The sequence below is a fragment of the Coregonus lavaretus genome (genome assembly GCF_964263955.1).
Source record: "Coregonus lavaretus genome assembly, chromosome: 3".
NCBI lineage: Eukaryota > Metazoa > Chordata > Actinopteri > Salmoniformes > Salmonidae > Coregonus > Coregonus lavaretus.
In genome coordinates, this window is record NC_139990.1 from 75507333 (window position 1) to 75651511 (window position 144179).

The 144179-nt window shown below is 42.7% G+C and overlaps 5 protein-coding genes across 9 annotated transcripts; 2 read left to right on the forward strand and 3 right to left on the reverse strand.

Moving 5' to 3' along the window:
* Positions 1–40019: 40019 nt before the first annotated feature.
* On the reverse strand, positions 40020–59466 carry LOC311110263 (glucocorticoid modulatory element-binding protein 1-like). The gene is made up of 10 exons (XM_084152991.1): positions 59394–59466; positions 45935–46079; positions 45494–45552; positions 45132–45253; positions 44746–44849; positions 43981–44129; positions 43352–43495; positions 42787–42924; positions 42175–42297; positions 40020–41674 (listed from the first exon to the last, which is right to left on the reverse strand). Exons 2-10 carry the CDS (start codon positions 46060–46062, stop codon positions 41181–41183), a joined length of 1461 nt encoding a protein of 486 aa, XP_084009117.1. The 5' UTR covers positions 46063–46079; positions 59394–59466; the 3' UTR covers positions 40020–41180.
* Positions 59467–60252: 786 nt separating this feature from the next.
* LOC311120974 (discoidin, CUB and LCCL domain-containing protein 1) lies at positions 60253–92593 on the forward strand. Of its 3 annotated transcripts, none has more exons than XM_084157912.1 (15): positions 60253–60421; positions 64149–64370; positions 65174–65311; positions 73867–73918; positions 74704–74776; positions 75071–75204; positions 75444–75481; positions 75993–76187; positions 76501–76613; positions 76785–76959; positions 77152–77244; positions 80520–80613; positions 81062–81102; positions 81189–81299; positions 91329–92593. In XM_084157912.1, exons 1-15 carry the CDS (start codon positions 60322–60324, stop codon positions 91766–91768), a joined length of 2019 nt encoding a protein of 672 aa, XP_084014038.1. In that variant the 5' UTR covers positions 60253–60321; the 3' UTR covers positions 91769–92593. The 3 variants fall into 3 exon arrangements, with proteins under 3 accessions (XP_084014038.1, XP_084014039.1, XP_084014040.1); XM_084157913.1 differs by having other exon boundaries at positions 81192–81299; XM_084157914.1 differs by lacking the exon at positions 77152–77244.
* A 327-nt stretch (positions 92594–92920) lies between these two features.
* Positions 92921–98645, forward strand: LOC311123613 (transcription initiation factor TFIID subunit 12-like). 2 transcript variants are annotated; one of them, XM_084158199.1, is made up of 6 exons: positions 92921–93055; positions 94671–94921; positions 95361–95438; positions 95568–95682; positions 96155–96243; positions 97799–98645. In XM_084158199.1, the coding sequence occupies exons 2-6, from the start codon at positions 94751–94753 to the stop codon at positions 97832–97834; spliced, it is 489 nt and encodes a 162-aa protein (XP_084014325.1). In that variant the 5' UTR covers positions 92921–93055; positions 94671–94750; the 3' UTR covers positions 97835–98645. The 2 variants fall into 2 exon arrangements, with proteins under 2 accessions (XP_084014325.1, XP_084014326.1); XM_084158200.1 differs by lacking the exon at positions 92921–93055 and adding an exon at positions 93289–93411.
* Positions 98267–108685, reverse strand: LOC311123601 (ras-related protein Rab-39B-like). Its single transcript, XM_084158198.1, has 2 exons — positions 108079–108685; positions 98267–99516 (listed from the first exon to the last, which is right to left on the reverse strand). The coding sequence occupies exons 1-2, from the start codon at positions 108294–108296 to the stop codon at positions 99072–99074; spliced, it is 663 nt and encodes a 220-aa protein (XP_084014324.1). The 5' UTR covers positions 108297–108685; the 3' UTR covers positions 98267–99071.
* Positions 108686–109559: 874 nt separating this feature from the next.
* On the reverse strand, positions 109560–120927 carry LOC311127075 (CTP synthase 1-like). Of its 2 annotated transcripts, none has more exons than XM_084158837.1 (18): positions 120615–120927; positions 116592–116772; positions 116315–116485; positions 116022–116122; positions 115424–115540; positions 115046–115129; positions 114858–114938; positions 114512–114663; positions 113570–113702; positions 113121–113209; positions 112711–112805; positions 112447–112509; positions 112302–112345; positions 112111–112207; positions 111970–112025; positions 111682–111778; positions 111304–111448; positions 109560–109925 (listed from the first exon to the last, which is right to left on the reverse strand). In XM_084158837.1, exons 2-18 carry the CDS (start codon positions 116755–116757, stop codon positions 109847–109849), a joined length of 1770 nt encoding a protein of 589 aa, XP_084014963.1. In that variant the 5' UTR covers positions 116758–116772; positions 120615–120927; the 3' UTR covers positions 109560–109846. The 2 variants fall into 2 exon arrangements, with proteins under 2 accessions (XP_084014963.1, XP_084014964.1); XM_084158838.1 differs by having other exon boundaries at positions 120733–120897.
* Between the last annotated feature and the right edge of the window lie 23252 nt (positions 120928–144179).

Here is a 144179-nt window from a genome sequence, read left to right on the forward strand (position 1 = left end):
GGGCCAGTATGAAAAAATATTGTAAAAAATTATAATGTATGCACTCACTACCTGTAAGTCGCTCTGGATAAGAGCGTCTGCTAAATGACTTAAATGTAAATGTAAATGAACACAAGTAGTGATGAAGTCATCTCTCCTCCACTTTGAACCAGGAAAGATCGACATGCATATTATTCATATTAGCTCTCTGTGTACATCCAAGGGCCAGCCGTTCTGCCCTGTTCTGAGCCAATTGCAATTTTGTGGCACCTAACCACACGACTGAACAGTAGTCCAGGTGTGACAAAACTAGGGCCTGTAGAACCTGCCTTGTTGATAGTGCTGTTAAGAAGGTAGAGCAGTGCTTTATTATGGACATACTTCTCCCCACCTTAGCTACTGTTGTATCAATATGTTTTGACCATGACAGTTTACAATCTAGGGTTACTCCAAGCAGTTTAGTCACCTCAACTTGCTCAATTTCCACATTATTTATTACAAGATTTAGTTAAGGTTTAGGGTTTAGTGAATGATGTCCCAAATACAATGCTTTTAGTTTTAGAAATATTTAGGACTAACTTATTCCTTGCCACGCACTCTGAAACTAACTGCAACTCTTTGTTAAGTGTTCCAGTCATTTCAGTCGCTGTAGTAGCTGACATGTATAGTGTTGAGTCATCCGCATACATAGACTCTCTGGCTTTACTCAAAGCCAGTGACATGTCATTATTATTATTATTATAAAGATTGAAAAAAGTAATGGGCCAAGACAGCTGCCCTGGGGAATTCCTGATTCTACCTGGATTATGTTGGAGAGGCTTCCATTAAAGAACACCCTCTGTGTTCTGTTAGACAGGTAACTCTGTATCCACAATATAGTAGGGGTGTAAAGCCATAACACATACGTTTTTCCAGCAGCAGACTATGATTGATAATGTCAAAAGCCACACTGAAGTCTAACAAAACAGCCCCCACAATCTTTTTATTATCAATTTCTCTCAGCCAATCATCAGTCATTTGTGTAAGTGCTGTGCTTGTTGAATGTCCTTCTCTATAAGCATGCTGAATGTTTGTTGTCAATTTGTTTACTGTAAAATAGCATTGTATCTGGTCAAACACCATTTTTTCCAATAATTTACTAATGGTTGGTAACAGGCTAATTGGTCGGCTATTTGAGCCAGTAAAGGGGGCTTAACTACACTGCTCAAAAAAATAAAAGGGAACACTTAAACAACACAATGTAACTCCAAGTCAATCACACTTCTGTGAAATCAAACTGTCCACTTAGGAAGCAACACTGACTGACAATACATTTCACATGCTGTTGTGCAAATGGAATAGACAACAGGTGGAAATTATAGGCAATTAGCAAGACACCCCCAATAAAGAAGTGGTTCTGCAGGTGGTGACCACAGACCACTTCTCAGTTCCTATGCTTCCTGGCTGATGTGTTGGTCACTTTTGAATGCTGGGGGTGCTTTCACTCTAGTGGTAGCATGAGACGGAGTCTACAACCCACACAAGTGGCTCAGGTAGTGCAGCTCATCCAGGATGGCACATCAATGCGAGCTGTGGCAAGAAGGTTTGCTGTGTCTGTCAGCGTAGTGTCCAGAGTATGGAGGCGCTACCAGGAGACAGGCCAGTACATCAGGAGACGTGGAGGAGGCCGTAGGAGGGCAACAACCCAGCAGCAGGACCGCTACCTCCACCTTTGTGCAAGGAGGAGCAGGAGGAGCACTGCCAGAGCCCTGCAAAATGACCTCCAGCAGGCCACAAATGTGCATGTGTCTGCTCAAACGGTCAGAAACAGACTCCATGAGGGTGGTATGAGGGCCCGACGTCCACAGTTGGGGGTTGTGCTTACAGCCCAACACTGTGCAGGACGTTTGGCATTTGCCAGAGAACACCAAGATTGGCAAATTCGCCACTGGCGCCCTGTGCTCTTCACAGATGAAAGCAGGTTCACACTGAGCACATGTGACAGACGTGACAGAGTCTGGAGACGCCGTGGAGAACGTTCTGCTGCCTGCAACATCCTCCAGCATGAACGGTTTGGCGGTGGGTCAGTCATGGTGTGGGGTGGCATTTCTTTGGGGGGCCGCACAGCCCTCCATGTGCTCGCCAGAGGTAGCCTGACTGCCATTAGGTACCGAGATGAGATCCTCAGACCCCTTGTGAGACCATATGCTGGTGCGGTTGGCCCTGCGTTCCTCCTAATGCAAGACAATGCTGGACCTCATGTGGCTGGAGTGTGTCAGCAGTTCCTGCAAGAGGAAGGCATTGATGCTATGGACTGGCCCGCCCGTTCCCCAGACCTGAATCCAACTGAGTACATCTGGGACATCATGTCTCGCTCCATCCACCAACGCCACGTTGCACCACAGACTGTCCAGGAGTTGGCGGATGCTTTAGTCCAGGTCTGGGAGGAGATCCCTCAGGAGACCATCCGCCACCTCATCAGGAGCATGCCCAGGCGTTGTAGGGAGGTCATACAGGCACGTGGAGGCCACACACACATTCTAGTAGGCTTAAATTGAAAATATGGCAAATAGGAGTGGCAATATCGTCTGCTATTATCCACAGTAATTTTCCATCCAAGTTGTCAGACCCCAGTGGCTTGTCATTGTTGATAGACAACAATAATTATTTTCTCACCTCTTCCACACTCACGTTACGGAATTAGCACTTTTCGGATCAACGTCCTACAGTACATTGTCTTGGCAGATTAAGTTGGGAATAGGTGTGAAAATAAACTGGTAAAAAGGCTCTATATACTTTTTCTGTTTGTGATTTCAAAATTCTGACAAATTAGCAGTGTAAAATACAAACATATAGGAAAAGGGCATAGCTTTTTTTTTGGGGGGGGGGCTGATTTTTTTAATTTACAAAATCAAATGTCAGTGGCCATTAGCCTATGGCAGTTCTAGTGTTAAGGATACTATAGTTATCACATTTCACATTGGATTTATTAACTATAAAAAGGTAAGACGTGTTTTTAATTCTAGTGCTGCTCTGCACACACAAGCTTATTAGCTAGCTAGCTAACATTTGCTCTGGTCCAATGTTAAACCAAATCGGAAGTCCAAAGACATTCAAGCTTCCTCCATCCTTACCCACAAAATGTCAGTTGCATCTCACGCCCTACACTGTGACTGGCAAGCACAGTGTGTGTGTTTGTCTTTCATTATGATTAAACCATGGCTGTTATGGCAAAATACAATTTGCTCTTAACGACTTTCCTATTCAGATTAAATCACTTACCCACTTCATAGCACTGATTGGTGAAGTAATTTAATGTCGAGCTAAATGTAAAAAAAAAAAAATCTGATGATTTAAAAGGAACGATATAAACCAGTACTCTTCTAGAACTTTATTTTGCTGTTCAGAACAGTGGAACGGAACAAAAAGAATAATGGTTCTGTTCAGAATGAAGCGATTGGAAAATAATTTGGGTTCCAAACCCTGCTTTAAAGCAAGGGGACGCCTTTCACTGTTCTGATTACACTCCGGTCTCTGTTCAGTGGATTATTTGTCCTTAGCCTTACTGGTAAGGGCACCTTACCTCTCTCTCTTGAATATGGCATGTTCTGCCTCTAATCCCTGTGATCAAATCCAGATTTTCAAAATCCAGTCCTTCAGCTGCAGTCCTTTCTCCCTGCCTACCGACCAGCCATCAGGCTCAGCGGACATTAATTGGAGGGGAGGAAATGAAATATATGGCCTGCCACAGACAGACCCCAGAGTGTGGTTGATCTGTGGTCAAATAAAATGCCATTGGAGCTAGCTGCAGAGACGAGGTCAAGGAAGTGAAAAATCACTGTTTTCAGGATGTATTTATTTGGTTTTAAAGGGGGACTGAACACATTGATTCTGCATGTGTTTTTCTGGTGCTCATTACGAAAAACGAGATTTGGGTCTTGGGGTTCTGGTTCAATGTGGGTGTTAGTTCGCATATAGTACCCTGGCAGTTACTGTCGTTTTGTCCCTCATGAGTCACCGTAGCAACAACATAGCCACTAATAAATCAAGAAATGTAGACGTTTTTGCTAAGGAAGTCTTAGTCGCACAACTACAAAACGACAAAAACATTAATCTTTATGAATTATTTTAAGAATCATTTATTTCCAAAACATTATATCAACACTTTTTTTCAGATTTTGTGTTTTTTCACCAGAAATGTTTTCTTATGCGTGTGAATGTCACGTCTACTCCCCCTCCCCTGCTCCGCCGCTTGACGTCACCGGTTTACTAACCACCGGTCCGGTCCTGGCAACCCATCATTACGCACACCTGTGCCCCATCATCAGTCACACCTGGACTTCATCACTACCTTGACTTTTAGCACTCTGCCATTTATCTAGCACTCTGTTCTGTCAGTCATCAGGTAGTATTGTTTATGTTTCCTTGTTAGACGCTTCTCTTGTTTTGTATTTGTTCCATGTTCGCCATCATTAAACTCACACTGCACTTGTTTCCTGACTCCCTGCGTCTGTGTTACAGTGAAAAATAAGTTGACTGTGCCTTTAAACAGCTTGGAAAATTCCAGAAAATGAAGTGATGGCTTTAGAAGCTTCTGATAGGCTAATTGACATAATTTTTGTCAATTGGAGGTGTACCTGTGGATGTATTTCAAAGCCTACCTTCAAACTCAGTGCCTCTTTGCTTGACATCATAGCAAAATCAAAAGAAATCAGCCAAGACTTCCGAAAAAAATTGTAGACCTCCACAAGTCTGGTTCATCCTTGGGAGCAATTTCCAAATGCCTAAAGGTACCACGTTCATCTGTACAAAAAATAGTACGGAAGTATAAACACCATGGGACCACGCAGCCATCATACCGCTCAGGAAGGAGACGTGTTCTGTCTCCTAGAGATGAACGTACTTTGGTGCGGAAAGTGCAAATCAATCCCAGAACAACAGCAAAGGACCTTGTGAAGATGCTGGAGGAAACAGGTACAAAAGTATTTATATCCACAGTAAAACGAGTCCTATATTGACAAAACCTGAAAGGCCGCTCAGCAAGGAAGAAGCCACTGCTCCAAAACCACCATAAAAAAGCCAGACTACGGTTTGCAACTGCACATGAGGACAAAGATCGTACTTTTTGGAGAAATGTCCTCTGGTCTGATGAAACAAAAATAGAACTGTTTGGCCATAATGACCATCGTTATGTTTGGAGGAAAAAGGGGAAGGCTTGCAAGCCAAAGAACACCATCCCAACCGTGAAGCACGGGGGTGGCAGCATCATGCTGTGGGGGTGCTTTTCTGCAGGAGGGACTGGTGCACTTCACAAAATAGATGGCAATATGAGGAAGGAAAATGATGTGGATATATTGAAGCAACATGTCAAGACATCGGTCAGGAAGTTAAAGCTTGGTCGCAAATGGGTCTTCCAAATGGACAATGACCCCAAGCATACTTCCAAAGTTGTGGCAAAATGGCTTAAGGACAACAAAGTCAAGGTATTGGCGTGGCCATCACAAAGCCCTGACCTCAATCCTATAGAAAATGTGTGGGCAGAACTGAAAAAGCGTGTGCGAGCAAGGAGGCCTACAAACCTGACTCAGTTACACCAGCTCTGTCAGGAGGAATGGGCCAAAATTCACCCAACTTATTGTGGGAAGCTTGTGGAAGGCTACCCAAAATGTTTGACCCAAGTTAAACAATTTGAAGGCAATGCTACCAAATACTAATTGACTGGGAATGTGATGAAATAAATAAAAGCTGAAATAAATCACTCTCTACTATTATTCTGACATTTCACATTCTTAAAATAAAGTGGTGATCCTAACTGACCTAAAACAGGGGATTTTTACTAGGATTAAATGTCTGGAATTGTGAAAAACTGAGTTTAAATGTATTTGGCTAAGGTGAATGTAATCTTCCAACTTCAACTGTATATCCATTGTTTAGATGGAATGCAATGTTCGTATATTGTATATTCGACTGTGATATGTGGTTGTCTCACCTAGCTAACTAAGTTGCTCTGGATAAGAGCGTCTGCTAAATGACTAAAATCTCAAATGTAAATGTTTTACATACAGATCTCATATTACTGTATTGATAAAACATTTTAAACTTTTAAGCTTTTGCAAAAAAAAAAAACATTGTCTCTCTGAAATGAAACCATCAAGTGATAGATTTCAAACAAATACATGTCTGTCATTGAACAACCCCATGCCATGATTAGATGGTGAGAAGAATGCACCAATCTCTTTCCTAAGTTCTTTAAACAATAAAAGCTAATTTACCAACATTTCTGAAAATTGATATATAGTGTTTTGGAAAGAAACTCTTCATATTATCATAGACATATGTCATGATTTTGCAAGAAATATACATATTTTTACGTAAGTAACCAATATTTATTTTATTTTAACACCCGTTTGTGCATGGCCATTTGGTTTCTTTCAAAACATCTTGAATAGTGTTACGGTGCCCAGATTATATATTTTTACAACTTTTATGGCACTATACACAGGACCTCAAGGCTATTTAAAGTTAGTATTTGTATAATTAGTAAAATGTGTATATTCATTTAAGTTAAAATCACTTGTTTTAATCATTTGGCTGCTTGGCTCATGGTCATTTTAATATTACATTACAATTGCCCCCAACACTAGCAGCCATGACAAAACCTCATGTGCCTAGCAAAACATGTCAATGTTTAACCAACATATAGTAAATCAGAATTATGCTAGTTTGAATTATAGACATTAATGCTCAGGACAGTATAAGAAAAATACAGCTGGTGGAAAAAAATACTTGCACCCCTAAAAAACAGTTCTGAAACTTTTCAAGCAGGGAGAGAACATAAAGTGGGCATGTACTGTAAAAACTATTGTAAATAACGCACAAGCTACACACTGTTTATCAGTGCACAAAATCACTTGCTAGCTAGCTAAATTCCATCTCTGTGTTTGTCAATTAAGCTAGCTAGTAGTAGCTAGCAGGCACATTGAGCAGCCAGGCAACATTAGCTAAATCAGCTTATCAATGACCATGAGCCAAGCAGCCAAATGATGAAAACAAGTGATTTTAACTTAAATGATTGATACACATTTTACAAATTATACAAATACTAACTTTAAATAGCCTTGGGGTCCTGTGTATAGTGCCATAGAAGTTGTAAAAATATATAATCTGGGCACCGTAACACTATTCAAGATGTTTTGAAAGGAACCAAATGGCCATGCACAAACGGGTGTTAAAGTAAATGTTGGTTACTTACATAGAAAGATGTATATTTCTTGCAAAATCATGACATATGTCTCAGAAAAAGACAACAACCTTCCTACTAGCCATGATTGGCTGAGATAATGAGTGGACTGGACATGCCGAGAGAGGAGTTCAGATTGGTCTGCCATATAGCATGCTTCTGTCTATTTGAGCTGGTCAGTATGTGTAGGTAATCCTGTCTAACGCGGCTTTTTTAAAAATGTATCGTGTAGTGGAGCTGCCTAAGTGTTGCTCTCCACTTTCTGGAGGATCGAGGTTTGAAATCAGTGGAATTAGAGTATGATAGCTAAAGGGCAACCATGGCATCCGTGACAGGGAGACGCGTCCATCATGCATGATGTATACGGGTAAGATAGTCTAGCTAGCTACATTTTTAGATATTACACATTTCTAATTTTGACAGAAAGTGGTTTCATTTCAAGTTAAAGTGTACTGTTAGCTAGTTAGCTAACGTTAGCTGGCTGGCTCGCTAGCTAACGTTACGTGTATGTTCTTTTTATTCGTATCTCAGAGCCATTTGCTTGCTAACATTGAACCTGGTTGGTTAGCTACCTTCAGATTCATGCAGGGTAGTAATGTCATGAGTTGGGATTATGGTTCATTGTTTAGCTTGGCTTTGCTTGGCTAGTTAGAGCCTAATGTTAGCTAAGACTCCACTATGCAAGTAACCATTTCGGGTGTGTTCGTAAATTCAGTCTGAGGATGCCAGAGCGCAGAATAACTGATTAATTTACGAACGCACAACACCCGTTGAATATGGCCGGTGTCAGTACACGTCGGCAAAAAAAGCGTAATTCAATTGTTGCCAGCAGCACAGTTAAAGTCACCAACGCTCTGGATAACATGAAAACAGCTTAACCAGCTCTGCTGACCATTTTACTCACCCTAGCAAAGCTGGTTATACTGTTTTCATGTTATCTCAAGGGTTAATGACTGTGCTACTGGCAACAATTTAATTACACTTTTTAGCCAATGTTTACTGACATCTGTCAAAACAACCTGGTGCTAGGTTCTGCGCTCTGACACTCAAACCAGAGTGCGCTGAACTGTATGGTGAATAGATTGCCAGAGTGAATTTATGAACGCACCCCAAGTCACTGGCGAGTGGTGAAGTGTGTGCTTCGGTGCCATTATTATTATTATTTTTATAACTTTCTCACCATTACCAGAGTGTGTATCTGCCTGGCAGTGTTTCATAGAAAATCATGTTACAAAACATGTCGCAGCAGGACACAAGATGCTCGCAAATGGGTTTAGAATTTTGGAATATTGAGTGGCAGTTGGGATAAAGTGCGTATTGTCTCAATTCTAATTTTGACTAAAAGAGTAGCAGACTCGAGTGATCACTATCGAACACATCAGCAAGTGGCCACTCCATAAAGGGATTAGGGGCCAATTGTTCTTTCAACAACATAACATTGGCGACGTGTTGTCTTATGTAAACAAATATGAGACGCTGCGTAATGGGCAGGTTGTCTCAATGTCTGTAGGTTCTGGCTGCCTTGATTGTTTCGAGCGCAATCAGCGCAGCTGTTTCTCCGTGCATGACAATTCTACCATCTCGTGTTAGTGGGCAAGATTGTAATCCAAACCCAACCCTCTAGTAAATCGGTGATGGAAAAACTACCCAATTGTCATACTTGAGTAAAATTAAAGATACCTTAAAAGAAAATGACAAATCAGTAAAATACTACTTGAGTAAAAGTAAAAACTCCATTTGGTAAAAATTATCCTACTTAGGGCTGTGACGGTTATGGAATTTTGGGTAACGATTAATTGTCATGGCAACGGTGATTGTCATAATTGTTATTGTTGTAAAAAAAAGAAAATGTGTTATAAGCTCATCTCAGCAAAATAGCTACGACAAACCTAATGAATACAACTCAGCTTTGGTGACACCCGTCTCAAAAACAAATGGTTACGCTTGGATTTTTTTAAATGAAGCTTCTCCTCCCAATGGTGCCGTTCTGCTCATAAAATTACTACCAACTTTACCCACTTCATGTAAAAATGAAAAACTGCTATTGGGTCAACTATATCTACTTGAAGTTGAAACCCCCTTCTCCTAAAATGAATGTGTATTAAGACGATTATAAAAAAATTAAAAAATCAGTTCACGGTTATTGTCCATATTTGTTTGCTAGTCCTAATCCTACTTACACTTTTTAGTCCATTTTGGCACTGTAATAAATGTTTCTGACTAATATCAATGCCACGTTGGCCGTTTTCAACCAGATAAGTTAATTATTACGTCCAGTTGCTCTTTAATGATATGTGATCCCTATCCAACACTTTCACCCCTCACCTCCTCTGCTCTGTCCAATGGGAATAGAATGGAAATCTGCTCGCCATCTGTCCCCCATCATACCTCTGTACACTGTTGGCTAAGTGGCATAATCTGTGCCAATTGTCCTGTGTCACATCTCTCATTTTCCGATTTCATCTTGTCTTAATGCTGAAGATTCTCACCTATTTCAATGCTGTGAGACCTTAAGCCAGCTTCGAGATGAGAAGGGATATGAAGCGGCACAGTTTGTCTAAATGACTGCCTAGTGAGAATCTGTTCTTATTATTAGAGCAGAGCCACGGTCTTCAATACCGGCAGCAACATCAGTTAGTGCTGGCAGGACATGCTGGAACATCCACACAGACAAACAGAAACAGCTTCATTATTCTTAAGCAGTTTGCTTTTGGTATTTGATATTTTGTATTTTATTAGGATCCCCATTAGCTGTTGCAAAAGCAGCAGCTACTCTTCCTGGGGTCCACACAAAACATGACATAATACAGAACATTAATAGACAAGAACAGCTCAAGGACAGAACTACATCAATTAAAAAGATAATTGTAATAAAGGCACACGTAGCCTACATACCAGTACCAATACATACACACAAACTATCTAGGTCAAATAGGGGAGAGGTGTTGTGCCGTGAGGTGTTGATTTATCTGTTTTTTTAAACCAAGTTTGCTGTTCATTTGAGCAATATGAGATGGAACGGAGTTCCATGCAATAATGGCTCTATATAAAACTGTACGCTTTCTTGAATTTGTTCTGAATTTGGGGACTGTGAAAAGACCCCTGGTGGCATGTCTGGTGGGGCAAGTGTGTGTGTGTCAGAGCTGTGTGTAAGTTGACTATGCAAACAATTTGGGATTTTCAACACATTCATGTTTCTTATAAAAAGAAGAAGTGATGCAGTCAGTCTCTCCTCAACTCTTAGCCAAGAGAGACTGGCATGCATAGTATTTATATCAGCCCTCTGATTACAATGAAGAGCAAGACGTGCCGCTCTGTTCTGGGCCAGCTGCAGCTTAACTAGGTCTTTCCTTGCAGCACTTGACCACACGACTGGACAATAATCAAGATAAGACAAAACTAGAGCCTGCAGGACTTTTGGAATGTGGTGTCAAAAAAGCAGAGCATCTCTTTATTACGGGCAGACCCCTCCCCATCTTTACAACTATTGAATCTATATGTTTAGACCATGACAGTTTACAATCTAAAGATGAGAGGAACCCCTTAACGCCAGTTAAATGTATGCTGTGTATCCACTCTCATGTTTCTCTTGGGAGGAGCTTGATTGTGTGGATTATGAAATATGCACTGAATATCGTACTCTACATGTTTAGCTTATATATTGGCCTCTGAGAGTCCGCTGGGTCTGTAGGCCTATTGGGTACATTTTTTTCGAGACTGTAATAGTCTTGAACCAAATTAACAAGAGGCCAGTGAGTGTGAATTACCAATAGAGGGAAAAGTCCAAGAGAGGCGGTTGCAAATCATTACTGAAGAAAAAGCTATCATGTTAGAAATGTTGTTTTTGGAGCCACAGATGGGAAACATTTCCACCACGAGCCAGACCAACCAACATCTGTAGGGAGAGAGAAAAGCGAGAGAGCGAGAAGAGAGAGGATAGAGAGAAATCAATTTGTCCTGGACAGATCAGATAATTCCCCCCTTAATCTAAGCAGCACTATTTGTGTGGTCCTGGGCGGAATTGTGGATAGCCAATGAAAAGACAGAGAGGGAGTGATTGTCATATAGAGTGACAGGCGGTTTTGTCTCAGAGTGGGCTGTGCTCTGCACTCCTGTCTCTGCTCCCCTTCCCACTCTGATATATGTTAATGTGGCAGGGCTACGTGGATGGCTGCCAGACCCCGACTGGGTTACTCGTCTTACAGGCAGCAGAAAATCAGACTTATCCATGTGTGTGTTTTATTAATTTCAGCTTGACACCAAGTGCCGTGATTTGTATTCCCCGTCAAGGCAGGCACGCTCTTCGCCAGGGGCCCCATGCATCTTCCTCGGTCTCTCTGTCTCTTTGACACTCTGCTTATGTTTAACCTCTGCTTATTCTATATAGCCTGAGTAGCCAGGCTACCCAGATAATGCAAAGGGTTTTCCAATTGTTTCGTTTTGAACAGAACCATTATTTGTTTTGTTTTGTTCCACTGTTCCGACCAGCAAAATAAAGTTCTGAACCGGTTCGAACCCAAAAAAAGTACTGGTTTACATCATTCCTTTCTGTTTATTTTAAACCTCTGAAATCGACATTTAGCTCAACATTAAATGACTTCACCAATCAGTGCGGCTAGAACAGCTTGCTATGAAGTGGGTAAGCGATTTAATCTGTATAGGAAAGTTGTTAAGAGCAAATTGTCATTTGCCGTAACAGCATGGTTTAATCATAATGAAAGACCAACACACACTGTGCTGCCAGTCATGGTGTAGGTTGTGAGATGAAACTGAAATTTTGCGGGTGAGGAGAGAGCGAGAGAGGATGGAGGAAGTTTGCCTTGACGTGCTGGGCATTTTTTTATGACATGCATTATCCGAATTAGGCCCACAGAATTATACCTATGGAGGAGCGGCTTCCATGGAGGAACTTTGAATGGCTTGGTTTAACTTGGGCTCCCGAGTGGTGCAGCGGTCTAAGGCACTGCATCTCAGTGCTTGAGGCGTCACTACAGACCCCCTGGTTCGTTTCCAGGCTGTATCACAACCGGCCGTGATTGGGAGTCCCATAGGGCGGCGCACAGTTGGCCCGGGTTTGGCCGGTGTAGGCTGTCATTGTAAATAAGAATTTGTTCTTAACTGACTTGCCTAGTTAAATAAAGGTTAAATAAAAATTAATTAATGTTGGACCATAGCAAAAATTAGCTAGATAGCTAACAAGCTTGTGTGTGCAGAGCAACACTAGAATTAAAAACATGTCTTACCTTTTTGTAGTTAATAAATCCAATGTGAAACGTGATAACTATAGTATCCTTAACTAGCATTGAAAAAGTTAATCCATTCTTTTAATAAACATCTCTCCCTAATTTCTGACTCATGCTTGTAACATCGTCAGTAGGCTACAGTAACCTATGCTTCAGAGGGGAGGGGCAGGAAGCCCACACACACACACACAGGCAAAGATTTCCAGCTGGCTGGCAGACGCTGGAATACGTTTCTGAGTGACAGAGTGAAGGCTTTGCATAGGCGCTTTGTTGCGATTTTTGTGGGACTGAAAAAAAATGCCCGGAATGTAAAATAACGTTACTAACCGGTTCCCATGCTTTTAAAATAACTGTTCTGTTCCGGAACTGTATAGATCACTTTCGTTTCGTTCTGTTCCTCAAATAATTTCATTATTTTCCGGTTCCAACCCTTGCTTTAAAGTCAAGGCTGACTCAACATAACATCGCCTTGTCTGTGCATTAGGCCAACCAGCAGACACAGATGGAGAAGCTTGGAGGGAGTTCAATCACCTGTAAACGCACCACCGTAATTGGCTAATAGGAAGAAAATCATGCGGATGTTGGGCGCTGCAACACCCCAGTTCACCAACTAAATAATAAATAGCATGTAAATCTCTGTTGACACAATCAGATGTTCCTAGTGAAGTGTCACAGTTCCGTTTGTGCTCTTTTAATTATCTGTATGTGATTTAATCATTTTCTAATTTCAAGCCATTCCTGTTATTGATTTGCCTCATTTGTAAACATGGTTTTGTTGCATTTGTGCGTTGTGTATGACACACTATTGTCTTGTATCCATCTTAATAGCATTGAAAAGTCATTAAAAGTGCTTGAATTTCAAAGAGCAACACATCTAGTAAACGTTAACAGCCTGTCATTTTAAGAAAAACAAGGAAGACAGAGCAAGCGCTTCAATATTTGGCTATGACTCACTTTTTGGCAAAGGTATACCAGAGGAAGGGTTTTTTAAAACCATGTGAAGAGGTACCAGTGAGGCACCATTTGAGATATGATTCAAACTAAATTGTGCACAGCAAACTCAAAGGCAACAGGAAATACATTACATTCTACAACAATTTCTACACACATTTAAAAATAAGGGTATCTTATCATGTACTAACCGGTGCTCCCGCACATTGACTCTGTACCGGTACCCCTAGTATATAGCCTCCCTACTGTTATTTTATTTTACTGCTGCTCTTTAATTATTTGCAATTTTTTACTGGATGGCAGGGAGCTCGGACTCAGTGTTGTACTGGGCCATACACCTTGCGGTCGGATGCCAAGCGGTTGCCATATCAAGCGGTGATGCAGCCAGTCAAGATGCTCTCAATGGTGCAGCTGTATAACTTTTTGAGGATCTGAGGGCCCATGTCAAATCTTTTCAGCCTCCTGAGGGGGACTTTGTTGGTTTGTGTGGACTAGGGCTGTTGCGGTGACCATATTACCGCCACACCGGCGGTCGAGTCATGAAGGCAGTCAAATTCCACATGACCATTTAGTCACGGTAATTAGGCTTCTCCAAACTCTGATGCCGCTGATGGTCATTAGTAGCCTACCAAACTTGCTAACTGCCTGGTGCTCAGCACTCTATTGTCCCTCTAATCACTCTAACATCAATGCAAATGTAATCGAAAATCGAATCAAACACTTCATGAGAGCCCATGAGCTCATGTTGCGCAACAGAGTGATGGCCTCCCGAGTGGCACAGCGGTCTAAGGCACTGCATCGCATTACTAGAGGCGTCACTACAGACCCGGGTTAGATCCCAGGCTGTGTCGCAGCCGGCCGCGACCGGGAGACCCAAGAGGCGGTGCACAATTGGCCCAGCATCGTCCGTGTAAGGGGAGGGTTTGGTTGGCTGGGATGTCCTTGTCCTATCGCGCTCTAGCGACTCCATGTGGCCGACACATTGGTGCGGCCGGGTTAAGCGAGCTGTGTGTCAAGAAGCAGTGCGGCTTGGCGGGGTCGTGTTTCGGAGGACGCATGGCTCTCGACCTTCGCCTATCCTGAGTCCGTACGGGAGTTGCAGCGATGGGACAAGACTGTAACTACCAATTGGGGAGAAAAAGGGGTAAAAAGTACAAACAAAAAACTAATAAATATATTTGGAGGATCCCATCATATTTCGAGACAGGTGCATGATAATGGTCCATTCTAAATCAAAACGAATTTCACACATATATTATTTAGTATAAGTATAGACAAGATTAAATCAAAAATAGTCTGATGGATGACAATATTAGCTTATCACTTGCGAATGATACCCAGCGTAAGGCAAGAAACAATGCCTTTTTTTGCTACTTTTTCTAAATCATAGTCGCACACCTCATGTAGCCTAGCCCATAGGCCTAGCTAATTTTCCCCCAACATCGGACACCCCCTAACTTCGGACACTCTCTAGCGGTTGGAGGATGAAAATTCTCTGGTGCAGTAAGGGAAGGGGTTATACTTCTTTGTCTTCCACCACACTGCACCCGTGTCCTGCAGCCGCTGGACGTGGCATACTTTGGCCCTTTAAAGGCTGAGTTCTCCAAGGTAGCTGGAGACCTTAGCCATTTTGACCACTCCTACATGGTAAACAAATCAGAATTTTCCAGAGTATTCCGCTACCCGTACCAGCGATGCAAGGACATGCGCTATGTGATGGAAGGGTTTAAGAAGTGTGGCCTCTTCCCTTTTGACCCTTCAGCCATTGAAGGGTCCCGTTTAATGGCGTCTTGGTCCCTACCGGGTCCCACCACCGCCTCTCCTGGAACCAGCAGCACTGTGCCGTCCATCAGCACCTCCTCCCCAGTGACCACCGGAGGACCCTCAGCCCCTGCTCCAGTCCCAGCCCTAGCTCTAGAAGAGCACCCCCTAATAGAGGGGGGGCTGATAGCGAAGGACCTGGGGCACATCCTTACTGTCCTGAAGTATCGGCTGGACCGATACAGAAGACTCCCTGTGGTCGCCACATGCCTCACTGGGGAGGAATACACACGCCAGTGGCAGGAGAGGGGTGAGAAGGAGAGAGCCGAGGCAGAGGAGAAAGAGCGTCGGGCAGCCCTCAGAACACAGAGGGCACAGGAGAGGGCTGCCATGGAGACCATTGACGCCATCGCCTCTGCTGGACCACCTGCTGGAACCACTCCTGACAGCTGCATCACCAATACCAGTGCCTCCCAGTGTGCAACACCTGTAGGAGCCGCCGGAGTCCCCAGCTGCAGAAGAAGGCCACACCATCGTCGGCCCATCAACCCCACCATTACAAACACCAGCTCCTCCAAGCCATCGTCAGGGGGTTTGTCCACCACCACCACGATGCACACCACCCCCCATGTCTGTCAACACCAACAAGGTTCCACGCTATATGTTTTCATAAGGTTTGCTTATTGTGCTGACATTGCTTCCAGAGGCATTTTGGAACTCGGTAGTGAGTGTTGCAAACGAGGATAGGCAAGCGGTCCCGTTCTGTGAGCTTGTGTGGCCTACCGCTTTGCGGCTAAGCTGTTGTTGCTTCTACACGTTTCCACTTCACAATAACAGCACTTACAGTTGACCGGGGCAGCTCTAGTAGAGCAAAAATGTGACGAACTGACTTGTTGAAAGGTGGCATCCTATGACGGTGCCACATTGAAAGTCACTGAGCTCGTCAGTAAGGACATCTACTGCCAATGTTTGTCTATGGAGATTGCATGGCGGTGTGCTCGATTTTATACACCTGTCAGCAACGGTCGTGGCTGAAATAGCCAAATCCACTAATTTGAAGGGGTGTCCACATACATTTGTATATATAGTGTAGGTGTTCCTCCAGGTTGGAGAGGGCAGTGTGGAGTGCAGTAGATTGCGTCATCTGTGGATCTGTTGGGGCAGTATGCGAATTGGAATGGGTCCAGGGTGTCTGGGATGATGGTGTTGATGTGAGCCATAACCAGCCTTTCAAAGCATTTCATTGCTACAGATGTGAGTGCTATGGGGCGATAGTCATTTAGACAGTTACCTTGGCGTTCTTGGGCACAGGGACTATGGTGGTCTGATTGAAACATGTAGGTATTACAGACTGGGTCAGGGAGAGGTTGAACATTTCAGTGAAGACACTTGCCAGCTGGTCAGCACAAGTTCTCAATCAAAGCATGATTTTCCCTCAGTCTGCATATTTCCATCAGATAAGAGGCTTTAAAACGGAACTCAACACAAAGCATCGGTAAAGCTGTATCCACATTTACACGTTGCAATGCAATTTCGGGAATTTAAGGCCCAGAAATGTTTTAATCTAGAATTAAAGTAGCAACAAAGGCAACAAATACTAATGGGTTATCATGACAGGGTAGCCGACGTACTGTTTGAATAGCTTACTTTCAATTGGCTATAAACTATATTCGATTAGGCTAATATACGAATAACATAATATAATAATAATAATATGCCATTTAGCAGACGCTTTCATCCAAAGCGACTTACAGTCATGCGTGCATACATTTTTTGTGTATGGGTGGTCCCGGGGATCGAACCCACTACCTTGGCGTTACAAGCGCCGTGCTCTACCAGCTGAGCTACAGAGGACCATATAACATATCCTAAACTATCCTAAACTACCCTGTCATGGTAAACATGGTAAAGCAATAACAAAAAGCGGGAATGTAAGGTGGATTCTGATCTGGAAAGCAGAGGGGCACGACTTTCTCACAAAAGAGTGCTTGTTTTGTGGCTCAATCTAATAAAACACATTTTCATAACACAAAGTTGTATATTCTTATTAACAGCCCCTTCTCTCGCCTCTTGACAATTATCTCAATAAGCCCTCTTCATTATCCAAGAAATAGAGCTTTCCATTGAATAGCCTTCAGTTGCCAATTAATAAAGTTAACTGCGGAAAACATATTGCGACACCATTCACACCCCTTTTCAGGCTCCATTTAGAGCTCTCCAAGCTGGATGCATCGCTTCCCAAGTGCGTAGTGACTTGGAAACAGGAAGAAAGGGCTCTTTACCTGTTGGTCCCTCTATGCCGTCGGCGTAGATTTGAACGGCCAGGATCAGCAGAAAAGCGCAGGTGTTCATTGTGCTGTTTTAGTCCATTTTGGAATAGCTGCAGAAATCATTTCAGTGACTCCGCGAGGACCGATGTGCAAGTTGTGGACTCCAGCCCGTCGATTCCCGAATTCTTGTTGAAACGTAGTTGAGAGACTGAGCGAGACTGCAGCAGCAGTGCAAGCCGTGCTAACTGACGTCGGGATAAACAGTACAGAAAGGTTTCTCTCTTCCCCACCAAGCACACTTTCCGTCTCGATATGTGTGTGCTTAAAAATATGTGACGGACGCCTCCAAGTGGCACCTTTTTGCAACTATTCTGGCGCCTATAGGTTTTTCTGAGATTAGATTGAACTCGCTGCATGTCTCTCTCTCTCTCTCTCTCTCTCTCTCTCTCTCTCTCTCTCTCTCTCTCTCTCTCTCTCTCTCTCTGTGTGTGTGTATCTGTCTGTCTCGCCAAGCATTCACATACAGCCACCTAGTCTCTTGCAACAGCCTAGTCTCCCTCAAAATGGAGTAGCTTATTGGTTCTGGGTGCTGAGGTTATCCACCTGATGATTTCCCAAAATATGTCACACCAGATCCACTCTGACCAGTGGCTCAAAGTAGCCTCAACAATGGATTCACTGGTGGCTTTATGATCCCATGTGAGATGACCAGATCTGCAACAATGGACACAGTCCATCTGCAGAATGGGAAACAGATTAATTATCCTAACAGCTTCACAGGTTGTGTAGATAAGGCAAATCTTTTTAGCACACAACAAAAGACCAGGCACCTTTTGAGCCACGAATAGCAGTAGCTTGTGCGGAGCCAACCACTGTGGCTGGCTGCCATGTCATAACTGGGGGAGGGGAAGGGGCATAGATATCCAAATGATAACATACATACACACACGTACACATGGATTTTGTTTGTAGATATGTGGTAGTAGAGGGCACACAATATGTTGTGAAATCTGTTGTGAAATGTAATCTAATGTTTTTAATTGTATATAACTACATTCATTTTGCTGGACCCCAGGAAGAGTAGCTGCTGCCTTGGTAGCAGCTAATGTGGATCCATAATAAATACAAATTCAAAAATGCAAATACATTACTTGACTTTACCAATTGCGAGTTCACAGACAGGGCTCGGGCAGCCGAGAGAAAATGGAGGATAACTAGACCTGTCATCTTTTCACTCCCTCCTCTCTACATTCTCTTCCTCTGTTTCTGCTGCTAAAGCCACTTTCTACCACTCTAAATTTCAAGCCTCTGCCTCTAACCCTAGGAAGCTCTTTGCCACCTTCTCTTCCCTGCTGAATTCCCCTCCCTCATCCCTCTCTGTGGACGACTTCGTCAACCATTTTGAAAAGAAGGTTGATGACATCCGATTCTCATTTATTAAGTCAAATGACACCGCTGGTCTTGCTCACACTGCCCTACCCTATGCTTTGACTTCTTTCTCCCCTCTCTCTGCAGATGAAATCTTGCGACTTGTGACGGCAGGCCGCCCAACAACCTGCCCGCTTCACCCTATCCCCTCCTCTCTTCTCCAGACCATTTCCGGAGACCTTCTCCCTTACCTCACCTCGCTCATCAACCCTTCCTTGACCGCTGGCCATGTCCCTTCTGTCTTCAAGAAAGCGAGAGTTGCACCCCTCCTCAAAAAACCTACACTCGATCCCTCCGATGTCAACAACTACAGACCAGTATCCCTTCTTTCTTTTCTCTCCAAAACTCTTGAGCGTGCCGTCTCTAGCCAACTCTCCTGCTATCTCTCTCAGAACGACCTTCTTGATCCAAACCAGTCAGGTTTCAAGACTGGTCATTCAATTGAGCCTGCTCTTCTCTGTGTCACGGAGGCTCTCCGCACTGCTAAAGCTAACTCTCTCTCCTCTGCTCTTATCCTTCTAGACCTATCCGCTGCCTTTGATACTGTGAACCATCAGATCCTCCTCTCCACCCTCTCCGAGTTGGGCATCTCCGGCGTTGCTCACTCTTGGATTGCGTCCTACCTGACAGGTCGCTCCTACCAGGTGGCGTGGCGAGAATCTGTCTCCGCAACACGTGCTCTCACCACTGGTGTCCCCCAGGGCTCAGTTCTAGGCCCTCTCCTATTCTCTCTATACACCAAGTCACTTGGCTCTGTCATATCCTCACATGGTCTCTCCTATCATTGCTACGCAGACAACACACAATTAATTTTCTCCTTTCCCCCTTCTGATAACCAGGTGGCGAATCGCATCTCTGCATGTCTGGCAGACATATCAGTGTGGATGTCGGATCACCACCTCAAGCTGAACCTCGGCAAGACGGAGCTGCTCTTCCTCCCGGGGAAGGACTGCCCGCTCCATGATCTCACCATCACGGTTGACAACTCCGTTGTGTCCTCCTCCCAGAGTGCAAAGAACCTTGGCGTGACCCTGGACAATACCCTGTCATTCTCCGCTAACATCAAAGCGGTGACCCGATCCTGCAGGTTCATGGTTCAACCTTCCCATGTTCTCTCATGTCACCCCGCTCCTCCGCACACTCCACTGGCTTCCAGTTGAGGCTTGCATCTACTACAAGACCATGGTGCTTGCCTACGGAGCTGTGAGGGGAACGGCACCTCCTTACCTTCAGGCTCTGATCAGACCATACACCCAAACGAGGGCACTACGTTCATCCACCTCTGGCCTGCTAGCTCCCCTACCTCTATGGAAGCGCAGTTCCCGCTCAGCCCAGTCAAATCTATTCGCTGCTCTGGCACCCCAATGGTAGAACAAGCTCCCCCACGACGCCAGGACAGCGGAGTCACTGACCACCTTCCGGAGACACTTTAAACCCTACCTCTTTAAGTAATACCTGGAATAGTATAAAAGTAATCCTTCTTCCCCCACCACCCATTACATTTTTTTTTTTTTAAGTGGTTGTCCCACTTGCTATCATAAGTTGAATGCACCAATTTGTAAGTCGCTCTGGATAAGAGCGTCTGCTAAATGATGTAAATGTAAATGTAATGGGAGAATCTCAATTGCATACTCCTCGCGTCCTCTCTCCTCGCCTCCTTCTCAAAACCCATTGGAGGAGAAGGTCAGAGGGGAGGGGCTTTCTCTTCCAATAGGTTTTGCGAAGGAGGCAAGGAGAGAGGACGCGAGGAGTATGCCATTGAGATTCTCCCAATGTGTTGTTCTGAAAAAGAAGAAAAAGATTCCTGCATGTTACTAATCTGTTAAAGTCTCTAATTGAAGTATTTTCTTGTCTGGTCTGTTTACTGATTGAAAATCATTGTTACATGTTCCATCAGACACTTTAGCCCGTAGCTAGTCCTTCAATACAGGTTAAGGACACTTAAATGAGGACGCTTGGTCTGTCACTCTTACTGGTCATTCTCCTGCCATCCATTTTCAAACATGTCATTGATTCAACACAAAGCCATGGACACTGATCATCTTGTGGAGTTTAATGTACCATTAAGTCAGGCATGATGGCACGTATAGATTAGTTCATTTGTCAGACGACCTGTTTGCTGCCATGCCACAGCAACATGCATTAAAACATTGCAAGTTGATTTATTCTATCATGAATTGCCAGATACTGTCAAATATAAAAGTTGTCCTCACATATTTATGGTGGAATTACATGGGCCTAATGACTCATAATTCAAGTTAAGTATTTTAAGAAGCCACAAAATGCTGACAAGGCATCAGCATCCCACTGGGCACACCATGTCATTTCAACGTGGTAATATTTGGTAGAGACGTTGAGATTTCAACCTTTATTCACCACTCAAAAAGACAGTAAACAGTTATTTAATTTCAGCACTATCGAATTTGAAAACGATACTCGACTTAATCAACTACATTTAATATTGGAGTGAGGTTGAGAACACATTGTTATCTGATTTGACCAAAACACATCATGAATTCAACAGGGATTATCGCCAATGAAGTGTGTTGATTATATGTTTAGAAGTAGTTGCCATTTTGTGATGTAGGTTTCTTTACATTAAATAAGGATGAGAACCTGAGCTAAGAATAGGAAAACAAACTGCATCAACCAGGACCTTTCTGATGTTGCACTCTCTTGTAAAGCACCCTGATGCAGTATGTAGACTGAACAAAACTATAAACGCAACATGCAACAATTTCAAAGATTTTACTGAGTTACAGTTCATATAAGGGAATCAGTCAATTGAAATAAATTCATTAGGCTCTAATCTATGGATTTCACATGACTGGGAATACAGATATGCAACTGTTGGTCAAAGATACCTTAAAAAATAAGTTGGGGACGTGGATCAGAAAACCAGTCAGTATCTGGTGTGACCACCATTTCCCTCATGCAGCGCGACAGATCTCCTTCGCATAGAGTTGATCAGGCTGTTGATTGTGGCCTGTGGAATGTTGTCCCACTCCTCTTTAATGGCTGTGCGACGTAGCTGGATATTGGCAGGAATTTGAACTCGCTGACGTACACGTCGATCCAGAGCATCCCAAATATGCTAATACTAAGGAAGTCTCAAGGTTTTGCTCGGCTGAGGTAGAGTATCTCATGATAAGCTGTAGACCACACTATTTACCAAGATACTTTTCATCTATATTTTTCGTAGCTGTCTATCTACCGCCACAAACCAATTCTGGCATTAAGATTGCACTCAATGAGCTGTATAAGGCCACAAGTAAACAGGCAGCGCTCCTAGTGGCCAGGGACTTTAATGCAGGGAAACTTAAATCCGTTCTACCTCATTTCTACCAGCATGTTAAATGTGCAACCAGAGGAAAAAAAACTCTAGACCACCTTTACTCCACACACAGAGATGCATACAAAGCTCTCCCTCGCCCTCCATTTGGCAAATCTGACCATAATTATATCCTCCTGATTCCTGCTTATAAGCAAAAACTAAACCAGGAAGCACCAGTGACTCGGTTAATAAAAAAGTGGTCAGATGATGCAGATGCTAAGCTACAGGACTGTTTTGCTAGCACAGACTGGAATATGTTCCGGGATTCTTCAGATAGCATTGAGGAGTACACCACATCAGTCACTGGCTTCATCAATAAGTGCATCGATGACGTTGTCCCCACAGTGACCATACGTACATACCCCAACCAGAAGGAATAGATTACAGGCAACATCCGCACTGAGCTAAAGGGTAGAGCTGCCGCTTTCAAGGAGCAGGACTCTAACCCGGACGATTATAAGAAATCCCACTATGCCCTCCGACGAACCATCAAACAGGCAAAGAGTCAATACCTGACTAAGATTTAATCGTACTACACCGGCTCTGACACTCGTCAGATGTGGCAGGGCTTGAAAACTATTACAGACTACACAAGAAAGCACAGCCGCGAGCTGCCCAGTGACACAAGCCTACCAGACGAGCTAAATCACTTCTATGCTTGCTTCGAGGCAAGCAACACTGAAGCATGCATGAGAGACTATGTGATCACGCTCTCTGTAGCCGATGTGAGTAAGACTTTTAAGCAGGTCAACATTCACAAGGCCGCAGGGCCAGACCGCCCCAACAGATCCACAGATGATGCAATCTCTATTGCACTCCACACTGCCCTTTCCCACCTGGACAAGAGGAACACTTACGTGAGAATGCTGTTCATTGACTACAGCTCAGCGTTAAACACCATAGTGCCCTCAAAGCTCATCACTAAGCTAAGGATCCTGGGACTAAACACCTCCCTCTGCAACTGGATCCTGGACTTCCTGACGGGCCACCCCCAGGTGGTAAGGGTAGGTAACAACACATCTGCCACGCTGATCCTCAACATGCGGGCCCCTCAGGGGTGCGTACTCAGTCCCCTCCTGTACTCCCTGTTCACCCATGACTGCATGGCCAGGCACGACTCCAACACCATCATTAAGTTTGCTGACGACACAACAGTGGTAGGCCTGATCACCGACAACGATGAGACAGCCTATAGGGAGGAGGTCCGAGACCTGGCTGTGTGGTGCCAGGATAACAACCGCTCCCTCAACGTGATCAAGACAGAGGAGATGATTGTGGACTACAGGAAAAAAAAGAGGACTGAGCAAGCCCCCATTCTCATCGACGGGACTGTAGTGGAACAGGTTGAGAGCTTCAAGTTCCTTGGTGTGCACATCACCAACAAACTATCATGGTCCAAACACACCAAGACAGAAAGTACCCTGTGTGGTCTCTGTGGGCCACCATGCTGTAGTGGTGTCAGCAAAGTCACAAATCCGGCGAGACAAAGGACCATGAAAGAGCGCGACCCACCTCTATGTATTTTACCGGTTTGTGACTCACTGACACCGCCCCCGGTTAGAGGGGATTAACGTAGCCCAAGACTTAACACACAGGAACTTTATTTAAACACACTGGGGAAGATGAACATGGGATGTACATGGGGATTAAAAGTGGGAAAAGGTAGTGGTTCTGTAGAAGGAAATTAAAGGCAATGAATATACTGTACATACGATATCACAAGAGCAGTAATAAAGGACTGTATAAATTACATATAATCCCTGAACATGTTCACAGGTTACAAGATATACAGAGGCACCTACATAATGCAACAACAACAACTAACTATCGCAGCCTATGCTACCCTCCAGTCCCTCTACAACATTCGCAGAGTACGACCCTACCTTACACAGGAAGCGGCACAGGTCCTAATCCAGGCACTTGTCATCTCCCGTCTGGATTACTGCAACTCGCTGTTGGCTGGGCTCCCTGCCTGTGCCATTAAACCCCTACAACTCATCCAGAACGCTGCAGCCCGTCTGGTGTTCAACCTTCCCAAGTTCTCTCACATCACCCCGCTCCTCCGCACACTCCACTGGCTTCCAGTTGAAGCCTGCATCTGCTACAAGACCATGGTGCTTGCCTACGGAGCTGTGAGGGGAACAGCATCTCCGTACCTTCAGGTTCTGATCAGTCCCTACACCCAAACGAGGGCATTGCGTTCATCCACCTCTGGCCTGCTGGCCCCCCTACCTCTGCGGAAGCACAGTTCCCGCTCAGCCCAGTCAAAACTGTTCGCTGCTCTGGCACCCCAATGGTGGAACAAGCTCCCTCACGACGCCAGGACAGCGGAGTCACTCACCACCTTCTGGAGACACTTGAAACCCCACCTCTTTAAGGAATACCTGGGATAGGATAAAAGTAATCCTTCTACCCTCCCCCCACCCCACCCAAAAAAATTATTTAAAAAAGGATATATTGTAAAGTTGTTGTCCCACTAGCTATCATAAGGTGAATGCACCAATTTGTAAGTCGCTCTGGATAAGAGCGTCTGCTAAATGATGTAAATGTAAGAGCAATATATACTGTACATATCACACGACTCGCTTTGGGCATGCACACCAGAGATATGAGTGAGTCCAGTTGTTCTCTGCAGTAAAATACAGAACAACATCATGGCAATTCTTGGTACAATGTTACAGGAAAAGTGGCTGATCCTTTGCAGTGATTTGGGGGATACAATAAAATGGTATTTGTAGACAACAGGTGTAGACTAACACTGAAATGCTTCCTTACGGGTCCTTTTCCAACAATGCAGAGTTAAAGATACAATTATTTTTTTTAAGATACAAAAAAATAGAAATAGTGACAGTGATTAACGAATAAAAATAACAAGTAAAAATAACATGGCTATACATAAGGAGTAACCCTTTGGAACACATTCAACACCTTGTGGGGGGGGGGTTGTACAACTCAATATTAGGAAGGTCTGTTCTGTGTGTGTGTGTGTGTGTGTGTGTGTGTCGAGAGTCAGCGTGGCGGAAGTGTTTTTGCCTACCCTCACCACCTGGGGGTGGCCCGTCAGGAAGTCCAGGATCCATTTGCAGAGGGAGGTGTTCAGTCCCAGGGACCTTAGCATATTTGTATTTATTAGGGATCCCCATTAGCTGCTGCCAAGACAGCAGCTACTCTTCCTGGGGTCCAAACACATTAAGGCACTTACATTACACATAAAACAAAAGATAAACAGTACTTCATATAACATTATTACACCACTACATACAGTGTATCTACAATTCAAAATATATAATACCACCATACAACAATATTACAATGTATGTGTTTGTAGCATGTGTGTGCTAGCGTTTGTGTGCGTATGCGTGTGTCTGTACCTGTGTGTGTGTCTCTTCACAGTCCCCGCTGTTCCATAAGGTGTATTTTGATCTGTTTTTAAATCTGATTATACTGCTTGCATCAGTTAACCGATGTGGAATAGAGTTCCATATAGTCATGGCTCTATGTAGTACTGTGCGCCTCCCATAGTCTGTTCTGGACTTGGGGATTGTGAAGAGACCTCTGGTGGCATGTCTTGTGGGGTATGCATGGGTGTTCAAGCTGTGTGCTAGTAGTTTAAACAGACAGCTCGGTGCATTCAGTGTGTCAATACTTATAGTAGTAGTGATGAAGTCATTCTCTCCTACACTTTGAGCCATGAGAGATTGACATGCATATCATTAATGTTAGCGCTCCGTGTACATTTAAGGGCCAGCTGTGCTGCACTGTGCTGCCCTGTTCTGAGCCAATTGTAATTGTCCTGTCCCTCTTTGTGGCACCTGACCACACGACTGAACAGTAGTATAGGTGTGACAAAACTAGGGCCTGTAGTTGCCTTGTTGATAGTGTTGTTAAGGCAGAGCAGTGCTTAATTATGGACAGACTTCTCCCCATCTTAGCTACTGTTGTATCAATATGTTTTGACCATGACAGTTTACAATCCAGGGTTACTCCAAGCAGTTTAGTCACCTCAACTTGCTCAATTTCCACATTATTTAGTTGAAGTTTAGGGTTTAGTGAATGATTTGTCCCAAATACAATGCTTTTAGTTTTAAAAATATTTAGGACTAACTTATTCCTTACCACACATTCTGAAACAAACTGCAGCTCCTTGTTAAGTGTTGCAGTCATTTCAGTCGCTGTAGTAGCTGACGTGTATAGTATTGAGTCGTCTGCACACTGGCTTTACTCAAAGCCAGTGGCATGTCGTTAGTAAAGATTGAAAAAAGTAAGCTGCCCTGGGGAATTCCTGATTCTACCTGGATTATGTTGGAGAGGCTTCCATTAAAGAACACCCTCTGTGTTCTGTTAGACAAGTAACTCTTTATCCACAATATAGCAGAGGGTGTAAAGCCATAACACATACGTTTTTCCAGCAGCAGACTATTATCGATAATGTCAAAAGCCTCACTGAAGTCTGACAAAACAGCCACCACAATCTTTTTATCATTAATTTCTCAGCCAATCATCAGTCATTTGTGTAAGTGTTGTGCTTGTTGAATGTCCTTCCCTATAAGAGTGCTGAAAGTCTGTTGTCAATTTGTTTACTGTAAAATAGCATTGTATCTGATCAAACACCATTTTCCCCCAAAAGTTTACTAAGGGTTGGTAACAGGCTGATTGGTCGGCTATTTGAGCCAGTAAAGGCCCCTTACTATTCTTAGGTAGCGGAATGACTTTAGCTTCCCTCCAGGCCTGAGGGCACACACTTTTTAGTAAGCTTACATTGAAGATATGGCAAATAGAAGTTGCAACATCGTCTGCTATTATCCTCAGTAATTTTCCATCTATGTTGTCAGACCCCGGTGGCTTGTCACTCTTGACGACAACAATTATTGTTTTACATCTTCCACACTAACTTTACGGAATTCAAAATGACAGTGCTTGTCTTTCATAATTTGGTCAAATATACTTGGATGTGTAGTTTCAGCATTTGTTGATGGCATGTCATGCCTAAGTTGGCAAAAAAAAAACATTATTTAACTAGGCAAGTCAGTTAAGAACAAATTCTTATTTACAATGACGGCCTACACCAGCCAAACCCGGACAACGCTGGGCCAATTGTGCGCCGCCCTATGGGACTCCCAATCATGTCTGGTTGTGATACAGCCTGGAATCGAACCAGGGGGTCTGTAGTGACGCCTCAAGCACTGAGATGCAGTGCCTTAGACCGCTGCACCACTCGGGAGCCTACACCAATGAAAAACTCCTTTAAATATTTGGCAATATCCGTGGGTTTGGTGATGAATGAGCCATCTGATTCAATGAATGATGGATCTGAGTTTGCCTTTTTGCCCAAAATTTCATTTAAGGTGTTCCAAAGCTTTTTACTATCATTCTTTACATCATTTATCTTTGTTTCATAGTATAGTTTGTTCTTCTTTTTATTCAGTTTAGTCACATGATTTCTCAATTTGCAGTATGTTTGCCAATCGGTTGTGCTGCCAGACTTATTTGCCATACCTTTTGCCTCATCCCTCTCAACCTTGTCAATTATCAATTCCTCATCAATCCACAGGGATTTAACAGTTTTTACTGTCATTTTCTTAATGGGTGCATGCTTATTATTAACTGGAATAAGCAATTTCATAAATGTGTCAAGTACAGCGTCTGATTGCTCCTCATTACACACCACAGACCAGCAAATATTATTTATATCATCAACAACCATAGGAATCACTACAAAACGTATTGTATGACCTTTTATACACTATATTAGGCCCAGCCTTTGGAACCTTGGTTTTCCTAGATATGGCTACTGTATTGTGATCACTACATCTGATGGATTTTGATACTGCTTTAAAGCAAATTTCTGCAGCATTAATAAAGATGTGATCAATACATGTTGATGATTTAATTCCTGTGCTGTTTGTAACTACCTTGGTAGGTTGACTGATAACCTGAACCAGTGTGCAGCCACTGCATACAGTTTGAAGCTTTTTCTTGAGTGGGCAGCTTGATGAAAGCCAGTCAATATTGAAAACACTATACATTATTAAGCATTTCACGCATATTATCCAGATACTGACTGTTAGCACTTGGTGGTCTATAGCAGCTTCCCACAATATTTGGCTTTAGGTGAGGCAAGTTAACCTGTAGCCATATGTGACCGACCGGCTCGATTCAGTGTTATGTAGCAACATTTGAAACAGTGTTTTTTACATTGGATAAAAGTAAAGACTCAGAGCTAAAAAATGATATATCATACACTACAGTTGAGGAACAATGGGAAAGTAATTCTGCTTTGAAAGTTGATAAACTTGTAACCTACATTTTGATGAAATGGCCCTTGAATGTTTTGGTGCCTACTGGAGAGCTCTTCTTTGTCTACACCCATTCAGCATCGTTCACACCCTCTTAAAAGCTTTAGCCCCACCCATCACTTTAAGGATTCACATGTGAGGCTATGTACTAAACAACCAAAGATTTCAAGTCTGAAAGCTGGATATACTACTGGTGTGTTCATGAATTTAATCTGGAGTGCCAAAGTGTGCTCTGGGCGTTCGTCATCTCAGAGCGTTTCGCTCTCGGGGGTTTCAGAGAGCACACTGGGTTGATCCGAGCGCTCTGACCTAACAGCAGTCAAGCACCCAAGCTAACAGGCTTTGACTAGCTTGCTAGATACTTCCAGACACAAATGAGAGAACAGCTCACTCTGACCATTTTACTCGCCCTAGCAGAGCTGGTTAGGCTGTTTTTATGTTGGCTAGCTTGCTAGATACTTCCAGACACAAATGAGAGAACAGCTCACTCTGACCATTTTACTCGCCCTAGCAAAGCTGGTTAGGCTGTTTTTATGTTATCCAGAGTGTTGGTGACTGCAACTGTGCTGCTGGCAACAATTTCATTACACTTTTTGCCAACGTTTATTGACACCAGCCATATTCAACGGGTGTTGAGCGTTTGTAAATTAATAAATTATTCTGCGCTCTGGCACACTCAGACGAGAGTGCTCTGAAATCGAGGTAGATAGCCAGAGCAAATTTACCAGCTACGTCTATCGACAGTTGTCGCAGTGACATCATAAACATTCTATTAAAATAGTTACTTGCATAATGAAGTCTTTTGTTTAGACATGTAGCTAGCTAGTTAAACAATTAACCATAATCCCAACTCATAACGTTACTACCCTGCATGAATCTGCAGGTAGCTAACCAACCAGGTTCAATGTTAGCTCGCTAACGTTAGGCTATAACTAGCAATGCAAATGGCCCTGAGATACGAATAATATTACTACACAGATCATACACGTAACGTTAGCAAGCTAGCTAACAGTACAATTTAACTTGAAAAGAAAACAACTTTCTGACAAAATTAGAAACGTGTAATATCTGAAAATGTAGCTAGCTAGACTATCTTACCCGTATACATGGATGGACGCTTCTCCCTCTCTGTCACGGATGCCATGGTTGCCCTTAGTTTGAAGATGTCATCCAGAGACAGGTGTTTTATACAACAGCCTTCTGTGTGTTCTCTTTTCGACTCCGTCTGCATATTTGCAATCAAACGTCAGAATATTTCTCCATCTCCTTAGCTATCATACTCTAATTCCATTGATTTCAAAACTCAGTCCTCCAGAAAGTGGAGAGCAACACTTTTGCAGTTCTACTATGTGATATCTTCCAAAAAAGCTGTGTTAGAAAGGATTACCTACATATACTGACCAGCTCATATTATAGACAGAAGCGCGCTACATGGGAGACCAATCCGAACTCATCTCTCGGCATGTCCAGCCCACTCATTATCTCAGCCAATCATGGCTAGCAGGAAGGTTGCTGTCTTTTTCCATGGCTAAACCAACTAGGCGTAATTGTATTTACAGATGGCATACAAGTTTGTTATTAAGGCACATGAATGTTCACATGTTCCAGAAGGCATTTCTGCCAAAAAACGCATTTAGATTTTTAAAAAATAGTTTATGTTCAAATGGCGCTCCTGTGAAGTAGTGACACGCGACATACGCCTAGTTTCCTGAAACGAGTCACATATTACTTCAACAGTATTTAACATGAGTTCCTCTCTAAGCTTTACAGGAATGTAGTTCTGAATATAGACCGCAACACCGCCCCCATTGGCATTTCTGTATTTTCTTTGAGGGCACTATGGTGTTGAATGTTGAGCTGTAGTCAATGAACAGCATTCTCACGAAGGTGTTCCTTTTGTCCAAGTGGGAAAGGGTAGTGTCGAGTGCAATTGAGATTGCGTCATTTCTGTGGATCTGTTGGGGCGGTATGCGAATTGGAGTGGGTCCAAGGTGTCTAGGATGATGTTGTTGATGTGAGCCATGACCAGCCTTTCAAAGCATTTCATGGCTACAGATGTGAGAGCTACTGGGCGATAGTCATTTAGACAGGTTACCTTGGCGTTCTCGGGCACAGGGACTATGGTGGTCTGCTTGAAACATATAGGTATTACAGACTGAGTCAGGGAGAGGTTGAAAATGTCAGTGAAGACACTTGCCAGCTGGTCAGCTCATGCTGTGAGTATGTGTCCTGGTAATCCATCTGGCCCTGCAGCCTTGTGAATGTTAACATGTTTAAAGGTCTTACTCACATCGGCTACGGAGAGCATGATCACACAGTCGTCTGGAACAGCTGGTGCTCTCACGCATGGTTCAATGTTGCTTGCCTCAAAGCGAGTATAGAAAGTATTTAGCTAATCTGTTAGGTCCAACAAACAATCAAACTAAGGCCATTTGCATTTATAGGTGACAAAATGATTCTCTTACCTCTTCAGCGATTGTCTTCCCCACAGGGCTTGATTAGCTTGAAATTGGTTGTGCTCTGTGTTAATTATCGTAGGCTACACATACTAATAAGGCAATCAGGTCAATCGGGTTCAGCTGTCAGACGACGTCACAAAACATCATATGGCAACTTAACCTTATAAATAGAAAGCCAAATGCATGATATTAAAATAATAAACATTTACATTTGGAAATTGTCTTATCCATATATATTATGAATAACATATTTAGAAAAGACAATATCCAAAGGTAAAAGTGTATTACTACTATCATGATTTTTGCATCCAATTTATGGATGGTAATGGTAATGGTAACTACTTTGAGAGAAAAAAAGACACAACTAAATAAAAAGTTGGTCATTACTCTTAAACTTCTAAAGATCAATCATGAATGAATGATAGTATACCTAGCTACACATTGAAATGATGGTGTCCTTTGGGCAAATCTGAGATCAATGTGCTACATTGGATGTAACCTACATAAACCCAACCTCACTCCAAATTTACTTTCACATAGCTTGTGTAAAACAATTTAGAGGAGTTACTTTCAACTATTCAATGTTATTAAGGTAGAGCATAGCTACGCAAATGAGTATGGAAGCTGCTCAATATCCATATGTGTTGACATGATAGCGGAAACAAACACAGCTTGTTTGCAAAGCTAAGCAGGGTTCAACCAAATTTCAACCACCCCAATATATATTGAATATGGGATGAAAAACGGTGAGAATATGCAAAAATGTCAACATCTAAAATATGATGAAAATGTGACATGGATCTGATGTTGCATGTTCAAAGTATTTACAACACCAAGTGACATGAATTGTGTTGCAGTTTTCACGTAGATTCTATGTGAGAGTTTTAACCATATTACATGACATTTTCAATGCAATTTCAATGTATAAATCGTTTTGATAACTGATCTAACAACCTGTTAGTTAGGTAAAGTCATTGTCTTTAAGTTGAAGTTTTACCTTAATTTCAAAGCTTGCAACGTTGGTTGAAATTATAAGAAACAGTACTGGTTGATTACTTTTTGCAAATCCAAATGTGTTTCAAACATAGATTCAACGTCACAATATGTTGACAAATTAAGTTGAAACAACGTTGATTCAACCAATTTGTACCCAGTGGGATCCTAGAATGATCCAAGGTAGCATTAGAACAGAGTTTGGATGACATTAAACACTGTGGCCCCAGAACGCCCAATTGGATCAAACCACCATTTGCAGGCTTATTCATCATTCATTTTGTTGTCCCGCCTGAACATTAGAGACGCTGGATTGGATTAAACAGGAGAAACAGACGCACACCCCTGCCGAGAGCGATGTCTCTGGGCCAGCAAGGGGAGCTCATATCCCAGTCTCTAATGTAGTTAGCTGGGGATGGCAGACAAGCGATGGATTACTCTGCAAATTATTCAATTTGACCAAAGGAGCAAAGCGTATGTCAAGTTAACATCTGGAATCACACCTGGATGATGCATGGCAGCCATTTTGCACCTTAATAGTCCAACCACACCACAAATTGACTTAGCCACTTTGAAACCGGAGGGTAATTTGCCACACAGAGGTGGGGGGATGGGATTATATGCTGCCCGAATCCAATACAAGGATAGATGGACAGAGGGACACTGACAGTGTGGATGTGTTAAGTGGTCAACTAGACCCGCAGCTGCCACTATCAACCCTCTTTAAACAAACACACCTGGAGAACCAAACAGATTAGCCCTAGCCTCTAATCAAGAAAGGTTACGATTCCAATCCCCAAGGAAACGAAAGTAATACTCTACATCTATGACCCAACGTAGACTCAAAAGTCCCCCACCTCCACAATCCCTGTTAAATTGTCAGTCTGACTCAGGTTCTCCTGAATGCTTTCCTCAACCTAATAAAGGGACAGAGGTCTGATATAAATGTTGAACAGAGCCTCTGTCATTGCCATTTTCAGATCAGAGAGATCCTTTCCCACAGCAGCAGCAGGCAGTCACTTCAGCTGAGCCCTGATGAATAGGGTAGTGATTGGGGATTTGGATTCAAATCTACAGCACCTCTCAGATGGAAACAAGGGGGAATCAAGGAATCCAGACAGCTTCGTTCTCTGTGTAATATACAGTATGATACAGGTTCCATTGGGAAACACTGAATTATGTTACATTAATGCCACAGGGCTAAGCCGTCTCAAAAACATCATGACATCAGACCTGTGTAGTGTAGTGCTGCTCACATAATCCGTACATCCACGCACTTTATTACATTTTTTGTTTGAAGTCGGGAAAGGCTTACCGGCTAGTGGCCGCTGTTTTTTGACAGATCACTATAGTCTGAATGGACATTGTCTGGGACATTCATTGAGAGGAGTCCAGCTGCAGACCTCATCTCTCAGGCCCCTCTCTATACTGCCACCTACTGGAGAGCTCATCTCTCAGGCCCCCTCATCTCTCAGCCCCCTCCCCCTGAACTCTCTACATGTCAGACAGGATTCTTGTCATCATCCAACATAATTTATAATATTTCAACAATCCAAAATATGATTTAATTCGTTGTCTCTCAAATAGAATGAAATAAACAAGTCAATTAAACAATTGGGATAGCGACACAGGCAGCATTCCATGCACTAAAATACATAAATAAGTATATAAAGCAGGAACAATTGGCTGTTTCGATTCAGGCAGGAAAATCAAAATGAAGTTTAAAAGATGGCTGCTACTGCTTCCAATTGGCTCATTCATCCCCCCTCCTCTCTCCTGTAACTACTCCCCAAGTCGTTGCTGTAAATGACAATGTGTTCTCAGTCAACTTACCTGGTAAAATAAGGGTAAAATAAAATAAATACAATCCTGCTAATACTAGGAAGTAGACAAGAGCCAATAGAAAGAGAAGCATCCAGGAGCCAATTGAAAGAGGGAGCCAATTGAAATTGTTTTCCCTGGGTGGTTCGTCACTGATGGGCCTGAGAGATGAGAGCGACAGTGTGTGATTGCGGCAAGCAATTTGGGGCGTTCCAGCAGCTGCAGGAACGCCCCCCTACAAACATCCCATTGGTCCGTCTGAAAAAAGGTGTGACACATTCATGTCTAATGGTCTGTAGTAATTGACAAGTGATAAGCTATTCTTAGAACTATGTGTGTACTAGCTAGCTCAGGGATAGGCAACATTTGTTAAACATTTTTGGGAACAGTCAGGGTATCAACTTACTGTTGCAAGTTAGAATAGTAGAATTCACAAGGTGCAATTTCGAAATTTGGTTGTGCATTATCAGTTTTTCTCTTCTTACAGTGGGGGAAAAAAGTATTTAGTCAGCCATCAATTGTGCAAGTTCTCCCACTTAAAAAGATGAGAGAGGCCTGTAATTTTCATCATAGGTACATGTCAACTATGACAGACAAATTGAGAAAACAAAATCCAGAAAATCACATTGTAGGATTTTTAATTTATTTATTTGCAAATTATGGTGGAAAATAAGTATTTGGTCACCTACAAACAAGCAAGATTTCTGGCTCTCACAGACCTGTAACTTCTTCTTTAAGAGGCTCCTCTGTCCTCCACTCGTTACCTGTATTAATGGCACCTGTTTTAACTTGTTATCAGTATAAAAGACACCTGTCCACAACCTCAAACAGTCACACTCCAAACTCCACTATGGCCAAGACCAAAGAGCTGTCAAATGACGCCAAAAACAAAATTGTAGACCTGCACCAGGCTGGGAAGACTGAATATGCAATAGGTAAGCAGCTTGGTTTGAAGAAATCAACTGTGGGAGCAATTATTAGGAAATGGAAGACATACAAGACCACTGATAATCTCCCTCGATCTGGGGCTTCACGCAAGATCTCACCCCGTGGGGTCAAAATGATCACAAGAACGGTGAGCAAAAATCCCAGAACCACACGGGGGGACCTAGTGAATGACCTGCAGAGAGCTGGGACCAAAGTAACAAAGCCTACCATCAGTAACACACTACGCCGCCAGGGACTCAAATCCTGCAGTGCCAGACGTGTCCCCCTGCTTAAGACAGTACATGTCCAGGCCCGTCTGAAGTTTGCTAGAGTGCATTTGGATGATCCAGAAGAGGATTGGGAGAATGTCATATGGTCAGATGAAACCAAAATATAACTTTTTGGTAAAAACTCAACTCATCGTGTTTGGAGGACAAAGAATGCTGAGTTGCATCCAAAGAACACCATACCTACTGTGAAGCATGGGGGTGGAAACACCATGCTTTGGGGCTGTTTTTCTGCAAAGGGACCAGGACGACTGATCCGTGTAAAGGAAAGAATGAATGGGACCATGTATCGTGAGATTTTGAGTGAAAACCTCCTTCCATCAGCAAGGGCATTGAAGATGAAACGTGGCTGGGTCTTTCAGCATGACAATGATCCCAAACACACCTCCCGGGCAACGAAGGAGTGGCTTCGTAAGAAGCATTTCAAGGTCCTGGAGTGGCCTAGCCAGTCTCCAGATCTCAACCCCATAGAAAATATTTGGAGGGAGTTGAAAGTCCGTGTTGCCCAGCGACAGCCCCAAAACATCACTGCTCTAGAGGAGATCTGCATGGAGGAAAATACCAGCAACAGTGTGTGAAAACCTTGTGAAGACTTACAGAAAACGTTTGACCTGTGTCATTGCCAACAAACGGTATATAACAAAGTATTGAGAAACTTATGTTATTGACCAAATACTTATTTTCCACCATAATTTGCAAATAAATTCATTAAAAATCCTATAATGTGATTTTCTGGAGAAAAAAAATCTCATTTTGTCTGTCATAGTTGACGTGTACCTATTATGAAAATTACAGGCCTCTCTAATTTTTTTAAGTGGGAGAACTTGCACAATTGGTGGCTGACTAAATACTTTTTTTCCCCACTGTATGTCAGTCACTGTGTCACGGATTCTGCCGAGACTGCTCCTCCTCCTGGTTCGGGCAGGCTTCGGCGTTCACCGTCCCCGGAGTACTAGCTGCCACCGCTCTATGTTTCTTGGTGTGATTGCTTTCGTCTGTCTTTTACACCTGTGTCCATTTGTGTGTTGATTACTTGTTCCTTGTTTTGCTTAGGCTAGATTGTGTGTTGTTTTTCGCCTGTCCGTTGTGCTGCGTGTTTTGTACCTGTTTTCGTGTTTATTTGTTTTACGCACTGTTTGCGTATTTCGCTCGCCTCTGTTTTTTGTTGAGGCAGTTCTCTGTATGTTCGCCTTTTGGTTTACTTTAGTAAACTTTGTTGGACTAGCTTCGGTGTCCTGCGCCTGACTTCCACACACCTTACACCTCAGCCCTTGACACACTGATAGTCAATTAGCCCATGTCAGCAAATATTTTTTAGATTACTAAGTTAGTTTAGCAGCCAGCTGTCTAAACTTGTTATCATGGTCGAGGTACCGGCCGGGGGGCATTGATTTAGTTAGTCAGTCTCACTTCAACATAGCCCTTTCCTACAGTCAAATTATGGTTTTGTTATATTTCAGTCTTCTGTGATGTATATAAAGTGTAATATTGGGATGCAAACTCAAAATTGAATACATTTCAACTCTATATCTGACATGGTACAGGTGTTTTATTTTATTTAAGCCCATAACCATGTGTCTGAGGTGTATACTTTTGTTTCAAAGTAGATTTGTTTAAGTCCTCCGTTTAGCCCAATGCAGTAAAAGGTTAAATACAATTATATCATATTAAAAACTGCAAACATTTCTCTACGCCCTATGGCAAAATGTGTAGAATTGCAGGAAATTATCTGTAAAACAGCTTATTGTCCTCTCTGCCCCATGGCAAAAATGTGTAGAATTGCACAAAATTAACTCTAAAACGTAGGAACACCCCAAATTGCAGGACGTCACTAGTTAACACAGCCACAAAGTCATTAACCCAACCTATTTTTACAATTTATCTTTGTTAAATCTTATTTTAAACCTAACCCTAACCTTAAACACACTGCTAACCTTATGCCTTAAATTAAGAAAAAAAAGCACATCTCTGTTTTCATGAATTTTTACAACATAAAACATTTTTTATTTGTGGATGTGTTATCTAGTGGAAACCTGAATTGCAGACCGCAATCACACCCTTCTCAATGAGAGGGGCCTGAGAGATGAGGTCTGCAGCTATAGTCTATTGGGATTCATTCGGCCCAAGAGCGAGAAGGGGGTAGCTGCAGCCTAATATGGTGATCAGAATATGGGCGTGTGGAAAGGAGTGGGCGTTTCGAAAGCAAGCAGCGAATTGGTCTATTACTGCTCCGCATAACCCTTTCTACATTTTATCTAACCCTTACCCTAACCTGTGTTTTGTGTTTGCTTTACATGTATTGTGTAATTGATGTGTATATAGATACACTGTATGTATAGTGTAATTGTTGTTTATTGATGTGTTCATTCAGGGCTCATCTGTGAAATAGACCGTGTTCTCACCATGACTCCATGCTTAAATAAAGGTTAAATAAAATAAAATAAAACCCTTTTCCTAACCTTAAGCTAATTCTCCTAACCTGCTACGTTAATTCTCTTAACCTGCTACGATTATTTTTTTATTTTTACATAAGCTGTATACCATCTAGTCAAAACCTCTAACCTATAGCAGAGTGCTTTTGACACACCCAGTCCTTCCTTTCAACACACCCACATGCCCACTACTCCGGGGTGCAGCTACCCATAGTTGCTTTGAGCTAGCGGGTACATCAAACATGCGCCATTCAGACTGCCTTGGTGTAGGCTCCCGAGTGGTGCAGCGGTCTAAGGCACTGCATCTCAGTGCTTGAGGCGTCACTACAGACCCCCTGGTTCGATTCCAGGCTGTATCACAACCGGCCGTGATTGGGAGTCCCATAGGGTGGCGCACAATTGGCCCAGCGTCGTCCGGGTTTGGCCGCCATTGTAAATAAGAATTTGTTCTTAACTGACTTGCCTAGTTAAATAAATAAATAAAAGGTTTATTCCCTTAACTTGCAAGGGGAGCAGGTTTTTAAAAAAACGGGGAAAATATGCCTACAGTAAAACAACATTTCCACCACCATGCCAGTGCTACACCAGGAAGTAGCGTTTGGCATTCAGCCAATCATTTTTCATATCGTATATAGGGACCAGGACTTGACTCTGTTTGTTAGGAGCCATCAGATTGGCTGAACAATGTTAGCTACACCTAGCATAGTGGTGGATTATTGAATTTTTTTAAACCGCAGGCATATTTTCCCAGTTGTGCTTAAGCCTGCTCACCTTTAAAGTTGGTAAGGAGGAAACCGACGCCATCGCAATCTGAATGGCAGACCATGGTGAACCTTTGGCGCGGAAGCATGTAATTTTTAGGGCCCAAGCCATATAGGCATAGCCTAGAAACTATGTCTAAGTCTAGCCTCATCCCACTTGGCAAAAACTGGTTGAATCAACATTGTTTCCACGTCATTTCAACCAAAACATTCAACGGAATTTCGTCATTTTTTCACCCAACTTTGAACCTAAATCCAATGACATGGTGACATTTTTTTGTTGAATACGAAATAAAAGTAACAAATAATTAAAGAGCAGCAGTAAAAATATCAATAGCGAGGCTATATACAGGGGGTACCGGTACCAAGTCAATGTGCGGGGGCACCGGTTAGTCGAGGTAATTGAGGTAAACCAAATGTAAAGCAATGACAGTGTGTGTTGTTGTCATGGGTCTTTCATTTTTCTGCTGAATGAATTCACAGATAGAGATCTCATATGCAATGGGTTTTTAATTAAACTTTTACCAAATAAGTTTGTACAATTGTCATTATCAGTCTTACTCAATGTAGTGCACAATTAAAGGTGCTATGAAGTTTAGGTGAGGGGAGTGCATAGTGAAATATGGGCTCCATTTCCTGGGTATTTAATTACAAAAGTCTAGATGCAGACCTGAGTGGATTATATTAGAGTTTATCAAATAAAACTGCACTGACTGAAAATGTCACACAAACAGGTGGTGCCATATACTATACAGATATTTCCACTGTTTACAAACACAGTATAAGAGAATCAAAAAATTGATATTTGTCACAAACACTAAACAAACTTACCAATTATTTTATAACAATAAAGAAAAGGGTGAATACTTTATAAAGCATAAATTGCAATAGATGTTGTATACCCATCCAATAGAAACCATACAAACTGGGTATTTATTACAATGCATGAAAAAAATTACAAGTACTTATAATGTTTAAAAAGTACTATATCATGTATTATCTTGAATCACTCCAGCACGGGTTTCATCATTGTAACTCTTATGTAACTCTCAGTATGATAAATAATAACACTAAATATTTTGCTATACAAAATAATAACCCTGAAGAAGGCAATATGATGCTGAAACGTTGGTGGTTTACCCAAAACATTTCTGCGAGCTTATGCATAGTGTGTGACTCTATTTATTATGGATAACAACCTTTTTGAATTTCAACTTGTGCAAACCTGAGGAAGAAAAAAGATTTAAAGGAATATTCCAATGTTTGCACACAAAATCCTTTCGACAACGTTGGACTTGCTAGAGTACTGCCCAGTCTGTGCTGTCATTTTGAAGCCCATATGTAATCAAATCTCAACTAAATGAGACAGGAACCATCTGTGCTATTATCATTTGGCTGTTAGTTCCATTCTGGGTTCTGCTATGATAATTCAGAACCCAGAATGGAACAAACAGCCAAATGATAATAGCACAGATGGTTCCCATCTCCTGGTGTTCTTGAGAGGAACATTGAGTTCTGGGCTTTTCAAACAGCGAGTGCTGTTTAAGGATCAGGTCCCCCCTTTCATTCATTATATGATTTCAAATGCAAAACTGATCCAAGAGCAGCAATCCTACTCTGAGACGCTTTATGAATACAAGCTGTGATTTATAGGAGTTGACGAGAACTACTGAAGAGGTTGTGATAAAACCCTGTAGGGGGGAGTGGGGTTAGTTGAGCCAAAGGGGTAAGTTAAGCCAATCTTGTTTCTAGGAAACCATACACAAAATTAATTATTTGACCAAATATTTAGGACGAGGTCATCATTTCATGGAGTCTGTGAATTAAGAAACCACATGGAAAAAGTGGTAAGCAAGTTAGGTCCAAAAAAATGAATTTATTGTGTTAGAGTTTTCATGAAGCTCGTACTGTATCTAAACAAAAGTAGATCATTTTAAGATTGTTCTATACATCAGTTGTGGGTCTCTATAAGCTTCAACATGAGGTCTTAAACCTAGCATGAAAGTGCATCCTTGTAGCTTTGTGGGCTAATATAGTCAAAATGTTTGCCTTGGGGTGAAAGTTGAGCCAATGGCCATGGGGTAAGTTGAGCCAATGGTTGAGCAAATGTAAGTGTTTTCTCCGCATTATCGCTGGGATAAGAGGTGACAACGGGGCCTGGCCTATGTTAAAATTGTTTTTAAAAAGTACCAAGTGTTTGTTAGGTATTAAGCCTGTGTTAAAATATGCTTTAAATGATTAAAACACAAAAAAGTGATTGTGATTGTGTTGATTTGTGTTTGGGAAATAAAAATAGACATGGTTTGAATATGGTAGTGGTAATATTTCATTCAGTACAGAAATGTGTAATAGGCGGCTTAACTCACCCTGTCCCACAAAACTGTAATATTTACATGAATCTGATTATTTCCAGGGATACACAACATCCTGAAATATATGTAGATATCTTTGTTAGAAAGAATACTATATTTCCCTTGACGGAGTGATGCTGAATGTAAAAAATGGCTCAACTTACCCCACTCTCCCCTATCATTAAGTATTTGAATGTCCTTGATGATGAAGACCATGGGTAATTAAAGTACTATGGGTCCTGCAGTAATAAACACCATGTGAAAAAGTACTGTACGTTAAAATTATGTTACACATATAGCCTAAAATCTGAAATGTCTGTGTGGAGTTACACATGACATGACATGGTGAAGTTCACCTTCTTGCTCTCTTCCACACAGACACCCAGTCACACACACACACTCTCTCGCTCGCTCACTCTATTCTCTTTCAACTGTATTCCTTATGTTTCTCTCTTCTCTCACTTGGTTTTCTGTTATTTTAATGCCCTCTTCTTGCCAAAGACATGCTCTACATTATGCAACACTTCCTTCTGTACCTTCACTCTCCTGTCCCTCCCCTGCTCCTCCTCTTCCCCCTCTTCCTCCATCTCTGATTGAGCCCCCACTGTTCCCAGCCTAGTGTGTCTGAATCCCTGGAGTGTCCACTAGTAGCCCGTGCTGCACAAGTACTATCCTCTCCTCTCCTCTCCCAGCCCCAGCCTCTGGCTCTCCATGTCCCCAGACTCCTGCTCCCTCTCCTGGGTTAGATGAAGCACCTGTAGAGGGGTCCCCACCCCTGACTCTGTGGTAGTGTTGAGCACAGTCACCCTGGAGGCTGCATGGAGAGCCACAGACCCGGCACTGCCTCTCTTTCCTGCAGAGGTGTTGCCAGTGGTGAAGTAAGTGAAGAGCTGGGAGCTGGTGGGGAATTGGGCCAGTGTGCCCACAGGCAGGCCGGCCACATTGAGAGGCTGACCCACTGGGGATGTGGTGATGGGGGATAAGACGATGGACGATCGGGTGGTCTGGTTCTGAGGCTGGGTGGTGGAAGAGCTGGAGCGATGCAGCCGCGGGCACTTTGAGGGGATGGCCTTGGAGAAGCTTCCCACGTAGAGGTGACCAGGGCTGGGTGGGGGCTCATCCTGCCTCGGCTTTCTCTGGTCCTCCAAATAGTCCTCCAGCACTGACGAAGGATACATGGTAGTACTGGTATAACATCGGGTAATGAACAGTGAAATAAGGAAACCTAACATAGTAATAGTCTGTTTACATATCAGGTAAGGAAAAATAACTTAAGCAATGGTGTTACTTTTAGTGCAAGGAGCCAAATCTAGCTATTGTAAGTACAGTCCAAATGGTGTTGCCTCTGATATAGAGTATTGTATATGACAATGTTTATGTTACACTCTTATAAAAAAAGGTGCTATCTAGAACCTAAAAGGGTTCTTCGGCTGTCCCCATAGGAGAACCCCTTTTGGTTCCAGTTAGAACCCATTTGAGTTCCATGTAGAACCCTTTACATGGAACCCAAAAGAGTTCTACCTAGAACCAAAAAGTGTTCTACCTGGAACCAAAAAGGGTTATCATATGGGGACAGCCGAAGAACCCTTTTGGAACTCTTTTTTCTAAGTGTACTGTATATTTGCCCATTCCAAGCTCACATCCAAGCTTACATTCTCTCACCATTAAGAGCATTGTGGACCTGCTGCTGGTTGTCATCAGTCTTACTGCGTCTCAGGTCCAGAACCCTCCTAACTGAGTCCAGCAGCCCAAACATCTCAGAAAGGGAGTTCAGTACAACAGCATCTGACACAACAAAACACATTACAGTTACAACAAATAGACAGGCAATTAAAATAAATCAGTCAAACAAATTAACCAATCCCACCCCCCCAAAAAAATCTAGGAAACTCTTGCCAATTCACCTCCCTTTATATAAACCTGCTAAATACACTGAGTACAGGCGCTCAACAGTTTCCCGTGTGTATCAAGAATGGTCCACCACCCAAAGGACATCCAGCCAACTTGACACAACTGTGGGAAGCATCGGGGTTAACATGGGCCAACATCCCTGTGGAACGCTTTCGACACCTTGTAGAGTGCATGCCTCGACAAATTGAGGCTGTCTGAGGGCAAAAGGGGGGGGTGCAACTCAATATTAGGAAGGTGTTCTTAATGTTTTGTACACTCAGTGTACATGTTACCCACATAATTTTTTTAAACTCTCTGATATTTCATACATGTAAGTATTATGTAAGTATTTGTGGGAAGCTGTCTCCCAGTGTGTAAGCTCACCGGCCTCTTGCAAAATGGCCTTCTCACTGCGGACCTCCACTCCTCTCAACATGGCCACCAGTTCTGTGCGGAAACTGGATAACACCTCCCCCATCAGGCCAACTTCTGCTATGCCTCTCCAAAAGCTTAGACTGCCATCTAGAGAAAGGCAAGAGGCGTGGTATGATTAGGAAAGAGGAATGGTGTGGGGGGAATGTGTGTGTGTGTATGTCAAGACGTCAGATGTGACCAAGATGTCTTTTTAGTCATCAAAGTGACTTGTTCATTGTACTGTATGTCCCTAAGAAACACGTGTGTGTGTGCGTGTGTGTGTGTGTGTGTGTGTGTGTGTGTGTGTGTGTGTGTGTGTGTGTGTGTGTGTGTGTGTGTGTGTGTGTGCGTGTGTGCGTGTGTGTGTGTGTGCGTGTGTGCGTGTGTGAGTGTGTGTGTGCCACCATGCGTGATTGAGCGTGTGTGTTTATACAGTATGTGTGTGTGAATGTGTGTGCGTATGCGCGTGCCTGTTTGCGTGTGTTTACATTAAGATAACTATCAATTTATAACTCCCTGTAGCTGCTATGCTGACCAGGGATGATATCACCCCTTTTCCTCTTGACATGTCCATTGGCTGTGCTGGGGATGGGAGGGGCTGGCCCAGGGCTCCACTCCACTGTAATGTAGTCCTTCTCCTCTAGCCTCTCATCTGACACTGCAGCATGGCCTCCATCTACTATACACAGAGAGCCACCAACACACATCAAATCACGCCAACAACATCTCATGTCATCACTCATATCACTAGCTCAAATTCTGATACAGTTCTGTTGTAGACATTTGGTTGTAAGCAGTGGTAACAACTGTGTGACTCTGCAAGTGCCTTCATAGCACAGGGTTTTCTATCCAAGTTCTATGGGCTGCTGGGGAGACCATTGAGGCCCCTAAATCTAATTGTTTTCCCACTTCTAGATTCCAATCACTGCCCTCTGCAGTGATAAAATAGGTGCCACACCAAAGAATGCTGAGGGCAATTATTCATTGAAGTTTTGATGTAGTCCATTTCAAAATATGAGTGGTACAGTTTATGACGGGGAAGTGTAGTTTGTGCAGGGATAAAAACAGCAGTATAATAAATGTCAGCAGCCACGGGATATGAGAGATAAATGCCCATAGTAAAAGTGTACTGTAGTTAGGTATGCCCTTGGCTGATAGGCTCACTGGGCAGAGGGGAAGGGGGGGGCTGCATGGCGCTGCCCGGAAGGAAGCGGGTGCTGTTGATCAACACGTCAAACTTGGTGCTGCGGCAGGTGTTGGTGCACACTGTGTCATGCTGGTAGAAGTCAATCTGACCTGAGTCCATCATTTTCCTGCATAGAGGACATAAGAGAGGAGTTGGAGAATGGTTCAGTATATTTATTTTATGATTAGTTATATAATAATAAACAGTGTTATCACTATATCTAATCCAGTCAGAAAATAGCTAACACTTCTGGTTGTGTAATATGTGTATTCAATGTTTTTTCAAAGTTTTGCTTGTAACAAAAGCTTCTGATCTGATATGTAGGGCTGAATGCAGCAGACTAAACCACCGTTAGACAGAGAACAAGTGCAAACACGAAGATGGGGTGAGAAATGCATCACTCAGCAATTTGACAGCGTGATATGTGATCCTACCACCACAAGAACGCTGCTTACTAACTGCTAGTGGAATGTATTGGCAAAAAACTCCAGGTGCCCCAATGCAGGCAAAACAAGAAGATCCCAGACACATATTGACCCCAACCTGCACTTGTCTTTTTTGTACTAGCACTGATTCTGCTGATAGCTGCTTTATTCAATAAAGTTTTTACTTGTGATATGTGTGGTTGTCTTACCTACTTTAGTTGAATGCACTGACTGTAAGTATCTCTGGATAAGAGTGTCTGCTAAATGACCAAAATGTAAATGTAAACCCTGTCCTCCACCCAGTATGACGCAGCCTACCTGAGCATCACCCCTCCCAGTCGGATGGCCCTCTTCCAGTCCTTCAGCGTGGCTTTCCCTGCCATGTGAACAAACTGCTTGGGGCTGATCAGCTGGTCATTGAACTGCAGGGAGGAGGGAAAGCAACACAGAGAATCACAGGCACAGAAAGAGTTAAATAAGAATTACAAATCTCACATGCTTTCATATTGACAGTGGGAAGCAAAATTATCTATGAACACGAACACACACACACACACACACACACACACACAACCCCCCCCCCCCCCCCCCCCCCACAAAAACAGCACACACACACGTACACACATACACACACCAGCATGTTTCTTAGTGACATTCAGTACTTATGAACAAGTTACTTGATGACTAAAGAGGCATCCTGGTACCTTGACACATCTGATGTTGATGCCAGGACAGACAAACTTCTTAAACAGGAGGACTGCTTTGCTTTCGCCACAGGTGATGGGGTATCCATACTCAACCTCCTCACCCTCCGTAAGATTGTCTTCTAACATTCATAATGGTAAAACACAATATAAACACGCAGTACATAACACACACAATATCACAAGCAAGCATCCATACATCAAAAACACAACAAAACAAATACAAATGATTTATCCCGTTTTTAAAAATGACTAGATGATGTATACAATACAAATCTAATCTCTACGTTGAATGTAGTAATGAATTAAAATACTGGTCATATAAATAAGGAATAGAAACAAAGCGTCTTGTGGAATCTTACCATTGTGTGTCTCTATGGCTAGGACAGAGGAGCCAGTGTTAGCGTTGTCCTCATTTGCCCTGTAGGAGGCGACAAAGTCCACTATTTCACACAATATTCACCACTCCCACTAAGGCAGCTGTTACAATGTACAGTATATAACAGAACCTGCTGTCAGAATTCTACACTTCAACAACAGTTTTATCTTACTCTTGATCTTATAACTGACAACTTGGATGTCTAGAAAAGCACACTTATGTACATTTTGTAAAAAAAACTTTTTTGTTACATTTGTAATTTCTTAGTGTAATTACATTATCGTTACTGTGTAAAGTAAATTAGTTACTAATTGCATACAGAATTTTTAGACTTTTGCATTTTGTCCAAATGGTAACTCAAACCCTCCACCCTGTTGTGTCCAGTGCCCCCTCTTTGCATTGTAGCTGTGGTTTAAAGTCTTACCCCTGTATGATGGGCTGCAGGTGGAGGATGACCTGAGTCTTATGGCTCTCACAGGGCTCCCCTTCCTCCTCCTCTTCCTTCACCATCACTATATTCCTTGAGGACACTGTGACCTCAGCACCTGCCATGACCACTCCGTGGACTGCTGTAGGGACAGGCATCAGACTTTAGTTCTCACATACACATGCACACACAAACACAAACACACACACATAAACTCGCACGCAATCACACACACACATGCATAAACACACACACGCACACACACTGATGCTTTTCAGCATGCTTTGCAGCATACTGTATAGAGGTCCATGCTACGCTAGTCCTAAATAGTACTGTAGGTCCTGACATGCAATAGTAGCTATTGAGAATAGATCTATATTGAATTTATGGCACAAATGGTTCTGACTGGGCATTCTTGTCATGTAATCGAATAATTTCTCATCTGACAAAAAGTATTTTGCATGAAGGTTATGAGCCATTACTAGTATAGGTTACCCCCTTTCAAATATATATTTGTTAAATAGGGGTTAACAAAAAAAGACTGACAGGCTTCAACAAGTCAGATGAGACTAAAATTGAGCTTTTGGCCATCAAGGAAAACGCTATGTCTGGCGCAAACCCAACACCTCTCATCACCCCGAGAACACCATCCCAGCATCATGCTGTGGGGATGTCTTTCATCAGCAGGGACTGGGAAACTGGTCAGAATTGAAGGAATGATGGATGGCGCTAAATACAGGGAACTTCTTGAGGGAAACCTGTTTCAGTCTTCCAGAGATTTGAGACTGGGACGGAGATTCACCTTCCAGCAGGACAATGACCCTAAGCATACTGCTAAAGCAACACTTTAGTGGTTTAAGGGGAAACATTTAAATGTCTTGGAATGGCCTAGTCAAAGCCCAGACCTCAATCCAATTGAGAATCTGTGGTTGGACTTAAAGATTGCTGTACACCAGCAGAACCCATCCAATGTGAAGGAGCTGGAGCAGTTTTGCATTGAAGAATGGGCAAATATCCCAGTGTCTAGATGTTCCAAGCTTATAGAGACATACCCCAAGAGACTTGCAGCTGTAATTGCTGCAAAAGCACGCACCCCCTGACGGGCCGCCCCCAGGTGGTAAGGGTAGGTAACAACACATAACACGGGGCCCCCTCAGGGGTGCGTGCTCAGTCCCCTCCTGTACTCCCTGTTCACCCATGACTGCATGGCCAGGCACGACTCCAACACCTTCATTAAGTTTGCCGTCGACACAACAGTGGTAGGCCTGATCACCGACAATGATGAGACAGCCTATAGGGAGGAGGTCAGAGACCTGGCCGTGTGGTGCCAGGATAACAACCTCTCCCTCAACGTGATCAAGACGAAGGAGATGATCGTGGACTACAGGAAGAAAAAAAAAGAGGACTGAGCACACCCCCATTCTCATCAAAGGGGCTGTAGAGGAACAGGTTGAGAGCTTCAAGTTCCTTGGTGTCCACATCACCAACAAACTATCATGGTCCAAACACACCAAGAAAGTCGTGAAGAGGGCACGACAAAGCCTATTCCCCCTCAGGAGACTGAAAACATTTGGCATGGGTCCTCAGATCCTCAAAAAGTTATACAGCTGCACCATCGAGAGCATCCTGACTGGTTACATCACCGCCTGGTATGGCAACTGCTCAGCCTCCTACCGCAAGGCACTACAGAGGGTAGTGCGTACGGCCTAGTACATCACTGGGGCCAAGCTTCCTGCCATCCAGGACCTCTATACCAGGCGGTGTCAGAGGAAGGCCCTCAAAATTGTCAAATACTCCAGCCACCCTAGTCATAGACTGTTCTCTCTGCTACCGCACGGCAAGCGGTACCGGAGTGCCAAGTCTAGGTCCAAAAGGATTCTCAACAGCTTCTAACCCCAAGCCATAAGACACCCCGTCCCCCTTTTTTACTCTGCTGCTACTCTGTTTATTATTTATGCATAGTCACTTTAACTCTACCCACATGTACATATTACCTCAATTACCTCGACTAGACGGTGCCCCATTGACTCTGCACCAGTACCCCCTTGTATGCTGCCTCCCTACTGTTATTTTATTTTACTGCTGCTCTTTAGTTATTTGCTTTCATTTTTTTTTGCTTAACACTTTTTTATTCTTTTTTTTCTTTGCATTGTTGGTTAAGGGCTTGTAAGCAAGCATTTCACTGTAATGTCTACACCTGTTGTATTCGGCGCATGTGGCAAATACATTTTGATTTGATTTGAAAAGGTGGCTCTACAAAGTATTGACTTTGGGGGGGTGAATAGTTATTCATGCTCAAGTTTTTTCTGTTTTTTTGTCTTATTTCTTGTTTGTTTCACACACAAAAAAATGTTTTTGCATCTTCAAAGTGGTAGGCATGTTGTGTAAATCAAATGATACAAACCCCCCCAGAAATCCATTTAAATACCAGGTTGTAAGGCAACAAAATAGAAAAAATGCCAAGGGGGGTGAATACTTTCGCAAGCCACTGGAACTCAGTAAAATCTTTGAAATTGTTGCATGTTGCGTTTATATTTTTGTTCAGATGATAACTTAATTACAGATAATGAAAACATAAAAATAAAACTTTCCAGCTGCAGGTGAAGGGCAATATTCTTCCACAATTGATTTGTAGTAATGGAGGCTACATAATAAACAATGTTTACACTGCATTGATCGGCCTACATACAATATTTTCACTTGTAGTGAAGATATGCTTTTACTGTTGATATTACCTGTTATCATGGTTGCAATATGCTTCCAATTGTCAGCTTTTGAGATAAGAGGAATTGCTCTATCAGCAACTATCACCTTCTACCACAAGACAATTTCTCCCAGGGGGTTGTTTGGTTCAACCCTCTTTAGTGATTGAGATTCCACATAACTATGATTGCATTTGGATGTCATGAAATAGGTCAGAAATAGTCTTGCAGCAAAGAAACATCTAAGCACTTTATAAAGGCACAGATCTGATTAAAATCGTATACTGAATAATAAAGCCATGATTAGATTTTTATAATGATTATAACCTATTGTCAAATATGATAATAAAAAATATGAATAGTTATGACTTAAATTGAAGAGCTCATTCAAATGGATTGCAATTGCAAGTAATTACTAAGTTAGTTTCATTTTATATTCCATAAGATATACAGTATATCCCATATTGGAGAATCAATGAAAGTTTAACATACTGTTTCAAATACGTACCATTTTGAAAATGCACATATACACATGGTAATAATGGCAGTTGAACTCAATGGATTAATAGAGAACAACTACTCCCCTATCTATGTTATGGACTGGGAGCTATTTTACTGTACCATTTTGAAATTGCAAAGATAAAAGGAAGCTCTTTGCCACCTTCTCCTCCCTGCTGAATCCCCCTCCCTCATCCCTCTCTGTGGACGACTTCGTCAACCATTTTGAAAAGAAGGTTGACGACATCCGATCCTCATTTATTAAGTCAAATGACACCGCTGGTCCTGCTCACACTGCCCTACCCTATGCTTTGACTTCTTTCTCCCCTCTCTCTCCAGATGAAATCTGGCGACTTGTGACGGCCGGCCGCCCAACAACCTGCCCGCTTGACCCTATCCCCTCCTCTCTTCTCCAGACCATTTCTGGAGACCTTCTCCCTTACCTCACCTCGCTCATCAACTCATCCTTGACCACTGGCTATGTCCCTTCCGTCTTCAAGAGAGCGAGAGTTGCACCCCTTCTCAAAAAACCTACACTCGATCCCTCCGATGTCAACAACTACAGACCAGTATCCCTTCTTTCTTTTCTCTCCAAAACTCTTGAGCGTGCCGTCTTTAGCCAACTCTCTTGCTATCTCTCTCAGAATGACCTTCTTGATCCAAACCAGTCAGGTTTCAAGACTGGTCATTCAACTGAGACTGCTCTTCTCTGTGTCATGGAGGCTCTCCGCACTGCTAAAGCTAACTCTCTCTCCTTTGCTCTCATCATTCTAGACATATCTGCTGCCTTTGATACTGTGAACTATCAGATCCTCCTCTCGACACTCTCCGAGTTGGGCATCTCCGGCGCGTCTCACTCTTGGATTGCGTCCTACCTCACAGGTCGCTCCTACCAGGTGGCATGGCGAGAATCTGTCTCCGCACCACGTGCTCTCACCACTGGTGTCCCCCAGGGCTCAGTTCTAGGCCCTCTCCTATTCTCTCTATACACCAAGTCACTTGGCTCTGTCATATCCTCACATGGTCTCTCCTATCATTGCTACGCAGACGACACACAATTCATCTTCTCCTTTCCCCCTTCTGATAACCAGGTGGCGAATCGCATCTCTGCATGTCTGGCAGACATATCAGTATGGATGACGGATCACCACCTCAAGCTGAACCTCGGCAAGATGGAGCTGCTCTTCCTCCCAGGGAAGGACTGCCCGCTCCATGATCTCGCCATCACTGTTGACAACTCCGTTGTGTCCTCCTCCCAGAGTGCAAAGAACCTTGGCGTGACCCTGGACAACACCCTGTCCTTCTCCGCTAACATCAAAGCGGTGACCCGATCCTGTAGGTTCATGCTCTACAACATTCGCAGAGTACGACCCTACCTTACACAGGAAGCGGCACAGGTCCTAATCCAGGCACTTGTCATCTCCCATCTGGATTACTGCAACTCACTGTTCGCTGGGCTCCCTGCCTGTGCCATTGCTTGTGTATCTTGGCCCAAGCAAGTCTCTTCTTCTTATTGGTGTCCTTAAGTAGTGGTTTCTTTGCAGCAATTCGACCAGAAAGGCCTGATTCACGCAATCTCCTCTGAACAGTTGATGTTGAGATGTGTCTGTTACTTGAACTCTGTGAAGCATTTATTTGGGCTGTAATCTGAGGTGCAGTTAACTCTAATGAACTTATCCTCTGCAGCAGAGGTAACTCTGGGTCTTCCTTTCCTGTGGCAGTCCTCATGAGAGCCAGTTTCATCATAGCGCTTGATGATTTTTGCGACTGCACTTGAATAAACTTTCAAAGTTCTTGAAATGTTCCGTATTGACTGACCTTCATGTCTTAAAGTAATGATGGACTGTCGTTTCTCTTTGCTTATTTGAGCTGTTCTTGCCAGAATATGGACTTGGTATTTTACCAAATAGGGCTATCTTCTGTATACCACCTCTTCCTTGTCACAACACAACTGACTGGCTCAAACACATGAATTAACTTTTAAGAAGGCATACCTGTTAATTGAAATGTATTCCAGGTGACCACCTCATGAAGCTGGTTGTGAGAATTCCAAGAGTGTGCAAAGCTGTTATCAAGGCAAAGAGTGGCTATTTGAAGAATCTCAAATATAACATATATTTTGATTTGTTTAACACTTTTTTGGTTACTACATGATTCCATTTGTGTTATTTCATAGTTTTGATGTCTTCACTATTATTCTACAATGTAGAAAATAGTATAAATAAAGAAAAACCTTTGAATGAGTAGGTGTGTCCAAACTTTTCACTGGTACTGTATATTTAAACCTCTTAAGGATCGGACCCTTTTTTTCAATTTTTGCCTAAAATGACATACCCAAATCTAACTACCTGTAGCTCAGGACCTGAAGCAAGTAAATGCATATTCTTGATATAATTTGAAAGGAAACACTTTGAAGTTTGTGGAAATGTGAAATGAATGTAGAAGAATATAACACATTAGATCTGGTAAAATATAATACAAACAAAAAAACATGCGTTTTCTATTTTATTTTTTGGGCATCATCTTTGAAATGCAAGAGAAAGGCCAGACAGTGATGTAGGATTCAAGGTGTAATTTAGATGTTGTCCACAAGATGGCAGCAGTGTGTGTATAAATGTTTCAGACTGATCCAGTGAAGAATTACATCACTACAAAATATTTTGTACAACCTGCCAGGAGTTTTCCCAAATGTGGTAAATGTATACATTTTCAAGTACATAAAAATAGAGAACATACAAAAATGCTATGGTAATAAAAAGGTAATGTGTACACACTCCCAGGAATGTCATTAGCTTCCCTGCAGAAAATACACTAACCTTCACACCTCTAGATGGCCGGGCGGGGGTGGGAGTGGAGCCAGAGACAGCAGTGGGGTCAAACTGTAGAACCCAGTTCCTACTTTTGAGTATAAAAATGGATTTTTCAAACAACACTACACTACATTTTATCTCTGGGACCCTCAGGATGACAAATCAGAACAAGATTACTGAATGTAAGTACATTATTTACCTTTAGAAGTGAATGTATCAAACCATTGCCGTGATAAAAGTGTCTTGTTGTTGTGCACTATCCTCAAACAATAGCATGGTATAGCTCCTGTAAATTGGACACTGCATTTAGATTAACAATCATTTAAGCTTTCTGCCCATACAAGACATGTCTATGTCCCGGGAAGTTGGCTGTTGTTTACAATGCCATTATAGTCACATATCGCATATTAAGCAGCAATTGTCCGGTATAGGGACACCGATCCAGTAGTTAAGCAATAATGCACGAGGAGGTGTGGTATTTGGCAATATACCACGGCTAAGGGCTGTTCTTAAGCACGACACAATGCGGAGTGCCTGGATACAGCCCTTAGCTGTAAGCCCCGTGTAGCCAGTTGGTAGAGCATGGCGTTTACAACGCCAGGGTTGTGGGTTCGATTCCCACGGGGGGCCAGTATGAAAACATTTATAATGTATGCACTCACTAAATGTAAGTCACTCTGGATAAGAGCATCTGCTAAATGACTAAAATGTAAAATAAAAATGTATATTGGCCATATACCACAAACCCCAGAGGTGCCTTATTGCTATTATAAACTGATTACCAACGTAATTAGAGCAGTAAAAATAAATGTTTTGTCATACCTGTGGTACACGGTCTGATGTACCACGGCTGTCAGCCAATCAGCATTCAGGCCTTGAACCACCCAGTTTATAATTTATTTTATATCTACAGGGGTCTTAAAATTCTAAATCAAATAGCTAAATTACCCTTGGTATGACCATCTTAAAACAATTCCATATGTTAGCTTAGTAGTAGTCCCGCGTTGGCATACCTCCAAAATCACGTCGCTGTCAGAATTTTGTTTTGCAAAAACGGTTTGAATGGTCCGCAAGATTTTGATTGGATGTTATATTTCAAGAACCCTCCCCCCACATGCCCGTTGGTGCTATGAAGCTGGATGTGGAGGTCCTGGGCTGGCATGGTTATACATGGTCTGCGGTTGTGAGGCCAGTTTGACCTAATGCCAAATTCTCTAAAATGACATTGCTTATGGTAGCGAAATGAACATTACATTCTCTGGCAACAGCTCTGGTGGACATTCCTACAGTCAGCATGCCAATTGCACGCTCCCTCAAAACTTGAGGAATCTGTGGCATGGCATTGTGTGACAAAACTGCACATTTTAGAGTGGTCTTTTATTGTCCCCAGCACAAGGTGCACCTGTGTAATGATCATGCTGTTTAATCAGCTTCTTGATATGCCACACCTGGATGGATTATCTTGGAAAAGGAGAAATGCACACTAACAGTGATGTAAACTAATTTGTGCAATTTTTTTTTTGAGAAATAAGCTTTTTGTGCGTATGGAAAATGTCTGGGATCTTTTATTTCAGCTCATGAAACATGAGACAAACACTTTACATGTTGCGTTTAGATTTTTGTTCAGTATAGTTAGCAATATTGCAGAAAATTGAAGAAGACCTGAAGGAAAAACGTAATTCAGTTTTGTCCGAAGTGTGCTCTATACACAGAATTGACATACATCAACATATTTTGATGGCGTTTTAATCTGCAATTTCCTAGCCATCCTCAACATAAACTGTAAAAATAATTGTCACGCACTGTTGCACCTATGACACTAATCTAGTGAACACTATTGTAGCTCCGCCCAAGCAAGGTATTTGAAAGTTGGCAGGAGCACAGTGCACTGTTCAGATTTAGGAATTTTTTTGGATGAATGTGTGAAGGTAAACTACTTTTTGAAGTGATTTGTTTGACAATCAGATGCAAACATCATGACTAGTTGTGTTCATGGCACATTAAAAGGTAATACATTTAAATAATACAGTTAAATTACGTCTTTGGAGGCCTGGGGCCTCCAAATCACAAAATCTGCCCTTGATGATGGTTCCAAGGGAACTTTCTCTTGGGGACCTTTGTCTAGTTCCCTGTAAGTTCCCAGGACATCACTGAGGACCATGCCAGCCAGGACCTTTTTAGGATGCACATTTTACTAGGCCTTGGGACATTGTGTGATGGTCCCAAGGGAACGTTCTCTGGGACGTTTTTAGGATGTTCTTGGGACGTTGTCGTCCCCCCCCCCCCACCACCACCACACACACCTACATACAACAAAACTGTCTCATGCATGTCTGCCATTCATGAGACTAGAATTAAACTCCCCGGTGGTCACACTGGTGCATTGACACAGATTGTTCTCTGCAAGACTAAAATCAAATCAAATCAAATTGTATTTGTCACATACGCCGAATACAACAGGTGTAGACCTTACCGTGAAATGCTTACTTACAAGCCCTTAACCAACTGGGCCGTACGCACTACTCTCTGTAGATGCCGAGCAGTTGCCATACCAGGCGGTGATGCTACCGGTCAGGATGCTCTCGATGGTGCAGCTGTAGCACTTTTTGAGGATCTGGGGACCCATGCCAAATCCTTTCAGTCTCCTGAGGGGGAAAAGGTGTTGTCGTGCCCTCTTCACAACTGTCTTGGTGTGTTTGGACCATGATAGTTTGTTGGTGATGTGGACACCAAGGAACTTCAAACTCTCGACCCGCTCCACTTCAGCCCCGTCGATGTTAATAGGGGCCTGTTCGGCCCTCCTTTTCCTATAGTCCACGATCAGCTCCTTTGTCTTGCTCACATTGAGGGAGAGGTTTTTGCCAGGTCTCTGACACTGCCAGGTCTCTGACCTCCTCCCTATAGGCTGTTGTGTCGTCAGCAAACTTGATGATGATGTTGGAGTCGTGCTTGGCCACGCAGTCGTGGGTGAACAGGGAGTACAGGAGGGGACTAAGCACGCACCCCTGAGGGGCCCCAGTGTTGAGGATCAGTGTGGCAGATGTGTTGTTGCCTACCCTCACCACCTGGGGGCGGCCTGTCAGGAAGTCCAGGATCCAGTTGCAGTGGGAGGTGTTTAGTCCCAGGGCCCTTAACTTAGTGATGAGCTTTGTGGGCACTATGGTGTTGAACGCTGAGCTGTAGTCAATGAACAGCATCCGCGTCATCTGACCACTTCCGTATTGAATGAGTCACTGGTACTTCCTACTTTAGTTTTTGATTGTAAGCAGGAATCAGGAGGATAGAATTACGGTCAGATTTGCCAAATGGTGGGCGAGGGAGAGCTTTGTATGTGTCTCTGTGTGTGGAGTAAAGGTGGTCTAGAGTTTATTTTTTTCTGGTTGCACATGTAACATGCTGGTAGAAATTTGGTAAAACGGATTTAAGTTTGCCTGCATTAAAGTCCCCGGCCACTAGGAGCGCCACTTCTGGATGAGCATTTTCTTATTTGCTTATGGCCTTATACAGCTCGTTGAGTGCAGTCTTAGTGTCAGCATCGGTTTGTGGTGGTAAATAGACGGCTACGAAAAATATAGATGAGAACTCTCTTGGTAGAAAGTGTGGTCTACAGCTTATCATGAGCTTTCTACCGGAGGCGAGCAATACCTCGAGATTTCTTTAATATTAGACATCACGCACCAGCAGTTATTGACAAATAAACACACACCCCCGCCCCTCGTCTTACCAGACGTAGCTGCTCTGTCCTGCCGAAACACGGAGAAGCCAGCCAGCTCTATATTATCCGTGTCGTCGTTCAGCCACGTCTCGGTGAAACATAAGATATTACAGTTTTTAATGTCCCGTTGGTAGGATATTCTTAATCGTAGATCGTCCAGTTTGTTTTCCAATGATTGCACGTTGGCCAATAATACGGAGGGAAGTGGTGGTTTACCTACTCGTCGGCGAGTTCTTACAAGGCACCCCGCCCTCCTCCCCCCTCCTCCCCCTTTTCCTCCATCCTTTCTTCACGCTGATGACGGGGATTTGGGCCTTGTCTTGACAAAGCAGTATATCCTTCGCGTCGGACTCATTAAAGAAAAAACCTTTGTCCAGTTTGAGGTGAGTAATCGCTGTTCTGATGTCCAGAAGCTATTTTCGGTCATAAGAGACCGTAGTAACAACATACAATGCGAAAAAACTAACAAAATAGCACAGTTGGTTAGGAGCCCGTAAAACGGCAGCATTCCCCTCCATTATTAATAAGGGTCAAATTTAACGGTAACTATGAGAATGAGAATGTCAACATATTATTAAGGTCCATCAGACCGTCCAAAACTCTTTTTTTTCTAATGAACTTCGCAATACAAAGAATAATCCTGCCACACCAGCATCGTGAACATAAAAAAAAAGAACTGTCAAAGGGCAAGAAACATCCTTCCTTCCAATGGCAGTGAGGGCATTAGATTCAGGAGTATTGGAGAAGTAGAGTACTTGGAACATGGAAGCCATTGAGCAGGAGTCATGGGAGGGTGTTACAGGAGTTGCACAGGATGGGTAATGATGGTGGGTCGTTGGTGTGTTAACAATTCACATATCCAAGCAGTCCAAAGGTAGCTGTCAGTGCTTATGGTGAAGGTTTAGAATATAAAGTATTTAATCTTTGATTTAATCTCAGCAAAGACTACATTTTCTAAATGGTACATAAAAAATACTTCTAATCCATAATATGGATAGAAGAGTACATTAATCCATTGAGTTTGCTGAGTAAGTATTTGAAACAGTCCATTAATTGAGTCTTTAATATGGGATACACTACCTTCAGAAAGTATTCACATTCCTTTCACTTTTTCCACATTTTGTTGTGTTACAGCCTGAATTTAAAATTGATTGAATTGAGAGTTTTTGTCACTGGTGTACACACAATACAGCATAATGTCAAAGTGGAATTATGTTTTTCGAAATATTTACAAATTCATGAGAAATGGCTTGAGTCAATAAGTATTTAAACCCTTTGTTATGGCAAGCCGAAATAAGTTCAGGAGTAAAAATGTGCTTAACAAGTCACATATTGAGTTGCATGGACTCACTCTGTGTGCAATAATAGTGTTTAACATGATTTTCTTATGACTGTACCCCACACATACAATTATCTGTAAGGTCCCTCAGTCGGAGCAGTGAATTTCAAACACAGATTCAACCACAAACACCAGGGAGGTTTTCCAATGTCTCGCAAAGAAGGGCACCTATTGGTAGATGGGTAAAAATAAAAGAAGCAGACATTGAATATCCCTTTGAGCATTGTGAAGTTATTAATTACACATTGGATGGTGTATCAATACATCCAGTCACTACAAAGATACAGGCGTCCTTCCTAACTCCGTTGCCGGAGAGGAAGGAAACCACTCAGGGATTTCAACATGAGGCCAATTGTGACTAAAACAGTTACAGAGTTTAATGGCTGTGATAGCAGAACACTGAGGATGGATCCACAACATCATAGTTACTCCACAATACTAACCTAATTGACAGAGTAAAAAAAAAGGAAGTCTGTACGGAATAAAATTATTCCAAAACATGGATCCTGTTTGCAACAAGGCACTAAAGTATTACAGCAAAAAATGTGTTATGTTTGGGGCAAATCCAATAAAACATATTACTGAGTACCACTCTCCATATTTTCAAGCATAGTGGCAGCTGCATCATGTTATGGGTATGCTTGTTATCGTTAAGAATTGGGTAGTTTTTCAGGATAAAAAAGAAACGGAATGGAGCGAAGCACAGGCAACATCCTAGAGGAAAACTTGGTTCAGTCTGCTTTCCACCAGACACTGGGAGATTAATTCACCTTTCAGCGGGACAATAACCTAAAACACAAGGCCAAATCTACACTGGAGTTGCTTATCAAGAAGACAATAAATGTTCCTGAGTGGCCAAGTTACAGTTTTGACTTAAATCTACTTGAAAATCTATCGCAAGACCTGAAAATAGTTGTCTGGCAATGACCAACAACCAATTTGACATACCTTGAAGAATGTTTTAAAGAATAATGTGCAAATGTTGCACAATCCAGGTGTGGAATGCTCTTAGAGACTTTTCCAGAAAGACACACAGCTGTAATTGCTGCCAAAGGTGCTTCTACAAAGTACTAGCTCAGGGGTGTGAATACTTATGTAAATTAGATATTTCTGTATTTCATTTTCAATAAATGTGCAAACATAAAAAATAAAAAATAAATTCACTATTTCATTATGGGGTCTTGTGTATAGATGGGTGAGTTTTTTATTGATTTAATCCATTTTGAATTCAGGCTGTAACAACAAAATGTGGAATAAGTTAAGGTGTATGAAAACTTTCTGAAGGCACTGTAAATGCCATTATCGTGTATGGGTAGTTTGGAGGGGTGCATTTTCAAAATGGTACAGTAAGAATTACTCTATATCATAACATAGATAGTGGAGTAGTTGTACTACATTAATCCATTGAGTTTGATGACAAAGTATTTAAAACAGTCCTTTAATTAATTATTTAATATGGGATAAATGCCATTATTGTGTATGTGATGTAATTAGGTTTGGAGGAGTGGATTTTCTAAATGGTACAGTAAAAATGCTTCTAAAACATAACTTGATAAAAGAGTAGTTGTACTACATTAATCCAGTGAGTTTGCTGACAAAGTATTAGAAACAGTCCTTTAATTGAGTCTTTAATATGGGATACAGTAAATTCCATTATCACATACGTATGTGATGTAAGTACGTTTGGAGGGGTGCATTTTCCAAATGGTACAGTAAAGATGCTTCCAATCCATAACATAGATAGTGGAGTAGTTGTAAAACATTAATCCATTGAGTTTGCTGACAAAGTATTTGAAACAGTCCTTTAATTGAGTCTCCAATATAAGATAAATGGCAATATCACTTATGCGATGTAGGTAGGTTTGGAGGGGTGCATTATTCAAATGGTACAGTAAAGATGCTTCCAATCCATAACATAGATAGTGGAGTAGTTGTACTACATTAATCCAATGAGTTTGCTGAAAAGTATTAGAAACAGTCCTTTAATTGAGTCTTTAATATGGGATAAAAACTATGGATGGAAACGTGGTTTATGTGAAGTGGTAAAAGGAATTAAACCCTCTCAGAAAAAGACACCAAGTTATTCAAAACTGAGGAAAATCTGAAGTAGATCTACTATAAAATACCAACAAATGTTTCAGAGATATTATAGCCAGTATTTTAAGCGCATAAACCACTTGGGCACTTGCGTGCCTCTCTACCTCCTTCATCCACTCAAACTGACGTATGTTGGCGCGGCGGCACGCAGACCACCAACAACAACAGTGCGACGACGCGTCCAACCCAACCATTGTGTACACGGTACACACCATTCCAGAGTAGGCAATCGAAAACCCAACACACCAGAAATGATAAAATATTATTTTAACTCAATAGTCGGTGTTTTTCTTACCGTTTTACTGCAGAGAATTCATCCTTTGCTTGCAGAGAGTTCTCGGAGCATGCGCTGTACTGCTGCTTCGCTACACTTCCTGCAATGAAGGCAGAATTTGCCTGAGAAGCGTCTGTCCTACTGTCACGAGAAGCGGTTTGTTCGCACGCGATGTGTAAATCGGTCAAACTGCTCTACTAGGAGTGCACGGCTTACTTCAGGACCACAGAATGGCATGGTTTAGAAAAGCTTAAGGCTAAATTATTAGAATAGCTCACAACAACGACAAATATACTTTTTTATTTGACAGCAAGGATCATCATTAGGCCACGAAAGGAGTGTTGTTATAATACACATATATAATTTGCATGCAATAAGTGATGTTTGTTGAGCGTGTAAAATTATTTACCATAATAAATAGGTAGAAATCATTGCTCCAAGTTTGGTTGTACCAAAGGGTGGCGGACTTTTACAATTGTGTACAGTAGGCATAGAGCGCACATAGTTTTATTAGGCTATGGGCTCAACCATCTATTTATAGTAGCACTCAATTAAACTCAGAAAATGTAGGGATGGGAATGTATTCTCACCTGCTCTAATGAATTTTGCACAACTCCAGTCATTTCCAGCTATAGGGGGTGGTTGTCACTAAGCACATATCTAGGACCTGTGGACCCCTCTCAATCGACAAGAAATAACAAGTTATGTTGACCTTAGAGCAGCATTTATGGGTCCACATCTAGCAAGACCCAATCCACCCTTATTTGGGAAAGCAATTCTTAAAGTGATTTAATTGACACATCTGGAAGCCAATGAGATCTCACTTCATCTCCCTGTGCCCAATCGTAAGTATTCAATGCCTCGTATTATAGTATTTTCTGCAGAAGCGTACTGAGAAGTGTTATCCCGGAGTTTGAGGGATTGCTCCTTGCTTTTATCCGTGGAAATCATGTTCTTGAAGCCTGGACAGATTAGAGATGCTGTGAATTATTTTGGCCGTTTTTGGATCATCTTTAGTGTCGTGTTTATAATTGTCAACGGACAGGAGGGTAAGCTATTTATTCCCTTGTATATGTCCTCGTCAATGTATAGAAAAGTATAAGAGCAATAGACAACCAAATATACATTAGACTAGCTATCTTTTTCATAAATCGATTATTATATTTTTATTGAGATAATTACTGAGGCTTGACTGGATAATTTTCAAATAACTATACATTGTAGGCTATTATATTTATATAATAAAAGTTGTGGAATTGAGTTGGGACTGTAAACTGACATGAATTGCTTACATAAATGAGCATATTCACAGATTATCTTCATGTCATTTTAATGTTGTGTGGTGCTTACTTTATTGAAGATATTATCATCACTTTCTATGTAATGTATTTTTTGTTGGCTGAGGGCTACACACATTGTCCACATTTGAAACCGTTTGACATTTTCTATAGTGGCTATTGGTGACATAAATAGACAATGTGTTCCTGCTGCAATTTCCAGTTTTCAGAAGGTATATAACATAGATTATAGATCAATCAGATGATGCATGAGTTTAATTCAGTTTCTTATAAAAGTCCTCATAAACAAGGTAGCAGTTGTATTGGTAAATTAAAGGTACACTGCCCTTCTTTGGTAAGTCACTCTTATTGGCAAAGGGTGAGGTGTGTGTACCAATCCTCGTTTGGAGCTGTTCTGCTTGTGTTAGCCATTCCAAGTATTTACGACAAACTGAGCATCCTTTCAAGTCATGTCAAAGATTAAATATTGTATGCAAAAACCCTGTCACACATACAGTTGACTTCAGCAAAAGGAGTGCATGCAAGTAGTCAACAACACTAGCTTTGATAGGGTTTAAATTAATATAGGGGTACAGTTATAGCCTAGTTGTAACAACACTGGCTCAGTGCTCCAGTGACTAACTCTCTTCCACACATGGGGTGGATCAAACCAAAGCCACAAATATCTTTAAGTCTGTCTGGAGCAAACAATCCCGATAGTTCAAAAGTCATCTTTGATGTCATGGCGGCATTCCATTGCTGGTCCAGAGGCAGATAGTGAACTCTCATCTGTGTTTACCTTAGGGGTCCAGGTGGCAGGTATCCTAGTGGTTAGTGCGTTGGTCCAGTAACCGAAAGGTTGCTGGTTCGAATACCCAAGCCAACAAGGTGAAAAATCTGTCGATGTGCCCTTGAGCAAGGAACATAACTCTAGTTTGCTCCAGGGGTGCTGTACTACTATGGCTGACCTTATAATAAACACATTTAATTGCACCTATCTGGTGTATGTGACAAAACATAAATACATCTATTTTTTTTACCCACTATTCCCCACAGGAAGACTAGTAGGAAGACATGCAACAATAAGAGAGTGTACCCTGTGTGTTGACACAGTATTTCACAATCAGACAGGGGTCAACATGAATCACTGTAGCCATGTCCACACATATATGGAAACTTACTGTGAATCTTCACGCAGATCTGGGCTCTCTTGACGCATTTTGTTTTGCTGTTGGGGATTTAGTATCGTCACAGAGGAAGATGACCAATTCATGGTAAATGGCTTCCTCTGAATCACTTTGGCACCAGAGAGAAGCAAGAGACAAATGTACAGGAAAAAAACATATCAATCCTCTCCTGGTCTATTAATAACTCAGTGTGTGTTGTCATGCTCTGATTGACACAGTAGTATTTAGTGACAGATTACACAGCTAAACAATTCCCAATCATCTGTCCAGCTGATATTACTATGTTATTACTCTGTTGTCTACTATTCTTGGTATATCTGCCCCTGAAAGTGAGGGTTTTAAGAAGGATATCCATCATAATTTGAATGTTTGATTATATGCCTGAGACAGTTAGCCCAGTCTGTCTAGAGAGACATAAAAGCAGGAAGTATGGGCCAGTAGCAGGAATGCCAGGGTGTAGGCTTTTCACTCCATGGAACAACCAACAGCTATAACACGAGTTAAAGCCTAGCTTAGGTTGATCCCAAGCACTGAGGAAAGAGAGAGAGAGCCCCACTAGACAAGACCTTCATGAGACAGGCCAGGTCAAAGACGGGGTGAAAGGGGAGGAGTGCAGGGGGGAAGACTGGCCCGCCAACCCCAAAACATCCCCAGAATACTGCTCCCAAGCTTGAGGCCTCAGACTGGCTGGTGACACAGATCCACCCTCTGTTGCCCACGGCTACAGCTTGTCGCTCTGGCATTTCCAGGGAATCCTAGGGGACATGAAAAGGGGCAGTAGCGGTGAGAAGTTCTGGGAGTTAGAGAGAGAAAGAGAGAGAGAGAGAGAGAGAGAGAGAGAGAGAGAGAGAGAGAGAGAGAGAGAGAGAGAGAGAGAGAGAGAGAGAGAGAGAGAGAGAGAGAGAGAGAGAGAGAGAGAGCGAGAGAGAGAGAGAGAGAGAGAGAGAGAGAAGAGAGAAAGAGAGAGAGAGAGAGAGAGCGAGAGAGAGAGAGAGAGAGAGAGAGGAGTACGAAAGAAAGATAGAAGGGGCCCAGTGGAAGAGTCTCTTAGCCGGACCGGAAAGGCTAACCAGTGTGACGTGTATGTGACATGTGAGTGGAAAGTAACAGAGACCACCAACTCTTCACCCAAAGTTAATTTTGAACCCAAGGGAGAACTGCGCTTCTTTCTGTCTGCCCTGGGAGCGTGGGTGTCCTTGGTTAGACCACAGTGCAAGTTTAAGCCAGCCAACCCCACAGCACTTACCTCTATGACCTGACACACTGAAACAGTCACATTAAGAATGTGTCTAGCTAAATATTTGAGTTCTTTCCGGTACAATAAAGAGTTAGTCATAGCCACAGAGGTTAGGAAGATTTAAGGATAGGGCATGAATAAGAGGTATGACACAGAGAGCTAGCAGGAAAACATTGATCAAGATGAAATACAAACAGAATGGAAGGGTGATGAGTTTGCTCAACAGTCTCTAGAATTAGGGAATAGTCCCTATAAGGGCTTTGTTCAATCAAACATGTTAACCCGTTAAAGAGTTATGATTGCAGTTTTGGATTAATGACACACTACTTCAAATCAAACACACTTTCTCATTGCCTTTGAATAATATTATTTTCCACTTCAATAGTTTTGATTGCATATGGCCTGCAATCTCTTTTTACTGTAAGCAGTGTCCTACAGTGTTGAGGAGGACTGCTTCAGCTGTTGGTTGTTTTTGGGGCATCTCGCGGTTATGATCTCAGGAGTGTAAACATCTCCTGCTCTACTGCGCACTCTCAGTGCTCCGTCCCTGGGGACTCCTATTACTCACCTTGTCTGGGAAAGGAGCCCTATAATTAACAAAGCTCTAAATAGTGTCTTTACCATATTAACATAATTAATGAAAGTCCCTGTTATGTACTGTGACTAAACAGTGGTGAACTTGGCTGTTCCTTCTGCTAACAAGCCCCAGCTGCCCCTCCGTACCGCCTACACTGCTAGTCATGCATTAATTAATGTCTCACACTTACACTCCAAGCATGTTTTTCTGTCTCTCATCCAAGTGGTCAAGGATTTCCTGGAAATAGCCATTATCGTATTCATGTGGACATTTGACATAACTGAGGATTTACGCTGGATGCCAAAGCAACATGACTTTCCTACCCTTCCCAGTCCAAAACATGTATTGAAGGAACTGTGAATTGTTATTACCATAAACAATGTCATGAAAGATAATTTGCCTGGAATTAGGCACCAAACCATTGCATATACGGCAGATGTATTATGTACAAGTACAATAACTGTTATAACTGTAAGTTTGGTTGTCTTCATATTTCAGGCAATGGCTGCGGGCACACTGTGATGGGCACAGAGAGTGGCACTCTAGCCTCTCAGAACTACCCAGGCACCTACCCTGTTGATTCCTGGTGTAAGTGGAGACTGCGAGTGCCAAAGGGACGTACACTACGGCTCCTCTTCGGGGACTTTGACGTGGAAAGGAGTCCCGGCTGCAGGAATGGCTCCCTCACCATCACATCTAACAACGGAGCTCCCAGCCTGGGTAAGACTCTCCAGTGCACACTGGGCCACTGACCTGACTGGCCGTGTGCTTGTCTCTACTTTTACAAGGAATTTACTGTATATGCTATTGACAAACTATTTTCATAGTGAGATTCAGAATTCTCACTCAAGTTCTGACTGACTGAATTAATGCTTGTCATTAAGACAAATCCACCCACTTCTGATGGACCACTTGATCTGTCTCCTTTGTTATGTAGTTCATTCAAAACCACTCTTTGTTACTAGTAAAAGCCATACAGTGTAGCCTGAATTCCATTGCAAAGGCAGAGAGCACATTAACACAATTTCACTGCCAATGCATCTCTGCCAATTCTACACCACTATGGTGCATCCAGCCATACCTTGCGGGCACAAGGGTATGACGTCCTTCCTAGATATTTGAGGACAGTTCCAGAGGCTGTATGTAACTATTCAGCTTATTATATTGTTTTTATTAGCGGATTCCACAGGGGCAACTTCATGCTGTTCTGGAGCTCACTCCATGTCATTTGTTCTGCAGCACTACACAAACATGACTAGGAGACCACACACTAGCCTAGCGGTTTTGCTTGTTCCATGCTCTCTGTATTTGTGTGTGTTTTGCATCCACCACAGTCTGACATGTGGTGTGTGTGTGTGTATGTGTGTGTGTGTGGGTGTGTGTGTGTGTGTGTGTGGGTGTGCATTCATGCATTCGTCCATGTATGTCTGCATGCATGCGTGCATCTGGGAGTCCTTGTGTGTGTGCTTGCATGTGTGGTGTATGCGTTCTTGCGTGCATGCCTGTGTGTCTGTCATCCACAGGCCCCCTGTGTGGACAGCTTGAAGCCTCAGAGAAAAATGTGACCGTAAACAGCAATGAGGTGACAATAGTATTCAACTCTGGCCCCCATCACTCAGGCCGAGGGTTCCTGTTCTCCTACACCACAGACCAACACTCAGGTATGGCCCAATTCATCACACACTGCTCACACGTTTACTTTCTATAGATTCTTTGTTTATACAACTGTACTACATATGGAAATGATTAATCTAATTTCATTAATTCATCAACAATCACATTACACACAGAATGCTGATGATAAGATATTATTTTCCCACGTGTACAGTAGCTCTGCTGTGGAACTTTCTCAGTGAAAGCAATGACCCACACTGTGAAAAAAAGTTGATTCAACGTACAATTGTCAGGCAACCGGCAGCAATAGGATTGTGTTTGCTCAACATTGCTCAGCATATAGCTGAACCAACATACATTCTCAAGTTGAATTGTATGTTCACTCAACATTGAATTATAGGTTGAGTGAACATACAATTCAACTTGACAATTTATTCTACCTTCTTGGCATATTTTCCCGGTGTAAAATGTTACTATTTATGACAATACATTTCATAAGGCCTTTCTTTGAAGGCCTAGTTACACCCTAACTCAGTGGTCTGAAACTCCTGGTTTACACGCCACATCAAGCCTGCAAGTCACATTATGCTGGCTTGCAAAGTGATGTGCAATTCCTATTGGAACCCAGACAGTGTGAAGATGCTATTTGTGTTTGTGTAGCAATCGATGTACATGCAGAAATACAGGTATTGAAACAAACAATTCTGAAAATCAAGCTGCAATAGAGCATGCTGGGAAATATGATAATGATGGGACGAAAAAGTAAGAAAAAGTACAGTACGAAAAAGTATGAAAATGTATGCACTCACTACTGTAAGTCGCACTGGATAAGAGTGTCTGCTAAATTACTAAAATGTAAAATGTAAATGAGAGTGGTTTTGAGCAAACATTTGTAATTTTACTCAACAAGCTTGTTTGTCAACCTATAATTGTAAGACAACCAGCTGCAATAGAATTGTGAGTTTTCTCAACATTTGGGCATATACAGTAGCAGAACCAACATACAGTGTTGCCTTCCAAAGGCAAACATGAATTTGTAATTTTACTCAACAAGCTTTTTCAAATTCACTCACTTTGAGCAGAGTTTGTTGAGTGGACAAATTTGAACACATTAGCTCAAATTCTTGTCCATTTGAAGTCCACTCAACTCACAGAATAACGCTGACTAAGCAATTGTTTAAGATGTCTTTTTTACAGTGCCCCTGACTCAGTAACATTGATAATAATATAATAATATGCCATTTAGCAGACGCTTTTATCCAAAGCGACTTACAGTCATGCGTGCATACATTTTTGTGTATGGGTGGTCCCGGGGATCGAACCCACTACCTTGGCGTTACAAGCGCCGTGCTCTACCAGCTGAGCTGAAGAGCACCCACTGTGATCATAATTGTTGTTTTTCTGCCCATCACCTACATCACTGGTAACCCCAAAGTGCTGCTAAGCAAGTTGAAAGGCATAAACAGGCATTACTGAGGTGTCAAAGAGACTGGAAACATGCTGTAATTTCATACCCAACCGCATTTAAGTCCAGCATTAGAGTTGATGGAGTCACTGGCATGAAGTCAGTTTAATGTATGTATGCACACACGTTTACGCCAATGAAATTTGTACGCTAACATTTGTGTGTGTTGGAGTGCCTTGTGAGTGTGTATTGGTGTGTGTGTCTATTGGAATGCAGCTCCTATCCCTATCTAAGCATCCAGGGTGATTGCTCAGTAGGCAGAAGAGTAAGGACCCTTCTCCTGGGCTGAATGAAGAGGCCTCAAGGCTTTAGACTGCCACTCTGAGTGGGTGGACAGCTATGTGTTCACTCCTCCTCCTCAGGTCAGCTTAGTCAAATCAGCAACACGGTAACGGTTGCCAACCCACTCTCAAGCTGGTGGTGGCCGATGAGAGGATCTCACAAACAGATGCACTGGACTGGACATCTGGTGAAATGTGTTGTTTGCAAGGCGAGATATCATTGTTTGTGATACTACAGTACTACAATAGGTTATTATTACAGTTTTTTTTCAATCACTTTGGCACATTTTTCAAATGTAAGTGGCATATTTTCAAAACTCTTAAGAACAAAACTCTAAATTGATAACTCTTGTAATGCCCCCTATCTTATGTTTAGAACCTTTGATTGTGCATTCATTGGGGTTTTACACATCTTTCACCCCTGAGTGATTCATGCTAAATCAAAGTTTTCCGTGAAATACCATGAGAACATTTAAGTTTATTCACCAATACATCAGATAATGATAGACTAATAATTTAGTCATTTTAACTACCATTTAATCCAATATCAAAAATACAAGATACACATGTCAAAACTGTTCTTTTTACATTTACATTTTGCAGACGCTCTTATCCAGAGCGACTTACATGAGCAATTAGGGTTAAGTGCCTTGCTTAAGGGCACATCGACAGATTTTTCACCTAGTCGGCTCGGGGATTAGAACCAGCGACCTTTCGGTTACTGGCACAACGCTCTTACCCACTACGCTACCTGCTGAATAGAAACAATACTAGATGGTAAATATAATTTTCCATACAGTATGTCACTACAACTTGACATGCAATTTTTGTATCTAATTTATATCCAATGGCAGGTTGTGAGCATCTTGAGAAATAGGACAGTCTTACAGTTGAATTATCCTTATACAGTACATACTGTCACAAGTGTAGAGAGGAGTAGGCAGTCGCAGGTTTAGAACTACTGAATTTATTAACGCACCATAGCTTAAAGTGGGACGAAACCGACAGTGCAAAATATAAAGTACTCAGGAAATAGTAGGAGAGATCCCTCTCAGGAAAACAAGCAACATATACAATGACCGACAAAGACAAATGACAGAGGGAGTATATACAGTGGGGAAAAAAGTATTTAGTCAGCCACCAATTGTGCAAGTTCTCCCACTTAAAAAGATGAGAGAGGCCTGTAATTTTCATCATAGGTACACGTCAACTATGACAGACAAAATGAGAAAAAAAATACCAGAAAATCACATTGTAGGATTTTTTATGAATTTATTTGCAAATTATGGTGGAAAATAAGTATTTGGTCACCTACAAACAAGCAAGATTTCTGGCTCTCACAGACCTTTCTGGCTCTTTCCACCATAATTTGCAAATACATTCATTAAAAATCCTACAATGTGATTTTCTGGATTTTTTTTTCTCAATTTGTCTGTCATAGTTGACGTGTACCTATGATGACAATTACAGGCCTCTCTCATCTTTTTAAGTGGGAGAACTTGCACAATTGGTGGCTGACTAAATACTTTTTTCCCCCACTGTATATGAGGGTGAGATACGATAATTGACAGGGAGCTCTTCTTCACGAAAAAGGAATCCTTGGGCCTCCTGGATGTAGACCTCCATGGCTTCAGTCTCTGCATGTGAGAGAGGGTAGATGTTCCCCCGCGGGAGGGTAGAACCAGGCAGTAGGTTGATAGTGCAGTCCCATGGGTGATGAGTGGGCAGGCATGTGGCACGAGTCTTCAAAAAATCCACTTGTAGGTCCCGGTATTCCTCCGGGATAGGGACGTGGGTGGCATGGTCCGGACTTTTCACGGAGGTGGCACAGATAGACACCGAGAGACCTCCTCTTACACTCCTGTGACCAAACCAACAACCTCCTCTCTATCCACGATATACTGGGGTTATGCAACTGTGTGTGCAGGAGAGTCTAAGATGAGGAACGTGATGCGTTCATGGTTGTTATAATCAACTGTGAGTGAAATGGGAATCGTGGTCTGGCTCACCAGTCCTGTTCCTAGTTGTCTAGGGCATGGACTGGGATAGGGGGTTGTAAAGGGACTAGAAGAATGCGTAATGATAAGGCCACTGACTGGTCTAGGAAATTGCCTGCAGCACCTGAGTCCACTAGGGCAGGACTCAGTGGGGGACCAGGAGAGTCAGGGAAGGTGACAGGGAGGAGGACGGGCTGGGTGGACAGAGAGGAGAAAGGCACATCCACGCCTACCTGGGAAGGTGCAGGAGCGCTCCTTGGCCTGTCGCTTCCTCAACTGGTTCTCCTTCTGGGACAGGTGTTCCAGGGGTGGTCCGACTCCCCGCAGTAGGAGCAGAGACCCTGTTGACGGGGGAGTTGACGTTCCTCTGGGGGAAGGTGCATCGTGCCCACCTCCATGGGCTCAGTCTCGCTGGAGGTTCCTGGGAGAGACCCGAACCCCTGGGATGGGCGACGATTGGCGGAGATTATCCAGGTGGATGGCTATGGCGATGAGCTGGTCCAGCGTGAGGTCCTCATCGCGACAGGCCAGCTCGGTCTGGACGTCCGCCTGTAGCCCACTGCGGAAAACCATCAACAGGGCCTGGTCGTTCCAGCCAGTGGAAGCAGCCACTGTCCAGAAATCCAGAGCGTACTCAGATGCTGTCCTGGACCCCTGGCGCAGATGGAGGAGATACTCACCTCCCTCTCGGCCCTCTGTTGGGTGGTCGAAAACGGCATGGAAGAGTTGATGAAAGCGCTCATAGGACTGTACTTCTGGACCGTCCCTCTCCCAGACGGCGTGCGCCCACTCCAGAGCCCGGCCTGTCAGCACTGAAATCACCAAGGCTACCTTGTCCCTCTCGGAGGCCATCCCGGCATGACATGCAAGGTGGAGGTCACACTGCAGGAGAAATCTCCTACAGTGAGCTGGGGTGCCGTCAAACCACTCCGGGAGGGGCAGGTGGACGTTGCTGATCGGACCGGGTGATGTAGATGGTGGTGGCTTGGCTGGAACGACCGTGAGGAGCTGGGAAGGTGGAGGTGTAGCCTGCAGTTGGCGCACGGTCCGGATCACCTTGTCCATGGCAGTCCCGAGGTGCACCAGGCACGAGTCGTTCGCTCCTACAGAGGAGAGGTCGAGATGTCCTGCTGCCTCCTGTTTTCTTGGGTCGGTCATTCTGTCACAAGTGTAGAGAGGAGTAGGCAGGAGGCAGTCGCAGGTTTAGAACTACTGAATTTATTAAAGCGGGACGAAACCCACAGTGCAAGATATAAAGTACTCAGGAAATAGTAGGAGAGATCCCTCTCAGGAAAACAAGCAACATATACAATGACCGACAAAGACAAATGGCAGAGGGAGTATATATACACTGATAGAGTGGGGATTGGAACCAGGTGTGTGTAATGATGATGAGACAAGTCCGGGGTTGATGAGTGAAGGGCGTTTGCCAGCAGCAGGTTCGGCAGCAGCTAGAAGGGAGCCAAAGCGAAGGCTGGTGTGACACATACGTAGGACAAATCATCAGAAATAGAGGTATTGTAAAGCAGTTGGCTACTTTTAAAATGTGGTACGGTGTGTTGTATGTCATTTCTGCCCCATGCAACATTGTACAAGATCACTTTTTCTACGTGACTTGTCAACTCATATACAATAGTATCACCTGTATCTCTGCTTGAAATTTATCAGCTTACTGTGTATCAATGAAATTCAGAAAATTAGTGTAATATATTGTTAGATACAACCCAGGTATTTCAGCAGTGCATTGTACACTACAGTATAATTCCAAATGGTAGCACATAGTGTGACTCTTTGCACTTTGTCCTACGTATTGAAGCACACTGGCTGATGGAGAATGATAATGTAGTATTTACAGCCACATCCATATATAATTAGGTTTTACCTTCCAACATAAATTGATGTAAAATGTATACATTTATGAGGTAAAAATATATATTATTCAGTGTTCAGCCATTATCAAACTATATACGTTAACAAGGCAATACATCATTTTGGTTCAGTAGTTATCAGATTTGAGCAGTTTGATTAGTGATTGTTCAATTTTTGGGCAAAAAGGCAGACTCAGCTCCATCATTCATTGAATCATCACAAAAACCCACTGATATTGCCAACTACTTTAATTATTTTTTTCATTGGCAAGATTATCAAAATTAGGCATGACATGCCAGCAACAAACGTTGACACTACACATCCAAGTATATCTGACAAAATTATGAAAGACAGGCATTGTAACTTTGAATTCCGTAAAGTGAGTGTGGAAGAGGTGAAACAATTATTGTTGTCTATCAACAATGACAAGCCACCGGGATCTGACAACTTGTATGGAAAATTACTGAGGATAATAGTGGACGATATTGCCACTCCTATTTGCCATATCTTCAATTTAAGCCTACTAGAAAGTGTGTGCCCTCAGGCATAGAGGGAAGCAAAAGTCATTCCGCTACCTAAGAATAGTAAAGCCCCCTTTACTGGCTCAAATAGCCGACCAATCAGCGTGTTACCAACCCTTAGTAAACTTTTGGAAAAAATGGTGTTTGACTAGATACAATGCTATTTTACAGTAAACAAATTGACAACAGACTTTCAGCACGTTTATACATTCAACAAGCACAGCACTTACACAAATGACTGTTGATTGGCTGAGAGAAATTGATGATAAAAAGATTGTGGGGGCTGTTTTCTTAGACTTCAGTGTGACTTTTGACATTATCGATCATCGTCTGTTGCTGGAAAAATGTATGTGTTATGGCTTTACACCCCCTGCTATATTTTGGATAAACAGATACCTGTCTAACAAAACACAGAGGGTGTTCTTTAATGGAAGTGTCTCCAACATAATCCAGGTAAAATCAGGAATTCCCCAGGGTAGCTGTCTAGGCCCCTTACTTTTTGCAATCTTTACTAACGACATGCCACTGGCTTTGACTAAAGCCAATGTCTATGTATGCAGATGACTCAACACTATACATGTCAGCTACTACAGCGACTGAAGTGACTGCAACACTTAACAAAGAGCTGCTGTTAGTTTCAGAATGGGTGGCAAGGAATAAGCTAGTCCTAAATATTTCAAAAACTAAAAGCATTGTATTTGGGAGTAATCATTCACTAAACCCTAAACTTCAACTAAATCTTCTAATGAATAATTTGGAAATTGAGCAAGTTGAGGTGACTAAACTGCTTCGAGTAACCCTGGATTGTAAACTGTCATGGTCAAAACATATTGATACAACAGTAGCTAAGATGGGGAGAAGTCTGTCCATAATAAAGCGCTGCTCTGCCTTCTTAACAGCACTATCAACAAGGCAGGTCCTACAGGCCCTAGTTTTGTCACACCTGGACTACTTTTCAGCCGTGTGGTCAGGTGCCACAAAGAGGGACTTAGGAAAATTACAATTGGCTCAGAACAGGGCAGCACGGCTGGCCCTTGGATGTACACAGAGAGCTAACATTAATAATATGCATGTCAATCTCTCCTGACTCAAAGTGGAGGAGAGATTGACCTCATCACTACTTGTATTTGTGAGAGGTATTGACATGTTGAATGCACCGAATGCAGCTCGGACACCAATGCATACCCCACAAGACATGTCACCAGAGGTCTCTTCACAGTCCAGAACAGACTATGGGAGGTGCACAGTACCACATAGAGCCATGACTACATGGAACTCTATTCCACATCAAGTAACTCATGCAAGCAGTAAAATTAGATTTTTAAAAACAGATAAAAATACACCTTATGGAACAGCGTGGACTGTGAAGTGACACAAACACAGGCACAGACACATGCATACACAGACATGATAACATACACACAAGTACACATGGATTTTGTGTTGTAGATATGTGGTAATAGAGTAGTGGCCTGAGGGCACACACTTAAGGTGTTGTGAAAACTGTTGTGAATGTATTGAAATGTTTTTTAAAATTGTATAACTGCCTTCATTTTGCTGGACCCTAGGAAGAGTAGCTGCTGTATTGTATTGTTAACAAATGACAAGAAATTCATATCAAATGTAAAGTGAATATTGCATTTTGAAAAGCAGATGCAGTACTTAGGTTGAATATGTATCCAAACTAAATGAGTGATTTGGTGCAGTAAACAAGTGACTTTGTGAATGTATCTGTTGTACTCAGTCAATTGAAAATGTGCTTAGAGTTTTGAAACACGAGCCTTTTTGATTATCTGTTTAGATTTTTGTGCTTCAAATTGTAAAAATGTACCACATACTTGTGAAAATCATTCCCAAAAGAAGGAGATGTTTTTGACTAGACATTGTTGCCTCATTGATAGTAGAATTAGCGATAGAACCAATGTGTGCACCGTGCACTGATCTTTTTTTGGGTCATAAAATGACCTTTTACCCAATTTACAGCCACAAATAGTGTACTTGTAAATAGTTTTTTTCTCCAATTCAAGCTAAAGTGGTTTGTATATCCCTGTTTCCTGTTATTTACTCAGTTGTTTATGAAATGCAGCTATGTCTGGAGCCAGTACCACAAATTGCACTCTGTCACATGTTAACACACAAGAGGCACAAAATACTTAGTCACATCTGCAGTAACAATCACAAGACCCCTGTACGTTCATTACATTTCAGTCATTTAGCAGACGCTTTTATCCAGAGCGACTTACAGTCAGTGAGTGCATAATTATTTTGTTCATACGTGCGTGCATGTGTGTGTGTATACTGTATGTGCTTCTGTATACGTGTCTGTATATGTGTGTGTATGTGTGTGCCTGTCTGTTTGTGTTACACACCCGTCCATTGCGAAGTTCCTTAGAATTATCCTCAAGAGTGGACAGATGTTTTTTGTGTTGTTTGTTTATGAACCCATTTTCCATTTGAATTCAATCCCAGGTCTCATTTCGTGTCGACAGAGAGGAACACATTTTATCTCTCAGCAGTTTAGGTAAGTGGACAACTCTGGCTATTTCAGTAGTCACTTCTCAGCGTTGTTTTTGCTGTGAACCAAATGTAGTCATAGACTGTTCTCTCTGCTTCCGCACGGCAAGCGGTACAGGAGCACAAAGTCTAGGTCCAAAAGGATTCTTAACAGCTTCTACCCCCAAGCCATAAGACTCCTGAACAGCTAATCATGGCTATCTGGACTATTTGCATTGCACCCCCCCCCCCCCCCCCCCCCCCCCCTCTTTTACGCTGCTACTACTCTGTTTATTATCTATACATAGTCACAATAACTCTACCCACATGTACATATTACCTCAATTACCTCGACTAACCGGTGCCCCCGCACATTGACTCTGTACCTGTACCTCCTGTATATAGCCTCCCTACTGTTATTTTATTTTACTGCTGCTCTTTAATTATTTGCTCTTTTTTTTTTTCTTAAACTGCATTGTTGGTTATGGGCTTGTAAGTAAGCATTTCACTGTAATGTCTACACCTGTTGTATTTGGCGCATGTGGCAAATAAAATTAGATTTGATTTGATTTAATTTGAGAACTTATTTTTTACTTATCTATATTTTACTTAACACTTATTTTTCTTAAAACTGCATTGTTGGTTAAGGGCTTGTAAGCATTTCACTATAAGGTCTACACCTGTTGTTTTCGGCGCATGTGGCAAATAACATTTGATTTGATACAGGCTTGTTGAGGAATTATTAAGGTATGGATATAGAGAAACTGTGTGTGAAATGGTGGACCTCTGTGACACGTGACTCCTCTTGTCCAGTGTGTACTGTCCTGCTGGGTGTAAGGATGTGACAGGGGACATCTGTGGTCACTCTGAGCAGGGTTACAGAGATGTGAGTATACTGCCTCAGCTCCATTCTCACTCCCTCATCAACTCAGCCTTGTGATAATGACATCGGTTGCACTGGTCACTTGAGGAAGGCTAAACAGTGGAGAGATGCAAATGTTTATTGAAACTATTTGTTCTCTCTCTCTTTCTCTCATTCTCTCTCTCATTCTCTCTCTCAATCTCTCTCTCTCTCTCTCTCTCTCTCTCTCTCTCTCTCTCTCTCTCTCTCTCTCTCTCTCTCTCTCTCTCTCTCTCTCTCTCTCTCTCTCACAAACACACATTCCCCCACCTCACCCAGACGTCAGTGTTGTGCAAAGCTGCGGTCCATGCCGGGGTGGTGTCAGACAACGTAGGAGGACAGATCACTGTGACCCGTGGGAGGAGCCTCACGCTTTATGAGTCCAGCTTTGCCAACGGCATTCTGTCCAAGATGTATGTTTCCATCCACATCATATTGAAAGGGGTTTGGGAGGAAGGGATGCGTATTCATTATTCATGATGACATACTGTGTTAATATTTGCTGTATTCAGAAAGGTAACATTTCATGTAACTCTCCAGGACCACTGTAGGGGTTATTGGGGAGCTGAAATGTGGGCCACTTACTGTAAATGGATCCGCTCTTGCTTATGGTATATAGGGATGCCATTCATGAACATTGTTGTTTTGACAGGGGATCACTGTCTGAAAAGAAACTGGTCTTCAGCAAAGGTAAGCGGAACCAGGAGATATAACGTCAGACTGAATTAGCTGTTCAAGTCATTATTGCAAGTTATTTTATTGCAGTTTTTATTTTGTTATGTCAGTCAGACAATCACTCAATTAGCCATGTCAGCTAACATTTTTTTCAATTGGCAGTTAGTCTAGCCAGCTAACTAAACTTGTAGTAATCATGTCCGAATACCGACCAGGCACGCAGGGGGCCCCCATTTATTTTGTTAGTCATTCTCACTCAGATTCAATATTAACATGGCATAAATCATAAAAAAATGTGTAGAATTGCAGGAAATGTGCTTTAAAACTGCAACGTTTTCTCTACGCCCCATAGCAAAATGTGCAGAATTGCAGGAAATGAACTTTAAAACATACATTTTTCTCTCCACCGTCAAGAGGGGTGCCACTAAAATGTTTTGCCGTGAGATGCTTAGGGCCCCCAAAAATCTAGAGCTGGCCCTATTCCTCTGTTAATCCAACTCTCTTCTTGCCTCTCCACTCCCAACAGACTGTAATGAGGAACTGACTGTTTCTGGTTTCAATGCATCTTCCATCTGGAGAGAAGTGAACAAACTGGGGCAGCTTGTATTATGGTCCCCTAAGAACATGGATGCCGAGGGACAGTTACTACCCTGGGCATCGGACGGTAGTGACCGGGAGCCCTGGCTGGAGCTAGAGCTTACAGACAAGGGCAGTGTCACAGGTCAGTGAAAGGTTATGAGGTGATGTTCTTCTCCTCTCATGGTCAAAATAGGAGTTTAATTTACTACATCCACTATAATTAGCTTTGAGTGGTTATTAAAATGAAAATATGAAGATAGAAACCACAGCTTTTTCATTGAACTCAAAATACAATTTTGCTGATTTCAAATCTCTATTGAGTGGATGAAAAAAACGTCCAGTTCCATCTGTGATGTTGATAGGCTAACTTCTAGTTAGATTTGCCAAACAATCAGTGTGTAGCCTATTATGAATGTGGTCTGGAGTGTTGAAAACGACACGCTGTGTTTTCCCAGGAATAATAACAAGGGGATCGGCTGACTTCTACATCGAATCTTACGTTCTCCTTTTTAGCAAAGACCGCCGCAACTGGAAGGTTTACAAAGCTGCTCTCAGCAGAGAGAAAAAGGTACGCTGCCTGCAATGTTTTCTTCGACATTTACTTATCAATTTCCTATCTGTGCTAAGTTTTCCTAGCTGCTCTGAGCAAACAGAGACTGTGGGAGGCCGTAGAACAGGGAAGTGCTGTTAGTCATTTAAGAGAACTAGCTGAGTTAATGTCACACTTCTTGGCCTGTAGGTGTTTGAAGCCCACTCTGATGGTCATCTGAGGGTTCTCAATAGCCTGTTTCCTCCGGTGGTGGTCCGGTACCTCCGGCTGCAGCCCCAGAGCTGGCAAGGTAGGGCCTCAGCACACGTCCAAGTCCTGGGCTGCCCTCTCCCCAAGATCCACCCCAGGCCTCGCTCCGCTGGGGGTAAGGCTCAACCATACATTCCAGATAAAAACAGTCTAGAAAATGTGAATACTACATGCTCTTAGCAACTGAGCCACTAGAATAAACGTTCCATTGTATTGTACGGCAAATTGCAATTGTGGCATCAGCAAGAGAGAATGTAGCTTGTATGCTGGATGCCATTCATATCATATCCTCCAACTCTCTCTATAGGATCTCCATCCTTAAAAGTTGATGTTAGCACAACACCTCTCCCCAATCCAGTCCCCACAGAGGACCCTGTTATCATAAAGGACTCAAGCCTGAGTATGTACCTAATGTGTTCAAACCCCTAAAAGTCTAAGCCTTTCAGGGATCATTTTGCTATTTAAATTTTAATTTTAGGAGATTAGGTATCCATTAAAAATTATATATACAGTGAGGGAAAAAAGTATTTGATCCCCTGCTGATTTTGTACGTTTGCCCACTGACAAAGACATGATCAGTCTATAATTTTAATGGTAGGTTTATTTTATTGGCGGTACCGACTTCAGACGAGTCTCATAACGCTTGTGGGGGTCGTAGAGCAAAATGGAGAACACCATCGTGTGAGTCTCATCTTTCCATATATTAGTTTGTAGTCCAAACAGACATTTTTGTGAAAAGACAGATTTTTGGGATGTCTCCTGGTCTGACAAATACTGCTGTAGCTCTGCCAACTTCCATCGCAGATGTGGAAGGCTGACATCGGTGGATGTGGTGGATTGAGATGCAGCCCATGCAAAACTGATATCTCTAGCTTAAACAGATGGATTTTGATGGGGATTTGTGTATTATGTTAATTCGATTTACACACGGACGCAGGCATTGACTCAAGGGTTTTTTAAAGTACTTCACATTTTTCAATTTGAACTGCCGCAGTTTTTGAGGAGTTTAATTTGTATTTTATTGATCGGAATAAGCCTTGGGGCCACCATGCCTTTTTTAACACCTGTAAAAATTGTTGTACGACAATATCGATTTTGATGTTAGAGTGGTTATTTGCTTGACACTGGACTTCCTTCACATTGTTATAAAGTACATAGCTGTTAAAAGATAGATGGGAGGTGTTGAATGGAATTGAAGGATGGGACTAATAACAACTAACAACAAACAATAACAAGATAACTAATAATGTAGGCACGCTGTGTCCATAATAAGTGTATGGGTTGTAGGTTGAGAGCTTTTGTGAAAGAGCACAGTTAGAAAGATATGGCATATAAGCAAACCGGATGGACATCATGAAAATGATCGGAGAGGTTGAGAGTAGAAGAAGTTCAGGAGAAAGAACAAACAAAATGTAATTATTGTAAAATTGACTGTGTCCATAAAATGTAGATAGTGGGTATGGGTTGGAAGTAGAGGCCTAGGCGTTGTTGTTCACTAGTTTAGTCCAAGTGGGGAAAGGGTGGCGGGGTTGGAAAGTAATAAAGGGGAATATATTATATATTTTTTAAAGGATATGTATGTGTATGTATGTATGTGTGTGTGTATGTGTGTGTGTGTATGTGTGTATATGTATATCTATATGTGTATGTATGTGTATGTGTATGTATGTGGTCCTCTGTAGCTCAGCTGGTAGAGCACGGCGCTAGTAACGCCAAGGTAGTGGGTTCGATCCCCGGGACCACCCATACACACAAAAAAAATATGTATGCACGCATGACTGTAAGTCGCTTTGGATAAAAGCGTCTGCTAAATGGCATATTATTATATTATATATATATATATATATATATATATAAACATGGGGGATTGGAAGTGATGCAGACAATTACATTGATGGAAGTTACAATCTATCTGCAATACTAAGCTGATCTACCCCCCAAAAAACACAAAAATAAATAAATAAATAAATAAATAAAGCAAATACAGTGAGGGGGAAAAGTATTTGATCCCCTGCTGATTTTGTACCTTTGCCCACTGACAAAGACATGATCCGTCTATAATTTTAATGGTATGTTTATTTGAACAGTGAGAGACAGAATAACAACTAAAAAATCCTAAAAAATGCATGTCAAAAATGTTATAAATTGATTAGCATTTTAATGAGGGAAATACGTATTTGACCCCTCTGCAAAACATGACTTAGTACTTTGGTGGCAAAACCCTTGTTGGCAATCACAGAGGTCAGACGTTTCTTGTAGTTGGCCACCAGGTTTGCACAGATCTCAGGAGGGATTTTGTTCCACTCCTCTTTGCAGATCTTCTCCAAGTCATTAAGGTTTCGAGGCTGACGTTTGGCAACTCAAACCTTCAGCTCCCTCCACAGATTTTCTATGGGATTAAGGTCTGGAGACTGGCTAGGCGACTCCAGGACCTTAATGTGCTTCTTCTTGAGCCACTCCTTTGTTGCCTTGGCCGTGTGTTTTGGGTCATTGTCATGCTGGAATACCATCCACGACCCATTTTCAATGCCCTGGCTGAGGGAAGGAGGTTCTCACCCAAGATTTGACGGTACATGGCCCCGTCCATCATCCCTTTGATGCGGTGAAGTTGTCCTGTCCCTTTAGCAGAAAAACACCCCCAAAAGCATAATGTTTCCACCTCCATGTTTGATGGTGGGGATGGTGTTCTTGGGGTCATAGGCAGCATTCCTCCTCCTCCAAACACGGCGAGTTGAGTTGATGCCAAAGAGCTAGATTTTGGTCTCATCTGACCACAACACTTTCACAACACTTTCACCCAGTTCTCCTCTGAATCATTCAAATGTTCATTGGCAAACTTCAGATGGCCCTGTATATGTGCTTTCTTGAGCAGGGGGACCTTGCGGGCGCTGCAGGATTTCAGTCCTTCACGGCGTAGTGTGTTACCAATTGTTTTCTTGGTGACTATGGTCCCAGCTGCCTTGAGATCATTGACAAGATCCTCCTGTGTAGTTCTGGGCTGATTCCTCACCGTTCTCATGATCATTGTAACTCCACGAGGTGACATCTTGCATGGAGCCCCAGGCAGAGGGAGATTGACAGTTATTTTGTGTTTCTTCCATTTGCGAATAATCGCACCAACTGTTGTCACCTTCTCACCAAGCTGCTTGGCGATGGTCTTGTAGCCCATTCTAGCCTTGTGTAGGTCTACAATCTTGTCCCTGACATCCTTGGTGAGCTCTTTGGTCTTGGTCATGTTGGAGAGTTTGGAATCTGATTGATTGATTGCTTCTGTGGACAGGTGTCTTTTATACAGGTAACAAACTGAGATTATGAGCACTCCCTTTAAGAGTGTGCTCCTAATCTCATCTCGTTACCTCTATAAAAGACACCTGGGAGCCAGAAATCTTTCTGATTGAGAGGGGGTCAAATACTTATTTCCCTCATTAAAATGCAAATCAATTCATAACATTGTTGATATTCTGTCTCTCACTGTTTAAATAAACCTACCATTAAAAGTATAGACTGATCATTTCTTTGTCAGTGGGCAAACGTACAAAATCAGCAGGGGATCAAATATTTTTTTCCCTCACTGTAGCTAATTAATAGTTTAAAGCTGGCCTTTCTTCAGCAGCGGCTGTTTGTTGTATTGACCGTTCAACCTAGCATACTGATTGGTCCTCCTGTGCCCTGCAGGCTCCAATCAGCCAGTGATAGTGGTGGTGGGCGTGATCCTCGGACTGATCCTGTGTGTTAGTTGTCTGTTGGCTGGAGTCTGGTGGAATAGAAGGTATTGTAACACCATATGTAGGGAGCAGTCCAACACCCCCTCACTGGCTATCCTCCCAATGCTTGATATTTTAATTTAGGCCTAGATTCAATCAGATCAAGTGTTAACCGGCGATAGCTCACACCCACATAGCTGTTGTTTTGGCGGTGTCGAAGGTGTAACTGCGTTAAAGCTGTCAAAACGGTGAGCGGCTGCTAGTGTGGTCATTGTTACGAAGCCACACCCATTAAATTCAGAACAAGAAAGTTGTCCACCTCCGACACCGCTGTCCGGTGTCGGCTAGCGCGGATCTCAGATAATCTAGCCCTTAGCTGCCAACAAACGCCCAGATAACACAAAAGTGTCCATATACTTTACAATGTTATTCTGACACAATATGGCAATGTTATGATATATAATTATGGTGTAGTTCGATTAATTACATTTGTTGTCTTGTTGTCTTTTAAAGGAAAAAACCTGCACACATGAAGAAGTATTCCTTACCCAAAGGTATTCTTGCACATTGCTCACTGTTGTTTTACTCTTACTACTTTTCCAGGACCTCTCTGAGAGTGTTTTTGTCTCTGTCTGTCCAGTAGCCTCTCAGAGCTTCCAGGGGAAGAGCCTCCCCTGCTCCGACTCTGAGCTTATCTCCTACCCTCTAGAGCGGGGTGTCCATGACGCTTTACCCAACCCTCCTCTCAATGGTAAGAATGCACAAACAACCCAGCCTTTTCAACAGAGCATGCCAGTGAGGCTGGGTATATAACCTCAAGCTTTTCTTCATGATATGTATTACTCTGACCTTTCCTCTATCAGCTGCATGCCTGACCCTGAATTAGCTCTAGAATTGTTCTCATCTATTTTTATCTCTCTGGCAGACAAACACTCTCCCTTTAAATGCCTTAGAGTAAAAAATAGAACAAATCATTGGTTCTCTATTTAACTTTCAGATCTTGTTATGATGATAAATCAGGGGCCAAGGCTAGAAAAACGGACTGTAGCTGATCGGTAGCTTTTCAAGGCAATTGAGAAATTGATGCAATTCCTCAATCGAGAAAGCTAAATCTAGGTACTAAGTTATCAAATCAAATCAAATCAAATTGTATTTGCCACATGCGCCGAATACAACAGGTGTAGACATTACAGTGAAATGCTTACTTACAAGCCCATAACCAACAATGCAGTTTAAGAAAAAAATAGCAAATAATTAAAGAGCAGCAGTAAAATAAAATAACAGTAGGGAGGTTATATACAGGGGGTACCGGTACAGAGTCAATGTGCGGGGGCACCGGTTAGTCGAGGTAATTGAGGTAATATGTACATGTGGGTAGAGTTAAAGTGACTATGTATAGATAATAAACAGAGTAGCAGCAGCGTAAAAGAGGGGGTTGGGTTGGGGTGGGGGGGCAATGCAAATAGTCCGGATAGCCATGATTAGCTGTTCAGGAGTCTTATGGTTTAGGGGTAGAAGCTGTTAAGAATCCTTTTGGACCTAGACTTTGTGCTCCGGTACTGCTTGCCATGCGGTAGCAGAAAGAACAGTCTATGACTAGGGTGGCTGGAGTCTTTGATAATTTGTAGGGCCTTCCTCTGACACCGCCTGGTATAGAGGTCCTGGATGGCAGGAAGCTTGGCCCCAGTGATGTACTGGGCCGTACGCACTACCCTCTGTAGTGCCTTGCGGTCGGAAGCCGAGCAGTTGCCATACCAGGCGGTGATGCAACCAGTCAGGATGCTCTCAATGGTGCAGCTGTATAACTTTTTGAGGATCTGAGGACCCATGCCAAATCGTTTCAGTCTCCTGAGGGGGAATAGGCTTTGTCGTGCCCTCTTCACGACTGTCTTGGTGTGTTTGGATCATGATAGTTTTTTGGTGATGTGGACACCAAGGAACTTGAAGCTCTCAACCTGTTCCACTACAGCCACGTCGATGAGAATGGGGGCGTGCTCAGTCCTCTTCTTTTTCCCGTAGTCCACAATCATCTCCTTTGTCTTCAGCACGTTGAGGGAGAGGTTGTTATTCTGGCACCACACGGCCAGGTCTCTGACCTCCTCCCTATAGGCTGTCTCATCATTGTCGGTGATCAGGCCTACCACTGTTGTGTCGTCAGCAAACTTAATGATGGTGTTGGAGTCGTGCCTGGCCATGCAGTCATGGTTGAACAGGGAGTACAGGAGGGGACTGAGCACGCACCCCTGAGGGGCCCCCTAGTTGAAGATCAGCGTGGCAGATGTGTTGTTACCTACCCTTACCACCTGGGGGCGGCCCGTCAGGAAGACCAGGATCCAATTGCAGAGGGAGGTGTTTAGTCCCAGGGTCCTTAGCTTAGTGATGAGCTTTCAGGGCACTATGGCGCTGAGCTGTAGTCAATGAATAGCATTCTCATATAGGTGTTCCTCTTGTCCAGGTGGGAAAGGGCAGTGTGGAGTGCAATAGAGATTGCATCATCTGTGGATCTGTTGGGTCGGTATGCAAATTGGAGTGGGTCTAGGGTTTCAGGGATAATGGTGTTGATGTGAGCCATGACCAGCCTTTCAAAGCACTTCATGGCTACAGACGTGAGTGCTAAGGGTCGATAGTCATTTAGGCAGGTTATCTTAGTGTTCTTAGGCACAGGGAATATGGTGGTCTACTTGAAACATGTTGGTATTACAGACTCAGTCAGGGACATGTTGAAAATGTTAGTGAAGACACTTGCCAGATGGTCAGCGCATGCTCGGAGTACACGTCCTGGTAATCCGTCTGGATCTGCTGCCTTGGGAATGTTGACCTGTTTAAAGGTCTTACTCACATCGGCTACAGAGAGCTTGATCACATAGTCATCTGGAACAGCTGATGCTCTCATGCATGCTTCAGTGTTGCTTACCTCAAAGCGAGCATAGAAGTGATTTAGCTCGTCTGGTGGGCTTGTGTCACTGGGCATCTCGTGGCTGTGCTTCCCTTTGTAGTCTGTAATAGTTTTCAAGCCCTGCCACACCGACGAGCGTCAGAGCCGGTATAGTACAATTCAATCTTAGTCCTGTATTGACTCTTTGCCTGTTTGATGGCTCGTCAGAGGGCATAGCGGGATTTCTTATAAGTGTCCGGGTTAGAGTCCCGCTCTTTGAAGGCGGCAGCTCTACCCTTTAGCTCAGTGCGGATGTTGCCTGTGGGGACGTCGTCATCGATGCACTTATTGATGAAGCCAATGACTGATGTGGTGTACTCCTCAATGCTATCGGAAGAATACCGGAACATATTCCAGTCTGTGCTAGCAAAACAGTCCTGTAGCTTAGCATCTGTGTCAGAGTCACTTATTAACCGAGTCACTGGTGCTTCCTGCTTTAGTTTTTGCTTATAAGCAGGAATCAAGAGGATCGAGTTATGGTCAGATTTGCCAAATGGAGGGCAAGGGAGAGCTTTGTACACGTCTCTGTGTGTGGAGTAAAGGTGGTCTAGAGTTTTTTTCCCTCTGGTTGCACATTTAACATGCTGGTAGAAATGAGGTAGAACGGTTAATGCACTGAAGCGTGGAAATTCCTCTCCTTCCCTGCCTAAGCAAGTTGTGTCAGCATTTTATCTCAGCAGGCTTTTTATTTGAACAAAATGGTGGTTTAATTGACCCTAGTCAGCCAGTTTACTGCCTGCCCCTCTCCCAGCCTCTAGTTGGCTCGAAGGAAGTACCGTCAACTTCTAGTGAATCTTCAATCAGCCTTTATTGTCCTGCAGAAAGCCTTTGTTGAACTGAAATTGGAAATTAATTCTGGTAAAACCAAGTATATATTATTTTACAAATCATGTAAAAAAAAAAACTTATGATTTATGCATACGTCCTTTGGATGGTGCCCTTGTTTATGGTGTCCCCATTTATAAATATCTGGGTATCTGGATTGATGAAAAGCTATCTTTCAAAAAGGATGTTGATGAGTTAGTTAAGAAATTAAGAATTCAAAATAGGCTTCTTCTATAGGAGCAGGTCCTTTCGTTAGATAGCAGAAAACAAATAATTCAGTCAACATTCATTCCGGTTATTGACTATGGCAGCTGCCACTGTATTAAAGCCTTTGGACGCATGTTATTATCATAGCGCATTGTGCTTTAATACGGGCGATAGGTTCAGTACACAAAGTCTCATAGATCGATGCATTGCACTCTTTTAGTCTATAAAGCCCTCTTTGTTAAACTTCCGCCATACCTTACCCCATTGTTAACCTTCAGACACATAAATTACCAGACCCAGACTCAGGGATGGCCAACCCTGGAGATCCCTTCAATCTCCACCGAGTTAGGTAAATCTGCTTTTAGTTTTTTTGCGTGTGGAATGATCTCCAAAAGTCCTTAAAGTCCTTAAAGTCGTTAAATGTTAGAGGGCCTTTTTACTGACGAATGTGTGTGTTGCATATGATTGTGTTTTGCTTTTCGTGTTTTGTGTCTGCTTTTAATGTATTGTGTAATTGATGTGTATATACAGTTGAAGTCGGAAGTTTACATACACTTAGGTTGGAGTCATTAAAACTTATTTTTCAAACACTCCACAGATTTCTTGTTAACAAACTATAGTTTTGGCAAGTCGGTTAGGACATCTACTTTGTGCTTGACACATTTCATTTTTCCAACAATTGTTTACAGAGATTATTTCTCTTATAATTCACTGTATCACAATTCCAGTGGGTCAGAAGTTTACATACACTAAGTTGACTGTGCCTTTAAACAGCTTGGAAAATTCCAGAAAATGATGTCATGGCTTTAGAAGCTTCTGATAGGCTAATTGACATCATTTGAGTCAATTGGAGGTGTACCTGTGGATGTATTTCAAGGCCTGCCTTCAAACTTAGTGCCTCTTTGCTTGACATCTTGGGAAAATCAAAAGAAATCAGCCAAGACCTCAGAAAAAATGTTTAGACCTCCACAAGTCTGGTTCATCCTTGGGAGCAATTTCCAAACGCCTGAAGGTACCACGTTCATCTGTACAAACAATAGTACGCAAGTATAAACACCATGGGACCACGCAGCCATCATACCGCTCAGGAAGGAGACGCATTCTGTCTCCTAGAGATGAACGTACTTTGGTGCGAAAAGTGCAAATAAATCCCAGAACAACAGCAAAGGACCTTGTGAAGATACTGGAGGAAACAGGTACAAAAGTATCTATATCCACAGTCAAACGAGTCCTATATCGACATAACCTGAAAGGCCGCTCAGTAAGGAAGAAGCCACTGCTCCAAAACCGCCATAAAAAAGCCACACTACGGTTTGCAACTGCACATGAAGACAAAGACTGTACTTTTTGGAGAAATGTCCTCTGGTCTGATGAAACAAAAATATAACTGTTTGGACATAATGACCATCGTTATGTTTGGAGGAAAAAGGGGGACGCTTGCAAGCCGAAGAACACCATCCCAACCGTGAAGCACGGGGGTGGCAGCATCATGCTGTGGGGTTGCTTTGCTGCAGGAGGGACTGGTGCACTTCACAAAATAGATGGCATGAGGAAGGAAAATGATGTGGATATATTGAAGCAACATCTCAAGACATCAGTCAGGAAGTTAAAGCTTGGTCGCAAATGGGTCTTCCAAATGGACAATGACCCCAAGCATACTTGCAAAGTTGTGGCAAAATGGCTTAAGGACAACAAAGTCAAGGTATTGGAGTGGCCATCACAAAGCCCTGACCTCAATCCTATAGAAAATGTGTGGGCAGAACTGAAAAAGCGTGTGCGAGCAAGGAGGCCTTCAAACCTGACTCAGTTACACCAGCTCTGTCAGGAGGAATGGGCCAAAATTCACCCAACTTATTGTGGGAAGCTTGTGGAAGGCTATCTGAAACGTTTGACCCAAGTTAAACAATTTAAAGGCAATACTACCAAATAGTAATTGAGTGTATGTAAACTTCTGACCCACTGGGAATGAGATGAAATAAATAAAAGCTTAAATAAATCATTCTCTCTACTATTATTCTGACATTTCACATTCTTAAAATAAAGTGGTGATCCTAACTGACCTAAGAAAGGGAATTTTTACTAGGATTAAATGTCAGGAATTGTGAGTGCCAAATGAATTTGGCTAAGGTGTATGTAAACTTCCGACTTCAACTGTAGATATGTATAGTGTAATTGTTGTTTATTGATGTGTTCATTCAGGGCTCATCTGCGAAAGACAGTAGTCTCACTATGACTCCCTGCTTAAATAAAGGTTAAATAAAATAGAAAATAGAAAGCAGACATGCAGTTGTCAGATGTTATCTTTTGCTATTTGCCAGATGATGTATTCACTGTAGACCAGGAGCCAGAGAGATAGGAGTTCCTTCTTCATAATCCTGAAATGAGAGAACCATGTCAAGCCTAGCCTAGTCCCATGTCTGTTTGTGCAGTAAGCCAACTCCTACGCTATACAGCACAAACAGATCCGGTACCAGGCTATCCTGCCCGGGCAACAGGATAACACATACACATCTCCCCCCGCTTACAATTGCTAGGCCAATGAATATTCACGTGGACTCATCTCATTGCTGTTCTGGACTGTTTCAATATTACTCAACATGTCAATTTTCCCACTCACATCAAGGGACACATATTTGATCTCGTCTGCTCTGTTGGCCTCAACCTAACTCATATTTCCCCTTCACAGTTCCCACTGTTTGACCACAAGATCCTTAATTTCTCTCTTCCCTCATACACACCCCACAACACTGACAAAAGCCTCATCTCCTTCTGCAACATCAAAACTGTTAACCCCCTCCAACTCTCTGATGCCATCTGTTCTGCCCTGCCCCTTGACCACGCCCCTAACTCACCTGATGAACTAGCTGCCTAATTCAACACTGCTCTATCCGCCTCCCTCAACTCTCTGGCCCCTCCTTCCCCTCCTCGCCCCCTGGGTTACCCCTAAACTCCGCGCCCTGAAGCAAACTGGCCGCCTGGAGTGCCTGAGCAGGAAGTCTGGGCTCACTGTCCACACTAAAGCCTACAAACTCCCCCTCTCCACCTCCAGAGATGCCCTCAGTGCTGCCAGGTCCGCCTACTTCTCCAACATCATCAACAGCTCCAATAAGAACTCCCGGACTCTGTTCTCCACTGTCAGCAAACTACTTCAGCCCCGTGACGACACCTTCTCTACTCCCTCCACTGAACTCTGCAACTCCTTCCTTCAGTTTTGCAAGGACAAGATCACCAAAATAAACTCATCACTGACTGATCAATCTCCCTCAGCCGCCCCTACCCCTGTCAACCTCCCAACTGTCACCCCTGAAACCCGGTTCTCCGAATTCACCCCCCATTGACTCTCCCTATATCTCAAAACTCATCATGTTATCCAAGACTACAACCTGCTCCCTGGATCCCCTCCCCACGGTTCACATCAAAGCCTGCCTGCCTGCTCTCTGTCCATATATCACACACATCGTCTACCTCTCCCTCGTCCACGGAACTGTCCTCTCCATCTACAAAACCCCCATCTTAAAAAAGCCCCAACTGGACACCACCATTCTCAATAACTTCCGGCCCATTTCCAACCTCCCTTCAGGGCCTAAAATTAACACCCGCCACCTGCCAAATGCATTGGTGGGTAAGAGGTTTATTTCACCAGCCACGTTGGCGGGTGGTCAGGGTTCAACAGTGCGAGCATTTCACTCGCATTTGTGTATAAAAATAGTAAAGTTTGATCACATTTAAAGTAAAATAAATGCTGCAGTATCTGTTTTCAAAGTATTTCTGCCATTTTGTTTCATAGCTGGTAAATTAATCGCACAAGGTCAAAGAACTGGCTGGGGGCTGTGCACACGTGAAAAGCTGGTTTAATTTTTTGAAACGAAAGTCTACTGAAGTGAGACTTTGTCCTTGTGTTTACATTTTAGTCATTTAGCAGATGCTCTTATCCAGAGCGACTTACAGTTAGTGAATGCATACATGTTTTTTTTTATTTTATTTTTTTTATACTGGCCCCCCGTGGGAAACGAACCCATATCCCTGCCGGCCAAACCCTCCCCTACCTTGGACCAATTGTGCGCCGCCCATGGGTCTCCCGGTTGCGGCCAGCTGCGACAGAGCCTGGACTCGAACCAGGATCTCTAGTGGCACAGCTAGCACTGCGATGCAGTGCCTTAGACCACTGTGCCACTCGGGAGTCATCTTGGCTATTTACATTGTTTTGTTCACAAGTTAGGTTGTTTTTGTATGTTTGAGTTTCAACTGTTAGGGAAGAGAAGACAACGCTTCTACTAGTCAGACTCAATCTCACAGTCACAAACATGACTGGAGTCCGCTACCATGTAACCTCCCGCCCTTAAAGGGGCAGGGGAAAAATGATGTCTCATCTGTGGTATTTGGTTAAAAGACTTGGGTCACAAAAAATGAAATTAAACAATATACCACATTATTTCTTACTAGTAATACATTTATTGTTTTAGAAACAATACAAAGCATGCTCATCCATTTTTTTGTGTTTTGTCAGTGTAATTTTAGCAAAAGAAATCATATTTTGGGTGGTAAAAAATCTGAGTGGCTGGTATATTTTTTTATCTACCTACCACAGTGGCTGGTGGACCAAAAAGTTAATTTTATGCCCTGCTCCCCTTCCTTGCCAAGACTCTGGAATGGACTGCTGCCTCCCAATTACAAACCCACCTGCTAATCGAGCCCTTCCAGTCTGGTTTCCGCCACCTCCGCAGTACTGAAACTGCACTCCTCAAAGTTGTCAATGACCTCCTCACCTCTGCTGATGCTGGTGCCCTCAACATCCTGATTCTTCTTGACCTAAGTGCCGCTTTTGACACAGTGAGCCATCAGATCCTCCTCACCAGGCTTCAGGGTCTGGGTGTTGAGGGCACCGCACTCATGGCTACAATCATACCTCACAAACCGGATCCTCAAAGGCCACACCTCAGACTCAGCTGAAGTTAAAGAGGGTGTCCTCCAGGGCTCTGTGCTGGGCCCCTTACTCTTCATCATCTACATCCTCCCTCTTGGTCAGATCCTCCGTCACTTCAACCTTGACTTCCACTGCTATGCCGACGCCACCCAGATCTACCTCAGCACCAAATCCTTCCTCAACCCACATCTGACCCACATTGAATCCTGCCTCTCTGCAATAAAAACATGGATGCAACAAAACTTCCTCAAGTTCAACAGTGATAAAACGGATCTCCTCATCATAGGCACCAAATCCACCCTCACCAAAGCTGGCAACATCCCCATTGATGACACCACTGTCTCTCCCTCCCCCCACGCATGTAACCTTGGCGTCATCCTGGACTCCATCCTCTTCCACCTCCGCAACATTGCCAAAGTCAAGTCCTCCCTCTCCCGTCCTGCCGCTGAAACCCTCATACATGCATTCATCTCCTCCCGTCTTGACTATTGCAACTCACTACTCTCCGGCATCAACTCAAGCTCCCTCCTTAAGCTCCAAATGGTTCAAAACACTGCAGCCGTTCATCACATCCCCCCCTGTCCTCCATGAGCTCCACTGGCTCCCTGTCTCCCAACACATTGATTACAAGATCCTCCTTCTGACCTACAATGCCCTCCACCACCTTACCTCTCAGACCTTCTTCTCCTCTACCAGATTAAGATCGCTTTATTGATCAATTGCACACAAGGTCCAACCGAAATTTGACTTCCGCTTTTAACCCAACCCCTCCAAAAGACACACATACATAAACAGGTTTTGGAGAGGTGCAGGGGGCTGCCATGTGAGCTGTCATAGTGGGGGGTTAAGTGCCTTGCTCAAGGGCACAAGGGCCTCTAGGATTTGATACCAGCAACCCTTTGGTTGCCAGCTCACTTCCCACCAGATTTTTCCGATTAGACCCGGGATTCGAACCGGCAACCCTCAGATTGCTGGCTCGCCTCTAACCACTAGTCCACCTGCCGCACCAACCTCCAGCCATCCGTGACTCTGAGTCCATCACCATCTTTCAGTCCCACCTCCTCCAAACTCCTCTGCTCACTCCCACTCTCTTTATTTCTCTCACTCTCACTCTCATACACTCTCACTCTCACACACTCACACACTCACACTCACACTCACACTCACGTCCTCTCACTTGGCTGGCCAGTTTGCAGAGCTCAGACCAGACTTGACAAGCAAACAGCTTTCTCCATGGGCTGCCCATTCTTCCCCTTGGCTTGGTCCGTCTCCCAGTTGCAGTATAAACATTCCTTTCTTTAGTCGGCGGAGCCCGCTCTGAAAGAGACCATTTCATTGGAGCTGGATAAAGGGCACTCATGCCAGGGAAGCACAGCCTCCCCCTCCCTCCCACAGATGAGGGGGCCCTACTCTGAGAAGGCCAGTGATAAACAGGACAGAGGGTCAGTCGCTAAGACAATTATAGGCCTCTCTAATTAAAATAGCTCCCCCTTGGAGGTTGGGTGAGGGATAAGGGTCTGAGGCCTCCCCTGTCAGCCCTCATCCCAGTCACTAGAGAGAAGCCATTGTTGGTGGCCACAGAGCTCTTGTATGGGCTCAACAATGCCCATGATATGAGCTCTACTGAGTATGAGGGAGGCCGTTTCAAGTCATGGCTGGAGAGAGTACAGAGCAACACTTGAATTCGACTGTATTTTTCCCTTAATTTGAAGGGGCTTGTACAGTACTAGGGTATGTTGTCATGACAAGTCCGTAACCCCCGTTACCCTTTCTGAAATTAAGGATGTTACATTTAAACTGTACTTCAGCTATATGTTTCTGGTGCTTCATAGAACTAAAAATAATATGTGAGCTCTATGACACATTAATGTTTGTTTCTGCTTGCCTAGACTATGCAGAGCCAGATGTGGTGGCTGGGGGACAGAAGCTTGGCTCCACCTTCCGGCCCACAGTGGAGGTGGGCTACACCGTCCCCTTCACTTTCAACCACTATGACACCCCTGGAAAGCTCCTAGAGCACACTGAGCCCCTGCCCCTGGAGTCCGAGTATGCCACCCCATTCAGTGACCAGCCCCCAGATCCCAATCTGGCAACTCCACAGGGGAAACTACACAACAACAAACATGTGCTGCCTATGGTTAATACAAGGACAAGGACCACAATAACCCAGGCCCAGTATGACTGCCCCTCTCACAGAGAGTTGCCCAATGGCTATTGCACTACGTCTCTCCATGCCAATGGCCCATGCCCGGCCAGTGTGGTCTACACTGAGCCTGAGCCCTTATCTTCTAACTCCCTACTACAGCACACATATGAGGAGCCTTTCTGAATACAGCAAGCTCAACCAGGGACGGAACAGACTTAGGTCTCTATTCAACCTGTATCGCGGAAGCGTTACATATTGCGCACTATAAATGTAAAGGTAATTTCCGATTGAGTCGACACGTGCAGCGTTTACTGTGAATGCAGTCTCCGCTAACACAGGAACATTGCATTTAAATTTAAATCACGCTGTATCTCTGAATTTCCGCGATACGGATTGAATAGAGCCCAACCTGGTACACACAGCCTTACTCTTTTCATTGGCTGTATGTACTAGGTTGCACTTGGTGGCACCATTGGCTGCTCTCTGCTTTGCACTCTCACCCCTTGGGCCACCCTAATGGGCAAAGCAGGGACCATTCATGACCAGTACCGTCCAACATTGATGACCTGTTATTTACAAGAAAATGTGTCTAATGGCTTAGCATTGGATGGCTATAGGCTATATATTGATTCCAATTAACTAATATATTTCGTAAATAAAACGGCACAAAAAGTAAAATTACAAATCAAAGTTGAACATATTTGAAAGCTGAAATGCTCATTGAAGTGTCATATGAACTTGTTATACAGTTTAAATATTTGTCTTACGGGAGCTGTACGAAAAAAAGCATGTATTGGAAGCAGCAAAATGACTGATTACAGTGTATTATCTTGTATCAAGTTGTGACACCATTTGACTCATCTGTTTAGATAATGCTTACTATTTTTCATTTTTTACTGTGATATTTTTGTTAAGAATTTTCATGAGAACTTCATGTTCACAGAGTGAACTGAATGACACTGAAATGTGAATATTTTTGTACTGGAAAAATAAATACAGTGAAGAATATATTTATTTCTATTATATTTAACACTATTTTATCTGGGGCTCAAATGTTTGTGTACAGATATAAAAGTGTGTGTTGTGGTTGAAAAAAACAGACACACAAATGTGCTTTCTTGACATCTTGTGGTAAAGAAATGATGTGTGAAGAAAAGTAAGACCAATCATTTTTATTAGGTATTAAATTACATGTTATGCCTAAATGTACCCATACACAATCACATTGACCAGATGTGGGGTTATTGACTAGGCTACACGTGATATCATTTTTTTGGGGATTGCGTTCATATTGTGGAACATTTCCCTCACTGGGGGCAGGAGTACGTCCATTTGGGTGGACCGGAAATACAGTTATTCAAAACGGAAGATCAGAAAGAAACCAAGACTTTCTAGCCAGAGACGGGTTTGTGTTGTGTGGACTTAAATTAGCTAGTACAAAACATGGGGAGATAGTGTTTGTTTTGTCGGGTAAGTATTTTTAAAAAAATATATATATATATATTTGGGAGATTACATGTACATTTTGCCAGCTCGCTTGCACAGCATAATGATTATGGGAAGATCTCAATTGTAATCCTCGCGTCCTCTCTCCTTCTCAAAAACCCATTGGATGAGAAAGCCTGAGGTCCCGCCCTTCTGACCCTCTCCTCCAATGGGTTTTTGAGAAGGAGGCAAAGCGAGGACGTAAACAATTGAGATTCTTCCCATGTTGTTGTGTTAGCATGTATCTAGCTGGCTAAAAACTAGCTAGCAAGACGGCTAAGGTTAAGCTAGCTGCATTTATGGCTTGCCATTCAAATGTAACTTTCAAGTGAAATATAAAGGTATTTATTTGCTATATGTAGATACGCTTGCTTGGACCATTCCATGGAAAATGTGACCGTTGTGTCTTCAAGCTGAATCTTTGCTAAATCTGTAACGTTGGCCAGCTAACTAACGTTACCTAGCTAAACCATGTTAGCCTGCTAACTAACTGATGTTAACTGAAATTAGCTGTGGTTGTGATACATTTGTTACTAGTTTTTCAACATGATCACGGATTCCTCCAGTTAAATTCAACGCTTGTCTCATAATCAATTTTTATCCAGAGTCGGCCGGCTAGCTAGTCAACAAACATAGCCAGCTAGCTAGCTGTCACTTGAGAGTTGATATGCCCATATGCAATAATGTAACACTGACAGACGGTGTAATGTTATTGGTTTGCCAGCTGCAATGTGTGATATTTGTTTTTTAACTAGCCAGTAAATATCCATATAAATATCATGCCAGGTTTTGTAACCTAGATTTTAGTTAGTTAGTCTGACATTTAAATAGCTAACTACCTAGATGTCATGTCATGATAAGATCTGTTGACATTTTTCCCAAATTATGTTTTCTCTTTAGTTTTTCCAGGTTTCTGTTTTTCCAAGGTTTTACAGGGTTTCAAGGTCAAAAATCACACTTTTAATATTGTAGTCCACAACAATGCTTAAGCTACATCAGGAGACCACTTTTGAGGTCTGGGGAAAAATAGAAGAAATAAGGGTTTTGGGGTGTAGTTATCCTTTAATGCAAGTGTGCACCAGCAAGAGACCCTTGTTTGGTTGGCTATGTTTCTGTAGCGCTCATGTGATTGCATTGATGCAAATAATCATGATATCATTCTGCGAGGCAGGCATAGGCTATTTTGTAGTTAACATTTTAATTGAGAAGGTTTTTGAGAAAGCCTTTCCATCTCTACCAGAAGAAGGGTAACAGCTACACAAAGTGTAGACATACGCCAGCACCGCACACACACAGACAGGGGCATTCCTGTGCCGTTTCCAAAAGTTGCAGGAAAATACAAATCACTGATGCATGTTGCTCATGTCTTATGATTAACTTGGGCAAATTATTGCATTTTCTAATATGTTCCATACATTTAGTACATTCCTACTAAGTTCAATACATTCTGTGATTCCGTCCACGTTCTCCGCAACGCAGATTTTATAGGGACCTAGTCATATCCCATGTTCCAGTCTACCATCACCCTGGCATTCTGTGTGCTTGTTGATTGAGGGCACAAGGAGCTTTTTTCTCTCACACTTTTCCCTTCTGATTCCAGTTTCACGGACCTGGTCCTTACGACGACAGTGCAGACCCAGAGAGAGGCCCCACCATCTGACATCCTAGGTCTGGCAGATTATGACCCAGTACCAACCACAGTCCAACCGCTCCAACTTCTTCACTGTGAAAACAGAGGCCTCCTCAACACCACCTCTCGCCACCAGCATGGCCAATAGCAGCGCCGCCGCCCCTGGGAAGGTGATGGGCACACCTGGCCCTGCCGGCAGAATCAGCCCAGAAGGAAGTCAGGTGAGTCCTCCTGTCCATCTCCTCATCACCAACCTGGGTCATGTTGGAAAAAGTTTTGTGACAGAAAATGAATGTTTCTTATTAGACAGGAAGGCCCTCCCTGTTTCAGTTCGGATTCTTCCATTTGGTGGTTAATAAACACGACCCTGGTATACTCCAGCTGGGTGATGTTTTTCAATAGAATTGTTCATAACAGAAATCAAAGAATTAACTAAAACTGTAAGGTCCAGTTCCTACTTGGCTTTGCATACATTGACACCAATCCTTCAGTTTCATGTGCTGGTTGGTTCTGTCAAAACATGTTTTCTATGTTCATATCCCTAGCCAGATGCCAAGTTTCAGGGTGTACAATGAGTATATAGCCTCTCTGCTTGACTGCACCGGCCTGCTTCTAGTGCACCATTGACTATGACTAACAACCTGTTTGCCCTCCACTCAGGTGTTGAGTAAAAAGAAGCTGCAGGACCTAGTAAGAGAGATTGACCCCAATGAGCAGCTCGATGAGGATGTGGAGGAGGTATGTTTCCTAGTTCAGAAGTGTCATTCACTGAAGCTTGCAAAAAACCCACAATGCAAGACTAGTGCATGCAATGTTTTGGAGCCTCACCACTTGTGACCTGAGGTCCCCCATCTGTCTTCCTCTCAGATGCTGCTGCAGATTGCAGATGACTTCATTGACAGTGTGGTGACGGCTGCCTGTCAGCTGGCCCGCCATCGCAAGTCCAACACCTTAGAAGTGAAGGACGTCCAGCTACACCTGGGTGAGTAAAAGTACAGGCTGATACTGGCTGATGGTTGGAGCAGCAGCCGCTGCAGTCAGGGCTCTACACTGACCTTTTTTACAAGGAGCATGTGTGCGCATAAGTTGAAAAATGTTGGCGCACACAAAGAAATTTAGGAGCACAATATTAGAGGTAATAAAGGTAGAATCTTTAATTTTTCTAGGTCACTGGTGCTTCTACATAGAAATTCCAGGTCGCACAGCGAAATGTTTTGGTGCATATGCGAGTAAAGTGGTCGCACTGTAGAGCCCTGTGTTTGTCTCCATTACTGGAATGATTAATTTACTATGGCAAAAATGAACAGCGTCTGAGAGCCTTGGGTGTAGCAGCTTAGAGTTTTAAAGATATGTATATAAAAAGGTGGATGAAGTTAATGGACCATTTCCTGTTGAGTGTATTTTCTCTTTGATTTTTATTCTCACTCCCTGTGTTGTCTGCCACTCCTCAACAGAGCGCCAATGGAACATGTGGATTCCTGGCTATGGTTCAGATGAGATTCGGCCATATAAGAAGGCTTGTACCACAGAGGCCCACAAACAGGTTTGTTTGTCACTCTTTCTTCTTGATCACACCCAGGGTTCACATTTATACTAATGAATTGTGCTTTCAATAATTGAAATGTACAGTGTCGTGAAAAAGTATTTTCCCGCTTTCTGAATTTCTTTATTTTTGCATATTTTTGATACTGAATGTTATCAGATCTTCAACCAAAATCTAATATTAGATAAAGGGAACCTGAGTTTACAAATAACAAAAAAATATATACTTATTTTATTTATTTAATGAACAAAGTTATGCAACACCCAATGCCCCTGTGTGAAAAAGTAATTGCCCCGTTACACTCAATAACTGGTTGTGCCACCTTTAGCTGCAATGACTGCAACCAAATCTCATCTAAAAGGTTTACTCAAGTTTGCCAAAAAGCACCTGGAAGCACCTGGAAGATCATCAAGACTCTTGGAAGGATGATAATGGACAGATGAGTCAAAAGTTAAACTTTTGGATGACATGGGTCCCATTATGCCTGGTGAAAACCAAACACTGCATTCCACAGTAAGAACCTGTCAAGCATGGTGGTGGGTGGTAGTGTGATAGTTTCAGGATGCTTTGCTGCCTTGGGACCTGGACGACTTGCCTTAATAGAAGGAACCATGAATTCTGCTCTGTATCAGATAATTCTACTGGAGAATGTCAGGCCCTCCGTCTTTGAGCTGAAGCTGAAGCGCAGCTGAGTCATGCAGCAAGACAATGATCAAAAACACACAATCAAGTCTACATGTAAATGGATAAAAAGCAACACATTTGAAGTTTTGGAATGGCCTAGTCAAAGTCCAGACCTAATCCCAATTGAGATGTTTTGGCAGGACTTGAAATTAGCAGTTCATACTTGAAAACCCACAAATGTTGCTGAGTTAAAGCAGTTCTGCATGGAAGAGTGGGCCAAAATTCCTCCACAGCAATGTGAGACTGATCAACAACTACAGGAAGCATTTGGTTGCAGCTGGAGGTGGCACAACCAGTTAATGAGTGTAAGGGGGCAATTACTTTTTCACACAGGGGCATTGGGTGTTGCATAACTTTGTTTATGAAATAAATATGTAATTGTTTTGCTGTTTGTTCACTCAGGTTCCCTTTGTCTAATACTACGTTTTTGTTGAAGATATGATAACATTCAGTATCAAAAATATGCAAAAGTAGAGAAAATTAGAAAGGGGGCAAATACTTTCACAGCACTGTACATGTATTATATAATTATTATTTTTGGTGTATTGTGTTTGTTTAGGAAGTATTGAAAATAATTTCAATAATGCAATATGCGATTGTGATATGTGGTTGTCTTACCTACCTTAGTTGAATGCACTGACGGTAAGGCGCTCTGAATAAGAATGTCTACTAAATCAGTCCAAAAATCGAATCAAACTTTATTTGTCACATGCGCCGAATACAACAGGTGTTCACCTTACCGTGAAATGCTTACTTACAAGCCCTTAACTGTGTACTGTTGGGGGTACTTGAGGACCAGGGTTGGGAAACACTGTACTAAATGACCTAAATGCAATAGTGATTGAGCATGTTTTTCATTTGTCTCATCCAGAGAATGGCATTGATCCGCAAAACAACCAAAAAGTAGCAAGACCTGGAACCAGCCTCGCACAAACCCTCTGAAGATAATGAAAGTGTGGGTTTTGCATCAGGCTATCGAAAACTGTGTATATTTCTAATAATGGGGGACATTCTTTCACCCACGTCTTCATCTCCTCCAGGTTCTGTGTGTGATTTGTCAGTGCCATCATCACACAAGTATTTTGATCTACTTTTCACCACAGACTGGCCAAAATCAAACACTCTTCATTCTGTGGAAATGTACACTCAGGTATAGAGTGTTGTTTTGGGACAGTGTTTTGTTTTTGGAATTATCTATTCAACTTTACGTTTTCGTTCAAGGGGTAACCACCAAACACATACACTTTCAAAATGGGGGTGGCTACCAGACTCTTTCCCACTTTTTTCCCTTTCTTTTGTCTGGCATGCGTTTGCTGTTGTGTGTTTAGTTTTTGTGTTTAGTTGTTGTCACATAAACAAACCCCTTTCATCGAACATCAGAAATGTACACCATTTGCATTTAGTTCGTTTCCAGAATACTGTCATGGCACTATGTTTTTGTGTGCTGTAGGGATCTGATGTCATCTCCATAGTTCATTAGAAAATTACCCAGGACATTGTTTTTCATAAGATGTCACCAATTAACAACAAATGACTGATTATTATTCCAAAACAATAAGGATGTGAAATATGGCTTGTATCGCCAGACTGCAGTGAGATGGCGTTGGGTAATGGTCCTTATTTGGGGATGTGTGGGGAAGCAGTAACATTTGTTTTACTTTATATGGCAGTGTTTTAGTTTATTTTTAATCCATAAATAAAACAAGATTCATATTTCACTTGGCATTTGATTTGTGTGTTTATTTCACTGTTCAGTCATGTTCTTTCTCATTTGTTGGAACCTTGAGTTTTTCTGAGTTCACTTTCTACATGAATGGATTACATCAGTATATCACTATTCAGGGTAAAGAGATTTGACTAGATTTACATAACTGTAATAGCACTGGTATAGAGTTTCTTGATTCTGGAGAACAAACTAATGACCTCCTTCAGTAAGTCCCTGTACACGCACTTGCAAGTATTTTACATGTGTTATGTCTATTTCCATGTTCTGGCAAATTGGCACAATAGGTCATGCCCATCTTGTAACATTTCTTCTCATCCGGTGAAGAGCAAGTGAAGTTTTTCAAGGGCAGCATTGTGACTTGGCATACATGACAATACAGCACATTGACAAGTCCATATCACGAGTCCAAAGACCCAACTCAGGAACAGCACTTCTTTCTGTTGTTGGGTCTATTGATCCTGGGCTTCTGTAGCTGTACTAGTGAAGCACGTGGAGCCAAGCACTTCACCCCGTCCCAGCCCTCTTGTAGCTGCACCTCCCCGCTCAACAGGCCCTGGTACACCCGGCGGGTCAGCAGTTCGAAGGCCTCCGTCACACACTGACCCGTCTTAGCCGACGCCTCGATGTAGGGCATCCCCAGCTGGCCTGCCAGTTTCTCTGCCTCGTTATGGCCCACCACCCGCTCTCCCTGGGCCACCCGGTCATTCTTGTGGCCCACAAGTACAAACAGCACAGTATGGGGCTTCACATGTTCACACACCTCTGCGTGCCACTCCTGCACATGCTCAAAGGAGGCGCGGTTAGTCAGGTCAAACACCAGCAGGCCCCCCACTGAGTTACGGTAGTAGGACCGAGTCACTGACCTGAGAGAAAATAAAAACAAATAATCCAAAAGTTAAAGGAATTGTGTAAATTGTTTAAAAAAAATTGAATGAATTCATGGATGTGAATCAATGATCAGCAGATATGTTGTGATAATTACTATGAACTTATACACATTGGTAAATGTTAACCTACATTAGGCTAATGTTGACTATGTATGGAGGAACTTAGTTGACCTCTGTCTATTACATCTACAAAAGAGGATGTGGTATTCATTGAAGGGAGGTTTCACCAGAATAGGCATCATCTTTGAACAACCCCTAGTAGTTTTTCAGTAGAGGTAGTCAGACGCAGTGTAGACAGATCTGGACAGAGAAACCATTATTATTCCACTGTCTAAAATCATTGACAGGTGGCACCATTGACTGATTGCATCAATATGTGTCTTACAATAAATAAATACTGTATTATTTTGAAAGAATAGCTGTGAAATCGTTTTATTGCTAGCTTGAGTTACCTGGGGTGGCAGAGAGTTCCATTTAGTCATGGCTCTTTTTTATATTGTGTGTTTCCCGGCCTCTGTTCTGGACCTGGGGACTGTGAAGAGACCTCTGATTGCATGTCTTGTGTGATATCAATGAGTGTCCGAACTGTGACCAATAGTGACGCAATCATTATCTCCTCAACTTTGAGCCAGGAGAGATTGACATAATATAAAATAATATAATAATTTGCCATTTAGCAGACGCTTTTATCCAAAGCGACATACAGTCATGTGTGCATACATTTTTATGTATGGGTGGTCCCGGGGATCGAACCAACTACCCTGGCTTTACAAGCGCCATGCTCTACCAATTGAGCTACAGAGGAACATATACACTATATATACACTATATATGCAAAAGTATGTGGACACCCCTTCAAATTAGTGGATTCGGCTATTTCAGCCATACCTGTTGCTGACAGGTGTATAAAATCGAGCACACAGCCATGCAATCTCCATTGACAAACATTGGCAGTAGAATGGCCTTACTGAAGAGCTCAGTGACGTTCAACGTGGCACCGTCACAGGATGCCACCTTTCCAACAACTCAGTTCGTGAAATGTCTGCCCCGGTCAACTGTAAGTTCTGTTATTGTGAAGTGGAAACGTCTAGGAGCAATAACGGCTCAGCCGCTAAGCGGTAGGCCACACAAGCTCACAGAATGGGACCGCCAAGTGCTGAAGCGCGTAGAGCATAAAGATCGTCTGTCCTCGGTTGCAACACTCACTACCGAGTTCCAAACTACCTCTGGAAGCAACATTAGCACAATAACTTTTCATCGGGAGCTTCATGAAATGGGTTTCCATGGACGAGCAGCCGCACACAAGCCTAAGATCACCATACCCAATGCCAAGCGTCGGCTGGAGTGGTGTAAAGCCCGCCTCCATTGGACTCTGGAGCATTGGAAACACATTCTCTGGAGTGATGAATCACACTTCACCATCTGGCAGTCTGACTGACATTTCTGGGTTTGGCGGATGCCAGGAGAACGCTACCTGCCCCAATGCATAGTGCCAACTGTAAAGTTTGGTGGAGAAGGAATAATGTTCTGGGGCTGTTTTTCATGGTTCGGGCTAGGCCCCTTAGTTTCAGTGAAGGGACATCTTAACGCTACAGCATACATTCTAGACCATTCTGTGCTTCCGCTTCCAACTTTGTGGCAACAGTTTGGGGAAGGCCCTTTCCTGTTTCAGCATGACAATGCCCCGTGTACAAAGCGAGGTCCATACAGAAATGGTTTGTCGAGATCAGTGTGGAAGAACTTGAATGGCCTGCACAGAGCCCTGACCTCAACCCCATCGAAAAGCCTTTGGGATGAATTGGAACGCCAACTGTGAGCCAGACCTAATCTCCCAACATCAGTGCCCGACCTCACTAATGCTCTTGTGGCTGAATGGAAGCAAGTCCCCGCAGCAATGATCCAACATCTAGTGGAAAGCCTTCCCAGAAGAGTGGAGGCTGTTATAGCAGCAAAGGGGGGACCAACTCCATATTAATGCCCAGGATTTTGGAATGAGATGTAATAATACATGTGCCATTTAGCAGATGCAACTTACAGTCATGCGTACATACATTTTCCGTATGGGTAGCCCCGAGAATCCGAACCCACAATGCTGAGCCACCACAATAACATGCATGTGCGATATGTGACCGAGGTAAAGACAGTTTCAGGTTGGATATTCGGCAGCTATTCGCGCTTCAAACCTCAATAGCTTTCAAACCACTTGAGCCACAGGCTCCAAATAAGTGTCATGATGTTGGAAAAACTGCGCACAACATTGCACAGGTCTTATTTTCACAATTTGGATATGAATTTGCTTTCCAAAGCTAATAAACGTGGAAATGTTAGCAGCATTCCGTATTCCTAGTTGAATTAGTTAGGGAGCGTAAACAAAGTACATACATTTTATTACTCACTATGCCTTCATATCGCACACTCTGTTGTTTGTCTACTTTCATCTCACACTATTAGACTTCAATCTGTAAGCCCGAGACCCAGTAGGTGTGGACATTGCTGCACAGTGGACACTCACACTCAGAAGTCATTTGGGGAAAAAGAGAGTATATGCTACTTGTATTATTCTCCTGTGAATGGTTCAGTGCCTATAATTTAGGCTGTGTAGAATGGGGCATAAAAAAAGAGAATACTTCCAAATGAGAAGATCCCGCCATGGAAAAGACGACTGGGTGGACATAGAGTGGAAAGGAGGGGAAATAACTCCCACCATGCAGCAGGACACCTTCAGCTGTGGGGTCTTTGGAATACAGGTTTGATAGTTATATTTTCAATAATGAGTGGTTAGCTGTTATGTGACAATTAGGTCAAAAACTGTATTTTCCTTTTTGGTGTAGATTGCCAAGTAAGTTGCACAGAACTTCCCCAACATCCCCTCCCAAATGGATATAGAACCTTCACAAAAACAAATGGAGCAACTGCGAAAAGAAATGATTACTTTTCACCCGGTTCAAACTCCTCCCACCGTGGTAATCCGGGCCAGATAAATGAACCCCCTCATTGAATGGGGCTCCGTTGTTTCATCACCCCCAACGCGTTCAAAGGATCACAGCCGTTTGAGACCGAAAAGCCCTATACGGTGTCGTGACGTGACTCTCATTATTATGATGACTATTATTTATCGCATAATTACCTACTATGTTTAATTGTTACTAGATTCAATTAAATCATATAACAATTAACTCATTAGGAATTTGGGGCACCACCGGAAAAGTTGTTTAACGAGTTACCATTTCCCGAATTAACTCTAAAGATATCTAGATATCTCTTATCATTTAACAGTCATTTATTAATCATTTACCTCATATCAGTCTCATTCTGAAAGTCGTAGACTCTTTAAGTCTGCACGAACCCGGGTCTTACTTATCATTCCGTACTACACAAATTGATTTAATTATTTATTTACTAACTATTTAAAAATGATAACACAAGATACAAACACATACACGGTATAGGTAGGGATTAGAAACTTAATACATTGAAAACGGGTCCCTAGCGGACTAACACAATATGACACTTGTTACTAAAGATGGCGAGTTAAAGATGAGAGAGATAGAAAACACTTGGATACACATGGACCTATGCTCACAGTAATCCTAAAAGAAAAGTAATGCATGTATTTACGTGTTGGAGGTCTTCGTCGTGTATCTTTGTTGGACCCAGGCCTTCGTGGGAAGGGGTCGATTGGGCCTTCTCTTTCGGATGGCCTTTTAGATGTAAGGCTCAGATGTAAGGCTCAGATTGTCCACAAGAGGTCACAATGTCCTTCTTAGTCGTCTGTTTACGTTCACTTGTTCTGGAAGTGGTCTTCTGAGGACAGCTAATCAGCCGTGTCGATGATCCCCTGTGTGGTGATGAGAGCAGTGTAGTAGACGATGGTTTGAAGAGAGTAAAAGAATGGTCCCACTTAAATTCACCTTCTTAGATACAGTCCTTAGAACAGTTACTCAGCCGTAACATTGATTGTTAGTGGAGGCAACTTTGTCGTCTTCACCTCGTGTTGATTTTCAGGGTCGGGACCAATATGGACAAAAGCTGCAGCTTGAGGTCCGTCTAGTCTGATCTGATCATTCTTAACTCAATCTTTTATGCACTCTGGTAAAGAGGTGTGTTTCCATCATACTGACATGCTCTCTGAGCTCCGTCGGGCGTGGCTAGTTACGAGGCAAAAGTATTATCATCACTATGATCTTGTTAGAAAGCTAAAATCACATTCTTATCTTCACGAAAACATTGTCTTCCTCCTTGATATTTTCTACATAATGTAAAGCTAATGTAAAGGATGTATACCTGATATACACAGTGTAAAAGCTCTTCAAGTCACACTGTTTTCGTTATAACGCCAGAGAATCTTGTTTCTCATGGTCTGAGAGTCCTTTAGGTGCCTTTTGGCAAACTCCAAGCGGGCTGTCATGTGCCTTTTACTGAGGAGTGGCTTCCATCTGGCCACTCTACCATAAAGGCCTGAATGGTGGAGTGCTACAGAGATGGTTGTCCTTCTGGAAGGTTCTCCCATTTCCACAGAGGAACTCTGGAGCTCTGTTAGAGTGACCATCGGGTTCTTGGTCACCTCCCTGACCAAGGCCCTTCTCCCCCGATTGCTCAGTTTGGCTGGTGGTCAAATGATCAATGGAAGCAGGATGCACCTGAGCTCAATTTCAAGTCTCATAGCAAAGGGTCTGAATACTTATTAAAATAAGGTATTTCTGTTTTTAATTTTTTATAAATTTGCTAAAGAAATCTAAAAACCTGTTTTTGCTTTGTCATTATGGGGTATTTATTGTGTGCAGATTGATGAAGAACATTTTTTATTTTGTCCATTTTAGAATAAGGCTGTAACGTAACAAAATGTGGAAAAAGTCAAGGGGTCTGAATACTTTCCAAATGCACTGTAGTACCTGTTTGTGTCAGATATCACCTATCCTAACTGCCATTGGTGACTATGTGTGTACAGTATGTGTTCACAGAAACATGTATGGAGCCAGCTCATGGAGACTTGCAAAATGATGTGATGAAGTCCAGAATTACAGACAGGCTTGATACTGATGTCTCTGAATGGAGAGAAACCTGGCACGGCATTAACATTTTACTAGACAACTTTTACTTGTATTGTATTTTTTTATTATTGAATTGAATTGAATGGTATCAGTCAATATGGGGAGGGAGAAACCCTGTGTATTCTGCACCAGGATCAGGGAACTCCTGGTGTATACAGGACACCACACAAGAAGGTATGACCACTCTGACATGTTTGCCAAGGTACCCCCATTACCACCAGACAAAATGTTGATAGGCACAGTATCTTTATTGGCTGGGAAATACAATGAAAGGTGAAAGGTGCACATTGTTATTTTAGCAGAACACTGATTGTATGGTATTATGTGAAGGGTTGTTTATTCTGTATGGACCTGTTACTACATTTGAAAGTTATTAAAACACTAAGTTTAGAATATCTACATAAATTCAGCAGTTGCATTCTTCTCATACTACTCTGTAGGCTACTGACCAATTCAAAGCAATAACAGCTAGTTTACAGTTTTTTGCTAAAAAGCTATTTTTGCCCATTTTAATGGAAGTATTTTTGCCCATTTTAATTTAAGAAATATACTTAATTGTTACGCAGAAAGTATTTGATATTGATATAAAAACGTCTGATTGGTCCTTTAACTGAATGTGTAACATGGCCTATTAAACACAAAAACTATGTTTCGAGTGACAATTAGGCAGGTCTGATGCCAAAAAAAGAAAGACAATTCTTACCTACTACACCCATATTTTATTTGAGCCAAAAAGTAGTGTGTAGTTAGAATGGCAACAACAAAAGTTAACTACTTAAAACACTACCAAGATTTTTAATGTAGTTCAACTACCACCAACCTACAGCACAATGTAGTTCAATTACTAGTTGAACTATATGTAGTTCATTACTCCCCAACACTGAATATCAACTCATGGGGTAGAGAGGGAGACAGATAATGATAAGCCAGACTATAAGGAATGCTTGCACTATGGTCAATTGTGCAAGTATGTAACAGTTAACAAAATAAACTCATAACCATTGATTCACAGGGAATATTTTGTTTGGCTGTGGTGAGTCACAGAGGATTAGATGGATGATCAGAACACATGTGGGCACAATCTTGGGCTTATTCAGGTGGCTGGAATCAGAGTTTGGGTTAATTCCACAAATTCAAATTTAATTTAATTCACTCACCCTGTAAATGTCATTAAATGAAATTAAAATTCCAGGTCAGTCTTTGAATTCAGAGAGACTATTAAATTCCAATTTTTTTTAAAGAAGAAGAAAATACAATTCCAACTGAATTCTAATTCCAATTCAATTCCAATTCCACCAATATGCTCTTCCAACCCCTAGCCCTGCTCAAGGTGAAGGTTATCGGGAGTCATTCCACAGTGCCCTGCTGGAAAATACCCCAAAGCGGGGGCATTTTGGGTACACAAGCATGAGGGAGCGGACACACCTTGCGGTTATGGAGCACATCGAGATTGTGGGACAAATCATGTAGTAACAAAAAAAGTGTTAAACAAATCAAAATATATTTTATATTCTTCAAAGTAGCCACCCTTTGCCTTGATGACAGCTTTGCACACTCTTGGTATTCTCTCAACCAGCTTTACCTGGAATGCTTTTCCAACAGTCTTGAAGGAGTTCCCACATATGCTGAGTTTCATTCACACTTTTTTGGTTGCTGCATGATTCCATATGTGTTGTTTCATGGTTTTGATGTCTTCGCTATTGTTCTACAATGTAGAAAACTGTAAAAATGGAGAGGGACCCTTGAGTGAGTGGGTGTGTCCAAACTTTTGACTGGTACTGTATATAAGGTCCCACAGTTGACAGTACATGTCAGAGCAAAAACCAACCCATGAGGTCGAAGGAATTGTCCGTAGAACTCAGAGACAGGATTGTGTCGAGGCAGAGATCTGGGGAAGGGTGCCAAAACATTTCTGCAGCATTGAAGGTCCCCAAGAACACAGTGGCCTCCATTATTCTTAAATGGAAGAAGTTTGGAACCACCAAGACTCTTTCTAGAGCTGGCTGCCCAGACAAACTGAGCAATCGGGGGAGAAGGGCCTTGGTCAGGGAGGTGACCAAGAACCCGATGGTCACACTGACAGAGCTCCAGAGCTCCTCTGTGGAGATGGGAGAACCTTCCAGAAGGACAACCATCTCTGCAGCACTTCACCAATCAGGCCTTTATGGTAGAGTGGCCAGACAGAAGCCACTCCTTAGTAAAAGGCACATGACAGCCTGCTTGGAGTTTGCCTAAAGGAGGAAACCTGGCACCATCCCTATGGTGAAGCATGGTGGTGGCAGCATCATGCTGTGGGGATGTTTTTCAACGGCAGGGACTGGGAGACTAGTCAGGATCGAGGCAAAGATGAACGGAGCAAAGTACAGAGAGATCCTTGATGAAAACCTGCTCCAGAGCGCTCAGGACTTCAGACAGGGGCAAAGGTTCACCTTCCAACAGGACAACGACCCTAAGCACACAGCCAAGACAGCGCAGGAGTGGCTTCGGGACAAGTCTCTGAATTTCCTTGAGTGGCCCAGCCAGAGCCCGGACTTAAACCCGATCAAACATCTCTGGAGAGACCTGAAAATAGCTGTGCAGCGACACTCCCCTGTAGCTCAGTTGGTAGAGCATGGCGCTTGCAATGCCAGGGTTGTGGGTTCGTTTCCCACAGGGGGCCAGTATGAAAAATGTATGCACTCAGTAACTGTAAGTCGCTCTGGATAAGAGCGTCTGCTAAATGACTAAAATGTAAATGTATAATGTGAAGAATCAAATTTAATTAAACATTTCAAATGAAATTAGAATTGACCCCAACACTGGCTGGAATGTTCATAGCATTAAAGTTAGAAATACGAAATAGAGCAAATGTGAGTATTTTATTCACATTGAATACAGTAACCTAGCTACATATCTACGGTATCTGCAGACGTTGCTGTCTACACCCCGGTTGTTCATTACATTCTGTAAGGAGGGAGGGTCTGATGCACCTTACTCCCATACAGGTTCTATTGTGTTTGTTGGATTTTCCTTTAGGCAAAGACTGATGAATACTCCTATTGTGGAAAATACCCAAATCAAAGAGCTGGTAGTTTATCAGGGTATTGCATTTGCATGAACATTGTAGTGGTGTGCAGAGAAGGAAAAGAGAGAGGGGAAGTTGCAGCTCTCTGAAGGGAAAGGGTGCATTCTGCCCCATATCAAGGCAAGCCTTGTATTTCCTGTTGTCACTATGGTTAGTTCTTACTAGTAAGAATTATTCTTTTATGGGAACAATCCTATCCCACTGAGCCTCTGTAGAATACCCTGTTTGTGCAGATCCTAGCATTTTGTCTTGTAATTACGTCTTTACATGATTTATGCCATGGAGTAGAAAGCAGGTCCCTCAAGTCAGCAAAGTAGTGGTGTGGTGGATTAGTAAATGAATAGCTAACATTACAGAATGGAGTGATGTTGTAGGCTGAATGAATGTGTTGTTGTGGTAATACAGCACAGTACTGTTCTTTACCTGAACCTCTCCTGGCCTGCTGTGTCCCAGAACTGCAGTTTGACCCTAACGCCAGGCTTCACCTCCAGGAAGTGCACGTAGAAGTCCACCCCTACTGTCTGGTTGATGCAGTCCAGAAACATCTCCTCTGTGTAACGCTTCAGCAGGGACGACTTACCAACTGTCGTGTCCCCTAACATGATGATCCTGAACTGGTACTGCCACAGAGTCAGGTCCATAGTAGCTGCTGAGGACTGGAGAGAGGGATGGTGCAGATGGAGGGAGATATGGAGAGAGGGATTCCCCTCAGGAAGCCAGAGGCAGATAGGTGTTTGACAAGCTGGAGCTGGTTCCTCAATGCTCTCCGAGAAATAGTGGGAGAGACACTTCTCAACACTCCTCACGGCTCCCACATAGAACAGTCTCTGTCTGTAGTGTCAGCAGCCAGGAAACACCCTCACATTGTTGAACACCTGCTGCGAAAGTGTGTTTGGTTCAGTGTGTGTGCTGGCTCCTCAAATCCTCAGTGAAAGCACCTGTGGAAGAATGTCCATCCCATAGAGTTCTTAAGTTATGTTGGCGTCCTCCTTCATGCAGATCTCGACTGATACTGTACAAGCATGTGCATGCGTGTATGAGTGTTTGGTAGGGTTGGGAACTTCCAAAGTTTGCCTGTGCCTGTTGATACTTGACAAAGGGAGAGGTGCAAGAGTGGAAAAGGGAGGGGTGCGCAGATGGAAAGAGAAAAGGGGAGTTGCGGCTCTCTGAAGGGAAAGGGTGCAGTTTGTCCCTTATCAAGGCAAACCTTGTATTTCCTGTTGTCAGTCACTATTTGACAGTATATGTTTCACTAAATAAGTATATGATGTAGGATGCAAGCACTCAATGACTGTATATCAAGTTGTCAGGAAACTTGGGTAGTCTCCCCCATAGCCCACTATATGGGTACAGTTGAGCCTCTGAAAAAGGGAAGTGGACAACAAAACAACCTAAACTCTCCTAGGACTCACTAGGAGGGGCTGCTTGGGATTTTAATAGCTCAAGTCAAGACAGGAACTTTCATGTTCACGACGTGCAATTCAGGTGCAAGGATTGTCATTGGAAACAAGAGTGACTGGTGCACACTGAAAAGGGTGGTCTATTCAGGGTCACAGAATATCACCAGTCTTACGTCAAATTTGATCTCAAACATAATAGGAAACATTTATCAAAAAAGCATTGCAAATAAATTCAAGAGGTTTTCTAATATTTTTTTAAAAGGGAAGGATGTTCACAGATTCTTTATTTTCATCTTCCATTCATTCATTAGTGCATCACTGTTTTATTCAATAACACCTGGCTGGGTGGCTTTTTCTGAGGGAAATTGACAAGCACATACATCTCTGACTACATTTACATATAGATATATTATCAATCTGTATTCACACCGTTGTTCCTTCTGGCCTAACAAATAACAATAGTGTTCTTAGCCAAAGTTTCACTTTAAAGAATAACAAAAAAAATTAAGGGGGGGGCATAGTAATGCTGATATGTTGCATTCAATTGTAGCGATTAACGCTTAACAATAGTCTAAAATCTTGCCATTTTGGTTTCCTGCGTCATTTCAGAGAGCTACTTTTCTCAGTAATTACACCTTCTGTTGGGTGATATGAAAGGTATTTATTTTCAGGTAGATGAGCGGAGGCTGCTGTATTGAGTTCAAACAGGTGAGGTGAACAGGCACAATGAAATAGTCCCTGTAACAGCAGTACCAGAATAAACAGTAACAGGTGCATGTAACTGGTAACTCCTAGGAGACAGACGGGAATTTCAGCTCAGCGATCTCAGAGTCTGGAGAGCTGCTGTCGCTTAGGTCACTGTATGTGTCTCTGTAACACAAGGGACAGAGTTATATACATCCATAATACTGTCTCAGGATGGTATGACAAGTCATACAGTGGGGAAAAAAAGTATTTAGTCAGCCACCAATTGTGCAAGTTCTCCCACTTAAAAAGATGAGAGAGGTCTGTAATTTTCATCATAGGTACACGTCATCTATGACAGACAAATTGAGGAAAAATAATCCAAAAAATCACATTGTAGGATTTTTAATGAATTTATTTGCAAATTATGGTGGAAAATAAGTATTTGGTCACCTACAAACAAGCAAGATTTCTGGCTCTCACAGACCTGTAACTTCTTTTTTAAGAGGCTCCTCTGTCCTCCACTCGTTACCTGTATTAATGGCACTTGTTTGAACTTGTTATCAGTATAAAAGACACCTGTCCACAACCTCAAACAGTCACACTCCAAACTCCACTATGGCCAAGACCAAAGAGCTGTCAAAGGACACCAGAAACAAAATTGTAGACCTGCACCAGGCTGGGAAGACTGAATCTGCAATAGGTAAGCAGCTTGGTTTGAAGAAATCAACTGTGGGAGCAATTATTAGGAAATGGAAGACATACAAGACCACTGATAATCTCCCTCGATCTGGGGCTCCACGCAAGATCTCACCCCGTGGGGTCAAAATGATCACAAGAACGGTGAGCAAACATCCCAGAACCACACGGGGGGACCTAGTGAATGACCTGCAGAGAGCTGGGACCAAAGTAACAAAGTCTACCATCAGTAACACACTACGCCGCCAGGGACTCAAATCCTGCAGTGCCAGACGTGTCCCCCTGCTTAAGCCAGTACATGTCCAGGCCCGTCTGAAGTTTGCTAGAGTGCATTTGGATGATCCAGAAGAGGATTGGGAGAATGTCATATGGTCAGATGAAACCAAAATAGAACTTTTTGGTAAAAACTCAACTCGTCGTGTTTGGAGGACAAAGAAAACGTTTGACCTGTGTCATTGCCAACAAAGGGTATATAACAAAGTATTGAGAAACTTTTGTTATTGACCAAATACTTATTTTCCACCATAATTTGCAAATAAATTCATTAAAAATCCTACAATGTGATTTTCTGGAATTTCTTTTCTCATTTTGTCTGTCATAGTTGACGTGTACCTATGATGAAAATTACAGGCCTCTCCCATCTTTTTAAGTGGGAGAACTTGCACAATTGGTGGCTGACTAAATACTTATTTCCCCCACTGTAGATATAAACTAGGGTATAGCGTTAGAAAAATCCAATACTGGCTGTCTATTGGTAACTTTTTTCATTCCCCTTTTCGCAGCCCAAATGCTGCTCATCTTGCTTGTCTCCATCTGATGGACTAAAAGGAAATGATGAGAAATACAATGATCTGCATGGTCTTACCGTGGTGAGAGGCGACAACCTTTCTGTAGGTAGCTCTGGAGTTTCCCTGCTGCAGCCAGCAGGAGGCCAAAGTAGGGGGGCGAGGGCTTGATGGGACGAGAAGTGAACTCTGGGTGGTACTGCACTCCAACAAAATAGGCATGATCTGAAACAACACAGGTGGGAAGGTGATCGGTTTGAGATGGATGCTACGGACCTATACATTTCGGTTGGCATAGTTACAGCTGTTGTTACATTTCAAATTGATAAAAAAAAAATACATTTTTTTTCCAATTCAGTCAAGAAAGTACTTTATGAAGTGATAACGCTCTATTTAACATTAACATTTCCAAGAGCCAGACTGTGCAAGACATTGAAATGTCTCCATGGTTAACTCACCATCCAGCTCAATGACCTCCATCCGCTCTCCCTCCACGTCCTGGCCGACAAAACGGAAGCCCCTCTCCTCAAAGTGGTGCTTCAGCTCAGGATTCACCTAAGAGGACAGAGCTCCCATCAATTCAACCCATCCACACTTATAATGTAATACATGTAACACTTCCATATGCAAATGGTTTGTCAATTGCATACTAATAATAGCAGTCTCTTCAAGTAACATGTAATGTAAAATGTAATGTAAAAATGTAATGCAAATATACACATCATGACTCGATTCAGCTCTTGTACCTCAAAGCGGTGACGATGCCTCTCGTCAACATATTCAGCATCGCCATACAGCTTTCCTGAAAAAATACTGAATATTATCAACTATTATAATACACCAAACACAATCAAATGCTATGTGGTTTTGCCAAGATTAGCACTCACTCAAAATGCTGGTGTTGGATTTGAAGATGGTCCGCCTCTTCCCCAACCTCATCGTCCCGCCCATCTGCCCAGGGTTGTGTTCTGGCATGTCAATCACCTGTCAAAACAGTACCAGAATTTCACAATGTTCGTGAGCCAAAACTCAGTGAGAAGTGACAGAGAGATGGACTTGGTTACTATGGCATACCTACCACAGGGTGTTTAGATTCTGGGTGGAATTCAGTAGAGTTGGCATCTGTCAGGTTTGAGAGTTTTAACATTTAACTTATGCACATTCTGGAATTATGCAACATACACCTCAAGGATATAATGATTAGTGATTCAAAGATTACTCACCTTGCCAGCCAATAACATTGCGGGCAAATTCACACACTGCCAACTGCATGCCCAAACATACCCCTACAAAAAGACAATTGGGATTAAATGTGTGCAATAAAAAAAGTCAGTCTGAACCAGTCTGATCAGAATTTCTATGATGGATTCAATGATAGAGTGACATACAGAATATAATTTCCATTTAACAAAACATGCTAAACTGACACATGATACGTTACAATACTTTGGATTAATTTCCATTTCATTAATGCTTAAATACTTTACCTAAAAATGGCTTTTTCTTTTTCCTGGCCCAGCTGATAGCCTGGATTTTCCCCTCTGTCCCCCGTACACCGAAGCCTCCAGGTACCAAGACACCACTGTGTGTATGAGACAATATTGATCCTTCACTGACAGGAGAACACAGCTCCCTTGGCTTAGGGTTACAATTACACAGGGGGAAAAAATGTAGTCACAATGCTCATGCAAGTTCTGTGGGATTTATGGTGTCAAGCAGCCATTATATTGAGTCCTTCTTTAACCTGTCTCCTCCCCCATCTACACTGTTTGAAGTGGATTTAACAAGTGACATCAATAAGGCATCATAGCTTTCACCTGGTCAGTCTGTCATGGAAAGAGCAGGTGTTTTTAATGTGTTGTATACTCAGTGTAGGTGTTTTGCTGTAGACACTCACTCAGCACTGCAGAGTTTCTGCCAGGCCTCATGGTACTTCACAGGCTCCTCCTGCAGTGTATTTGGCTCTAGGTCTGCAGAGTCTATGAACTGCAAGAGGGAGACTGAGGGTCAGTGGGAGGTGGGTGGCATAAGAACATGACATACAGTAATCGTCTTTTTTATTATAACATTATAACATATAAGAAGGCCATATTTAACAGTCCATTAGAACAGAGCTTCTCATAATCCTTTGTCTGTAAGGACACGCAAGGTTTGGTTTGCACAAGTCACTCTCACTATCATTTGAACAAGTCATGGCAAAATGTGTAGAATTGCAGGAAGTTAGCTTTAAAACTGCAAAAATGTATCTCTGCCCCATGGCAAAAAGAACGACAAAAAAAGGATGATCCACTGCCAAGAGCGAGGGCACTAAAAGGGAGCATGGGTGAATGTGACTGGGTTCCATACCTTGATCTCTAGTTTGTGGTTGATGGCGAGGGCTGAGTGCTCCAGGGCCTTGATGACAGAGGCATATGAGTCAGAGAACTTTGTGTACTTCCCTACCAGGGCGATGGACACATGTTCCAGGAGTCGGTCAGACCTGAGAGGAGACAGTTCAGTTCCAACATGTTCCGAGGACCCTGGGGTATCAAGTCAATATACATTTTAGACCAAAACATGGTAAAATATTCAATAAAACCGGGGTGAGACTCACAATTCAGTATGGGGGAATTCCAACCCTAGATAATCGTGCATAAATGGAACATAATTCCTTTTTATGCACTTTTCTCTCTATGCACATTCTGACCTTGAACTTAAGCATGAGAATAGCATGCTATTCACCCGCTTTTCATTTTGGGTGGAGATCAAATAAATAAGGTGTAGCGGAGGTGTGTCTACAGTATTCTGACCTTTACTTAATTCCCTCATAATTCCACCACCTTTAGGCACGATGAAACGATGAATAAGGTCGAGCAACCTGTCAGTTCCAAGTGGAACATCTACTTTATTTGATCCAATAGAAATAACACCATTCTCCATGCACTGTAATTCACAAATTGATAAGAGCTATTGATTAGAGCTAGGTAAACGTGTAAGCTGTTTGGATAAGGGGATTGTAAATATAAATTACAATATTGTTTTAGATCTATTTTACCTTATGATCGCTGGAGACAAACGTGAACCCAGTCATATGGACACACACAGACACACGATAACATACGCACTATACACACACATGGATTTTGTGTTGTAGATTGTGGTTGTAGAATAGTGGCCTAAGGGCACACACTTCATGTGTTGTGAAATGTATTTTTAAATTGTATAACCGCCTTAATTTTGTTGGACCCTAGGAAGAGTAGCTGCTGCTAAATATGTATATGCGACCAATAAAACGTTATTTGATTTCACCTGTCGGACATCTCCTTCCACTTGGTGAGCATCTTCCCGGCCCTCATCTCAATAGGGAGGTCCAGCCGCTGGCAGATGTAGCCCACCACCCCCTGGTCCTCCAGTAGGAGGGGTACTCTGTAGATGGACGACACGTCTGCCACACAGATCACCTGGGGACAGGGAGAGAGAAAAGCATAAGAATCGGATTTTAATGGTTCTGGTTGACTTAAACAGTAACTTTTTCCTGGGTTGTGTTCATTTAGGCACGCAACGGAAAACTGACATTTGTTCCTCCCTGTTTCAGTCCATTTTAATGAACATGACCCAGTCATGTTAAAACGGTCATAGACAGAGAAGGCCTTACTTGCGTGGGCTCTACGTGACAGAACATGGAGATCTTCTCTTTGGCAGCGTTCTCCAGAGGTGTCGCACAGCGGCACATGATCTGAAAATACATGAGGAGAAGCACATTGCACATTGATAACATTCTATGCCATAGTTAGCCAATTCCAAGAGTCCCAAGGCAAAAGGATGAGTGAGTATCTAACTCACCAGGTCTGGGGAGAGTCCTAGTCCACGGAGCTCTCGGACACTGTTCTGAGTGGGTTTAGTCTTCTGTTCTCCTGTTGCAACGGGCTAAAGGCAGACAAAGTTACATTTCAGTTCTCAGTTAAGCATCATTGTACAACCTTTTACTTGAAACACAACTGATGTGCTTTTGAGACTAAGTTAAAGCGTTCATGATGTTTTACAATGCTTATGTATGGGATTGTGTTTTGATTCAATTGTGTGTGTGTATTAATGCAGTAAAAGGCTGACAATGTTTAGACACTTTTGATACAGATGTGCCTCGTCGCAACGCTGAAATCGGCTTTCAAACAAGCCCTACTCTGCGCGCGCGTGTGTGTGTGTGTGTTTTAAAGCGCTTACCTGTGGTACTAAGCTAACGTGAATGTTGCAGAAGTTATCCCTCTTCACTTTGAACTGGAACTGTCTGAAGGCCTCGATAAATGGCATGCTCTCAATGTCTCCCACAGTGCCTCCCAACTGTCAACACAGGACACAGCCCGAGACCTCAACATTCACTAGGCAAAAAACGCAAGAAACCGTCTGAAACGGGGAGGTACTATCTGAACAGCTCATTTTCCATTGCACGTTTTGAAATGTGTTGCTAGTGTGTCCTAATCAATACAACCCAGCTTAACAATCCCTGGCTAAAACCACAGACACCAATGACAACTTCATGGGGACAATCACAATGGCCTATAATGAATGACCCATAATAAGACGGGGCGGCAGGTAGCTTAGTGGTTAAGAGCGTTGTGCCAGTAACCGAAAGGTCGCTGGTTCTAATCCCCGAGCCGACTAGGTGAAAGATCTGTCGATGTGCCCTTGAGCAAGGCACTTAACCCTAATTGCTCATGTAAGTCGCTCTGGATAAGAGCGTCTGCTAAATGACAAAAAATATATACATATATATATAAAAAATAAAAAAATAAGACAAACTTGACTACGCTGTGGCTCGTACCTCTATAACGCAGACTTGTGGCTCTACCCCATCGTCATCCACTGAGATCTTGGCCTGCTTCATCACCCACTCCTGAATGGCATCTGTGATGTGTGGCACCACTGAGATAAGAGAGAAAACATCAGCAAAATAGAATCAGCATCCAAAGAGACTCGAGATCAGCATAGAAATAAGGACTATGGAGAGACCCTTACAAATCAACACAACAGCTAGGAGTGAGGTCATTGGTTTCCAGGTGTTGCCCTAATCCTAATGCCCCTTGCCTAGTGGAGAACCCTTGTTCACTCCCTCACCCTGTACAGTTTTGCCCAGGTAGTCTCCCCTCCTCTCCTTGTTGATGACTGACTGGTAGATTTTGCCCGTGGTCAGGTTGTTGTCCCTGGTTAGCCTGATGTCCAGGAAGCGCTCGTAGTTTCCTAAATCCAGGTCCACCTCACCTCCATCGTCCAACACAAACACTTCACCTGGATGGGTGATGCAACTCAAGTCAATTAGATAGGCATGCATTGGCCTAGCCCTCACAGATTAAATCCTTTAGTCAGAGAGGACTCACCACACAAATGCACTCACCATGTTCATAAGGTGAGAAGGTGCCAGCATCAATGTTGATGTAGGGGTCGATTTTGATGGCAGTCACATGCAGACCACAGGACTTCAGGATTAAGCCCACACTACTGGCAATGATGCCCTTGCCAATTCCGGATATGACACCGCCAGTGACCAAGATGTACTTCATAGTGGCATGTGAAACCTAGAAACAAATAGAAGATGACAATCAATGTTAGACAACAGAAAACCTGTTCGCCATATGCCTACAGGTTAGTGCTGAGCGATTAACCGAAATGTATGTTATTTTATGGTTTTTAAACAACTAATTGACAGATGTCGGTTCAATTATTTGAATTCCATTTCATTATGTTTTTTTTCTGTGAGCTCAGGGTATCAGAGAACGAGTCAGTATCTGGTGTGACCACCATTTGCCTCACGCAACGCGACATCTCCTTCGCATAGAGTTGATCAGGCTGTTGATTGTGGCCTGTGGAATGTTGTCCCACTCCTCTTCAATGGCTGTGCAAAGTTGCTAGATATAGGCAGGAACTGGAACACGCTGTCGTACACTTCGATCCAGAGCATCCCAAACATGCTCAAATGGGTGACATGTCTGGTGAGTATGCAGGCCATAGAAGAACTGGGACATTTTCAGCTTCCATGAATCGTCTACAGATCCTTGCGACATGGGGCTGTGCATTATCATGCTGAAACGTGATGGCGGCGGATGAATGGCACGACAATGGTACTCAGGATCTCGTCACGGTATCTCTGTGCATTCAATTTGCCATCGATAAAATGCTAACCAATCCCCATCTGCCTGGTACAGTTGAAACCGGTATTCATCTGTGAAGAGCACACTTCTCCAGAGCACCAGTGGCCATCGAAGGTGAGCATTTGCCCACTGAAGTCGGTTACGACCCTGGTGAGGACGACGAGCACGCAGTTGTTCTTCCCTTAGACGGTTTCTGACAGTTTGTGCAGAAATTCTTCAGTTGTGCAAACCCCCAGTTTCATCAGTGGTCACAGTGGCTGGTCTCAGACGATCCCGCTGTTGAAGAAGCCGGATGTGGAGGTCCTGGGCTGGCGTGGTTACACCTGGTTTGCGGTTGTTGCAGACATTCCTGCAGTCAGCATGCCAATTGCATGCTCCCTCAAAACTTGGCATTGCGTTGTGACAAAACTGCACATTTTAGAGTGGCCTTTTATTGTCCCCAGCACAAGGTGCTGTTGGTATTCAGCATTCATAAAATGATGCCTTATTTACTTTGAAGAACTACTAAAATAGTGATTTTGTCACACAGCAGAGGCAGCAGCTCTATAGAGATGAGATGATGACTTGGAATGAAATAATAAAGTCATCAAATAAAACAAATGTAATAAACACAACTGAAATATTTTGTTAAAAGTAATGTGAATAAATTATTGTTAATAAGTGAGAAGTCTACCAACATGGGCCTTTTATTATTTGTTTTATTCTGTGTTACAGCATTCAACCCACATAATGGATAGTGATTATTTTTTTATAATAGAACAGAAACCGAACAGACCTCAAAAAGCATTTATCGCTCAGCACTACCATAGGTAAAGGTTTGACTATCCTACCTCTTACTATACTAGTCTAACCAGTTTTAGCCAACATCTGTTTGGTGAGTAGGTCTAGGCTTAATGATTCTGATGAAAATACGCTCTGTCTTTATCAAAGTAATGCTTTTGCATATTTTCAGTGTGGAAACCGTCTATGTTTAGGGGGGTTACAGCCTAGGCTAATCAATTCTAAATGGCACTAGCAGTTCGCAAAGTATCCTAAGCTGAAAATAGACGGGATGCAATTATTCCAAAACTGCAGCTCATTGTTGGAACACATACAAAGGTATGTGGACACCCCTTCAAATTAGTGGATTCGGCTATTTCTGCCACAACCGTTGCTGACAGGTGTATAAAATTGAGCACATAGCCATGCTATCTCTGTAGACAAACATTGTCAATAGAATGGCCTTACTGAAGACCTCAGTGACTTTCAACATGGCACCGTCATAGGATGCCACCATTCCAACAAGTCAGTTCGTCAAATTCCTGCCCTGCTAAGGCTTCCCCGGTCAACTGTAAGTGCTGTTATTGTGAAGCGGAAAGTCTAGGAGCAACAACGGCTCAGCCGCAAAGTGGTAGGCCACACAACCTCACAGAACAGGACCACTGAAGCAGTAAAAATCGTCTGTCCTCGGTTGCAACACTCACTACTGAGTTCCAAATTCGCCATATAAAGTACACAGAAGAAGACTGAAGGAGGAGAGATTACTAGAAACGACCTAGGTTGCCCCTTTTATCTGTGGATTAATTGTCAGAGTAGAGAACACACGATGTTACCGGTCTCAAAATGGGTCAACATTATACAAAGATTTTAAAAAAGGACCTTGTGCATTTCAGGTAAAATAACAACCCAATGTTTATATCACAGGATAAATTAGCTAGCTAAATGTCCATGAACGTTTCATGTGTTTCGACCTGTCCCCAAATTAATATTGTTGGTTCAGTTTGTTTTGATATTTCAAACTGCATGTCCTGATCGCTTCTGGTGTGGATGGCCAAAATCACCATGCTCGCAATGGCGGACGCACGTGCGTGCCCGGTCAAGTCAGCGTGTTAGACTTGCTTTCAATGAGAATGACAGACCTATAACTCACATTTCTATGTGAATTTGGTCAGGTTGCCCAAAAAGTTACATATTGCAGCTTTAAGGATCGAGTTTTGACGTTCGTTCGAGTACTCATGCCTATCCCTGATATGTTCCCCACCTTCTCGCCATTAAATATAGTTAGGGAGGAAATCGCTGCCTTTGCAGCCTGAATTGAGAATGTTTTGGTTACGAACCGATCCAAGTGGATACAAATGTATTGCCGGCTGCGTACATTGCATTTGGATGGTAAAACGAAACGACTCAATATCGCCATCTGCCGGCCTTTGGACTAAATCAATTTAAGTCCGGAGAAAGTTTTTTTTTTTTTTTTTTTTTACATTTTTGTCATTTAGCAGACGCTCTTATCCAGAGCGACTTACAGTTAGTGATCGCATACATTATTATTATTATTAATGTATTTATTTCATACTGGCCCCCCGTGGGAATCAATTAAGTCATAAATGACAGAAATGTTTTGAATGATAGAAATGGCAACGTACTTGTTCGATGGATTTCGAGGCAATTCGTTTTTCCAGACATTTCAGTCATTGAAATAATTTAAAGTTAGCCTAATGCCGCGTTCAAAATAACTGGGAACTCTGAAATATCCGACTTCCGTCCGTTCAAGAGAACTGGAAACTCGGGGAAATAAAATCCACCTCGACTGGGAAAAATCGTTTTCAACACTCACCCAACTCGGAATTCCAAGTCGGAAACTCGGCCATCTTTCTAGAACTCATACTTTCCGACCTGAACAGTACTGACTTAAAGAGTTAACCTTGTTTTCCCCCCCCCGAATTCCCAGTTGTCCTGAAAGCACCATAACATTCAAATCATGTCATGCTAGCTGTCATACATTCACCTTAGTGTTTGAATCTCTTCTATTACATGAAAGACGTTCATGTTTGTATGTATTTCACTTCTAACTACTATAGTGCTCTATGTGGCTGTAGTTTTGTCTGGTTGTTCACCCAGTTTCAACTTCTCACAATTGCGGAAATCCAATGGCGGGAAATAAAAATGGCACACTGCACTGCAGTTGAATATAAACAGAGGATGCAAGGAATTGCGAGGTATTTTTCCTCATGGTAATCACATCGTTTCTGTTTAGATAATTTTGTTTATACACTCAAATATAATAACATGATATGACAAGTATAGCCAGCCAGGTTCGCTGCTTCTTACATGATCTCGCTAGTTAGCGATGTAAAACATGACTTTACCACCACTGGCAGTGCATTACCGTTGCATCATTGCAACACTAGCCCTCACCTGATCAAGCTACTATACTAATCCGTGGCTGTCTTGCTATCTGGTGTAGTTAGCACAGCAAGCTGGTAGCTAGCTTCTACTCGACTTGAACTCACCGAATTATACAAATACAGATGACATCTTCCGCTCAAGCCCCAGGAGGACCACACATGAAATGGTCTAAAGTCAATTCTTCATGTATTCTGTGTCATGCACGATATTGTTACAACTTGCCTATTCACGTTCTTCTGTGTTGGTACACGTGTGGCGACATCTGATACTAAAGAAGACCTCGCGGCCGCATAAACGAGGCAGAATTGAATGCAACAATTCGCAATGATTTACATATGACAAAGTGAAAAGGATTGACTCTGCATGCAGCCAAGCCAAATGATGTACAACCTGTCGCGCGCATTTGCTGCGCACTGCACTGTAAACACTCATGAGCAGGACTTTAGCAACGTCACTGTCGTGTTTGCGGTCGGAATAGGTGCTTGGCGGTGTCTGCAACAGTAAGGCTAGTTTGGTGTGCAACGACCAGTGGTGGTGTATAACCAGGTATACTGGAATAAAATGACGTCTCTGGTATAATTTAACTAACGATGTTAAATAACGTTATTGCTGGTTAAGTACCATAACACTCCTTTACTTTTTCCACATTTAGTTGTGTTATGGATTTGATTGTCATTTTTTGGGTCAAAATACTAACAAAAAAATAAAACACGAATACATCTTGATTATATAAGTATTCAACCCAAGCAGATTTAAATCACAACTGTAATTCAGCCTCTCAGGAACATTCACTGTCTACTTGGTAAGCAACTCCAGTGTAGATTTGTGTTTTAGGTTATTGTCCTGCTGAAAGGTGAATTCATATCCCAGTGTTTGGTGGAAAGCAGACAGAAACAGGTTTTCCTCTAGGACAAGCATACCCATAACATGATGCAGCCACCACTATGCTTGAAAATATGGAGAGTGGTTCTCAGTAATGTGATGTATTGGATTTGCCCCAAACATTACACTTTGTATTCGGGACAAAAAGTTAATTGCTTTGTCACATTTTTTGTAGTATTACTAAGTGCCTTGTTGCAAACAGGATGCATGTTTTGGAATATTTGTTTTCGGTACAGGCTTCCTAGTTTTCACTCTGTCAATTAGGTTAGAATTGTGGAGTAACTACAATGTTGTTGACAGCGGTGTAAAGTACTTACATAAAAATAGTACTACTTAAGTAGCTTTTGGGGTATCTGTACTTTACTATTTATATTTTGGACTACTTTTACTTTTACTTCACTGCATTCTTAAAGAAAAGAATGTACTTTTTACTCCATACATTTTCCCTGATACCCAAAAGTACTTTTTGAATGCTTAGCAGGACAGGAAAGTTGTGAAATGCACACACTTATCAAGAGAACATCCCTACTGCCTCTGATCTGACAGACTCACTAAACACACATGCTTTGTTTGTAAATTGGCTATCTGTAAAAAATAATAATATGGGGCATCTGGTATGCTTAATATAGGATTTTTAAATGATTAATACTTTTACTTTTGATACTTAAGTATATTTGAGCAATTACATTTACTTTTGATACTTAAGTATATTTGAAACCAAATACTGTTAGACTTTTACTCAAGTAGTATTTTACTGGGTGAATTTCACTTTTACTTGAGTAATATTCTATTAAGGTATCTTTACTTTTACTCAAGTATGACAATTGGGTATGACAATTGGGTACTTTTTCTACCACTGGTTGTTGATCCATCCTCAGTTTTCTCCTATCAGAGCTGTACCTGTTTTAAAGTCACCATTGGCCTCATGGTCAAATCCCTGAGCGGTTTCCTTCCTCGCCGGCAACTGAGTTAGGAAGGACGCCTGTATATTTGTAGTGACTGGGTGTATTGATACACCATCCAAAGTGTAATTAATATCTTCACCATGCTCAAAGGGATATTCAAGGTGCCCTTCTTTGCGAGGCATTGAAAAACCTTCCTGTTGTTTTGTGGTTAAATCTGTGTTTGAAATGCACTGCTCGACTGAGGGACCTTACAGATAATTGTGTGTGTGGGGAACACATGTTAAACACTATTATTGCATACAGAGTGAGTCCATGCAATTTATTATGTGACTTGTTAAGCACATTTTTAATCCTGAACTTATTTAGGCTTGCCATAACAAAGGGGTTGAATACTTATTGACTCAAGACATTTCAGCTTTTCATTTTTTATTAATTTGTAAGCATATAAAAAAAAAAAACATAATTAAACTTTGACATTGTGGGGTATTGTGTGTAGGCCAGTGACAACAAATCTCAATTTAATACATTTAGAATTCGGGCTGTAACACAACAAAATGTGGAGAAAGTAAAGGGGTGTGAATACTTTGTGAACACACTGTAGGTAGCTAGCTATCTTTTGATCTAGCGAGGCAGGCTAATGTAACTAGTTAGCTAGCTACCTCATTAGAACTTAGTTAGGTCGTAGCTCATTCAAGTTTATTGTGTATTGTCTAGATACTGTTGGTTATGTAGTCCCGTGTAGCTCAGTTGGTAGAGCATGGCGTTTGCAACGCCAGGGTTGTGGGTTCGTTTCCCACGGGGGACCAGTATGAAAAAAAAAATGTATGCACTCACTAACTGTAAGTTGCTCTGGATAAGAGCGTCTGCTAAATGACTAAAATGTAAATGTAAAATTATCATTTGATAATGCTAGCAAGGCAGGCTAGCTGGCTACAGGCTAGCTAACATTAGTTAACTAGCTAGCTAATGTTAGCCTAAAAGTCGGATTTGCAAGTTAGTTTGTAGCTCATATAAGTGTATTCTGTTTTGTCTAAGGCAAAACTAAATAATGGATGTAGCTATGGGGGTGGCTAACTCATGTCTGAGTCTGACTAATACAGTGAACTATTGGTGCTTTCAAGAGAACTGGGAACTGGGAGAAAAAAAAACTAGGTCAAATCATGAAGTCAGTGATCTTCAGGTCAGAAAGTCGGAGCACTAGAAAGATGCCTGAGTTTGCAACTTGGAATTTCGAGTTGGATGACTGTTCAAACTACTTTTCCCAGTCGGAGCTAATTTTTTTCACCCTCCAACCAATGAATTTCTGGCTACACCACTGGGGTTAGGCATAAGGTTATCTGTGTGGTTAAGGTTAGGTTTAAAATCACACTTTAAGAAGAGAAATTGTAGAAATAGGCGGCCTGTATAACTTTGTGGCTGTGGTAACTAGTGACGACCTAGAATTAGCTTGACCCGAGTTACTGCCCTGATGACACAATGGTTATGTGAAAAGTAATATAAAAAAAATACCCGGTTTGATAAACTAGTAGGTTAATTACCCAGCCAAGCAGATACAAGTAGTAGAGTAATTTTGGTTGTGAAGTACATTATCAAAAAGCTTTGTCCTTTCTTTATAACAAAATGCAATTTGCTACATGGCTGTCTATCGTATCACCCTGTCACAGGCCCTACCAGTCAACACCACTTCATAAGATGAGGAAGTACATTGCCTGCTGCAGTTGTTCGAGAGATGTCCAGTATGCAGCCAAACATGCAACATAGAGAAGACCAGCAAGGGGACCCTCAGAATCACGCAGACATGCCATCGCTGTGAGCATTCCTATAAATGGAACAGTGGGTACACTTGAATCAGGTTGGTGACATTTGACCTGGTCAAAGGTCAAACAGTTGCGAGTTTTGTCCCAATTCACCTTCATAACCTAGCCTGGTGGAACCAGCCTGATCATTGCGTTTACCATTATATTTCACTTCAAATGTCATGATATCTGAAGTGAAATAGAAAGGTGAATGCAGCGATCAGGTTGTTTCCACCATGCTAATCATAACCACCATTGATAATGTAATCAGTGCTCTGTTTGTGTGACTGACCAGTATCTTTGAGGGGCCGGGAGCAGGTCTACGCTGCCATGCCCATCAATGGGGCGCTGGCAAAGACCTTACCTCCAGCCTCACCTCTTGCCAGCTTACCAACGGTCGTCGATGGAGAGGTAGGTTTAGTCTGACCTGTTCAAACTTTAACATAGTATACCACGTATCCTAACTGCCATTGGTAATCGAACAGTGACTGTGTATTTGTTCACAGATGCATCTATTGACCCATCACTTGGAGACTTGCAAGATGATGTGATGAAGTCCAGACTGATAGACGGGCTTCATACTGATGTCTCTAAATGGAGAGAGACCTAGTACTCTGCATGAACATTTTACTAGACAGTTTTTACTTGTATTGTCTTTTTTTTATTGAATTGAATTGAATGGTATCAGTCAATATGGGGAAGGAGAAACCCTGTGTATTCTGCACCATGATCAGGTAACTCCTGGTGTATAGAGGACACCACATAGGAAGGTATGATCACTCTGACATGTTTACCAAGGTAGCCCATTACCACCAGACAAAATGCAGATAGGCACAGTATCTTTATTGTCTGGGAAATACAATGAAAGGTGAAAGGTGAACATTGTTATATTAGCAGAACACTGCTTCTATGGTATTATGTAAACGGTTGTGTATTCTACATGGACCTGTTACTACATTTGAAAGTTATCAAAACACTTAGTTTAGAATATCTACATAAATTCAGCAATTGCATTCTTCTCATATTACTGTAGGCTACTGACCTATTCAAAGTTTCCTCCAGCACCTCACCATACATCTGCCTGTAGTTATTGAACTCACCTGCAGGAGGTTTGTTTTTTGTGATTGAGTGAGGGGAAACAGCTGCGGGCAAGGTTCTGACAGATGGGTGTGTCTTGGTGGTGGCCAAATCAGCAGCCCCTTTAAGTTCACCCCAGTATCTCTATTTGCACATATTCTGCACATCTATCACTCCAGTGTTATTACTAAATTGTAATTATTTTTCACTATGGTCTATTTATTGCCTTACCTCCATAACTTACTACATTTGCACACACTGTATATAGATTTTCTATTGTGTTATTGACTGTACGTTTTGTTTATTCCATATGTAACTGTGTTGTTGTTGTTTTTATCGCACTGCTTTGCTTTATCTTGGCCAGGTCGCAGTTGTAAATGAGAACTTGTTCTCAACTGGCTTACCTGGTTAAATAAAGGTGAAAAAAAAAGAGTAAAATAATAAATTTGTCATTCAATTCTATGAACGAATACATTTTCAAAACAGCTGAAATTACATTTACATTAGGGGCCCAAATGTAATTTGATTGTTAATAATGTTGAGGGGGTTTCTCGTGTTTTATTATCGTTCAAACTCATCATTTTACATCTTGATACACACAGAGGCCGGGAGGCAGAAGGTGGCCCCATTTTGCTCTACTGTTGTGGGAGGCAGAAGGTGGCCCCATCTTGTGGCAGTCAGTTCTATGACCACCAGGTGGCATGTGAGCTCTATCATTCTTTTTGTTTTTGTTTACCTGCTTGATGATATACATTGAGTCATAGCATTCACCTGGTCAGCCAATGTCATGGAAAGAGCAGGTGTTCCTAATGTTTTGTACACTCAGTGTATAATTTACATTTTACAATTTACTTTCTATAGGTAATTTATATTTAAAGAAAACCCTAAGTGACAAAAGCAGGTAAAGACCTCAGCCTGACCTGCAAATACAGTATTGACACAGTAGGCCTATCTAATCAATTGGAACAGGTATGCAGACATACATATGCCTACATGTGACATAATACTTTACAGTCCTAAGAAGGGAGTTAAAAAGCGATATAAATTGTATCAAAATACAACTATTACAACACTACAATGAAATAAAATCAGTTTCACCTACATACTCTCTCCCTCCCTGTTCCAGTTTAGCTCTCCGTAAAGAGAGTGGGGATTTTAATACATTTCTGCTCATGATCTTGATCTAATTAAAGCCCTCATCCCTGCCATGTCATTTTCAGAAGCTGCTCCCTCCAATTACATATAACAACCGAGCACGTTCAGATATTAACCTCCAGTGTGAAGTGCCTCTCCTTCCCTCGACTTATCTACTTGCGCACTTCAAATAATACATAGGGCAACTCCAAGATAATTCCACCTTTTGTTTGAATTCCACGAGAGAGTTTAGCTATTGTATAATCTATTTCCCATTTTTCTCAGACAGATTCTTGTAGATAACAAGAAGTTGTGGTGTCAGTTGTCCAGGTAAATGTTCCAAATCTGAGAAATAAATGTTATTTTTAAGAAAAACTCTCAAATTGATGGCAGTCAAATACCACCAGTCATCATTCTGGACATGTTTAACTACTCTACAAGACTGAATGAATGAAGTGAGGTCAACAAGGCCCGGGGAGATTTGTCAATTGTAGATTCAAATTCAAAAAGTTTTAAAAGTACCTCCACTTTGGGCGAGCAGCAGGGCTGGGGTCAGATGCCATGCATGTTTCACTCTCCCAGCAGACCTCCAGGGGCCTTGGGGTTGTTTCAGAGCTTAGTGAAGGCTCAGTGAGTGAGGAAAGTGGCTGAAGCAGACCATGGACTAACAAATAAACATTACCCTAGAATCCCCTTGTCCCCATCCACATTATATATGAATGATACACTTTCTCGTTCTCCTAGTTTTGAAATGTGTGAGATTTGATTTCAGTGAACACAGATGGTCATTTAGACATAATGCCGTACTTAACTATCAGCAACATCAGGACCAAACTACTATTATAACAAATATCAGACACAAGTGTGAAGGTTCAGTGTTGTACCGAACTTGAGATATGAGTTCAGTTATTCTTAACAGTGGCTATAATGTGACAACTTTGTTAGATACTGCAGTAAATAAGTAATAGAAAAAATTATGCCTCTTGGGAGAGCTACAAACAATGAGTTTGTCGTTATTATGTTAAACCCGGTTAATACACTGTGTGTGGGTCTGAGTATCCTACCACAGTGTCCTTCCAGCCCAAGCCACAATTTACTAGGAAAACAAACTTCAGTTGGAGGGCGTTGTCTGTTGTGGGTCTGCGCTTTACACAAGTCCTCCCTGTGTCTAGAATGAATCTAATTTCATTATCTGTGAAAATAACGGGAGAAAAAGAGAGAGTGGGACTGGAAGGCAAGTAATGGTTGATACACAGGGGGGAAATGAAAAGGTCACCAAAGGAGAGGGAGAGGGGGGGAGAGAGAGAGAGAAAATACCCTCTGTGCTGGATTATAGCCCGGTGTGCCACTGCTCTGTTATCTGTGAGCTGGCGTGTGGACACTGGACACAGAGGCCAACATATCCCAGGCTCCACTGCTGTTTTCCTAGCTCAGCTAATAGCATGTGGCCTCCTCAACACTGCTCCTCAGAGCCAAGACACAGCCAGGGACTTGGATTCTGGCACCTCCCTGAAAACAGATGACAATGTTTTTTTTCTTCCTGCCTCAGACCCCCCTCCACGAGGGCTGCCTGGTTAGAGGAGAGGAGGGAAATTAGAAGGATATATTCATTTAAAACACATGCTCATGTCCTTTTTTCAGTCCGTCCCCTCGAAAAATGACACGCCTACTCAACGGCAGACTTTTGAAGAAGGTCATGAGGCCTCATTTATCAACCCATGTGTGCATACAAAACATTTTTGATTGTATTGTGCGTAGAATTATGAATATTTGGGGTTATTATGGGGTATGTACAGTATGCTATGACACATCAGGCCAACTACTTTTCAATGCTGTGTAGATCACTCATAATCAGTATTATACGTTATTTTACGACACTGAAAATATTAGATGAACCCCAACGCCATGTTACATCTCATAGAACACATATAATTCTGTATTCAGATGGTGGGCTACTGAACAAGCATCACTAATTAGGTTATTCAATCATTTTGTTGTGTCCACTTCAAGCACTAGAACAGACTGTACAACTATACTAGCAGTGGCCTCTGACAAACCAAATATGTGTGACTTGTTCAGCACTTTGAGTGCAATATGGAGCTCTAATGGTTCATAAACAAACAAACACATTTTTTTTTAGCTGATCAGTGTCTAAATGCATTTCAGAGTGTTCTGTCATACTCACAGTTAATCGGCATTGCTTCCATTTCAATCTGACATGATTTGATTGTGTTGTGAAAGACCATTGAGTTCCAAAGTAACCCTCTGTTTCTCCAAATAAGAGCAACCCCAGCTAGCACATAACGTTCTGAGAACCATATGTTTCTTAGAGCTTGGTGAGAGCATGGTTGTCCTATGGTTATTTTGCCACAATGTTCTGGGAATGGTGCAGGATACCCAGCTAGCACATAACATTCTGAGAACCACATGTTTCTTAGGTGGGAATTTCAGTACATAATGTTTTCTGCAGGTTTTCTCATGGTTCTACTTAAAGACAAATGATTGTTGTGGACTACAGGAAAAAGAAGAGGACCGAGCACGCCCCCATTCTCATCAACGGGGCTGTAGTGGAGCAGGTTGAGAGCGTCAAGTTCGTTGGTGTCCACATCAACAACAAACTAACATGGTCGAAGCACACCAAGACAGTTGTGAAGAGGGCACGACAAAACCTATTCCCCCTAAGGAGACTGAAAAGATTTGGCATGGGTCCTCAGATCCTCAAAAGGTTCTACAGCTGCACCATCTAGAGCAGGGGTGTCAAACTCATTTTAGCTCAGGGGCCACATGGAGGAAAATCTATTCCCAAGTGGGCCGGACCGGAAAAATCATGGTATATATAACTTAAAAACAACAACTTCAGATTGTTTTCTTTGTTTCAATACGATCAACATACAACATAAAGCTGGAGCCTGAGGACAGTGTGTCCAAAATAGTACAAGCACAACATCACTATTAATCATAAAACACGTCAAGTTTATTTGAAAATTCTAAAGAAAAAGAACACACAAACACACAATGCCTCAGTGATTAACAGAACTGTTTCACAGATCACAGAACTATATCAGGGTGTCATTTCTCAGGCAGAAATGTAGATAAAAATAATGAAATCCTGTTCCCCAAACAAGTGCAAGAACCACAGAGTCAAGAATAGGTTAAATATACAAATAAAATAAAATCAATTAAAAACAATAGCACATCAACATAAAAACATATAAACATAAATCTGAAAGCGTTGCTCAAACTCCCGTAACAGTCCAGTTATTTTATCTTTGAACCGCTTCATGTCTGCCACATGTTGGGTCGCGCACACATTTTTCAGACAGGGGAAGTGAGCTGCATCACCACCGGCAAGTTGTGTCTCCCACAATGACAGCTTCAACTTGAAAGAACGTATGCTGTCATAATACTGCGTGACAACTTTGTTGCGCCCTTGCAGCTGTTTGTTCAAGTTATTCAGGTGCTCTGTAACATCCACCATAAATGCAAGGTCCGGCATCCATTCTGCGGAATGAAATTCTAACACTGGTTTGCCCTTTTCTTCCATGAACTGTTCAATTTCTTCTCGTAAATCAAAGAAACGCCTCAGCACAGCACCTCGGCTTAACCATCTTACCTCAGTGTGGTATGGCAGGCCATAGATGTGGTCTTTCTCTCTGATAAGGCTGTCAAACTGACGGTGATTCAGGCTTCTGGATCGGATGAAATTAACAGTTTGGATGACCACCTTCATGACGTTATCCATCTTTAATGACTTGCAACACAAAGCCTCCTGGTGCAAAATACAGTGAAAAGTCAAAAAATCACGTCCTCCATTTGCAGATTGCACTTTCTCTCTTAACTTTGTCACAACGCCTGCTTTTTTCCCGATCATTGAGGGCGCACCATCTGTAGCCAGGCTGACAGCGCGGGACCAGTCCACTCCGACCCTGTCCAGCGCGCCGACGAGTGCGGTAAAAATATCAGCTGCTGTCGTTGTATCTGTCATCGCCACCAACTCCACGAACTCCTCGGTGACGGTCAATGTGTCATCAACTCCGCGGATGAAAAAATGGCCAGTTGTGCAACATCTGTAATGTCCGTGCTTTCATCAATTGCAACCGAAAACGCAATAAATGACTTTGCTTTTTGCTTCAACTGGCTGTCCAAATCCACTGAAAGATCGGAAATCCTGTCTGCAACTGTGTTTCTTGTCAGGCTGATATTTGCAAAAGCCTGCCGCTTTTCAGGGCACACAATCTCCGCTGTCTTCATCATGCATGTTTTTACAAATTCACCCTCACTAAATGGTTTTGAAGCCACTGCGATTTCATTAGCAATGAGGTAGCTAGCTTTCACTGCAGCGTCACTGATGTCTCGGCTGTGAGTAAACACAGACTGCTGTTTCTTCAGACCCGCCAACAGTTCATTCACCTTCTCTCATCTCCGCTGTCCTTGAAAGTTGTCATATTTGTCGGCATGAAGACTCACATAGTGGCGACAAAGGTTATATTCTTTCAGCACTGCAACATGCTCTGAACACACCAAACATACAGCTTTCCCATTCAATTCCGTGATTAAATAGGATGACCATTTTTCTTGGAACACTCTGCACTCTGCGTCCACTTTTCTCTTTTTTGACAGAGACATATTGGGGCAATGAGGGTGCCAAAGCACATAATGTTAAAAGTAGAAGCCGTAATAAATATCGCGGGCAAAACAAAGTAGCTCATTGGCTGCACGTGCTTGACCTACTTGCTCTGCCCCGGTATAAACAGTTTGCTTGCTTAACACAATTGCTATTGCGCCATCCACTGGACGCAATTGGAACAGCAGTTTATTTTATTGAAAAATTGCAGTGGATTTTTATACTTAAAAAAATAAAATAAAAATTGAAATCATCTCGCGGGCCGGATTAAACCCGTTTGCGGGCCTGATCCGGCCCGCGGGCCGTACGTTTGACACCCCTGATCTAGAGCATCCTGACTGGTTGCATCACTGCCTGGTATGGCAACTGCTCGGCCTACGACCGCAAGGCACTACAGAGGGTAATGTGTACGGCCCAGTACATCACTGGGGCCAAGCTTCCTGCCATCCAGGACCTCTATACCAGGCGGTGTCAGAGGAAGGCCCTAAAAATTGTCAAAGACTCCAGCCACCCTAGTCATAGACTGTTCTCTCTGCTACCGCACGGCAAGTGTTACCGGAGCACCAAGTCTAGGTCCAAGAGGCTTCTAAACAGCTTCTACCCCCAAGCCATAAAACTCCTGAACATCTAATCAAATGGCTACCCAGACTATTTGCATTGCCCCCCCCCTCTCTCTTTTACACTGCTGCTACTCTCTGTTTATTATCTATGCATAGTCACTTTAATAACTCTACCTACATGTACATATTACCCCAATTACCTCGACTAACCGGTGCCCCCGCACATTGACTTGGTACCGGTACCCCCTGTATATAGCCTCACTATTGTTATTTTTACTGCTGCTCTTTAATTATTTGTTACTTTTATTTCGCAATATTTTTTATTGTATTTTTTTGTGGTTTCTTTTGGTATTCTTTCTTAAAACTGCATTGTTGGTTAAGGGCTTGTAAGTAAGCATTTCACTGTAAGGTCTACACCTGTTTTATTCGGCGCATGTGACAAATAACATTTTATTTTATTTTAAGTAATGTTCTCAGAACGTTATGAAACAACGTTCTTCTGTGGGAATTTCAGTACTTCAGCATTATGTTTTCTGCAGGTTTGCTCATGGTTCTATTTAAAGGATGTTTTCAGAACATTAAGAAAACTTTCCATAAAAAACACAAGAAAACATTAATAACATTCAAAGAACTTTCTACGAATGTTATTTAAAAACATAGGATTTCCGTCGTCAGAACATTAATAAAACCTCCCAGGAAAACTTTCAGGGAACCATAGTAAAACATTCTTAGAACCTCCCTGCAACCTAAAAAAGTACTGCACGTTCCCAGAACAGGTGAAATTTTCACCTCCGTTCTTAGAACATAAAAAAAAAACTTTCAGTAGGGCCTCCCGAGTGGCACAGCGGTCTAGAGACGTCACCACAGACCCGGGTTCGTTCCTGAGCTGTATCACAACCGGCTGTGTTCGGGAGTCCCATGGGGCAGTGCACAATTGGCCCAGCGTCGTTAGGGTAGGGTTTGGCCTGGGGGGCTATACTTGGCTCATCGCGCTCTAGTGACTCCTTGTGGCTGGCCGGGCACCTGCAGGCTGACCTGAGGTGAACAGTGTTTACTCCGACACATTGGTGCGGGTGGGTGTTAAGAAGCACGGTTTGGCGGGTCATGTTTTTGAGGACGCATTACTCGACCTTCACCTCCCGAGCCCGTTGGGGAATTGCAGCAATGAGACAAGATCGAAAAAGGGGGTAAAATAATTTTTTTATAAACTTTCAGTTTTACCGGTCAGGAAACTTACAGTGGGGAAAAAAAGTATTTAGTCAGCCACCAATTGTGCAAGTTCTCCAAATTAAAAAGATGAGAGAGGCCTGTAATTTTCATCATAGGTACACATCAACTATGACAGACAAATTGAGAAAAAATCACATTGCAGGATTTTTAATGAATTTATTTGCAAATTATGGTGGAAAATAAGTATTTGGTCACCTACAAACAAGCAAGATTTCTGGCTCACAGACCTGTAACTTCTTCTTTAAGAGGCTCCTCTGTCCTCCACTCGTTACCTGTATTAATGGCACCTGTTTGAACTTGTTATCAGTATAAAAGACACCTGTCCACAACCTCAAACAATCACACTCCAAACTCCACTATGGCCAAGACCAAAGAGCTGTCAAAGGACACCAGAAACAAAATTGTAGACCTGCACCAGGCTGGGAAGACTGAATCTGCAATAGGTAAGCAGCTTGGTTTGAAGAAATCAACTGTGGGAGCAATTATTAGGAAATGGAAGACATACAAGACCACTGATAATCTCCCTCGATCTGGGGCTCCACGCAAGATCTCACCCCGTGGGGTCAAAATGATCACAAGAACGGTGAGCAAAAATCCCAGAACCACACGGGGGGACCTAGTGAATGACCTGCAGAGAGCTGGGACCAAAGTAACAAAGCCTACCATCAGTAACACACTACGCCGCCAGGGACTCAAATCCTGCAGTGCCAGACGTGTCCCCCTGCTTAAGCCAGTACATGTCCAGGCCCGTCTGAAGTTTGCTAGAGTGCATTTGGATGATCCAGAAGAGGATTGGGAGAATGTCATATGGTCAGATGAAACCAAAATAGAACTTTTTGGTAAAAACTCAACTTGTCGTGTTTGGAGGACAAAGAATGCTGAGTTGCATCCAAAGAACACCATACCTACTGTGAAGCATGGGGGTGGAAACATCATGCTTTGGGGCTGTTTTTCTGCAAAGGGACCAGGACGACTGATCCGTGTAAAGGAAATAATGAATGGGGCCATGTATCGTGAGATTTTGAGTGAAAACCTCCTTCCATCAGCTAGGGCATTGAAGATGAAACGTGGCTGGGTCTTTCAGCATGACAATGATCCCAAACACACCGCCCGGGCAACGAAGGAGTGGCTTCGTAAGAAGCATTTCAAGGTCCTGGAGTGGCCTAGCCAGTCTCCAGATCTCAACCCCATAGAAAATCTTTGGAGGGAGTTGAAAGTCTGTGTTGCCCAGCGACAGCCCCAAAATATCACTGCTCTAGAGGAGATCTGCATGGAGGAATGGGCCAAAATACCAGCAACAGTGTGTGAAAACCTTGTGAAGACATACAGAAAACGTTTGACCTGTGTCATTGCCAACAAAGGGTTTATAACAAAGTATTGAGAAACTTTTGTTATTGACCAAATACTTATTTTCCACCATCATTTGCAAATAAATTCATAAAAAATCCTACAATGTGATTTTCTGGATTTTTTTTCCTCATTTTGTCTGTCATAGTTGACGTGTACCTACGATGAAAACTACAGGCCTCTCTCATCTTTTTAAGTGGGAGAACTTGCACAATTGGTGGCTGACTAAATACTTGTTTTCCCCACTGTATGGCTTCGGTCCACAAGCTAGCACATTTGGTTCCTTGGAAGTAGTGGCAACGTACGTTTTTGGTTTCCCATTGGTTCTCGAAACAAAGTCGTACATTTGTTCTCAGAATGGAAATTATAGGTTATTTGAAGGTAATTAAATAGCGTTCTGAGAACATGTTTCAATAAGACTTAACACTGCTAGCTTAGTTTGGGTTAACTGTTTTGAACTCCAAGCACAGATAGAACACATGGAAATTCAATTGCTTAGGCATTAATCATGCAAACACATAAATTTTTTTGTGACACGGCGTAAGTGAGATTCTAACCTATGATCTTCTGTTCTCTAGCCATGGAATTAGTCCACTGCGCTACCAGGATTGAGATAGCATGCCAAGTTTTTTTTTACTCATAGAAAGCGGTTTATTTTAGTGTATTCAAACATACCACATTTCAAAGGAAACAATCACTCATTAAGATCAGGTGTGGCCAATTAGTGGGCATGGCCAACACACCTGAACACACTTAACAAGATAGAGATTGAGAGTTTTGTTGATGCTGAGAAGGAAATGTATATGCTTTTAAATAACATTCTCAAAATGTTTTTATAACGTTACTAAAGTTTTCTTGTTTTTAATGGAACGTTTTCTTAATGTTCTGAGGACATTACTTTAAATAGAACCATAAAGAAACCTGCAGAAAACGTTTTGCTGAAGTTCTAAAATTCCCACAGAAGAACATTGTTTCTTAATGTTCTCTGGATGTTCTGAGAACGTGACTTTAAATAGAACCATGAGGAAACCTGTAGGAAACGTTATACTTAAAGTTATACTTCCTACCTAAGAAACATATGGTTCTCAGAATGTTATGTGCTAGCTGGGTCATCAGTCAAATGGTTTAATTCATCACAGCTCCTCTGAACCTCATGAGCCTTTTTCCACTCCATTACACTCACAAAGGAGCTACAGTAGTACACAATGGGAGTTTTCTATTTTGGTAGGCCTTATCAATAGAGGATCTGTCTCCAGTGTCTGAGCCTCGTCTTGGCCTGTTCCTTCCATGAGAAGTGTTCATGAGAAGGAGTAGGACAATGGAGGGCTTGACTTCTTGGGCGGTATCTACTCCAGGTCACATGGACCTAGGAATGTTAGGAACATGACCCTACAGAGCCAAGGATGTGGTTGGTTTGAGCCCTAGTGTCCGAGTCTGACACTGGTGGGCTAGAACAGCGCTAATGTAACGATGACTAGTAGAGAGGCAGAGGTCAAAGACACGCATGGGATGACACAGGACGAACTGTGAGAGAGTTCCAGGAAATTATTAAATACGTCAATTGTCTTCTGTCGCATGGAGCAACAGACAAAAAGATATTGATCAACGGAAACTATCCTATCCGAATCCCTTATTGCCTTATTAAATAAGTCAAGTGTCTCCTGCCTTTCCCTTACTTTCTCTGGTTGTACCTTAACCTCACGTACTGCAAAATATTCTCATCATATTATTATCTTATTTATATTATATTAGACTCCCTACCTGCTGAGCATCTTTAGCAATGCTGTTTATGGCAGAGTCTAGAGCTGGAATGGGCAACTTGTGGATCAATTCCCCCCCCCCCCCCCCCCCCCATTCGGGGTCTCGACTTACTTACTGTTTTTCTCTTGTTATGTCAATCATTGAAGAAGATGACGCCGACAGACATGGCAGCTCTGCTTCTAGCTCCTAAGCAACTTTGCAGTATTTTTGTGTGTTATTTCTTACATTATTAGCCCAGAAAGTTTTTTGTGTTATTACATACAGCCGGAAAGAACAGGGAAAACCAGCCACGTCGCGGACACCGACGTCTTGCTCCCGGACAAACACCTAAACACAAGCTAAACACCTTCTTCACCTGCTTTGAGGATAACACAGTGCCACCAACGCGACCTGCTCCCAAGGACTGTGGGCTCAATTTTCTGTGGCCAATATTAGTAAGATATTTAAGCGTGTTAACCCTCGCAAGGCTGCCGGCCCAGACGGCATCCCTAGTTGTGTCCTCAGAGCATGCGCAGCCCAGCTGGCTGGAGTGTTTACGGACATATTCAATCTCTCTCTATCCCAGTCTGCTGTTCCCACTTGCTTCAAGATGTCCACCATTGTTCCTGTACCCAAGAAAGCAAAGGTAACTGAACTAACTATCGCCCGGTAGCACTCACTTCTGTCATCATGAAGTGCTTTGAGAGGCTAGTTAAGGATCATATCACCTCCACCTTACCTGTCACCCTAGACCCACTTCAATTTGCATACCGCCCCAATAGATCCACAGACGATGCAATCGACATCGCACTGCACACTGCCCTATCCCATCTGGACAAGAGGAATACCTATGTAAGAATGATGTTCATTGACTATAGCTCAACCTTCAACACCATAGTACCCTCCAAGTTCATCATCAAGCTCGGGGCCCTGGGTCTGAACCCCGCCCTATGCAACTGGGTCCTGGACTTGCCTCCAGGTGGTGAAAGTAGGAAACAACACTTCCACTACGCTGATCCTCAACACAGGGGCCCCACAAGGGTGCGTGCTCAGCCCCATCCTGTACTCCATGTTCACCCCATGACTGCGTGGCCACGCATGCTTCCAACTCAATCATCAAGTTTGTAGATGACACAACAGTAGTAGGCCTGATTACCAACAATGATGAGACAGCCTACAGGGAGGAGGTGAGGGCCCTGGCGGAGTGGTGCCAGCAAATAACCTCTTCCTCAACGTCAACAAAATGAAGGAGGTGATCATGGACTTCAGGAGACAGCAGAGGGAGCACGCCCCTATCCACATCGACGGGACCGCAGTAGAGAAGGTAAAAAAGCTTCAAGTTCCTCTGAGTACACATCACTGACAATCTGAAATGGTCCATCCACACAGATAGTGTGGTGAAGAAGAAGCAACAGCGCCTCTTCAACCTCAGGAGGCTGAAGATATTCGGCTTTGCCCCTAATACCCTCAGAAATGTTGACAGATGCACAACTGAGAGCATCCTGTCGGGCTGTATCACCGCCTGGTACGATAACTGCACCGCCCGCAACCGCAGGGCTCTCCAGAGGGTGGTGCGGTCTGCCCAACGCATCACCGGGGGCACACTGCCTGCCCTCCTGGACACTTACAGCACCCAATGTCACAGGAAGGCCAAAAAGATCATAGAGGACATCAACCACCCGAGCCATGGCCTGTTCACCCCGCTATCATCCAGAAGGCGAGGTCAGTACAGGTGCATCAAAGCTGGGACCTAGAGACTGAAAAACAGCTTCTATCTCAAGGCCATCAGATTGCTAAATAGCCATCACTAGCCTGCACCTTAGAGGCTGCTGCCCTATATACAGTGGGGAGAACAAGTATTTGATACACTGCCGATTTTGCAGGTTTTCCTACTTACAAAGCATGTAGAGGTCTGTAATTTTCAAATTCACTTCAACTGTGAGAGACGGAATCTAAAACAAAAATCCAGAAAATCACATTGTATGATTTTTAAGTAATTAATTTGCATTTTATTGCATGACATAAGTATTTGATACATCAGAATAGCAGAACTCAAAACCTTTGTTTGCAATTACAGAGATCATACGTTTCCTGTAGGTCTTGACCAGGTTTGCACACACTGCAGCAGGGATTTTGGCCCACTCCTCCATACAGACCTTCTCCAGATCCTTCAGGTTTCGGGGCTGTCGCTGGGCAATACGGACTTTCAGCTCCCTCCAAAGATTTTCTATTGGGTTCAGGTCTGGAGACTGGCTAGGCCACTCCAGGACCTTGAGATGCTTCCTACGGAGCCACTCCTTAGTTTCCCTGGCTGTGTGTTTCGGGTCGTTGTCATGCTGGAAGACCCGGCCACGACCCATCTTCATTGCTCTTACTGAGGGAAGGAGGTTGTTGGCCAAGATCTCGCGATACATGGCCCCATCCATCCTCGCCTCAATACAGTGCAGTCGTCCTGTCCCCTTTGCAGAAAAGCATCCCCAAAGAATTATGTTTCCACCTCCATGCTTCACGGTTGGGATGGTGTTCTTGGGGTTGTACTCATCCTTCTTCTTCCTCCAAACACGGCGAGTGGAGTTTAGACCAAAAAGCTCTCTTTTTGTCTCATCAGACCACATGACCTTCTCCCATTCCTCCTCTGGATCATCCAGATGGTCATTGGCAAACTTCAGACGGGCCTGGACATGCGCTGGCTTGAGCAGAGGGACCTTGTGTGCGCTGTAGGATTCTAATCCATGACGGCGTAGTGTGTTACTAATGGTTTTCTTTGAGACTGTGGTCCCAGCTCTCTTCAGGTCATTGACCAGGTCCTGCCGTGTAGTTCTGGGCTGATCCCTCACCTTCCTCATGATCATTGATGCCCCACGAAGTGAGATCTTGCATGGAGCCCCAGACCGAGGGTGATTGACCGTCATCTTGAACTTCTTCCATTTTCTAATAATTGCGGCAACAGTTGTTGCCTTCTCACCAAGCTGCTTGCCTATTGTCCTGTAGCCCATCCCATCCTTGTGCAGGTCTACAATTTTATCCCTGATGTCCTTACACAGCTCTCTGGTCTTGGCCATTGTGGAGAGGTTGGAGTCTGTTTGATTGAGTGTGAGGACAGGTGTCTTTTATACAGGTAACGAGTTCAAACAGGTGCAGTTAATACAGGTAATGAGTGGAGAACAGGAGGGCTTCTTAAAGAAAAACTAACAGGTCTGTGAGAGCCGGACATGGAATCCCTGGTCACTTTAATAATGTTTACATTACTGCTTTACTCATTTCATATGTATATACTGTATTCTACTGTATTTTAGTCAATGCCATTCCGACATTGCTCATCCTAATATTTATATATTTCTTAATTCCATTCTATTACTTTTAGATTTGTGTGTATTATTTGTGTGTATTGTATTGTTAGATACTAAAGCACTGTTGGAGCTAGGAACATAAGCGTTTCGCTACACCTGCAATAACATCTGCTAAATACAGTGCATTCGGAAAGTATTCAGACCCCTTGATTTCTTCCACATTTTGTTACGTTACAACCTAATTCTAAAATTGAATTCAATCTACACACAATACCCCATAATGACAAAGCAAAAAACGTTTTTTATGAATGTTTGCAAATGTATTAAAGATAAAAAACTGATATCACATTTACATAAGTATTCAGACCCTTTACTCAGTACTTTGTTGAAGCACCTTTGGCAGCGATTACAGCCTTGAGTCTTCTTGTGTATGACATTACAAGCTTGGCACACCTGTATTTGGGGAGTTTCTCCCATTCTTCTCTGCAGATCCTCTCAAGCTCTGTCAGGTTCTATGGGAAGCGTCGCTGTACAGCTATTTTCAGATCTCTCCAGAGATGTTCAATCGGGTTCAAGTCTGGGCTCTGGCTGGGCCACTCAAGGACATTCAGAGACTTGTCCCGAAGCCACTCCTGCGTTGTCTTGGCTGTGTGCTTAGGGTCGTTGTCCTGTTGGAAGGTGAGTCTGAGGTCCTGAGACTCTGGAACAGGTTTTCATCAAGGATCTCTCTGTACTTTGCTCCGTTCATCTTTCCCTCGATCCTGACTTGTCTCCAAGTCGCTGCCGCTGAAAAATATCCCCACAGAATGATGCTGCCACCACCATGCTTCACCGTAGTGATGGTGCCAGGTTTCCTCCAGATGTGACGCTTGGCATTCAGGCCTAGAGTTCAATCTTGATTTCATCAGACCAGAGAATCTTGTTTCTCATGGTCTGAGTCCTTTAGGTGCCTTTTGGCAAACTCCAAGTGGGTTGTCATGTGGCTTCTGTCTGGCCACTCTACCATAAAGGCCTGATTGGTGGAGTGCTGCAGAGATGATTGTCCTTCTGGAAGGTTCTCCCATCTTTATAGATGAACTTTGGAGCTCTGTCAGAGTGACCATCGGGTTCTTGGTCACCTCCCTGACCAAGGCCCTTCTCCCCCGATTTCTCAGTTTGGCCGGGCGGCCAGCTCTAGAAAGAGTCTTGGTGGTTACAAACTTATTCCATTTAAGAATGATGGAGGCCACTGTGTTCTTGGGGACCTTCAATGCTTAACTTCACAAATCAGTTGATCTGAATGTGTGGGGTATGTATGTGAGTACGCAGACACGCTCCTCACCCAAATGATGAGTTCCAATTATTTTGTGGCCCCCATTCAGTGGCGATTTTAGCATGTAAATCTCGGTGGGGCAAAAAAATAATAATTGGGGATGCATGCCAGCAAAGCCACTACACAACACTAAACAATACATTAATTGCACTATAACCGTGACAAACGGTGCCCACAAACTGTTATGGACTACATAAAGCTGTCCAAACAGCAGAGTCCTAACAGCAGTCCCTGTCACGCCCTGACCTGGAGAGACTGTTATTCTCTAGGTAGTTTGGTCAGGGTGTGAAAGTCTATGTATTGTATATCTATGTTTGGCCAGGTGTGGTTCCCAATCAGAGGCAGCTGTCGCTCGTTGTCTCTGATTGGGGATCATACTTAGGCAGCCAGTTTTCCTGCCTGGGTTGTGGAATCTTGTTTGTGTTCCTGTTAGGCTTGTTGTGAGTATAGCCCATAGGACTTAGGATGTCACGTTACATTGCTTTTGTTGTTTTGTCAAGTGTTTTTCTTCACTAATAAATATGTACGCATATCACGCTGCACCTTGGTCTGACCCGTCTCTCAACGATCGTGACAGTCCCATCACCTCACCACTGCTACACCTGGCTATCAGCGGTATCAGCGGAGCCTTGTCTGGCAGCGAAACAGTTCATTCAGCCTCATTTACTGCCTTAAAAAAAAACATAGCTGATATGGCTGACTTGCTTAAACAAATGTAGTATCTACTGACAATTGAGATGTGCAAACTATGGCATGAGTGGACGACGATCGGATAAGAGGCAATCTGTAATTTTGATTAAGACATTAATGAACCGACTTAGTCAGTATAACTATTTGTTCAGCACTTTTGAAATGTACAGCGACAGACTTCAGAACATGGGCCCTTCTTACAGTATTCTCCCTGTACACCAAGTCAGAACCATAGGATACATAAAGGGCAGACAATGAAAGCTCTTACAACATTCGATGATGACATTTCTCTAAAACAGGCTATAGGCTACATGTGCACCACCAAGTCAGAACAGTAGCCAAAGTTATGAGGGAAAAAGGGACCAAATTATTAGGGTGAAGCACATCGGCTACTAACAGCTTACTACACAACATACATGTAGTTTTACTTTGTTAGCTACAGTACACGTATCTCCCTGGCATATTACATAATTTATGCAGCAGCATACAAGACATGTTTGGACTCACCTTGTTGTACTGTGCTCACTTGAACAGGAAGGTGGCGCGGTGGTCTTTCGTGGGCAAACTTTGTCATCAAACTTTGTCATCAAAGTCTGACATTCTCTGGATTTATGGTGCTTTCAAGACAACTGGGAACTCTGAAAAAACAAGGTTGAATCATGACGTCAGTGATCTTCAGGTCGGAGCTCTTGAAACAGGCCTGAGTTTCCGACTTAGTTTCCGACTAATTCCGAGTTGGTTGACCGTTCAAAACTTATTTTCCCATTCGGAGCTACAGTTGGAGTCGGAAGTTTACATACACCTTAGCCAAATACATTTAAACTCTGTTTTTCACAATTCCTGACATTTAATCCTAGTAAAAATTCCCTGTCTTAGGTCAGTTAGGATCACCACTTTATTTTAAGAATGTGAAATGTCAGAATAATAGTAGAGAGAATGATTTATTTCAGCTTTTATTTCTTTCATCACATTCCCAGTGGGTCAGAAGTTTACATAAACTCAATTAGTATTTGGTAGCATTGCCTTCAAATTGTTTAACTTGGGTCAAACGTTTCGGTTAGCCTTCCACAAGCGTCCCACAATAAGTTGGGTGAATTTTGGCCCATTTCTCCTGACAGAGCTGGTGTAACTGAATCAGGTTTGTAGGCCTTCTTGCTCGCACACGCTTTTTCAGTTCTGCCCACACATTTTCTATAGGATTGAGGTCAGGGCTTTGTGATGGCCACTCCAATTTTCCTTCCTCCTGATGCCATCTATTTTGTGAAGTGCACCAGTCCCTCCTGCAGCAAAGCACCCCCACAGCATGATGCTGCCTTCCCCGTGCTTCACGGTTAGGATGGTGTTCTTCGGCTTGCAAGCGTTCCCCTTTTTCCTCCAAACATAACGATGGTCATTATGTCCAAACAGTTCTATTTTTGTTTCATCAGACCAGAGGACATTTCTCCAAAAAGTACGATATTTGTCCCCATGTGCAGTTGCAAACCGTAGTCTGGCTTTATTATGGCGGTTTTGGAGCAGTTGCTTCTTCCTTGCTGAGTGGCCTTTCAGGTTATGTTGATATAGGACTCGTTTTACTGTGGATATAGATACTTTTGTACCAGTTTCCTCCAGCATATTCACAAGGTCCTTTGCTGTTGTTCTGGGATTGATTTGCACTTTTCGCACCAAAGAACGTTCATCTCTAGGAGACAGAACGCGTCTCCTTCCTGAGCGGTTTGACGGCTGCGTGGTCCCATTGTGTTTATACTTGCGTACTATTGTTTGTACAGATGAACGTGTTACCTTCATGCGTTTGGAAATTGCTCCCAAGGATGAACCAGACTTGTGGAGGTCTACAATTTTTTTTCAGAGGTCTTGGCTGATTTCTTTAGATTTTCCCATGATGTCAAGCAAAGAGGCACTGAGTTTGAAGGTAGGCCTTGAAATACATCCACAGGTACACCTCCAATTGACTCAAATGATTTCAATTAGCCTATCAGAAGCTTCTAAAGCCATGACATAATTTTCTGGAATATTCTAAGCTGTTTAAAGGCACAGTCAACTTAGTGTATGTAAACTTCTGACCCACTGGAATTGTGATACAGTGAATTATAAGTGAAATAATCTGTCTGTAAACAATTGTTGGAAAAATTACATGTGTCATGCACAAAGTAGATGTCCTAACCGACTTGCCAAAACTATAGTTTGTTAACAAGACATTTGTGGAGTGGTTGAAAAATGAGTTTTAATGACGCCAACCTAAGTGTATGTAAACTTCCGACTTGAACTGTAGTTCCCAGTTGTCTTGAACTCACTGAAGTCTGAGATTTCCCAGTTCCGAGTTTCCAGTTGTTTTAAATGCGGTAGAAGTCATGCTGGATTGACAGCATGGCCAATGTTGAATGTTTATCCTTTTAAGATGGGAAAAGAGACCCTTATACCCAGACTTGGACCACACACCTACTCCACTGAATAGCAGGCTAGTGATTGCTTTGCAATGCTTGCAGTTAGCCACTGATTCCTTCTAAACCACTCATTGTTTAATTTGCGATTTCCAACTTGTTGTGTAATGTTTATGTCCAATGGCCGATGAGCACCAATACATTTAATCTATAATTTCTCTTGATTATTTCTCTTCATATAACAAGGATTGAAAAGGATTTGCCATTACATTGTCGACTTGATTCATGATGATGACTGCTAGCTTGCTAGCTAAGATTTTGAAAGTATGATGTTGACATGATCAGTCCAATCAAAGCTACGGTATATATAACGTGATTTGATGCAATTTTATCTGTGGCCAATGACCTTGAGCCTTCTTGGATGGGCACTTCTAATGTAACTCTATGGCAGCACCCAAGGTGCTTAAATTTTCGAGCTCTCCCCGTAGATGTTGTGGCAACGTAGTGTCCCCATGAGTGACAGAACACTGAGCCAATCACGGTGCAACTAGAGAACATTACCCCTATTTTCCACTGGCTGCCCCACCACCGCAGAAAGCACTGAGCTAGGCTGAAACACCTGCATTTTGGCGCCTTACTCAAGAAAGCAAAAAAGAGACCATGTTTGTATGCGGCTTTATTAACTAAATGAATTCTTTTTT

Coding starts and splice junctions, on each gene's coding strand:
- LOC311120974 (XM_084157912.1), top strand. CDS start 60,322: ATGTTCTTGAAGCCTGGACAGATTAGAGATGCTGTGAATTATTTTGGC. Junction 76,960..77,151: donor CAGGCCTCGCTCCGCTGGGG/GTAAGGCTCAAC, acceptor CTCTCTCTATAG/GATCTCCATCCTTAAAAGTT. Junction 81,300..91,328: donor ACCCAACCCTCCTCTCAATG/GTAAGAATGCAC, acceptor CTGCTTGCCTAG/ACTATGCAGAGCCAGATGTG.
- LOC311127075 (XM_084158837.1), bottom strand. CDS start 116,757: ATGAAGTACATCTTGGTCACTGGCGGTGTCATATCCGGAATTGGCAAG. Junction 112,806..113,120: donor CAGAAACTCTGCAGTGCTGA/GTGAGTGTCTAC, acceptor TCATACACACAG/TGGTGTCTTGGTACCTGGAG. Junction 111,779..111,969: donor GGCATCGTCACCGCTTTGAG/GTACAAGAGCTG, acceptor CTGTCCTCTTAG/GTGAATCCTGAGCTGAAGCA.
- LOC311110263 (XM_084152991.1), bottom strand. CDS start 46,062: ATGGCAGGTGCTGAGGTCACAGTGTCCTCAAGGAATATAGTGATGGTG. Junction 45,254..45,493: donor AGCCATAGAGACACACAATG/GTAAGATTCCAC, acceptor TATGAATGTTAG/AAGACAATCTTACGGAGGGT. Junction 44,130..44,745: donor CTGGGAGGGGTGATGCTCAG/GTAGGCTGCGTC, acceptor TCCTCTATGCAG/GAAAATGATGGACTCAGGTC.
- LOC311123613 (XM_084158199.1), top strand. CDS start 94,751: ATGACCCAGTACCAACCACAGTCCAACCGCTCCAACTTCTTCACTGTG. Junction 95,683..96,154: donor GGACGTCCAGCTACACCTGG/GTGAGTAAAAGT, acceptor ACTCCTCAACAG/AGCGCCAATGGAACATGTGG. Junction 96,244..97,798: donor CCACAGAGGCCCACAAACAG/GTTTGTTTGTCA, acceptor TGTCTCATCCAG/AGAATGGCATTGATCCGCAA.
- LOC311123601 (XM_084158198.1), bottom strand. CDS start 108,296: ATGGACCTGACTCTGTGGCAGTACCAGTTCAGGATCATCATGTTAGGG. Junction 99,517..108,078: donor GCAGGCCAGGAGAGGTTCAG/GTAAAGAACAGT, acceptor ATTTTCTCTCAG/GTCAGTGACTCGGTCCTACT.